Genomic DNA, 144,179 nt, shown 5'->3' on the forward strand with positions numbered 1-144,179 from the left:
CTAGATAGGAAGCTCTCAGCTTCTCACAATTTCATCAAAATATGTAATTAAATCATTATAAACTTGTTAGGTATGAGAAAATGCAACATGTCAACTTATGTCAGACTAACAATACAGACAACAGAAAAAAAGGACTCTAGAAATTGTGAGGTTCCCTTTGCAATGCCTTTAATGTGTGTTCAGAGAAGAAGCCATGTAGAAAGGCCTCAGGTGGGCAGAACTGTGACAGGTATGCTTCTCAGTACTGCTTTGCTTTAGCTGCTGCGCAAAAGGCAAAATTGAGGGAATGTGTGGCTCCAGTGACAAAACACTTGACACATAGTTGTAAAGGGTGCATTACCCGCCTTTGTCATATGGGAAACATGTTCTGATGCATCAGCTACATCAAATGATGAATCATACTTTAAAGCATGCTGTTTGATGTACTTCCCATTGCCCTGAGAGAGATTTGTTTGAAATTCTGTTTTAAGATGCAGGTTGTGATTTCTTTCACTATTTTTCTAAACCACATTTCAACGAGTATTTCAAACTACAAACACTTAAAATAGAGAAGAAACACGCAAATGTCGGCACATGTTTTTTCTCCATTTCAGGGCAGAGCACCTCAAATATGCAGGAGAAAAGGAGTGCAAAAAAAGCCCCCAAAACCTGGGGAAAGAGTAAACAACATTGTGTCTGTGATCAAGACATCCAGTAAAGCTTGCTGCAGATTTCATCATTTTGTTGTTGTATAATTCCATTCATTTAAAACTCACTTTTCTAACAGGTGAAGTAATTTATTAAATATACAGTAGCCAAAACCACAAAAATTAAGTCATATGGTCTCTCAGGGTTTTCTCCTAAGTGTTATTTCCTCTACTCCATGTCAAAGAAAGAAGATAATTAGGGAAAGGCAAAATTAAAACAACAACAACAACTACAATAAAAAATAGCATTTGAACTGGATAGTTTTGGCCCAGATGTAATATCTGGAACAGATTTGAAACTAAAATCCCACTGAATCCTAAAAAACCCCACCTTTTTGGAAATAATGGGGCTCTGCAAATTTTAGCAACAAGAAAAAAAATTTAAGAATTTTTGTGCTTCTTTATGTATTTGTTTTATTTAGAGGACTGTTTCATATATAGAAATTGCTAAGGGCTGCTAAGTAGAGGTGGAAAAGCTATCTTAAAAGTTATTAAACAGGTGAAGAAATAATGTTTTGTGTCCATTCCAATTTGAATTTAGGAATAAACTAGGATAAACTAAACAGTTTAAATAAATCTCCAAGGCAGTGTCCATATACATAAGGAAATGAAGAAGAATGAGCTGTAGTACTAGCTGGTGTAAAATAGCACACTTATGTGCTATGATTATTCTGCAAATATATGCCCTCAGAAGGTATATAAGGTAGGGCTGGGACAATTTAACAGCTACAACCAGAGCTAAGAGGAAAATACAGACAGAGTATCAAAAAGAGCATGAAATGCAGCTCTCACTGATGTCAATTACTGTGATCAGTGACTTCTCATAGTGAAGAATTGTCTCCTGTAAAGCAGACACACTTTTTGTTAGGATGTTTGAAATCTTAACACCCACAGTATCAGAACATGTTCAATAGAAACATTAGAACGAGTAGGAATGAGGATTCAGATGGAGGCTTGGAATATAATGTGTTATACCAGATATATATTTGTTAAAGTAATTTAGAAGCAATGTGCTTAACCACACTGAAGGCAGCAGAAGCTGAAAGGGAAGGAGATTCCTACATCTCCACCACTGCTTACAAGAAAATGAGGAGACAAGGAGAAAGAGAGAACAAAAAGAGGTGTTGTGCTGCACTTGGTGGGAGTGTACCTATATCCTTCTGTACGATCTTTACATAAGAAGTGAGATCCATAATCTCTACGGTAAGAAGTGTTCCTGCCAGGTGACAAAAGCTGAAAATCCAGGGAGATGCTGGTCTTCTTTTTTTGTCTTAATGTTTTTTGTATGAGCATTGCACATTGGAACTCCACCTGTGTGTGGTGTGTTGGCACTGGTTGGATGCCAGGTACCCACCAAAGCTGCTCTATCCATTCCATCCTCAGATGGAAAGGGGAGAGAAAATATAACAAAAGGCTTGTAGGATAAGGACAGAAAGGGACCACTCACCTGTTACCGTCATGGGTAAAATAGTATCCATGTGCAGAAAGTAGCTGAATTTGTTAGAAATAAGATCAGACTAAGGTAATGAGAAAATAAAACCAAATCTTAAAATACCTTCCCTACACCCTTCCCTTCTTTCCAGACTTGTCTCTTGGTTTTCTCTGCCCCTTCCCCCTGTAGAGGGGTAGAGAATAGGTCCTGTTCGTGCTTTACTCCTCACACTCATCCTTTGCTCCAGTGTGGGATCCCTCCTCTGGGACACAGCTCTCCACAAAGTTCTCCAACATGAGTTTTTCTCACAGACTTCATAAATTACTCCAGCATGAATCCCTTCTGCAGCGTACCATCCTTCAGGACCTGGCTGCTCTGCAGTGGTCTCCTGTGGGGTCACAAGTCCGGCCAGCAAACCTGCTCCAACTGGGCTCCTCTCTTCACAGGTCCTGCCAAGAGCCTCCAGCAGAGGTTTCCCACAGGGTCACAGTCTCCTTCAGGCACATTTATCTTCTCCAGAGTGGGGTCCTCCATGGGCTGCAGGTGGATCTCTGCTCTGCTGTGGAACCACATGGGCTGCAGGGGCACAGCTGCTTCACCATGGTCTGCACCAGGAGCTGCAGGGGAATGTCTGCTCCAGCCCCTGGAGCACCTCCTGCTCCTCCTTCTCACTGACTTTGGAGTCTGCAGGGCTCTTGCTCTCATGTGCACTCACTCCTCCATTCTCTGGCTGTGACTGCTGCTGCACAGGTGTTTTCTCCTTTCTTGAGTACATTGTTCCAGAGGCACTGCCACCTGATGGGCTTGACCTTGGCCACTGGATGGACCATCCTGGAGCCAGCTGGCATTGGATCTTCTTTTCACAGAAGCCCCCCAGCCACCAAAACCTTGCAGTGCTAAACCAATGCAGCACACTCTTTATGAACTCCATGCAGAGCCAGTTTCACAGATGTTGTAAAGTTACTGGTTGTTAACACTGTATTAGCTTGGGTTATTTAATCCTTACCCAGCGGATGGATTCTGAGCATACTACTCCTGAAAAGATAATGGCTAAAAATTATTTGCAGGGACTTTTATGGTATTTTCACAAAGCTAAACAAAAGAAAACTCAATCCCACGTGAATCAGTGGGATTCCACTGTTCCCATTCCACATTTCAGGTTAATTCAAAAGCTATTCAGGAATGTGAGAGGAATTTCTTTTGAGTATGAAGTTCTAGTTCTGCTTACCTATGTAATGTTGGCCCACAGCGGACTCCGACTTGGGTACAAGAGTCAAAACAGACTTAGACTATGTACAGAAAAGAGGTTTTTTCCTCTATCTTTTCCGTCTGTTGGACACTGTCTGTCTTGTATTTCTTCCATCCTGATTTTTATAATTTTCTTGCTGAGAACCAAAATTCCTCATTTTTTTTCAATATATAGGGACTGATGCTAACCATGTACCGAACACCTCAAATGATTCTTTTAGAGTGATTAATGTTTCTGCTACCCCTGCTGAATTATGAGCAGAGTTAACAGCAGCCTACTCCATGCTAGATAACTGTATATGCATCATGTAAATCACTGTGGATATCCTGAGTCCATTAAAACCAGAAAGGCTGGTGCTTCTTGTTGCCTTATCTTTGCTCATCAATCTCACAACAAGGAAGAAGAAAGGTGCTCTACGGAAATACAGTTTTAAAGCCCCCAGTTGTGTGGCCCTCACCCACACCATTACTGCCACAGCAGTGGGAGAGGGCTTTCAGTAAGGAGTGCCTTACTTCCTTAAAGCATGACTTCATATGAAAATTTCAGCTGTGGCATAGAATTTGAACTGGACAGCATTAGAACAAATACATGCTTCCGCTTATATAAACAGCCTAATTAAATCCACCGCTTAAAAGCTTGCAGAACTGGCAGCATGCTTTATAAGGACAGTTTGCCAAGGAAATGAGGAACTTGGGACTAAATGTTTTTTTCTGTCTTGTGTACAGGAGCAATATTATTGATTTCACCTTCTTGCATAAAGCAAGCAGAATTTGGCATAATCTTCAAACCATGCCAAGCTCCTGTGTGCACTGCATGCCTTTGGGTATGCAGTGGTCTAAAAGCAATAGAGAAATCAATAGAAAGCATGCATAACCACTCATTTTATTTCTGGAGCCATTTTAAATTTTACCCTGGAAAAGATCTGTATAGATCTTCAACATGGTGATTGATTTACTTTCAGAGAAAGTAGCTCTGTGCTTCATGTCTTGTGTGTTTTATCTCTACTGACAATGTGGCTGTTATCTAAGAAGTATATCTAGCACAGTTAAATATATACATATGTGTGTGTAATGCATCAGTCCAAAAAGATAGCCATAGAACCAACTGCAGAGAACACCAACAAAGCCTTTTTCAGACCTTCTAACCTGTGCTTCTACATGGCATTTTGGTATAGAGCAATAAAATAGTCCAAGAAACTTGACAAAGCTTCACACTACAGAATGCTTTCTCAGCTGTGCAGCTGTGGGCATGCTGCTTCACAGCCAAGTTAGACAGTGTAACTTCCCTCACTTGTTATGCTCATATTTATGCCTTTGCATATGGCATATTAATGCTTTAACAGGTAGCACCTGACTTAAAGGGTATTTTGAACAATGTGTTTGATTTTATGAACTGTACATTTGGCACAATAAAGTATTCTAGTTTTCCGCCCATCTGTGTACCTGAACAACCTTAGATGGACACAAACACTAACACAGTTGTCTTGTGGCTTTCACCTGTGCTCTTGGCTCCTTTATTATATGTAATAATGTGTCTTTGCAGGAAAAACAGGAAAGCTAGAGATGTGAATGGAGAATTGATCGTTGGCATTCTAGGTAAAATCCTGATTCCATAAGAAGTGCATTCTCAGAGCCCCAAACAGCAGACAGTACTCTGCCGTATTTCCAGCTGACCCTAGGGAGCGCAGTTAATGAAACCACGTGAGGGACAGTCGAGGCAGTCCCTAGGGCACTGCTCAGGGAAGCGCATGGCATGGGAGCAGGGAGGGATAGTTGTACCCACACTCAGCCCACAGCTGCTGTTACTGGCACTTGGGAGTGGGCTGTGCAGCACTTGGGAGTGCTCAGTCCAAACCTCCTTGCACAGTCATTCCGAGATTTTCAATATCCCAAACAATGCTTTTGCCATGATAGCCATAGTGCAATGGACAGGACTGGATCCTGCCAGCGTCATCCAGCACCTTGGTCAGTAGTTGGCCCTCTGTTAGACAGGAGTGGTTAGCAGTGACCAGCCTCAGGGTCACTGGCCATTCCTGGTGCCTGAGCGCGAGCAGAGCGAGGAGCTGCTGGGGAAGGCATGGGAGGTGATTGGTGTTTTGTGGGATATGGTCATCGCCCCAACATGAAGAGCTGGTTAAGACAACATTGCAGAGGATTTCTGGAAAGATCATAACACTCCTCAATGGCTGTCTCCAGACCCCTGGAAATCCACAGGGTTTTTTTAGTTCCCTTCAGTAGCCTGGAATTTAGCCATTCCTGCCTGGAATTTCCTTATCAGCTAAGCCAGGTGAACACCACAACCAGAGGAAGAGCTAGGAAAAGCAATTTATATTGACCACAGAAATTCTTCCCTTTAGCTAAAATTTTCTTCCTTTAGCTAAAGAATTTTATGTGATCCAACAGCCTCTGGGCTTACAGAGCCCTCTGTCATTGAACAATCTGTCAGCAGCAGGTACTGTCTGTAGCTGGACTGTTTGCAAAGCCCAGATTTGTCCGTGTTATTTCACTAGATGTAGACATATATTGGGTTTAGGTTGCAAATACTTTATAACTATGCAGATTACATTTGCATTTTGATGCCAGTATAGAGACTGAGGACTAGTTGCAGTTCTAGAATACTGAAAATGTCTTCATTCTTCCAGCTTGCTAGGAACTGGGTTGACTGTTGCCTAGGATAGACCCTATTTTGGTTTATTTTTTACTTTTTTTTTCTTTTTCTTTTTAGTTTTCATTTTCATTTTTCTTTTTTTTTTTTTTTTTTTTTTTTTTTTTTTTTCTTTTCACTGATCTCTTCTCTCTGGTACCTAGGGACAGGACCCAAAGGAATGGCCTAAAGTTGTGAAAGGGGATGTTTAGGTTGGACATTAGAAGAAAAAGGTTCTTCACCCAGAGGGGGGCTGGGCACTGGAACAGGCTCCCCTGGGAAGTGGTCACAGCACCAGCCTGACAGAGTTCAGGAAGCATTTGAATAATGCTCTTGGGCACATGGTGTGCTTCTTGGGGCCATCCTGTGCAAGACATGCAGTTGGACATGATGATCCTTGTGGGTCCCTTCCAACTCCATATACTCTGTGTTTCTGTGTGACTCCTTGATTTTCATGAAGAAAAGAACCCAGAAAGAGACTGAGGGCACCTCCAGAGAGAGAAAACCATGACGAGAAAACCATGATTGTCATGAAGAAAAGAACCCAGGGATGGTCAGAAAGAGACTGAGGGCACTTCCAGAGAGAGAAAACCATGATGTGAGGGTAGTAGCCTGGTTGTGTAGAGGGTGAGATGCATCAGAGGCTGAATTCCTAGAGGGGAGCTGGTTCTCACTTGGCTGGGAGACCACAACAACAGCAGCCTCGAGCTAAAAGTAATGAAGAGGGTTGATGAAGCCAGGTTTATAGACAAGTTGAACAGCTCTAAGATCTGCTTTATAGTTTAAATGACAGTGGGGAGTCAAAGACAAAGAAGTTTTAGTAATCATGGTAGTAGGTTGTGGGAATCCATATTCACAGCTGGGTTACCAGAACAGCAGAAAGAGAGCAGGTCAAAATCTTCTGTAGAAAAAATATTTTGTGTGTCGTTATTTCTTCATATTCTGATCATAGCAATCAGTAATGTTTAGGATAAAATCTCCTTGACCTAGCAAGGATAGAAATACTGCACTGGTTGTAACATAGGGCTGTTTTGAACAGAAAACAGGAAATTAAGCTCTGATAGAGATCTGTTTCTTATCACTCTTGTCCTACTTTGAAGTTCCCCATGTCCAAAGTATTTTCCCTGCAAGCACAATATTGTTTTCATAGTAATAATTCCCCTCCTTTCCTCCCTTCATGAAATTAGCTGTTGATTCCTTTACTTACATATCCTGTCTGAAGAAAACATCTGGAGCCAAGGCAGGAGTGAGGTATTCACGTCAGGGTCTGGAGTGTCCATCTGTGTGGCAACATAAAGGCACCAGGGAGTGCAATGAAACCTGCCCACGCTGCCTGGTCCAGACTGAAGAAGAGGTCAAATGCCACTGAGCTCCAGATGTCTGGCTGAGTGAGCGGCTGAATGTTGGCTGTGTATCCACAGTGCATTAATGGCCCGTGCATTAAAGGCAGCTGAGGGTAAAAAAATTAGTTCTTTCTGCTGTCAGCAGAAAGGACTAGAGCAGGTTATGGCTCCCAAAGGCAGAGAAAGCTAGAGAGCCACAGTCAGGTTCTGCATGACACCACAGTTGCTTTTCAGAGTGACTGTGTCTCTCTTTTGTCTTCTGCATTTAGCTGCAGGAACAGGAGCACTGCAAAATTCAGCAGTGTTGAGTGTGTGTTTGCATGCGCAGCACACAAGCAGCAGGGTGATGAGTGTGCACCACAATGACTGTACAGAATAACCAGAGATTGCTCTGGTTTTCACCCAAATACCCTGTACAATGTCAGGACACATGGGCAGGACTGGGTGAGAGATAGTCCTGGGAAAAGTGAGTATGAGTGAGTGATCAGCATCTATGCACATAATCACAACAAAGAGGACACTTCTTCAACTGGAACAGAATATGCAACACGAATAGCACCACCTTGCAGCTGGCCACAAGCAGACCTGTGAAAAGAGGGCTAGGAAAAAGAGAAAGGCTATAGTGGCATTGCATAGTTTCCTTAGGGGGAAATGTCTCCTCCAGATTAATGGAATCAAGAGCTTGGTCCTCCAGGGCACAGGAATAAGGGTATCTATTATAAAGTGCTGGTTTTCATTAAGCAATCCAGGACCTGCTCATGCACCTGGGTGGCCTTCTCTGCACAGCTTTGTGAAGACTTATCAGCAGAGGCAGTTCTCTCAGCTTTAAATTAATTTGTCCCCAAAGAGGAAGCTGTGTGAAATAACAAGGAGGGTTTCACTAGTTTGGTAAGAAGAAAACACCTGCCTTTTCCTCTTTAACCTGGTTTTCCATGACATGTCAGCAGACCTAAAACCAGCATATAAGGGCATGGAGGAAAGGCAAAGGCCTGGGACTTTGCATAATGTTGTGGAGGTCAAGTCCTTTTCTACACAATGTGTGTCCAAGATGAATGTAACAACACTGTTGGGGGAGAAAGGTCCTGCTGGCACAGGTCATGTCTGTGTTATTTTAGTCTCCTTCTTGTGCAAATAACTGTACCTTGTCCTATTCATCTTGTAGTGCCCAGTTTTAGAACCCTCCTCCCTTATATGAGGAGACTGATACCTATGCATGTGATTTGCATGTTTGTGCATGCCATCACAAACACATACATGAAAAGACTTGATTGCCCTTATTGTCATCTAGTCATAGGTCAGGCTTGATAAGTTGAGAGGTTACTTTCTACTGGTTTTTACAGTTAAAGAGTAGTACTTTTTCAGCTTTATATCTGGAATAGGAAATCTGGGATCTGAAGAATACATCTGCAGGGATCAATACTGCTCCAATTTTTTTGCTTCTCACAGCAGGAATTTTTGTTATAAATCACTCCTTAAAGTCAATCCCAGGAGATATGGTGCAATGCTACACTTGATGAATTACATACAGCATCACTGTGCTACAAAATATTTCACATGGAATATTTTCTGAGCAATAATTATCTGTCAGACATGCACTATCCAGAATAAAGTTGGAGAGAATTTTGCTAGTGTCCACAACAAGATAGGAAAGATTGCTGGAAGTTTGTAAATCACTGTAAGAATTGTTGTGTGTGCTTGTGTTTGATATTATACACTTATAGAACATTAAGAAAAAACACAGCCCGATTGCCTTTAGTTTGTCCTAGAAGAAGCTCTGAAAAGTATGATTATATGATTAACAAAATGCCTGGATTATGATTCATGATCTTGTGTGCTTGCACATTTATATATAGGTAATGCTTGAAAGTTTTGAGCCATCAGGCGAGACTTAGGTCATGAGGCTCTAATACAGGGTAGCTGCCCTTGTCAGTGCTGAGCTCAGCTCAAGGTATGAACTATGTCTGTGGGTTTCTTGCTACACAGCACAAACTGGACGCTGCCTAAGTGTAGAGCTAGTGCCCTACAGGGCAAAAGATGCACAAGGACAGAGCCAAACACTTCCTGCTGCAACATGCATGTTTCTCATACAACTGTAATGGTTGTGTTTGAAGCTGGCTTAACCAGATGCTGACACTGTTAGGCTGTGCTTGACAAAATTACACTTCAACACCCATAATGTTAAAGCAAATTGCATAAGAAAACACTGAAGACATAAAGCAAATTGGTTCTGGTTATGCAAAATGTGTTCAAGACACTTTCTTATCTTGGATTAAACTCCTGATGGAATTGCCACCGAAAAGGGGGATTGTGCCTTGGTCTCAGGAACATGTTCTCTTTCCTATCAAAATTAGAAATTATTCAGTAAGTGACATAAGCTTGTAGACCTGGTTGAAAACTGTGCCTTCAAGAAAGAAATATTGGCCTTCAGTGATATCAGAGAGTTGATGTCTCATGGCTAAGGGACCCCTACAAATGTGCAAACATATAGCAAGCTTGAGCAGCTGGATAGCACAGGGGAAGCAGAATTGCTTCTTTTAACAGCAACAGTGCCTAAGATCAGCTTAGGGTGGCTCTGAGACCACACCACCACTCAGGATCAATTCAGTGCTGCTCCTGACTCTTGGGGGATAACAGAGCACCTAGAAAAAACCAGCTACTGGCCAGTTTTTTAAGTAATCCCTGGTTTGGGTTGAAAAAGATCTTAAAGAAGCCATAGACCATTTATGCCTCTACATTTCCTAGAAGATTTCCAATTGGGTGTGAGTATCATTAACTCAGTGGGTTTTGGTTTGGGTTCTTTTTTCTTTCAGTTATAGCTGGGGACATTTGCAGACTGGCTTCAAGTCCTCTAAGGTACTAGTAGTTTTTATGGAAATTTTCACTAACTGGTACTGCTGCATGCTTGTTATTGAAAGAAAACAAAGGAGGGAAAGTAAATGAAAACTAGATCTAGGCCCTCCCAGCAGCTGTCACACCTCACACTCCCATTTAAAATGATCTGAGCATTCATTTTTGTAGAGCTGATATCTTGCTTTATGACCTCTGTTTGCCTGTGCAGCGGAGGCGGCTGACCTTAAGGTGCGTCCCGGCTAGCTGCGGCCAGCACCGCTGGCAGCACGGGGGCACTCTCCCCATCTGGGGCTGGGTCAGGGGAGTGCCTAAGGCTTTCACCTTAAGGGACGAGGATCCGCGGCTAAGAGATAGAGAGAGGGCTGCTAACCCACAGGAGGCAAATGAAGAGACAGAATCCAGCAGTAGTGCACTCTGAGTTTAACGTCCAGGGGAGCTACCAGCGGGAAACAAGCCAACTGGACTCCGACCTGGGTTTTTAAGGTAGGGCGGATACAGAGAGGAAAGGTGGTCTCCAGCAAATCACAGTAAAGGTGGGAGTGGTGGGAGGATAACAGGCATGTAGGGAAAACCAATGGGGGAAGAGCAGGGGAGGAGTCCTGGCCCCTGATCCAATCACTCGATGCCCAGGATGGAAGATTATAGCCAGAAGGGTTGGGGCACCGAGTGACAGACAGGTAACCAGGGAGGGACTGAGGGAATGGATACAATGGTTGCTAGGGGTAACAGGGAGGAGAGAGGTGACGGATGGGGCGATCAAGGAGAGAGAGAACCAGGGCAGAACCATTACAACTTAAAGGGGTGTGAGGAACAAACCAAATCAGCATATAACATAACAAACACAATACAACATGCCTGGTCCCAGACTATCCATACTTACTATGGATATCTATCACATAAAATTTCTTTGTTTATCTTATGGTGAACAGCATTGAACAAAAATAACCTTGTCTCTGCCTTGGTAACAATATGAACCAGTTTCTCTTTTTTCACTGCAGACAAGCCTGTTAAAAACATTAAGTTTTATATTATTAGCACTTTTTTTGGTACATGAAACACCTTGGGAAAGGAAGGATTTCATGGCTTTCTAAAAGCTGTACTGAGAACAGTTGTTAAAAGTAAACTGATTCCTAATCAATGTTGCCAGGAAGGCATGCTTGAGGCAAAGGAAGTATGTGGGCAGAGGAGTAAAATAAGCACATTAAAGGAAATAACAGCTGCCTCCATATATAGAAGTTGCTGGTAATAAATACTATGAAATTTAGACCAATTATAAAAATAAAATTTATTACTCTGATGACTGATACAGGATTCTTTTTTCTACTTATTCTTCTCCCTTCCCTACCATAAGATACCCAAATAAGGCCTAGATTGCACTATGGAGATATTCTAGCTATTGCCACTTGTGAAAAAAACTAGAGGCATCTTGACAGAAGGACAAAGCCTTTGCACTTCTGAATCTTGTATCCCTTATGTTTTTGTCTAATTTAGTGGTGGAATGGAGTTTGTGCCCTTGGCTTTCTCATCACTGCTTCAGATAAACTATGTGCTAAGAAGTGGGGCTCATAAAGGCAATCATTAGTAAGTTCTCAGCATAGAATTACATAAGGAGAAATCTAGTGCCAAGGTTAGCCTGTTCCTTTCAGCTAGGTGACTTTCTCTCTTTTACTCCAAGGAACTATCAAGGAACCTCCAAGGAACTCTCTCTCCTGACTCCTTTCCATAAAACAGTCCTCTTGTAAACCAGCGGTTTTTTGGTTTAAAAAATTGGTGAAATTTAGATGTATCCTTTATTCAACCAGCTGTTATCCCCCAAGTGTTGCAGCACAGTGTTGTAATATAGCTCAAAATAGCTGAAACTAATTGCTAGTGTCAGGAAGACTGGCAGTGTTTTAGCAAAAGGGAACTGTACCATCAGTTAAATAGCTCTTGGGAAAGAGCCTTGGGAGGGAAAGGGAAAGAGAAGAAAAGAAAAGAGAAGAGTGAGTCAGGAGAACAGGTCAGATTGGCAGAGTGACAACCACCCCTTTTCAAGGTATTTTTCCACTTTTCCAAAATGGTCCATATATTTCTCAACTTCAGGAAAATCTTCAAACTGAGAGTAAAAATGTATATGTACTAAAAATTATGTTCATTTTCAAGACTCACCAAAAAAAAAAAAAAAAAAAAAAAAAAAAAAAAAAAACAAAGCTAGACAATTTTAATAGATTAAAATCCTTGGGAAAAAAATTAAATTGCTAATATTTTTACTTTGGGGTTTCTAAACTATTCTCTGCCAGATTATTGATTATTATAGGACATCTGCTAACAAATTTACCTGTAAAGTAACTCCTAGACCTACAAACCTATGAGGTAAATTCTGCAATAAAGTGATTGCAGGCCTCCACTGTAGTATTAGCCTGCAAAGTAGCCATGGTCAGCCAGCTGCACAAACCCCCAGCTCAGACCAGGGTTATATCTGTCCCTCATACTGTGCCAAGTCCATCAAGGCCTGGGCAGTAACACTTGGCTCTTGAGAGATGTTCTGTACTCATGAGTTGCAAAAATACTTTCATAGTAAAATGTAGCTGGCAAGCTTGGAAAATATTCTCCTTTGACAGGTGGAGTAACAGATGTGGAGAGTTTAAGTGGTTTATTGAAGGTCTAAGATAAAGTTGGTGGCAGAGCTGAGAGTATTTCAAGAAGACTAATTCTCATGACCTTGATCTAAGTGACACTCTCTGGAGATCATCTCATTATTCACACCTGGGTTTTTTGTATAATAGCGGTACTTAATTACAGGAAAGGAGAACTATAAGAAATGGTAAATTATGAGAACAAGGCTAAAATAATTAATAAAACAGAAGAGGACATTTAGTGCTGAGAGACTGCTATGTTGAGTAAACTGGGAGCATGAACACTACCAGTTCTGGCTTCTGCAAATAGAATTAGTTAAATTAAAAACTTGCACAAGTGTTCTTTTTCTGCATTTCCAGATATGGGCTTAGTTTCCCCAGGGCTGTCCTCCATGCATTCATGTTTTAAATCATACAAACTATGACTTCCTGAAAATAAAAATAGCTTTGTTAAAGTTTTAATAAAGTACATCAGCTTACATGAGGCAGGAAAAGTATTTCTTTGCATAATAAAAACTTCTGGCTAGTTACAAGACATTTTAAGACTTAAAACATTTGCAACATCCTGAGCCTCCTCTCATGTTCACCAGTTCAACTCTGAATGGAGTGCATGCTTCTTCTCTCCACAATTAATGTTCTCCTCATACTGAAGTCTAAAACAATAAAACCCTAATCTCTTAATCTGAATTGTTCTATCAGACAGAGAAGTGAAAAAAACATAGAGCAGTATCAGCATTTTGTATTTTCTTCTCCATGCACAGCAGGACATCAATCTACATTCAAATTTGTGAACAGTCTTACTTAAGGCAATCTAACTATTCCCATACTAGGGGATAAAGAAGAAAAATATGCATTTTTAGTTTGTAAGGCACATTGAGTTATGCACAGGCAATCTGTAAGGCAAAATTGCATCTTCTGGAGGTGAACTACCAGGTCATGTCAGCAGCATTTAACTGCTGGGCTACCTGCACTCCCTTCAGAGCAGGCATGTGGTGAGCGCAAGCAGCACAAAGCTAGAGCATGGTGACAGGCAGTGTCAGACATGAGTGGCTTAGCACTTTCAGACTTGTTAAATGAATGAGACAACTTGTCTGTATGCAATTTGACATGGATGTGTGAAGGGCCAAGGCCTTAGTGATGTATTAGAGTTATTGCAATTATATATTCAGGAAAAAACTAAAAGGGAAAGCTAAATCCTACAAATATCTCCTGAGACTCAAACATAAGCAACATACTATACCATCTTTCTGAGTTTGTTTGCAGGCCTGAATCATGGAGGATTGCTTGCATTCCATTTTGTCTGTTTACAGTATGTGTTCCAAGCAAGTTAGGGAATTTGGTTTTTATTCTTGTTCTCTGGTTAACAGATATGGGGACCCTTTGCATCATCAAATAATGGATGTTCATTCAGTCTAACCCAGTCAAAATCATAAGCCAAGGAGATTATTCCCTTGCTCAAGAGGATACTGAGGAAAGGGTCCTTCTTCCACGGGTACTTTTGATCCTCCCTGCCAGTAGCTCTTTTTCTTTTATTTCTGCATTGCTGCAAGAGGTTTATAACTGTTGGCAATTGCAAACCCACTTCACCAGAGACCGCAGAGAGAAGTGACAACTGGGAAAGATGTGTAGGAGAAGCAGGAGCTAAGAACACAGCTTTCTACAGCACCCTGCTGCCAGCCTGAGGAGACATTACAGAGCTATTCACAACATTTTCTGCAGTAGTTATTTTATCCAAGATAATAGAAGCATAAAATGATAAAAAGTCAGCTTACAGAATTAGCAGCCTTGCAGTGTTGGCATATTGTGACTGTATAAAGACAGCAATCACAAAAGTTGCTTCAGTTGTTTCTCTTCAGATAGCAGCATTGGCAGTGACTCAAAAATACAATACCAATTCCAGCAGAACCACTGATACAAAAGAGAATAAACAAGAACAATGGGGACCCTTTTAATCAACCACTTGCTGTTTTACAGGCAGTTTTTAAAAGGTTATTTTTATGATTACTTTGTATTTAGACACTTATTTGCAAATGTGCTCCTGCTAGTACATACCACTGACTCAGTTTGAAAGGCACATTTTTATATCCTCACAGCAGTATGGAGTTGTTGAAGCCTCATGGAAATGGTTCTTTTTCTCTGTCAACCATGCATGCATGCACGTGGATTTGATCTAAATATTTATTAATTCTCTGTAGAGAATATAAATACAACAATCAAACAGTCCTTGTATGACCAGGGTCTGACAGTCTAACTTCTGAGCAATATTGAAGTAAAATATTCTATGCATAGCTGTTCGATTTACATCTTTGATTGCACATTAGTGAATTCAGGTGGCCTAAGTCAGTTTTTAGGGCACTCTACTATATTTTGTGATCTCTGTGTCATAGTAGGTTTATCTGAAACTTAAAGAAGTGTATATAAAAGAGGTTTCTTTTGGTACTGACAAATGAGGATCCAGCACTAGCTGTCTTCTTCAAACATTTTCTGAAACTGAATCTGTCCTGTTCCTGGATTATAAATTTGCATGTTTGATGCAGAGATAGTTTTGGGAAGTGGCAGAAGGAAGGAAGGGAGGAGGGAAGGAAGTGGCGGAAGGAAGGAAGTGGCGGAAGGAAGTGGTGGAAGGAAGGAAGGAAGGAAGGGGCGGAAGGAAGGGGCGGAAGGAAGGGAGGGGCGGAAGGAAGAGGCGGAAGGAAGGGGCGGAAGGAAGGAAGGGGCGGAAGGGGCGGAAGGAAGGAATTTTATAGCTTCAAGAGGAGGATTTGGGTTTGTGTGTGTATGTGCTTGTATTCTTTTTAAGTCTCATTTGACAGAATTGGTAGTAGGAAATTTGTAAAGGAAGACCAGAGTATATTTAGCTATTCTGTTCCTGCACCAGATTGTCCAGGCATAATAAATGGAATACAATGTCTCTAATTTGATACTTTGAAAGTCCCCTGCTCTCTTTTTGCCTAAGATAGATCACTATTCTGCTATTAAAGTTCCTTTAATACTACCAGAGCTTAAGCCAGGTTACACTGAAGTAAATGGGAATTGTTAAATTTATTTCACTGGGGACAGAAATAGGCCTTTAGGATATATCCTTCCATTGCTACTTTTTTCCTTTTATTTCATCATTATGTCATCATAAATACATCTTCATTCTTGAGGAAGTGGCACTGGAGAAAAAGAATTTCATTTCCCAGGAAAGGTCACATTATTTTCCAAATCTAGAATGAGCTGGGGGAAAAAACTTGGAGGAGCCCTCCAAATCTGTCCTGTAACCCAAATTAGTTAGTACTTGTTTTTCTTTAAACACCCGTTAGCATATGCCTAGATATTAAACGTGATTTGCCCCTGCAAATATTTTACAAAGTTTCTTGCAATGCCAATCTGTAAACTTTTGCTAGAGGTTAGGAAAATATTTTTTTGTCAAAAAATTCCAACCTTTTCTGAGTGGTGTGAATCTGCTGGTGTAACATTACATGGAAAGCTCTGGCAACTATGTGGAACAGGTTTGAGCAGCACTGGTTGCCAGCAACATGTCTTTGCTGTTGCTCCCACTTGTTTTCCACATTGCTGAAGTTGCTCTAGCACTGGCAGCATTCAGGTTAAAAAATATCCTTAAACAAAAGCTCAGTGCCTGAGAGGATTTAAATAGTTTTTAAACATGATCCCACTTGGCGTGGATAAATTGGGGTATTTTCCAGCAAGATTGTGATTTAAACAGAGATCTCGCTATCCGCACTTGAAGTGCCATGGGGACAGGACCTCAAAATCAAACTACAATATACAAGCAGCTGCTGACAGATCTGTAAACACTGGGGGTGGCAGCTACGAAGCAGAACATCATTCCCAGTCTTCCTCCCACAAATCCCTTGCTTTTGGTGTCCCACACATGCTCTTCTAGCCAATCAAGTCCATAACAGCCTGTGTGATACTCTTTGATGTTTTGGATTCCTTGCTCCTGGACAGGGCACTGCAGCACGTTAACAACGAGGATGTCACAGCCGGTTCCGGTTTTGTCCCACAGGTAGGCTGCAATTCCTTGGCGATGCAAGTGGTGGTTAACTTGTTTCCAAGTGTGTATTTGGACCAGCAGGGTTAGAGATACAAAAACCAAAAGGGAAGCAATCACATGGCGGAGACAAAGCACCAGGGTACACACTGACTCGCCAAAATTACACATCCTTATATCATCCAGGACACAAGTCCTATTTAGATAACATTGTCATGTGCAGCTCAGCTGTGGGCTGATTGAGGAAAAGATCTTTTACAGTTTCAGTCAGGTATTCAGCACAGAAATCCTTGGAATGCTTTCCTAAATATATAAATGAGTGAGATATTTTACATAGTTGTTCCCTGCTGCTGTCCTCCACATCTTCATTATAATTCTTCTCATTTAACTTTATTTTTGTTTGGTTTTGGTTTCTTATGTGCACTGTAATCAGTCTTTTTGTCAGGGATTTTTAAACTTGAACACATCAAGAATTTGCTCAGACTGTTTTTGGGAAGTTTAAAAAAGTATCATTTGTACTGTTTAGCAAAGGGTAGCCTGTCAAACTGCTGAACCTGGTCTGATAGAATACCTAACTGGTATTCATACACAAGTGTGCTAAGTTTACAAAACGAACCATACAGGATTGAATAGCTGAAATCTACTCAAACACAATGAAAATTCTATTGCTTTTTAATATGAGATGTTCTGAAGTTGCTGTAAATTTCAATGGGAGTTCAATATCTGGAGCACATCCAGATCTAATTGGAACCTGGGTTATATTTACTATCCATTTCAAGCACATATTGTTTTTAAGTTTGTTCACCCAGTGTTATCATGTTGTTCCTGCTTTTCCTTTGCAGTTACTCAGAGTCCACCAAGCTCTACTCAAATTGATAATTAGTAGAAGCTGAATGCTTCTATTTAAAGGAGAAAATCAGGTGTGCATTCCTTCACTTTTTTTTTTTTCCACAGAAACTTAATTGTATGAGTTAGTGTGGTTGTTTCATTACTTTCTCCTCAAATATTTTCTTTAAACAGTTCCAGAACAAGATGGGGGTAAGACCTCTGTGAGACAAGTTTGAAGTCTGAATCTTCCAAGATTTCTCTGAGTGAATGGAAGGGGAGATGCTTCTCAGCACAGCAATCACCTCCTGCTGTGCTACCGTTGATGTCCCACAAAAAGAGGAGGTTCCAGGAATACTTGCAATACAACAGAGAGCAATAAATGTCAGTTAAAACAACTTTTGTGCCATTTGAAGTATTTGTTATCACAATAAAATGTATTTAAAGTCTTGTCTCACTGAATGACACCTGATACAAATGCCACTGCAGTAGGAAGGGAGCTTTGGTCATCTCACTCTCACTACACCGGTACCAGTCTATGGCACTGCACCTACTGTTGGCTCCCAGGCAGAGCTCTGATGGCACAACAGCAAACTGCTTCCACTGAGTGCTCATACTTCTGAAACCGCTTCTTTTGACACTCCTCAGGAAGGCATAATTTATTGTCTTTTAGTTTGCAACATACCAATTAACTCAAACAGCTGAACTGTTTTTCTTCCAGCACAATTTCTGAGGCATTCAATCCCCTTAGTTTAGAAATATGTTTTAATTTCTTTTGTTTTTCAAAATAGTAAGATTGTACTTAATTCAGGTTAAATATCATGATGCTCTGATATGTTAGACAGAAATGTTGCTACTGAGAAATCAGCAGTTACATCTGAAGAGAACTTCCCACATTTTACATGGTTTTCTGACAAAAGGAAATAAATTACCTATATGGTAATGGGAAAGAAAACAGTTGATTAAATGATGCCTTCTTAACTTTGTGCCATAGGGGAGAAAAGGCAGTCACTCAACACACAGAGGAAATAGAGTTTAACAGAATGTTTGGATTGCAGTGTGATTAGATGGCAGTTCTTATTGTCACTATATATTGCTACAGGCAAAAAGCTTGAAAAAATGTATTCTGGCTGCCTATGGCAGGTGTGATTTTCATCATGTCAGTAGGGTAATTGGATAGACCCACTTTCTAGGCTAATTCTCCCAAATGCATAAATGTGAAAACAGAGATTTCTCTACAGCTATTTTCCTCTTATTTCATTTGCTCTCTTTCTCAGTATTTTGCTTCTCCTTTTTCTTTTTTTTTTTTTGTGTGCCTGTTTGAATTTAGTTCAAATTGTACATGCTGTATCTCTCTGTGCATTTATCATAAAAAGCTAAAATCCCAGATTTGTAGACTCTAGAAGTTTGAGCAAAAGAGGTAACCCAAAAGATAAGATAAATACTGTCCAGAAGATGGAAACCAACACAATTTTGTTTGCCTTTATTATACTGTGCAGAATTTACACAGTAGGGGCTTACTGAATGTCTCCTCTACAAAAAATACTTTAGTCACTTGACTTTTTACCACACACCAGGAAATCAATCACATGATAGAAAGTCTAAGAAACTAGAATACACGGGTTACAGAATTCATGGAACTTCATACTGCTCTCTTATTGATAATCCATCTTAGTCATATTTCAACCTATATGCCCACTTTTGTCTTCTTTCGTAGTTTTGGCACAGACTGAAATATCTCCTCCCTTTGCAAATCTGAGAATAGCATTCAGAATGGATACTAACATTCATTTCAACTTCAGGTAAATGTTCTCCTACTCCATAGTCAATGTTATTTGTTATCAGTGAGCTTGTTTCGTTTAGGAATGAAAAGGCAGGTGTTTGGATGCAGGCCTGTGCAGACATCCATGCCCTGTTGTGGCAAATTCTGTCTGTCTGGCAGTGCAGCTGGACGTGCAGAACTGCACCTTCCCCAAGAATGAATCAGGTAGGCTAATGGCAAAATGATAAAAAAACCTCTATAACCTCACACACACATTTTCTGGGGCATGTATAGCAGCTGAATTTAAATTTCTGAGATGACTTCTTATATATTCTGGCTGGACCTGGGAGTTTTCTGAAAGACTCACAACTCTGCTAGCAGTTAGTGGGATTCTTGTTATAGGAAAAACTCAGCATGGTTTTCCAAGCACATCAACTATTTCTGTTGTGAGCCCCACCTCTTTTGACCAGTATTGTGGACATGAAATAAACGCCTCTACTCACCACTGTCTGACATCCCAGCTGCATGTTCAAAGCATATGCTTCAGGCTTACAGTCACTGTTCAGATGCTGAGGGAGGTTGTTTTCTTCTCATGAATATGAATATCTTGTTCAAAATAAATGCTGGCAATCTGTGATGGCCTAAGACTGAAAACAATTCCAAATTAATCTAGGAGGTTGTCAAGAGATCAAAAACACCATCAGTGGATGAGCTGATGCAACTTACTGCAAGTTACATAAACCAGGAAGGCATCTTAATGGAGTGACTGATGGCACAGCAAATACTAGTGCAAGAGGCTTTTAGAGTTAACCCATCATTTAGGTTACCTTTCTGTCAGCTGAGTAAGACTCTATCCACCTGCCTAACGTTAAATAATTAAATTAACTAGCTGCAATAAAGAGTGTAGGAGAAGAAAAACAAAATCAAAGTAAAAGATACATTGTATTTTGTAAGGTGGGACAGAACATGAAAGCCCCTGGTACAAAGAAAAAGTACCCAAACACACACAGCCCTCTGTTAAGACCTGAAATTTTTTACAAGGTGAAAAAACTGGTCTCACTGAAGAGAATAGTATGTCTTCCACTAAGTCATTCAAGTTTTAAGGTCAGGATCAGACTGAGGTAATTCCCTGTGTTTAAGAGCCAGGGAACATTTAATGGATATGACAGAATTCATAAAAAAAAAAGCACAAAATACCCCTGACACGGGATATACTATCCTATTTTAATTTTTAGAAGTCAGAAATAGAATTATTGTGAATGTACAGGGAATTGCTGGTTTCCTTTTGATGTTCCTTTCATTTTGGTGATGGGGCAAAATGGGTTCAAACAGCTTGAAGTAAGAAAAAGCAATGGAGGTTTATATTGTTAACTTGTCCTTCATCCTCAGTTACACTGAGTTGGTTTATTGTAGGGACAGGTAGCTTAATAGCAGTGACAATGTGAGCACACCTGGTTTGCAGAGCAGAATAGGGCTGATGCAGATGCATTAAGAAAAACCAACAAATGAGTGAAAATTTACCTTTAGTGGAAAAAGAAATTTAAAAAGAAAAAAAAGTAGCAGTAAAATTAACTTGAAGAACCAAACCCATGTCAGCTTTCAGGCAGTGCTAGTTGGATGCTAAAAAGTCAGATAATTTTTCCCAGACAAATAAATTTCCTTGGAAAATACTTGAACCTAGTGAGCAGCACTAATGAGATAAGTCTGTAAAACTCTCTGTGCTGTTAGCAAGGCACTAGGAATATTAACAGCAACAGCAAGAAAAATTAGATGTCACAAAGGATTCCAGAGTGTTTCCTCCCCTTCCCAGACTATCCTACCTGTTTTTAGAGTAGCATGTTGCATAGCCTGTAAAATGCAAAGCCTGCTCTTTCCTGTCCCTAATGGAATGCCCCCAGTCTCTGGTTAACCCAGCAAAACTGTATTTTCATGAAGAGGAAACCAAAGTTAATCCCTAGAGTTTCAGAAATAATAATGATTTTAAGAAGTGTGGAAATATTTATAATTTGTATCACAATAGCAAGTAGAGAAGCCAAACAAATTGTGAGTTGCTTAATACTGGGCAATGTGCAAACATAGCACAAACATCACAGAAATATGCAACATAAACACACCAGAGGGTAAGAGGAAACAAAGATGCATGCTAAATAATTACAAGTAATCCAAAGCCAGAATAAAAACCAAAGGAAGTTACAGAAAATATATTAGAAACCTAATTACCATCAAGGTTCTTGAAAGTGTAAAAATTGCTATTGTTCATGGAGTTTCATTTCTGTCAGAAAAAAAAGAACAATGAATGAATGTATGCAGATATTTCATTGCAGGCTCACAATGAAGCAACTATATCACTGCAGCTACTTAGCAAAGTTCCTTTCTGATAGAAAGGTACTATTATCTGAGAAAATCCCATTGGATTTCCATTTGGTGAGTTTCTTTTGTTTAAGGATTTTCATTTTATTATGCAGAAAAGCTCTGAGCCACTTTGCCAAGTTCAGGTCTTTACATGTTGAGTGAGAAGTTACTGAGTCAAGAGGACACACATTCTTTTCCATTCCCCCCACAATTTTTTTTTTTTTTTTGTCAGAAGTAAATCTGCCTCACACTACTTGGTGAAAGAGCACCTCAGCCTGTGTTTCAGTTGTCTGGATCTAATTCAGAAAAATACATATACTAGCTATAAAGCCTTAAGGGAGCACACATGGTGCATCAGCTTCCATACAGGTAGTTATCAAGCCACATACAGGGACTTGGATGCAAAATATACAGATTAAGAGAGTTTGTTGGGACTTCCAGATGAAACTTCTGCCTTTTCTGGGAAAAAAAACCACCAGTTTATTTCCTTACCATGGCTTGTTCATAGAGAAGAACCAATTAGAGGAAACACTGGGAAGTGAATACCCTCAGCAGCTTCCCCTTTTACCCTGAAAGAAGACAAGCAAGGAGTTAGCCTTTCTGCTCCAGCCCCACCACCCCCATCCACTGGGCTGAGCTCCCCTTAAAACTGGCAGCTGTGATTGCAGTCTCCTTCTGCACTGGCCACAAGCAGACCCTTGCAACCAACCCAGCAATCAGAGCATAACACATTGCCTCTTAACCTACAGGAACAGACCACACTGCTGGTTCATTGCCTCTGGCAGCTGCAAAACAATATAAGTTTGCCTCAGCTGCCATAATGAATCACAGAATCAGCAATCATTTAGTTTGGAAAATACCTCGAACACCACGGAGTTCAGCCTCTGACTGATCACCACCTCGCTAACTAGAACATGGCACTGAGTGCCACTCCCAGGGGTTTCCTGAACATCTCCAGGGATGGTGACTCCACTACCTCCCTGAGCAGTACATTCCAATGTTTAACAACCCTTTCCATGAAAAAATTCCTTATGAAGGTATGAGGGTAGACAGTTGCCACAGGTGAGAAATGCAGCTATGGTCAGCTAATGGAACTCAGCGAGTAGCTATCTTGATGACATTTAATTGCTCGTACATATCTTCACTGACATGTATATGGCTACATCAGAAATGGAGGAATCCTGTTGTGTTCATGAGTGTTATACCCACACACTACTGTTTAGTTACAATTAGTGTGTGCATTTTATTGCTCATTTGAAAAAGCAGACAACGTATTTTTAAATTTTGAATTATAAGGTAATTTTTCCCTTTTAAAATCAATCTTTTCTTTTTCACAGATACCATCAATACCAATAATGATTTTAGTGTGTTAACTAGCAAACATTCTGGATCACAGAGTGGGAAGAATGACATTTATCATGAAAGGTTCATATAAATGTTGAGTTATTTCTGCCCGACCATTTCTTTCAGGCTTTGGCATGAGGCCCTGAGGACATCAGGAGAGGAAGAGGATTCTGAAAGATAAAGTGCTTGCCTATCTTTGGATATGGGAGAAGTAACTAGTAAAAGTAGTCAGTAATACAGGCAAGACTGTCACAGAAGAAAGAATCAGGAGAATTGTCAGTATTTAGTCAAAAGACATGAGAGAGACACTTGGAAAGTGGTGAAGGCACCATAACTGCACTTTTGAGGAACTAACCATAATAAAACAGAATAAAAACTATTGGTCAGAGCATATTTGTCCTACACAGTTCAATGTTCTGGAAGGCTTGAGTTCACTTGCAAGCATGGCTGGCTCTATAAACAGTTCATTCTCACACACACCATGATTAGTACTTTGTTAGCAGCGATGGCAGCTGAACACTTACCATTACTGCCAAAAGCCTGGCACACAACTGTCCTCTGACAAGCATTTGGCATATGCTTTCACAATGCAGACACATCTTCTGACTCTACTGCTAGACCTGGTCTGAAAAGGCTGGCATCTTACAGGTTTATGCTGCTGGCAACACAATGGGCACACCAGTGTCTGTGGCGACACATGACAGTGGAGAGGCTCGAAACTCTGAACTGGTACCAGAAGCATCCAACACAGATGACTGCGGATGCACTTGACATATCTCTGTTCCTTGAGAGGAACTGCTGTGGGAAACAGCTGAAACTGTGTGTTATCACAGTGCTTGATGAAAATGTCACAACTCTTTAGAATACAATGGTATTACTAATGTAGGAAGTCCTTCAGGATATCATTACTGTGCTAGCAGTTTTGGCCAAAGTTTTTATGATGCTTCTGCAATTCACCTGCTCCTGCATAAAATGTAACCAATAAAAACTGGAAGTTCTTACATCTCATACCCTGATGTACAATATTGAAACAACACATTGCATGGTATTTCCCTTATTGGTTCATATGCTTATGAAACCAGATATTTCTGCTGATGTTTTATGTGTAAATATGCTTACTCTCAACACTTCCATGTAAGTACACATCATTTTCTGCACAAATTCAACAAAATTGATTTTAGCATGTCTTTTTCAACATAGCTTTGCTCCTTCTCATGAGTGGAGTCCTGAGAAACAGAGCTTGAGGAAAAAAATGAACTTGTGGTTTTAAACTAACTGGATCTGCACCAAAATTCTGGTTTAAGTTTCTGGTTTTACCATATACTATATATATATGACCTGAGGCAAGTTATACTGTCTCTTTGTCATCTTGAAAGCAGAGATAATAATAGTTTCTCTACGTAACAGGATCCTTATGAAGTAAAATCAATGAACAGTAATGATAATCTTCAGCAGATATTGTAGCTGTTCTTTGCAGGTATAAAATAAGGCCAAGTGCCATGTCCTGAATTGGGTCTCAGCAAACCCCTGCAGCACTACAGGCTGGGGGAGACAGATGCTTGGCAAAAAGGGACTTGGGGGTGCTTGTTGACAGCCAGCTCAGTGCGAGCCACAGTGTGCCCAGGTGGCCAAGAAGGCCAGTGGCATCTTGCTTGGCGTGAACCAAGAGCAGTGTGGCAGCAGGACAAGGGATGGGATCATCCTCTTGTACTTGGCGTTGCTGAGGCTGCACCTCATGTCTGGTTCTGGGCCACTCACTTTAAAAAGGACATTGAGCTGCTGGAGGAAACGGCAACAAGGCTTATGAAGGGTCTAGGAAACATGTCTTATAAGGAGCTGCTGATGTAGCTGGGTTTCTTTAGTCATGAGGAAGCCCAGGGGAGACCTCATTGCTCTCTACAGTTCCCTGAAAGGAGGCTATAGCGAGGTGTGGGTTGGTCTCTTCTACTGTGTCTGGAGTGAGAGGATCAGAGGAAATGGCCTTCAGCTGAGACAGGAGAATTAGGTTAGATATTAGAAAATTTTTTTCACTGTTAGGGCATGTCAGGCATTGGAGTAGGTTGCCCTGGGAGGTGGTGGAGTCACCATCTCTGGAGGTGTTTAAGAGGCATCTGGATTTGGTGCTGGGTGGTGTGGGTCAGTGGTTCAGGGGTTACAATGGTAGTGCTGGGTTGATGGTTGGACTTGACAATCATAAAGGTCTCTTCCAACCTTGATGATTCTAGGGTTCTAAATAAGGGTGTTCATCTCCTAAACACAAACTGCACTGTTCTGAAACTGGTTTTCAGTGACTGACTCTTGAATGGAAGATCAGTGTCAGACCATGCCTGATGGAGACACTTCTCACTTTATGTCCTTCTGAAGGCGAATTAGACATAAGTATATTGGTGGGCACAAAGCCCTCTCAGAAAAATATCCAAAATTGTAAAAAACATAGCCTGGAGAAATAATAAACCATAAATATGTTGACAATAATAAAAAAAAAAGTATCTGGCACATTTTTCACTTTAACTCATGCCACCAAATGGGTGGCACGATGTGCAAAATCAGGAAACGTTGTGCACAGGAGAGGTGGCAGCCTAACTCTGTAAAGAACCACGGCTTGGCAGCAATGCAGTGTCACCAGGTATAGCTTCCAGCCATACTTCTGCACCTAGCAAGGAATACCCGATATTGTGTGCTCATCGTGTTTCATATTTGAGTCATGCTTGCCACCTTCAGCATTTTCCCCTTATTTTTCACTTTTAAAGGCTATGTATGATTTGTTGGAACGGAGCAGAGATAGCTCTCTTCGAGAGTTGCAGTGGCACCATACCTATTTTTGAATCCTACAGCTACAGGTGCGGAGCACCCATAATGACTCACCACCTCTCTGTCAGCAGCTGAAGTGACTGCCGGGGAACGGGGGATGTAGGACACTAAAATTTTACCGACACGCAGAGTGGGCTGGCTGCTGTCAACAGCTGGGGGTAAGAAGACAAATCCCCTTCCCATTTCTTGTCCGACCACAAGCACACCAGCTTTCGTGACCTGCTTTTCGCTACTCCTTAAGGCCGTGGCGATGCCAGCACATTTTGGCTAGGGAAGGGTCAGCGCTGGGGTGCCGCTGCGGTGGGCAGCGAGCCGCGGGCGGTGGGAGCGGAGGGGAGCGGGCCGGGCAGGGAGCGCTGCGGAGCTGGCGGAGGCTGTACCGCGGGGAGGCGGCGGAGGAGGAGCGGGCGGCACCGCGATAGCGCTGACGGGCAGCGGCAGCCGCTCTTTGTCCCCTCCCCTCCCCGGCGCGCCCAGCCCAGCCGGCAGCGCGGAGCGGAGCGGGCCGGCCTGGGGATTCCCTCCCCGCGCCGCCGAGGTCGCCATCTTCACCCCCGAGCTCGCCTCGGACGCTGCCGGCCGGGCTCCCGGGGAGCCGCTGGGAGCCTGCGCCGCGCCTGCCCGCTGCATGTGACCGGCGGGCGGTAGCGGCCTCCTCCGCGGATCTCGGCTGCGTCCTCCTCCGCCCCCGGCGCGGCGAGGAGGGGGCGCGGGGCGCCCGGCAGCGGGAGACGGAGGTGCCGGGGTGCGGCGGGCACACAAAGGAGCGGGCGCCGCCGTGGGCAGCGGTGAGTGGCGGGGCAGGGCTGCGGGGATACCCGCGCTCGCCACCCTGCCCTGTACCTGCCGGTGGGCTGGGCTGCGGCCGCTCCCTTTCCCGGGGGCCCGCTGGCAGCGATGGCGGGGGGGGTTGCATTGCGCCGCCGCCTGGGACCGGCGGTGTTTCCCGCAGCGCCAGCTCCACGGCCGGGCAGCGGCGAGCGAGGGCCGAGCGAGGTGCCCGGGGGCGGCGGGGCCGGTGCTGGGCGGGGCCATGCGGGGGAGGCTCCGGCCGCGCCGCCTCGAGAGCGGGCAGTGCCGCGGGCGCGGCGCGTGATGCTCAGCCGTAATCCCGCTTGACGCTCGGACAAAGAGGAGCGAGCCACAAATTTTATGGTGGGCGATTAAAAAAAAAAAAAAAAAAAAAAAAAAAAAGAGGGTTTTGGTTTTTTTTTTTATTATTTTTTGGTTTGTTGTGAGGGTTTTGGCGGGTGGGCTGGGAGGGTTTTTTTGGCTCTTTTTTAATGCCGTTCGCCCGCGCCCCGTCTCCCGAGCGTGCGGCGGTGGGGCAGGTGCCGCGCTGGGCAGCGGGCCTGGGCTCGGGTAGGGCGGGGTGCCGCGGCGGGGATGCCTCCGTCCCTCCCATCCGCGCCCGAGCGGCGTGCGGAGCCCGCGGGGCCGCGGCAGGAGCGTAAGGCCCTCCCGGCAGGGGAAGGAGGGAGCTGGGGTGCAACAGCAATGACTTTCGTGCGCATTCCTGTTTGAAATGTGGCGCTTGTCTGCTGGGGTGAGCGTGTGGTTTTCAGGCAGATACTCCGTGTGTGTGACCCTGTTCGCTTACCAGAATTGCAACTCTTCCATAGGAGAACGTTCCAGGAGACCGTCAGGCCCTGTGACGTTTAACTCTGAAGCTGGATATGCATTAAACTGTAAGTTTTCCAGTGTTGTTTCTGAACTTGGATTGATGAATGGAGTGATTATTTCATGTCTGCGAGATAAAAACTTGATAATTTAAGTGAGACTCTAGGCAGATGTTTCCCATGCCTGTTGAATATATATGTCTCTCCTAGACTGCAGTAACTGGTTAAACATAAAAATTAAAGAAAATCTGGGAGAAAGTGATGCCTTAAGTGCCTGCTTTAAGTGTTAGTGTGATGGATCTTGCTTAATCCTCCAGGGCTGGCAGTCACCTTTTAGACTTAAATCAGTGTATTTTAAATACCGGTAAGCGTAATACTACTGTGTTTCCCTACATTTGACCGAAATAACTGGGATTAGATGCTGCTTTTTCCTCACTCATAAGGCATATTTAGTCAAGTATTTTACTTAGGTGATCTGATTAATAGCAGCTCGTTGAAGGTGTAGGTACATTTCTGAGCTGTTTTTTTATAGTGTTAAAATATAGATGCATTTTTGAAAGAAGTAGTTAAATATTAAATTTCTACTGTAATAATGGTGTTTTTTGAGGTGTGAAAAGGACTGTTGTAGATGAAATTGCAGGAAGTGATCAAGCAAATGACTACAGCCACTAATGAAATAAGTAGCAGATCAAACAAGCAATGAAATAATTCACTGTATAAATTTAGTATATACATAAACTTCATTGTATGTCAATAGCTATTATCACTGCTCTTTTAAATTTGGGTTTTCCCATCAGCTTGAGTGAGAAGCTGGAACCTGGATATAACTGATTTTGCTAACAAGTATGAATTATTCCGTGTTTAAGACACTTCCTGGTGAATTTTCTCTATATCTAGGCCAGAATTGTATAGTTTACAAATGACATCACACAGTCCATATAATGTTATATGGCATTTGTGCTCCAGAGGAGCAAAGAACTCTAAAACTGTTGTTCTATGTAGCTTGTACAGAAATGTTACAGTTAAACTATCTTTTGTTCTGTTTTGCAAAAAAATAATTGTCAATTTACTTGTGCTGTAGTATAACCATACAAAATTAATTTATTTTGAAGCCTTCTAGTAATTCTGACGCTGTGAGTATTTTGGAAGTTTTGTGGTGGCTTGGTGTGCAGTGTGGTGGTCTATGGCAGGTCTTGACACAGTGGCTGATCACAATAGGGAAAAGACAGAAATGTTTCAAATACCTCATCAGGTAAAAAAAAAAAAAAAAAAAAAAGTTTACTTGATTCAGAAAAAGGAAAAGGAGATGAGAAATTGAGTATGTATTCCAACTTTCTTTCTGTATATTTTACTGTGCCTTGTTTAACCTGTATATCAGACGTTTCATTGCAGTGATAAAATATTAACCCTAAAATGGTTTCGAAAAATCAGATCGTGTGCCATAGAGTTGTTACAATAAACAAGAAGGATTATATGTCTCATTTCATCTCTTTGCCCAACAAGAAGTTGCTTTTCTAGGAGTAATGGTGGTTGGTGGTAGAATGGTGCTAATCAAAAGTTGTTGCTGTAATTGATTGTCCACTGCAGAGGAGTCCATGTAACACCCATTAACTTGAGCAAGCTTGCACAAACTCTGAAGATACTTGTTCCAGACCTTTTGACCCTGAGGTGGGGGTGAAGGGGCTTCTTTTTTTGCCTGTTGAGTTCCTCCTGCCTAGAAATACAGTGCATTGTTAGAGAAAATACTTTTTCCTTTACACCACTGACAAGGAGAACATATTTTATTCTGTGCTATATCTTTGAGGTAACAGTTTCCTGAAGTTCAGGATTATTTTTCCAAACTATTAGGAATATCACTGAGATACTTGCTCTGCTTAATGTGATTTATAGACCTACCTTTTAGGCATGAAGAATGTGGAATTAAATGACTCAATAATGGAAAAAAAGAACCCTGGTGTTGAAGTACTCCCTTGAGATACTGCTCCTGTTGAATTTTTTTATTGTTGTTACTTTATTTTCAGTGAACTTAGTTTGACAAATTAAATGTAAACTTAGCATACCATACTGCTAAGGAAAATCTTGTGCCAGTCTGTTTTGCATACTCTGTCATGTTTCATTTTAGAAACCCCCTGGGCTCTGGTCAGTGTCAGTGAGTGCTTGTATAGAATTCAAAGGAGACTAATTTTCACTTTTGAGTGATACACTTTGCCTATTTAAATCAGTTTTCAGCAACTCAGTTGCAGCTCTTGATTACACTTGGCAGCCTCAGTCCAGGTAGTGAATAGCAGTTTATCATGCACTTAATTAGTGCAATACAAGTGTTTCCTACCTATGAGTCTAGCAAGCATTACAGACTGCTGCCTTACGTAAACATATGTAAACACTTATCTTTGGTCACCGCCTTAGCCCTGGGTGTGTGTTTCTCGTTCTACGCCTCTGTGTGCATGTAGATAGAGAAAGTGGATGAAGGCTAGCATGGCCCTTGTTCCTGATGCCATGTTCATTAAGATGTGTTTGTTGCTACCACAACTGTTTAATATTAGCTGTCTTCTGTCTCCTAGCTTTAATACCGGCCTTGTATTGTGTAGTGACTAAGAGTTTTTGAGGAACTTAGGGTGTTGTGAAAGTGTTTGTCACTGTTTTCGTACTTTAAAAGTGCAGGAATTGCTTTCTAATTTGTTCTGAAGAACTGTAGACAATTGACTGCTGAAACATGAATGCCTATCTCCCAATCCATTTTTATCGATGCTCAAAGTCTACTTAGCAAGGGTTGACATGAAGGAGTTATTTTTTATATTATAGCTGCTGTATTACTTTTGTGTTAAAAAGTACCGAAGCAAAGTGTATATTACTGCACAAATAAATTATTTTATTTTTTGAGTAGACTGGATGTAGATGCATTAGAAAAGCAGTCACATGGTGTTCTTTTCTGTAGCCAAGTCTAGGAGGAAAATGAAGGAGAGAGGGGGAGGAGGAATGCTGCTCTGAAGGATGCTAATCTTGAGATGGGTGGATTGGATTAATTTTTCTTTAAAGAAAATCAGTTGATCTGAAGAGAGGCTCTTGAGTATTCACAGTCACTTAAAGGTTTCATGTTATTTTGATGAAGCAAGTCTGTCTTGTGTGATGAGTGTCTCATTTTATTGTATGATTAGCAATGATAAGAAATGATGATGAATTCAAGGAAGAGGCAACCTGAAACAATTGAACGTGGGTAAAAGAGCAATCAAACAGCTGCAGTGAACATGTTTAAGTGGGGGCTTCACATAAAGGGCAGATTGAACAGGAAGTTTAGCAGCAAGAAAGCTGCCTTTTAGTAGCAAAGTGAATGTAGGAAAATTAGGCTGGTGAGCATCCTACAAGAAGGTGTTGGCTCAATGCCCGTTACATAGATGGGTAACTGCCTGAGGACTCTTTTGGTCTTCCTCAAATGGAATGTTTTGTGTGTGCTTAGAAGTGGATGTGTGAGATGAAATTACTAGACTAAGGGTAGTCGTAAGAGGAGCAGTAGTTTCAGTTGACTGCTTTACCTCAACAACAAGGGGAAGAGGAGCTGTCCTGTCCATATAGAAGGCAAAGTTAAGGGCATGCAGACCTACTTCAGAGCAGTCTTACATATTCTTTGTCAGTATCACATTAACAGAATGGCTTAGGAAGAGGGTGTAAGGAGGAAGACGTAATGTGTAAATGAAATTGTCAGCAGGTTTTGCAGGCTTCTTCCTGAAACATAACTGACCTATATTAATTTCCTCTTCTAATTTATTTAGTTTTTTGTCCAATCAGATTTGCAATATTTGTTGTGAGACATCAGAGGGAGAGCTGCTACTGTGACTCTTGGAGATGTCTTGTGCAGGGCTAGGAGTTGGACTTGGTTATCCTTGGGGGTCCTTCCAGCTCAGCATATTTAGTGATTCTGTGGTACCTTCTGTCCGCACGTGCGTTAGTGCATGAGTGGTGCATGGGAGAAAGCAAGCTTCTGATAATTGCACTGCCTGAAGAGCTAGGAACTGCTACACTGCTATACAATACAAGCTGCTATACACAGCTTGCTTCTGTGTTATGGCTAAGCTATATTCAACAAACAACTGAAATGGGTCTCTGTTGTGTTCAAGGGTTTACATATTTTGCTGATGTTGAAAGTAGGGATCATGTTATAGGCTGACATCTAGTCATGTCAGAGGTCTATTGAATTGCAGTTACCTGAGCCCTTGATCTGATACCACAGTTATTAGAAAACAGTTACCTCAGTTCTTCACTGGACAGAGTTTGAATCCTTTCCCCGCCATACATAAATTGTAGCAGACATATGCTGGCCTGTGATGAGGTTTGTTTGCATTGCATAAACCAGTGCCTCTGTGTTGGGGAAGAGGTGCTGGAGGAGAAATTGCGGTTCATCTTCATAGAAAAGGAGAAACTTTGATCTAAACAGTAAGGGGCTTGTAATGCTGGGACAGTATTGCACATGGAGATGACCTCTCTGATCTAGTAACTTCTCACAGCTAAACAGTTGGAATGCTTTGAGTTGCACTTTAGGCAAACGGATAAAAAACTGTAAGTATCTCTATCCATTTAGGCTAAAAGAGAGAGCTGTTTGTTTTATCAATATATGAACAGTACAAGGGCAAAACGGTGCATGAACCAAGCAACTGATTACAGACTGCATCATGGTTCGCTGGATGTTTTGGTATCTTGTACTTTTTCACAAATCGCTGTACAACTCAACCTGGTTTTTTTCTAACTGTGTGTGCCTTGAACTTTATCAGTTATTACAAAGAGTCCAAAAATGTTTCCTTTCAAAACTTTCTTTTCACAGAATAGAGAGTGTGTTGTTACCAAAGCCTCCCCAGTTAAAATCCCAATTGTCCTCATACAAAAAATGAGTGCCTTCAAACTGAGGTTTGTGAATTCTGTCTTAAGTTTAGTACCATTTCTGTTTTAAAGTTCTGGCTTGTCTTTGTATGGGCTTGATATACTTTTCCCGTGCTTCATTTTTGGAATGGGGCCTTTAATCATCTTTTTTGTACTCACTCACTGAATTTGGAGAACAACTGTTTAAATCTCTTGCAAAAATAGGACTTTTCTAATTTTCAGCTGGCTTCCTTGTCAAAACAGTCATGCTGCTTAGTACTGAAATATTATATGCAGAAAGTGTCTTGTTACCTTTTTTGGTTGCTTTTATCTTACAGCTCATATTCAGTAAGTCTTGTGCTGTCTGATAACACCTCTTTTAATTGGCCCCATGTGATGCAGCTATTAGCATCAAACACCAGTTGCTAAATAATTCCACCTACTCCTTTAAAGCTTCCTGAGAACAATTTTTCACTTGAGCTCAACTACCTATTTCTTCTCTTAACCCTTCAAGTGAATGGTATCTTGCCCTGGTATATTTGCACTAGTAAGCTGAGTTTTATAAGGTTTGTTCTGCCTTGATATAGTTAAAAAAACCTAAAATTGATGTGAGAATGTAGTTTCAAGTTTAGTAGTCCTGTTCACTTGAATGATATAAATAGATTTTGAGATACAGTAGAAGCTGTTTTCTCCAGCCAAAATTAAGTACAACTATTTCAGAAATAGGAGTTTACCCATTTTATTTGGTGTAGACATGTTCAAAAAAGTTAGGCTACAGTGGACTGGAAGAAAGGCTTAAAATGTGTGTTTTAAGTAACATCTGATTTTTAAGGGGAGGAAAATGGGAGCAGAGAGCAGTCTTCACCAAATAACACCATGGTATTTCATGCACTCCTTCCTTGCTCATCTGTTTTTGCTGGTTTTGTCCTCAAGCATATGTGAGGAATAATTTGCTGAGGTAATAGAAAACTAAGCTTTGATGCATTCTGTTATTTTATTTCTTTTTGGTTGGTTGGTTTTGTCCTATCAAAAATCCACCTTGCACAAATGCTTAGATGATGTGCTCACAGTAGGAGCATGTCACTGGTACAGCCAGGGTTTGCTACATAATCAAGTATTTATTTTAGTGTTGAAATAGGGACTTTTTTTAAAGGATAAATCTAGGTGTGTTCAGCTCTGCTATTTCTTATAAATGTACCTGGTTTTCTTCTAAGCTTTGTGGTACTCTTCAAAAATCTTAGTTCAACTTGAGACTACATTGAGGTGAATTTGAAGGGGCAGTATATCAGTATAGACAGTTTCACATGTGGACCATCCTCTAGGGTCTGCTGTATCCAAGCTTCCTGTAAGCTTTCTCTGTAGAAGAGCCTCTAAATCCCTGCACTGGTGCATTTACTTTCCATGAATGATTGCTAAGTGGTGCTTCCACTTAGAGCAGGCCTTTCCCAGGAAGACAGCAGGAGTGGTGACTCCTTTCAGCTCTAAGCATTGCAGGTCAAACCCTGGCTGTGATTAAATTAGTGGTGAAGCTTTCACTGGGATCCTAAATTCGTTACAATTTAAAGTCTGCAAAGCAAATCAGCTGCATCTCTGCTAGAATGCATTTGTGAGAGTGATACCAGCAATCAGCCAGCCAGAATTGTATTTCTTGTATTTCTTCAGTGGAATTGCAGATACTTGTATCCAGAGGTGCTTACAAAACAAAGTGTGAGCATTATCAGTTTATATACAGAAAAATACAGATACGGGCGGTTGTGGTGGATTTGGTTTTTAACGTATTTATTATTTGGTTGGGGCACAATTGTCACCTGTGCTCCCAGTCCTTTGTCCTCTGTGTTGTCAGGATATATATGTATTCACAGTAAGATGATCCTTATTTCTTAAGATTATTTCGTTATTATTTAGTTCAGTTGAAAATTGTAATAGATAAAAGGAGACTGCATCAAGAGTGATCCAGCTTGGGAGAAACTCACAGGAGGCACAGACCTATGACAGTTCAAACAAGTGTGCATTTCAGTGAAATAATATGCAAATTAAGAATTCTGTTAAAGAAAATATGTTGTTCTGAAAGAGACACTTCCACAGATCAGATAGGTACTCAAATATTCACAGACGTAATGGGTGATTCTAGATTATGGTTTTTATACTGTATATATGCTACCCCTTTTTTCAAATTCTTAAACTTTGTTATTTTTCTTTCAAGGACAGAAGGTGTGATCTGAAAGCTTTGTTGCTTTTTTTCTTCTGGTTGAGATCATATTTAGATATTTTTGTCAGTTTTCTTCTGTACAGACAATTTTATCAAACTATTTGTGACTTAATGTCTTTTAAAATGTAACTTAATTTGTGTTTGCATCTATTCAAAGATGCTGAGGTCAAATGTTGTACTGTTCTGAAGTCCCAGGCAGCAGATTTTGCAGATCACCATGGTAATGTGCGTGTGTGCATGTGGGAGGAAGGCTAAAGTTGGAATCTGCATTAACAGAATCTGTTAATATTACATATGCTCAGTGGCACTAGCACTGCTTGTTCTTTGACATGCGTGTTCTTTGACTCTATGTTCTTTGCTTAACTAAAAACAAAGTAATATGATGGAATGAAAAGCCCCTATTGTCTGATTTTTAATTTTTTTTTCTATGTGTGTGTATGTGTGTTTCTGAAACAAATCTACTGAAATAATAAAATATTATTGGAATCTTCTTTCTGTTCAGAAAATGGCATATGATGATCTTGTAAACTAGGAAAGAAGCTCCACAATTTTTTTGCTCCCTCTCTGAGAACTTAAGGATAGACTTAAAAGTCACTGTGTTACAGCTAGAGATATCTACCCAGAACACTTCCTACTAATAGTGCATGTCCTGGTGATTTCTGCCAAAGCATTGTGAATGTTTATTTCTTGATTTTGGATAAGCATATTTGGATTCTTTTGTACTTGCAGTTGTTTTCTCGGATACAGAATTAGTTCTGAAGTATCATCAGTGCTAGTTTAGTTTTTTTTTTTTTTTTTTTTTTAATAAAGAAGAACTGTGTTCTGTTCTGAAACTGATTCTTAATTGCCCTTAGTGCTGATTACAGGTAAACTTAAAAATGCCTATGAATTTGTAGGAAAAGTGGACAAGAGAAAAGTTGAAGCTGACTTTTCTTGTCTCTTTGTTACTGTAGTCTAAATAAACTTGGAAAAATTGAAGACTTGGATGAAGAATGATTTATATTCCCCATTCCCCATTTTCCCCACATTGATTGTCTCAAGCCTGAAAACAGAACAGTGAAGACTGTGAAGGATGTAGAGGGGAAGCCATACAAAATGTGACTGAGGTCACTGAGTTTGCTGAGCCTGGAGGAGACAGGAGAGGCAGAGACCTCATCACAGTCTACAACTTCCTTGTGTGTGGAAGAGGAGCAGCGTTGATCTCTGAGATGACCAGTGTCAGGACCCGAGGGAATGGTATGAAGCTACTGTGCTAGGAGAGGTTTAAGTTGGATATTAGGAACAGGTTTTTTACCCAGAGTGTGTTTTGTTCCTGGAAAAGGCTCCCTCAGGAAGTGGTCACAGCACCAAGCCTGACGGAGTGCAGAAGTGTTTGGACAATGCTCTTGGGCACATGGTGTGACTCTGGAGGCTGTCATGTGCAGGGCCAGGAGGGGGATGATGATCCCTGTGGCTCCCTTTCAGTTCAGCACATCATATGGTTCTATGAAATTTTAATTATTTGCAATAACCTACTAGTTTAAAAATATTGACCCACTGCTATTGAGAATTATAAGCACTGATACAGGTTCAAAATGCAGACCAAGTCATTATGACTTATGCTTAGATGGCCTGAGAGGCTGGGCTTTTTAACTTTTTCACTGCATAGGCAAACCTTATAGCAAAACAGCCAAGAAGGGTGGGGAGTTGAGATGCTCTTGCTGCATTAGAGTTCAGATGAATCAGGAGGTTCACCAGAGCTGCCTTTTCCACCAGTAGAGCAGAGTTATTATTATTAGCCTGGCGTGACGTGAACATTCAGACTGTTCTTGGGAGGTCATCTGGAGATCTCAGCCATCTGTGTGTGCATTCACATTACTTGGTGCTTTTTGTTTTTACAATGCTATTCACTTGTTGTACGCAATTTGTCATAGCAATAACACTTATTACTGTGATATTTTTCCTTCAAAATGCCAGGCCTTCTTTTGAGAGTGCAAGTGTGGGAAGTGATGGCTTTGACAGTCTTTGCCTTAGGAAAATAAGCTGCTTTTTCAAGGCTGTTTTTGCGGGGGCTGAACATCACTGTGTACGCAGTGTAGTCATTTGTATATCTAGTGACTTGCTAGGTCCTTTTTTGCATTTTGAGGAGAAAGATACTTACCATGGACTAGACTCTAGTCTAGTCTAAGTAGAGCTTTATCTCCTTTTAAAGCTCTTTAAAAGACAAAAACTTGAGGGTCAGTAGGACTTCAGACAGAGAGCTGTTGTAGTTTTGGGTGTGATTTTTTTTCATTCCATCATTCCCTTGACCTGTCTACTTCTGTGATGTACAGGATATATAGTACCACACAGATTGATTGTCACCTGGGTGATTTAAAGCAGACAGATTTTTCATATTAGATTTCAAAGAAAAAATTCAAGTAAACTACATCTTTTATCTGATGAATCAGTGAAGTTAGTCATGTCAGGTTTTCAAAGTCTGTATTGGCAGGTGTGAAAACAGAGTACCTGCTCTAAAAGCATGCTACTAAATACATCTTCCTCCCACTGTTTAGAAAAAAATAAAAGCCTTTACCATAGTAAAATAATCTTGAGAAAGAAATATTATTACATAGGTACTTCTTCTTTCACTTTAGAAAGGTTTAGCCTCTCAAACTTTTTCATACATACTGAGTTTCTCCATACTCAAAATTCAATGTGTCTAATTAAAGTGAAATACAAGGTTTCACCCTTTATATACCTGAATTTCTGCACTTTCTGCTTCTGATCCCAAAGCACCTTTCAGTCTTCTCCCTAGTGTGTTCATACAGTGTTATGTGTTCATCTTCTGAAGTAGGCATGTGTGTCTCTGAGACAAGGAATTTCATTAGGAAGAGGAGAAATAGGAAAGCTTGATGCCCGTACAGCCAAACATGACCTGGACACTTGTCTTCTGGGTGTCTGACACCTACTAGTTCCTGGGAGAATTATTTGCCTTTTTTTTTCTTCTTACTTGGGAGGCTTTCTGGAGGCCAACCAAGATAAATGCAAACATTACAAAGTATTGAAATGTCTTGGTGTCACTGTCTTCTAAGGATCTCTTGAGAACAATATTTGAGGTGAGGAAAAGGCATTTTGAGGTGAGGTTAAGTGGGCTACTGTCCCAAGTCCTCTTGTAGGGCTAAATTGCTGAATAGAAGTATCTTTCTCCTAAAGAAACAGTGTCTTTCTCCTAAAGACATACCTTAAGTGTAGACTCCATCTCTACTAAGGAACTCTGTTTTTGAGATTTATATCCCTGTGATAGGAATGGGAGAAACTGAAATGAACCTTCACAATTTTTTTCAACTTACATTATATACTGTATGTCTCTTTTGGTGCTAAATATGTACAAGTCTAAACTCACTGATGTTTCACTGACTCCATTCATTATTGTTCTGTGTAATTAATTGCTGTACCAATTACAGGCTTCATAGTGAAATAATAAGATATGCTCTATGGGTTGTCTGTAATTTTCTGTATGTATGTAACTTTTCCTTTGACTAGAACAGAATGACAATTTTAAATCTGTGTGTATATATGGTGTTTGTCTACGGAGATAAAAATTACTGAGGTGCAAGATAAATCACTGGGATTTTTTCCATTTTTGTTTTTAAGAACTTTCAAAATGATGAAAAAGTTCCAAATGAAGACAGTGAAACCAAATGCAGACTTTAGATTTTGATTTTCTAATGGATAAAACAGTGAAACTGCTGAAGTTCACTGTTTTTTCCTTCCAGCAGATAGGACTGAATGTTTGCAGACTGCCTGTTCATGTGTTGTAAATTCACAGGCTCTTTAGCTTAGAAAATATTTTTCTTTATGGTATGAATACATCTTTAAAGTTTACAGTGTACATGTGTTGTGTTTTCAGGTTCTGTATCAAATTTCAACCTGCTTTGTATAATCAGAAAACAATTTAGAAAATGCATGGAGCTACAGTAATGATTTTACTCTCTGAATTTGGTACTTAGGAATAGCAGTATTAATTTTCTCAATTCTGTTGATGCTTATGATGCTTTTATAGCTGTTTTACTATATTATAGAAGTATACTAAAATATACTTCTTTGGCATTGAGGTTCTCTAAAATGGTGTCTCTCTTCAGTAGAAGCACTGTACTAATAGATACATTTCACTTTTTTAAGGGCACCCATGTCTCATTTTTTCAGCCGTATTGATTTGGCTTTTGTCATCTTTGTTTTCATACACAGGATTTTTAGTGAACGCTTCATAAAAGGCAAATGTAAGCTGGGATTCACTAAGTAAAATAAGAAATCATCTGAGCAGATAATATCAGGATGACAATGAAGTCACCTGTTAGTGTGACCTGTGATCACATTAGTGATTTTTTGTAACTGGTTAAATCAGTAAGGTAATTATTATGTAGAAATACAGGCCTGAAAGCAAGGCTTCAGAGAAGCATACAGCTTCAAATTCTGACAAAAATGATAGCACTTAGACAAACGCTTGTTATAACTGGCTTTTTTAATGGATGTGATGTAGGCAAGTCTGCAGTAAGCTGTCCAGAATTAATAGAAAGTTGGCACAGCTGGATAAGTAGTGTGCCTTGGCAGTACCTGCAAACAGCTACTTTTTCCACTCTGCTGTCATATAATAGCCTTTCAAGCCAAAAGTCTACCATTTATAGCAATGATTTTGTTAATTAAATTATCCATTAGGATGTATGTTTAGCCTCCAGGATTCATACATCTGGGATTCTAAATAGCTGTGACGTGATGACTTACAGCCGCTGGTCCAGATCATCTCATTTCTGACTGACTTTTTAAGATGTTATTGTACATTGTTCTCTCCTGCTGCTCTTACAGCATGGCCCTAGATTTAAAATGCTGAAGTTTAGGAAAGTCTTTAAGTATTTTTTTCTTTAGAGAGAAGGGTGGAGGAAGACATTTGGCTTAGAGATTGTAAATATAGATATTCTTATATCTACTGTTACCTTATTTGTATAAATGTTATTACATATTTAAATTGTTTATACAGAATTAGTCTATACATGCTGAGGATGTTATGTGTGCTATTAATGTGTTCTTTTTGCTAATTTCTCATAATGCAGTTTTCTCTCAGTGAAATTTACTAATATGAATCTTTCTCCACTTTGCTTTCCATTGCATTGCATTTGAGTGAGGAGATCTGTGTTTAACTGCAGCTAAATGGGTTGTTTGTCCTAGCTATGTATCAGATATTGTCCGCAGAGTCTTAAACTAGAAGGTAGCTAAATTTCAATGACATTTCTGTTATAAGGTTGACATCCACTCTAAAAAGACATGATTGCCTTTTTGGCTTCAAGGATTTTATTTGCTTCATATTGGACTTTCACAGCTCTTGACATGCAATGCTGTGCAGACAAGTTTACCCCTTTCCCCTTTTCCTTCACAACATTTTCCTTTTCATTAGCTATTTTTCTGCATTTATAGTCTGTTATACCTGCTCTCGTCTGCCTTAGCTCTTCATTTCTAGTCCATAATTTCTCTGACAATCTTTTCTGAAAACTACATGGGTAAAGATAAAAACCCCTTAATTTTACTTTTTAAATCTGTTTTATTTCAGTCTGAGAAGAAAGAGAAGATTTGGTTTCCTAGTGTGTGGGCAAGGAAGGGCTGAGATATGATAAAAAAGCCCCCAGCAGAAGTCAGCAAGCAAATGCCTAGATGCATAGAGCATCAAGGCTAAAACATTGGGGATCTCAGGTGTAGTAGGGAAGTAGAACTTTTTATCTGGGGGATTGTTTTGCTCTGTTTTGATTATTTTAATAAAATCTGCAAAACACTGCCCTAACACAGGAAATGTGCAAAATTTAATTTACTACCACATTTACCTTATTTTTATATACATATTTGAAGGTGAATTAGATTGTTTGGTGTTTTCAGCTTTCCTCATGTCTTCTGTCTGTTTTGAAACCCATTTCTGATATATCAGTGCTTTCATGATATCATTGCAGATGGGTGCTCTGTGAATACCAGGGTGTTCTGGTTTGTTTGGGTTGAGTTTTTTTGAATAGAGGTTTAACAGCACTAAATATTCTCCTGCTGCTTCAAGTAGCAGTGATTCTTCTTGTCACTCAGAGCGAGCTCTTACGAATGTGTTTCCTTTCTGTTACTGCCTGCAGTACTTGTAATCCGTCCTTCCTTTAACTGAGAGCTGCTGAACTCAGCAGCTGATGTCAAGGATGTGATTCAGTAACAAACTTGTTGGCTAAACCTCACACACTTCATGGGATTTCACTGCCATGTTACGTGTTTTTATTGGGAACTAGTAACAAAACAGTTATTCCCTGAACGACCTGGTGTTGCCAGTAATTTGAAATCTGATCACTAAGAAAGGTTACCTAGCTATAATCTTGCAAAAGTAATGTTGCAACCTACATACAATTTCCACACATCCCTGCTAATGTAAAAGTCTGACCCTGGCAAAGGTAGCAGTAAAACTAAGTAGGTACTGCTTTTGTACCCGTGTTCCTTATTTACTTCATTTAACTATGTCAAGCATATGTATATATATATATAAATTACTTATGTATTTTAAACAGTGTGTAAACATACTGGGATATAAGGATTAAGAGGGAGTACACAAGTCAGTGAAAGTTTCTTTCTGCAGTGCTGTAAACAAGGTAGCCATAATCCTTTAAATCATTCACAAGTGGAAGTAGCTCAGTCATTCTGACACCTGCAGTGCTTTGCAAAGGAGAAGCCTTGGAGGAGCTCCTGACTCTCCCTCTTGGTAGCTGTTTTTTTTCCTGGAACCACGAAGTTACATTGCTCTTCACTGTAAATAGTTTGGATTAGGTGCTGTAACAGATAGTAACTTAATTCTGTTTTTTTCAGTTTTTCATCGCTCTGTAGAATTGGGGATATCTTCACTGAATAACTTGCTGCTTAAAGAAAATAACAGAAGTTGGGAAATTCAGGTAGGCAATACTTTGAGTTTACTATTCACTTTAAATGTTGATGCAAATGTGTATGACAGATCTACAAATACTCATTGTAGTACCAAAACCATAAAAACATGATATAGATTTTAACTTTACTAAGATTGAATGTGGTTTCATGGCACCTCTTGCGAGCTCTAAGAAGGCCCTGATAAGAAGTCCAACAGACTTAGGACATTCAAGTGTTCTCTGTGCTCATAATAAAAATATATTAATGTTCATATCTAATATGATAGGAGGTCCAGGTACTTTGTAATGCTCAATAAATTTAATGAACTATTTTTGACAAACTATTGTCTTGTTGCCCCAACAGACTCTGGTATTCATGATATGTGCAGCCACATACACTTCCATTTCTTTTCCCAATATTCTTATTAAGGAAAATTCTTGATGGATTTGCTAATTACATGTATTTCTCATATCACATCCTTTGTTTCAACTAAGGCTTCTAAATAGATCTCCAATACTTAATTCTTATATAAAATACTTTTCTTTGTGTAATAACTTTCATGGCTTTAATAATTTAGTTTGCAGCTCTATATATTACAGTGTTGTTTATCCTGAGTTGCTCTGATTTTAAGGATCCATCGAACTTTAATTCGCTACTTTCTAGTTTTTAATTCAAGTACATATGCTTTGGTGTAGTGTTAAATAGTATGTAGGAATGCCCAGTAGTTTTAATTACCTGAATTTTTCTCCACCAAAATTCTCAGATAGATCTATTCCTATTTGATAGGAATCAAGTATCTCCCATTGATAATGATTGTATCACATTTGTGTAGGCACATAAATCCAATTGCTGTGGATTAAACGAATACCAATGAAACACTTAAACCCTAAAACTACTACTGATTTCTTATGGACCTCAATTCTATGTAGCAATTTCAATTTTAGATGCTTGTCTCATTTAATATTTTTCTTTACTGTTTTCATATTTTACTACTTCTAAATGTCCAAATGAACTGGGTGGAAAAGAATTCTGTAGGATATCAGTACCTTAGGAAATGTACATAAATATCTCTTATACATGTTGTTTCCTTAGAAAGAGATGCAACTTGTGGAATATATTGCAAAAACTCTCCATATAGTGTTTTGCAGGCTTTGTTGTTAATTTCTTTTTCAGGAACTAAGTGTCTTTCTGTTTTACCTTACTCTCTGCTTCTAATAACCATTCATGTAGTATGTAATTCAAGTGCCAGTAAAAGTTGATGCTTTACCCTAAAAATGCTCAAAGTATGTTGAATTTTGTTTAAATACTGGTAAAAGTACATTTTACATTTTAAGATACTGGTCAGTGTTACATTTTCTGTTTCATTCTTTCTGTCTCCCTTCCCCCAAGTTCCTTTGAACACTCTGAAGTCTATTCAGTATGACTGACGATACCAGACATGTTTGGGCTTATCCTTCATGTTGTGCACTTCCTTTCCATTATCATCTGATCTTTTTAGCTCTGATTTCACTACTACTTGTCAAACGTTTCTGCCTGGGAGTCTGGGGAATAAAATCTGCGCAGGAATTTACCCTGGAGAAGCATGTGACAGAAAGGTGATCGTATAATTAGCATGAGAAACTGATGTGTAAATGGCATCTCACACTGGGAGCAGGAGCTGCAGTCTCTGTCGCTGACCCTGCAGCTCCTCCTCTGGCCTGCTGCTTGCTGCTGGGACTCAGGGGCATTCCCAGATGTTTCATGTGCCCACCATGTGAAAAAATGTTTTACTGCAGAATGAGAATGGGCTGTGTAGATGGGGAATCTCTGTCCTTCTGACTCAGTCAGGAAAGGGGAGAGAGAAAGAAGTGGTAGCCCAATCGTAGTGACTGGCCCAACCCTAAGATAATTTTTAAGTAGTCTTATAAACTGCCAACCCCCAAAAAATTCACAACCAGGAAAATACTGTCCTGTGAAAGTGATGGAAGAAGGAAGGCAGGTGGTTGGGTAGCATGTGTAGGGGTGATAGAGATAGGTAAAAGATTATTATGATGATGATGTCTGTTTGAAGAAGATGACTCAGAGGAAAAGAATGGCAGTATTTTAAACCAGAGGGAAGTAAGGGCTGTACCTTAAGCAGCAGCAGGAGGGCACAGGAATGGATGACAACTGGTGCAGGAAGGCAAGTGGGGAAGAAGCAGAACTTCTGGAGCAGTGGCTCAGTGAGTGGTGATCCCCACTGGATCCGGAGCAGACAGGAAGCAAAGAGAACTCACAGTGCAAAAATATGTGTGTTTCATTCTTGTGCCAGAAGCAAGTGAAGTGCAGTGGGTGTTCCCAACCTGTTGGCTGGCCTTTCTGTACAAGCTCCAGGAGTGTCTGCAGGAAGCTTCAATCATAGATCAGGAAGTGCAACCTTCCTGGCTTGCCTTGCTGGCAGCTATGAAGTTGGTGATGGTAAAATCTAAATAAAAACCTTAAAATATATATAACCAGATATAACCAGATTAAAAAAGAAAAAAAAAAAAAAAGAAAAAAAAAGAAGCCTTAGATCCTAATATTTTTCTTCATTTTTCTTAAGTTTTTGAGGTTCAGAAATTGAAAGTGTATAAGGTAGTGATGGACAGTGCTCTAGTGCCATTTCCTGCTGCCTCTTTGCCTAGAACCCTGCAACTTTTCCTTTCCCTGCTTCACTGCAGTTGTGTGGTGGACTTTGTTCAGATGCCAGGGCTTTTGTCTCATGACTCAGACCATGTGCTTTGTGGAAGTACTTCCAGTCATGTGAAGTAGAAGTATTTAGGCTTGTGGCTCTTCTTCATACTTAGTATATTTTTCATCTGGCCTTATGATACTCTTAAACATACACTTTCCAGCTGTTAAGAGAAAACTCAGAACAATCTGAAAAAAAAAAACAAAACAACCCCGAAAATGTGTTTTTCTCAATTTTTCTGTTCTCTTATTGTTAATTCACTAAAGTTCTAGAATACTGGGGAGGGGGAAAAGATGCGAAAAAACTCCTCTCTTGTGAAGGTAGTGTCAAAACTGTAAATTACTTAAGTTTGGACTTAAGGAAGCCTTTGTTCCATTCATGTCTAGAACTAAAAGCTGGTGCAACATTGCTGCATTACCCTCTGCATCCAGAAGTCATTACCCTAAAATGCTGGTGGACTGTTTGTATGTTGGGCACGCATCTTGATGCTGCCATAGGAAAAACACATATCTTCAAATTCTCCATTATGTTTCCTTGCTTTTTTAGTATATGGTTTCAAATTGGGTCTTTGGGCTGGCTTTTCTGTGCAAGATTTTAGTTTCCTGAGTAAGGAAATGTTTAGACTTCATCCACCACACTTTCATTAATTCTCTATGATTCTAATTTTCAGTTTAAAAATTGATTCATTAATTTGGAGCAATGCCATAAAGAGAAATTTTAGTTGATTTACATAATTGAAATTTAATTCCATGCTTTTTACTCTAAGGGAAAGGAAAGAAACTCACATAAGATGTTGGTTCTCAACATTTTATTTCATGAAGGACTTTTGTTTTTCAGTATAGCTTAACTACCTTTAACTTCTACATTCATATAATCATATTAATCCTGTAGAATAATTAAAGTAACACAGGTAGAAAACTGTCCTTCTGTTACTCCATTTCAGATGCCCTTTTGTGCAACCCTTCCATTACTGTTAACTCTACCATCTGTATTTGTATCTGACTGTCCTCCACTTCCTCCATTGTTAAACTTGGGTCAAATCACTGGGGTGCAGCTGAATTATGAGACTGATCCAGCTTCTCAAGTGTTTAGAAATGGTTTCGTTTATTTCCCTGAAGCATTTTGTTTGCGTTTTGAGGTAGAACATAGCTGATCCAGCTGAACTATATTAATGTGAAAGTCCACAGTCCTTTTGCTCTACAAATTTTCTGAAGCTTTGTGGCATTGGAAACCATAAAACAGAGGAAAGCTAGGAAACAAAGTTTGTCAATAGGACAATTGCACTCATGGAAACCAAATTTCATTATACCTGTCTATATGCAGAGAATAGTAAACAAAAAGTAGGCTAGAAAAGTGTGTAGGGAATATTGGTTGATGTCTAAATTAGATACTTAAATTGGTTTGTCTCCCTCTGTGCTGTAATGGGGAAGAGAAGGAAAGCGCAAGATCCACAGAGGAATTGTGCTGGGAAATACACCTGCATGATGTCCAGTTTCTGTAATTTGAAATACTGAATATACACATGAGAGATCTTGCATTTTTGGAGTTTTATAATTAAGACTTCTGATTTGCTAAAATCCACTTTATATTACAGATCAAATAATTCTCTTCTATAAGACATTTTTTTTTCCTTTCTGGAAGTTGTATGCTCTAATCTCTTTCTTAAAAATGGCTAATCTTACGTGCAGTGGGAAACATGACTTCCTGAAAAACCTGTGTCCTGCCCTCTTACACTGTACTTCACAAACAATATTTTTTTTGAAAGATGTGATTTTATACTGGAAAAAAAAATCTGTTATTTTGTAGTTATGGCATAAAGCACAAGAAGCATAAGAGTGTAATTCTGGCTTTTTCCACCCTGAATAATCACATCTCCACAGAAAATCCCGAAGTCTGTTCAGTTCTTAATGTTTGGGACAAAGTGCTCTCTGCAGAGAGGATGCCAAGGACAAATGTCCTGGGTGTACTTGAACATTTACATCATGTTTCCTGGGAGAGCCTGGGCTGAGTGTTAATAGTTCTTGCTATGTTCAGTGCTTACTGTTTGTGTTCTGTACAGGTTTGTTTGTGCAATGCTATGCATTCACTAAAGCTGCCAAACAATGCCTTGGTGTTACACAGTCAGATTAGATTGCTAAAGCTATGAAATAATTAAAGTCTCCTATTCTGCAGCATGAAGATACTTGAAATACTTAAAACCTAGTAAGTTAGGTAGCTCAGAGGCAGAGAAAAGCTCCTGTGAAATCTAAGAACTGGCTGAAAGTGAGCACAAACAGGGGAGATCTGTTTGTTCCATTAACATGTCTAAATGTTCTTGAATTCTGGGTGGAGCTTCTAATCATGCAGCTGTCCATTTTCTTGAAAGGAAATAAAAGGATCCTATTCTCTCTCATATGAATGATCTAGTATAAAGAAGGAAAATGCAAGTAATGAACAGACTTGTGGTAATGGCTGAAATTAATTTTCAAGTTCATCTTTGCCACACAAAACAGTCTTGCAGTCTGTCTTTTGGACCAACAGTTGGTACAGCACACTAAAGGACACAGAATGGATTGTATTCTACCTTTGTTCTTAACATTATGTGCAGCTTACATCCTTATTAGGAAAAGCACTTTCACCTGTGTCTCTTGAAGGAGTGGTGTGTTCAATATACACTTGTTCAGAGTTTTGCACATAGATTCAGAATACTGTCTTGAAAATTTTAGTAACATTTTGCTTTGGAGGTGCAGATTTTACAGACTTCCTGCTTCCTTTCTGTCATTTCACAGAGACCTAGTTTGCATGTCTGCTCATGTCCAGAATTACTTGACTGGACTGTTTGTGTGCTGTTATGTCCAGGAGATACTGATCCAGTTTCTGGAATATGCTTCATTCATATCATATTAGGCTTACCATGAGACATCACTTAGTTATGTAATTTTCTTTTTAAAATACAATCAGAGAAGAAATATCTTGCTGCTCCTGCTCCCTTTAGCATGAAGTAGTGGCTGTAGATTTTTCAAGAATCTGATTTCTTCTTTTGACCAAGGCAATTCAAAAGATAGGTGTCTTAAGTCTTTGTCTGCATTGAAACGAAATTTCAATTGCATTGAAATCAGTCTTTAATCCTTCTAGTCTTTCTTCATTCCCAGTTATTAATCCTACCAGGAATGTTTTCTGTTACTGAGTAAATTGAGGAGGAGGGATAAGTAGGCCAGTATTTCCATTATTCCTGTTGCATAATTGATCTGCCTGTCTCTGACTGTATTACGCATGACTGACCTTCCATTTGGGGCTGGTTTATTAAACTTAATTTCAAGTATTTGTCAACAGTTTATCAGTCATGTTGGGCCTTAATTATGAATCACATTCAGAGGCCGAGCTGCATTCGTACATCCTGGGCACGTTCACTCCTTGGTGTGCAGTGGGAGGACCTGTAAGAGTGAATGGCCTCAAGCTGTAACTTCTTTAAATCCCGTTGGCAGGCTGAAGAGGAATGCTGCTTTTGAATTGTCTCAGGCAGGAAAATAGTGGGGAGCTTCAGTAGCTTCAGTGGGTTTTTGTTTGCTTTTTAGTTAATATGAGAGAATTGAAAAATGAGGATAGTAAGGCTACCCTAGCTCCCTTTTTAAGAGTGGTCTGTTCAAGTTAGTGCTAGTATTGTGGGAAAGATGCTTTTGCTGTGGTAAGGAGGAAGTGTGAAATACCTTCTCTTAAAGAACACTACATGGGTCGTAGTTACTTGTTACAGCATATCTATCTATATATATATGTATTATATCTATATTTATGTATACATAAATTACCTTAGGCAGAAGAGGGATGGGAGGCACAGAAAAGCATTGTAATTAATTACTGGGAGGGAGAAGCACCAGAGGAATTGTTTGATTTATAAAGTAGCAAGCTGAATCTATAGTTGAGTAGCACCTGCATCTCAAAAAATCTGTCAAGCATCGAGTGGAAACTGCTGGGTACATGACACTTCTGACAATCTCTCAATCTAACTTTCCATCTGAGTTTTGAGATGCTTCTAACATAAAGGCCCTAACTTGAGAAACCACAAGAGACTGCTGTATTGAATGTCTTTTAATGGAGTGTGACTTAACAAGTAAATGAAAAGCCACACAGTGACATGAATCTCTGGTCCCCGCTGATTTTAAAGTGCAGATCCCCAGAGTAGTTTGTATATAGGTGTTGCTACTAGATATATTTGTTGTAGTGAAAACAAATTCATGGAGGTTTGCTGAAATTTCTCATTGTTAACGGAATTGCTGTGGAAGAAAAACACAACTTGCTGTCAAAATTTTATTTACCTTTAGATAACCCAGTCCATGGAATGATTTTACCAACAAGTGCTCTCTCATAAATACAGTGGTTCTGTACCCTCTTTCTTTTGCTCTCCATCTAGCTCCTCCATATCTCCTGGAACTATCTTTGCTGGTGAATATTAAGATATGTTTTTTAATGTAGTAGGTTATCTGTTGTGCTTTTACTTTCCATTCTTCAGATTTTTTTGTTGAAAACCAAACGAGTCAACCCAGTTATTTTATATCATATGTAAAATTCAGACCTGCTTGATAAGTGTAGTTTCTCTCTCTCTGCTGTGCTCTGCCTTGCTGCTCCTTTTGATCTCTTTCCCCCGTTAGAACACCAGCCTTTCCTGTTACCTCCAATATAGCACTAACCCTTCCTGTTACCTTTCTGCCTCTTCTTTTCTGCTGCTTCTTTCTCAGAATAGCTACAGTGGTTGGTTAGTTTGACCCAGAATTTGAAGGCTGATGGATAGCATTACATCATGAATCCTTTGTGGTGGGTGGTACAGGAGAAAGACTGTAACTATTTCTCTTTTTAAAGCCCAGGAAAAAGTGGATAGCTTTGCAAGTACTGACTATCGTGCCAGTTATGGGGAAGGGAGTAGATATGTGTTACAAATTACAGAATGGTTTGGGCTCAAATGGATCTTTAAGGTAGTATTGGTGACTCATGGATACTCTTTGTTAATCTGTGTATTGGTCCTACATATTGGATTGCTGTGACTAGTAACCCTTGTAAATAGATGTCTAATTCCCCAGTGTGAAGTTTTGTAGCAGAAAAATCTCTGTGTCCCAAAACAAAAAGTTCCAGTCTCTAGAGGCTGATACACTTTCATTTCCATATGTGTTTAAAGAAGTCACGTAGCATTTACTCACCGGAAGCTTTACAATAGTGTAGCACTGCAGCTATTGCTAATTTGGTAGTTCAAGTTGAGCTCAAGTGTGGAAGTGGTTTTTTGTTTGTTTCGCTGCCTTTTTTTTTTTTTTCTTTTTCATATAGCTGAGAATCCTCTAGAAGCAAGATTCACATATATGCAGAAATAATATTATGATATTCTGAGGGTGTGTTTAGTAACACAGTTGCAAGTAACATGCAGGTACAAAATGAACAAAAGTCTATTACTTGACAAATTAAGATCAGTAGCTTTTCAGAAGAGCTTCTAAAATACTTTTCAATATCTCATTATTGTGCTATTAGTATTGGTACACTTAAAGAGCATTAATTTTTGATAAACTGTAAATATTACAGTAAAATAGGATAGTCATCAAGAAGTGAAAGAACATATTTTGTTAAAAAATTCCTAAGCGCTGTGCCTTTTTCCATTAAAATGTATTTGTCAAAGTTGGTGACCACTATGCACTGACTGTTATTGCTGGTGTTACCAGCACTGTCTAAATTTTGCAGCTGTCTGGGATATCAGTATATTACAAAGCAAGTTAAATCAGAACTTTTTTTTGAGAGTGATAGGTTTGTGCACATCTCACTAGAGCAGTTGAAATGCTTGAGGTATCTATCTAGCTGTGTAAAAATATACACACCTGCTAGTTATTTTCAGATGTTCAATAATGGATGTACTAGTGATATAAAAAGAAGATTAACTCTCTTTTGATAGGTGTTAGCATTCTTCACTACATTGCATGTTCAAGAACTGCAGTTATTTTAGCATCACTGTGTGTTTTTCTACTGCTCCTCTCTTACCCCTCTTTATTTTTCTAGTTACTTCTGCCATGTTGTCTGCCTAATTGTGAAATACGTGTGTTGTTTGTGGTGGTTTTTGCTTTTTTTTTCTTGGACTCTAGCTGATGTATGTCTTTAACATGGAAATTGAAGTTCTCTCTAGTAGTTGTTCTATCATCCCAGTTACAGAGCTATGTAACAGGAGGGGGAGACAGAGATATGAGATAAGGCTAGATGAAAGAGCAGGTGGAATCAAATACTGAGATACATAGTATTACAAGTAAACAATGGTACCTGTACCATTTCTTGATCTTATTTTGTTCCTGCTTTAAATATTATTATATATTCTCATGATGGAAGAAAGCTCACAACTGTAGGTTAAGAAGAAAAAGAAACTTTTTGTTGTACTTGAAGTGTTTCACTCGGGGTCCTTGAATAATACTGGTTGTATTCCTCAGGATTAGATGCTTTATATGGAACTGAGACAGGTCATTGTAAATGTACTGTTTTTGTCAAAACGTGAACTTTTATTTCGTTGAAAGAAGTGTGGTTTGCTCAGCTCTGCTTTCTTTGTGACCTTCAGAAATAACAATGAGGCTAGAAGACCTCAGTAGAACTACCAAGGCGAAACCCATGAGGGAAGATCTAACCTGTTTCTCAGAAAGTTACCATGAACAAGACTGGGCTGTCCTTCGTTAACACAGAGTTAAAGCAGCATGCTTCTGCCTGTGGCCCTACCAGTCCCAGGTCACAATTGTCAGATCATGGGACAGGTACCAGCTTTTTGGTTTCAGGCTATCTGGAAGTCATCAGCCCCTGACTGTTCAGGAGTACAGTAAGTGCACAGCCTTGCCAGCATGCTCCGGTAATCTTACGGGCAGGAAACAGTGGAATTCATATTGCCTTGTATGGAGACTTGGTTTCCTTGGAGCTGGCACAGATCCTAGATGTTTCCTCCACTGTCCGCTGTTGTAAAGAGACAGACCTTCAGAACAGGACTGCTGATTTGATAGCATTAAGTGAAAAATTAGTCTGGCCTTTAGTAAAGGCCTAGATAAACTATGATTTCCTTTCCACCTTCTACTGCGTGATGGTCTGGCTCCCTGTGTGGGAATACTTTTGTACTCTATTCCATCTCTACATCTGATAATCTTTAAACTAAACTTTAAACTTTAAACTAAAATCTTTAGAACTGATAATCTTTAAAGTGTATGTGTAAGATGTACATGAAAAAAATATTCTGTTTCCATTGTAAACTACTTGTACATAGCCAAAAAAACATTTAATGAATTACTATGTGTTGCTACTCAGGGTTCTCATGAAGAGTTAATATCTTTCTCTTCTCTAATGGTGTTCTGCCCTTCAGCAGTGAATTTTTGCCCTGAGAAAGGGAAATCCAAAATGAAAGCAATTAATTTTGTTTTCTTTCTTCTGACACCAGAAATGCTAAACAACTTCTTTTTAGGAAATTGCTGACAATATTCTGGCATTTACAAGATACCGAAACCCGTCCAAGAAATAATTAATTTTTAAATTTTCTAATTTTATTTATTTAGCTGCATTTCCTGAATGGAAACGCTGCCTATAGCCCTCTCCTTCACAAGTGTACAGAGTGAGTCTAGCTCTTAATGCCAGTAAAGATTTAAATTAAACCATGGAAAGGTTGTTCAGTGCGAATGAGAGAGCTTGAGAGCACAGCACAGTACGCTGATTTGGTCAATGAATCCTTTTCTGTCTGTATGCCCCAGAGAAGGCCACGTCTCTTGAACAAAGCTCTTTCTGGAAGACTAGGTTTATTAGGAGGCTGTTCTCACTAGTTTTAAAAATACAGGTCTTGTCTCGGTAGTTCTTAAGTTGAACTGCAGCGTGAGCTCCCCATCACGTCGTGAGTCAATACTGGATCACACGGGAGAAGCTTCTGCAGAGCGTCCCTGGGAGGGAGCAGGCTGGTGTTGGCAGGGAGCTGAGCCAGGGCACTGTGCCTTCTGCAGCTCTTCATGTCCGTGGTCACGTCTGGCAAGGGCTTGCCTCCTGCTTCTGGTGGGGGAGAGGGGGGAGTGCTCTTATCTGGCGCCTGGGAGGAGCGGATAATGAAACCCTTTGTGTCCCCCTCCAGAGACATGTGCTTGAACAGCAATGAGTTGTGCAGCTGCAGCCCTGGCAACAAGGGCCTGCAGAAAAGAATGAGGGCAGCTTCCCAGCACAGGATGGCCAGGGGGTTAAGGATGAGCAAATTGAACGGGTAGCATAGTATTTAGATGAACCTGTGCGCCTGTTATTCTTACTAGGGATATATTTTCTTTTGTTTTAATTTTGACGCTTAGACTGAAATATATCCGTGTGTCTTTTAGTACAGTGATAAACCAATGACTAAAGATTTGCCAGTGTCTATGTTGCTTTTAAGAGTCTTGATAGTGCATTTTCTGGAAAATTCAGTGTTGTTTGGTACGGTTCGGGCAATTCATTGTCACCAGTTAAAGACCATGAAAGAAGTCAGTTTTGATTTTTGTAGTGTAGGTGTACAAAATCCTTAAAGATGCAATGGTTTAAGAAAGGAATTTATTTTTAAAAGTACTAATTCAAAGGGTTATTTGCATTGGTGCTTCTAAAGTGGTAATGCTTATTGTGACAGATGATTTCTAGAGAAACTGATGTTAAATACTTCATTTTTCAGGTGCAGCAATCTGATCCATTTCCATGGGAAGTTCCATGAATGAGTTGAGGATCACTCTATTGATGAGAATATGATAGGCTTCATTAATTACCTTGCTGTGGATAGGGATTCACAAGGCTCAGTTTAGGCTGCATGTCTGGGAGAGAGGGGGCATTTGTTTGAGGGAGCGACTGAATAATGAATACCTTAAACCAAATGATCTGTGTCTGAGTGGCAGACAAAGAGGGCTTTGGGGCAGTGACTGATTATTCTGTGTGAAAGGACCACAACCATATCTGGCCTGCATGCTGAATCTCGCATGTGAGCTGTCACTCCTTGTTTCTCCAGAGAAAAAGGGGAAATCAAATCCGCTTAGGAAGCAAGTGCACCTTGCCAGTGAAGGTGCTGTTACTGACTGCATGATGCTCATCTAGTTACTCTAATAAGGAAATTTTGGTTATTGTAGTTCTGTTTTCCATTCTTTTGTCAAATGCAGTAGACATTTTTTAAGAAGTTATGTACAGATCTTTGTTTGTTCTGCCTTACATTTTCATACCTCCTAGATGCAGTATTTGCCCTACAAGCTGATAGTAAGTCACAGCCCATAGCAAATGGAGCAGCAGATGTGGTGTTTCCTGGATGTTTTCTGATCAGGCCAAATTGCAAGTCCAGGACCACATTTACTTCCACTGACTGTGCTACACAGGCACTATTGTCCTGCACAGGAGCTGGTGAAGAGCTATCGTCCCACTAAACTGTTCAAGCAAGTGGGACATCAAGCTTGATGGCAGCATGAATGAGTTTCTGATTTCTTGGCTTCCCTTTTTTGTTGTCTCTCAACCTGAGCACTGAAGGTGAAAGCTAAGGAGAACATGTTCCTTTTACTAGGTATATTTGTTGGTTTGCTGTAAAATGCAGAGGGAAAGCTCAAGTGTTAAAATATTTGGAGACACGTCGATGCTCAAGTTGTAGAACTCTCTGTATTTTCTTGTGAGGAGCAGGAGAAATGAGGGAAACTTTTTTGTTTGGGAGAGGACTGAGACTGTACTTAAATAGTTAATGGAGTAATTATATCTTGCGCTCTTTTCAGAAGTTGCTAGTGAAATCAAAGCTACAGATTTAAAGTTTGACACCATCTTTAACAGTCCTTCTCCTTTAGTTGAGAAGGAAAAACATGTTCAAGAACAACTGCAACTTAGTTGTCTAAATGCATACTTCTTACACCTTAATCTGAACTTTCAGATAAAAACTGTTATTCCAGGCAAAGGAATTGGTGTGTGGTTTTTTGGGTTTTTGTTTCCAAGTATACAGAGTGACTCTTTGTCAGCAGATACAAAGAAAATATCTCCCACCCCACCCACACACAGAAGGAAAAATGAACAGTTGTGTGACATTGGCGGAGATAGGGCCTTGTTCAAACAGAGAAACTTTTATGGTAAATTGAATTGTCACCGTTCAGCTGTTTGACAATTTAGTCAAAGTTTAGTCATTTGAGTTTATTTACTTAAGTCAATTACACGTGCAGATTCGATTGTACTCTCCAGCAAAACTCTAATGACTCAGCAACAGATCTTTCACTGGGAAGGATTATATAAATGAAATACTATTATGCTAGTAAATAAAACAAACAAAAACAGACACAATTAAGACAAGTGTGAAGGCAGGAAGCACCTTTCTTTTTTTTCTGTGATAGAGAAGCTTCCACTGACTTTGACAACTTGTTGTGATAGTGGAGTTTCTCAGCATTTCTGTAGTGTGCAGACAGAGCGCTAAAGCAAACCGCAGTTTGTGAATGTCAGTATGAAGTTATTTACCAGTTGCAAATACCAGTTGTATATTTCAGAGATATTACAATGTCTTTTTCAAAAATGTCTGCAAAGCTTCTTAGGAGTTCAAGGTAATGGGAGATTGGGGAAAGCATCTCCATAGAACTAAAGAAAATAGTGCATCTTCTGTCAAAGTCAAAAAATATCTCATTGTACCTCTTTTGTAAAGGCAGTGTGCTAGTTTGGGCTATTTTTGTCTTTTCAAAACTTCTGTAATGCCTGTTTTGTGGTCATTTGCCACAGTCATTCTTGAGAGAAAATGAAGCTGTTGTACTAATCAGTGGTTTCTATCTCTGCATTGCTGCAGTGAGGGCATGGGACAAGTTCTGCTGTGTTAAATGAGACTACATCTCTGTTTTGAAAGGGAAGCATGTGCTGACCACGGCAGTACCAGTAAAAGTAGTGGATTTGTATGTTGGGAAATTCGTGTGATTTGTCTTGTTTTGCCATAATAACAGTTGGAGCCAGGATGATGCTTCTGAATATATTTTTACCTTGTGGTCTAAGGAACTAAGTAATCACCAAGAGAAATAACTTACTAACAAAGTTTACCTGTCAGAAGAGTAGAATAAGACACCAGATGGTGAGAATAGTGTAGAAAGTTCTGGAAAAGCGTTTATATTCTGGATTTAAACTTGAAAGCGTCTGATGTGAAGTCCATCAGGAGCTAAGCCTTGTAATTTACTGTGCTGTCTGTGGCTAGTTTGGATCTTGAAGGAACCTGGTAATCCTTCCTGATACAAAGAGCTGCAATAGTTGTCACTGCCGTTTTCCTTATGGCTTTGTCGTGTGTGTTACAAAAAACTGCCTGTTGTGTTGGTTGTCTGAAAAATCCGTAGTTGATCTTGAGTAAAGGAACTTGTATTTCCCTGTTTCAAGTGGGTAAATGGTTTTGAATAATGTGAGAAACACTTGAGTCTTCCTGTTTATATTTATTGAGATTCTTACTCAGTGTGGAAGCAGCATTCTTTGCATAGTGAGGCAGCACAAGTATTATACTTCACATTTGTTATTCAGGACTTTCAAGTTATCAGCAGAAGTACTCCATGCCTTGTGATTGTTTCGGCATGAGAAATACTGTGGTCAAAACGTTGTTTATTTTTTAGGCTTCACTTAGGGTTTCTGCTTAGGTCAGAAGGTTGGGAACAAGTATGTTGTGTATTTGATTTGCCTTCCTTACCTGTTGGCAAGAGGTAACTAACTGAAATAATGCAAGAGAGATTGTGTGGAGGCAGCATGCCTATGATCTGTATCACAGTTGTTGGTACTGTTTTCAGATATGTTTTCTGACGAATAATCTAATTTTTTCCCTTTCCTTCCTATCAAACAAGGTCTCCAGCATTAGGTTTTTGTACTTGAAAGCATTCATTCAGTGTGGATAAGCAAATATTGCCCAGTAATGTGATGGCCAAATTGAAGTGCCCACAATGGGGAGAAGAATGTAAATTCATTGCTGTGCCATCTTACGGCAATAAGATTTCATTTCACACTGATAACACTTGCTGTAAGTAGATACTATTTTTACAGTAGAGAATTTAACATCTAATGGATGATTTTTCCTTGCCACATGCGTTCAATGGAGAAGTACAGATATTCTTGGGAAAGAGGAGAAATCAAGAAGTAGGTAAGAGAAATGTCTGAAGATTGTGCTGGGCTAGTGTGGAGACCTGGACGACATGGAGAAGAAGCAGAAAGCACAGGTTCCTCTATTAGCAGAAGTTGTAGGAACATAAGTATGAAAGGATTCAGTAGCAAAAAGAACCTAGTTCTCCTTCCATGGCTGTTTTTCACCATCACTGCATAAAGAGCTGAACACAGCATGAAAAGGCTGCTTGGCTAGTTCTTTCTATTTTGTTTTCTAACTTTTGGCTCCTACCCGTACTGTCCACAGGATTTAACATGCCTGCTTCATAGTGCAGAATGGGAAGAACAGAGACAGAACAAAAGGAAAAGCACTAAGAGACTGAGAACTGTGTAGCTTGACACACCTTGAGGGTGATGTTTTTATTTGTTTGAAGCACCAGCAGATTGAAGCACCACAATTCTAACATTAGTTTCAGCCTTAACAGCAGCATACTAGTACAAGTATCTTAAGGAATATGCCTAGTAGTTTGGGGGTTACTTTTCCCAAGTTCTGCATCCTCTGTCACTCTAGAATCTTTATTTCTTTGAGATTTGAGCTGTACCAGTTTGATCATCCTACAGAAGCTAGATATATGGACAAGAACTGCACAATATTTATTGATTTTTTTTAAAAAACAAAACATACGGAATGCATTCATGACAAAAATGTCAAGGTAGATTGTGAAATAGGGAAAATTACTTCAAAGTCTTGGTTAATTTATTCTGAAATAAAGCTGTGTCTACTTGGAATGTCATTCATGATGAAAATAATAGTAAAATAATAGTAAAAGGCTAGTGATGCACTAGTTCCCCAATATGCACACTATTCAGATGTCTCCTTCCTGTATATTGCCTCTTTAAAAGTGAGGAGGTAGAGAAAATATTCTTTGAGAAAGACGGGCAAAAAAGTTAAGGAAAGTGGGCAGGAGAGAAAGTGCTTGTGAACTGTAAGGAAATGAAGGGGCCTATTTTACAGACTTAGATGGCTTAATCATTAGAATAGCTTAAGGGCACTAATGGATACTGCATCACTTGCTTTTTCAAATGGCATTTGAATGCCTATTAAAAAAATACAAATGGACGAGAGGTTCTAGATCTTCAATTATTGCTTTAATGTCTCTTTGTGTAGAGTAGTGTTTAATGGTGGTGTGGAGGCCTTTTCAGATGGGAAGCACACCTGTCCACTTATCACTGTTTCTGTTTGTAACTAGGAATTCCAAGGCAGACTACCTTTAATTAATCTGGCATTTATCTACACAATGAAGTTTCAAACTTCATGGAAGTTTTTTCTGCTTCTTAGTTTACAAAATAAGACAAAAACACTAAACAAATTAAAGAAGACTGAACATTCAGATAAATACAAAGCAGTACAAGCTTGTGTCATGGATTGACTCTGGCACAGTGCCAGTGCCCCCATGAAAGGTGTATCCCCCAAAATGGTTGCTGTGAGATGTGACCCGGGAACAGAACAAAGCAGGCTCTAACTAGTGGCCACAAATTAACCAATGACTTAACTGTATATTTGTTTGTTATACTTCCAACTTAATAATGCTTGCCAAAGAGCAGTTATGGAAAGAAATGCAGTTGTAGCAGATATATCCATCAGAAACCAGGATGTTATTAGTTTTTTTTTTTTTTTGTAACTTCCGTAGGTCAGCATTAGTCACTAAGGTTTCTTTCCAAACTGTGTTTTGGTTTTTTTAACCTGTTTTTCTTGTGCAGGTTGTCTCACTTACAAGGCTTTTGACTCTTGAGGCATTTTAAAATCCTGGTATGCCATATGAGAATCCTTTCAAAATAGAATAGAAAATTCTAGTGACTTGCACGAACCCTTGTATTAATGAACAGTGAGAAACGAAGTTATCTGGCACAGCTGCAGTCCTGTATTGTTGCATATTTGTAGCGAAGAGAACAAATCTTTTACATTTTGCTTGGTGTGTTTCTGGCAAGGAAGCGTGGACAGCTCTAACTGTGTATGTGTTTTTTTAGTGTTAGCTAAAGAAAACCTCGCTGTATCCATTAGGGGTTTGTTAGATGGTTTTGTCCAAGAGCTGCTGAGGATACTGCAGAGCTTTTATAAATGCACAAAATTGACATAAGGGGAATGATGCTACTAAGAGTACATAAAACTTTGTAAGTATATACTCTTAACTCACCAAGTGGATGCTGTAATTTTGCCCGTCTAGTAGAGAAGTAGTTTCCATGGACACTGCAGCCACTGCAGTATATTCATATTATATATCCTTATTTCAGTCAGTCTTTCCACTTAGAGAAGGATTAAACCTGATCTTCTCTTAATATTATGTTAATTGAGGAGCAACGTGTGTTACTAACAGACATCCAGGGGACCACTTGTTAAAGTTTGTTCTGAGTAATAAAAATAACGTGATTTTGTAGTGAAATTGTCTGAACATGTCTTTATAGTTGTATTGCTAGAATTCAATGAAAACAGATACCAAGGCGGACGTGTAGAGTTCTCTTTAAATACATCACAAATTATAGTAATCAGCAGTGCATATTCAGTGGTCTTTTTTTCAAGGCATACAATTCAATGAACTGCAGAGTTCTGTGAGCAGAGTATAGAACAACTTCTGCTGAGGCATATATCTGTTGCTCTAGGAAAAGGTAACATTTTACTGTTGTTATGTCTGTTCATAAAACTGTAAAAGATTAACATACAGAATTTTTAAAACTAGTAGATATTTGTTGGCCTGTTGAAAGGATCTCTGTCTTTAGTATCTGTGAGCAGTTCCAATGCCTTACCTGTGTGAGAAGATACACATGGAAGTCCTTAAAATGGTGGAAATGTGTGTGCTTAGAAAAAAGTTGACTACGAATGTTCTTGGCTGTCTTAAAAGACAATCATTGCATGCCTTAGTTTCCCACACATATAAGGAGGGAGAGGTCAGGAGACTTCCTTAAAAAGCCTATACCTGCCATGGGCCTCTTGTTTTATTCTTTGTTTGGTTTTAGCATTAAAACTAATTTTGTTAAATACTAGAAATAGAATTCATGATGACTGATTATACTCAAAGATCCTTATATATGTGCATGATGGTTTTTTTACAGTAACTACCAGCCTTTGCTGTGACAATCCTGTCTCAAAATTGATACCACAAATTGTAAAAGAAGTCACTGGATCTAAGATAATGAATCATGCCTGCTCAGGAAAAGAGCTATAGGCTGGTTACCTGCTTGGTACTATTTTTCAAAGTTTTGGCGAAGTCTTCGAATCATTAATGAATCCTTTTTTTTTTTTTTTTTGGGGGGGGGGAAATGTAGCTTTTTAACAGACATCAAGAACCTTTTCATTTTTTCCCCCACTGAATAGCGGGCTGATACTTTCACTATTTGCCTATTGAGACTGTTGTACAATTTAGAAAAAAGCTCCAGGAAATGTATTTTGGTAGTAGCTTTCTGGTTTTTCCCTTATACTATTTAACTTGATTTAATGGATAAATTGATTAAGTCTGTGTTAGAGTAGTAATGGGGGCCTGGAGTCTGCGTGTCAGAGTACAAAAGTGCTACTTTGCAAACCTGCCTTAGAAAGTAACAATCCAGTTATATCAACAATGTCCTTTGTGTTTTGGACATAATAATTATTTTTGTAATTAAAGTTGTGTTTTATGCTTCCATCTTTCATCTGAAAGCATGACCATGCAAATAAAAACCTCTTGTTTGCTGAATAAGCTAGATAACTTGATCTCATGTTTATCCTTTGTAATTTAACTTTGATTTTTTTATTTATTGTTGAAAACACTATACTAGTCTTTTCATTGTTTGCAGTGATTAAAAATACTCTGCTTGCAGAGGACTTTCTAGCAAGCATCAACTCAATTAGAAGTCCACATCTATGCTGAGCTTGGGCACCTCTGTTTCCCTTCAGAGCAGCAGTGTCTTTTCTGTGGAATTGACAGACAAGTGTAGTGCAAGGTGTTTGACTTAGCAACATGTTCTGAGTGGTTTGTGCTATGTAGTAGCTATTGACAAGTAACTGTATTTTACAATGGAAGCCGCTTATGAGCACAGTGCTATTGTAAAGCTTTTACTGAGGCCAAACTCAAAATCTCTTAAGTACCTATTTTTGTTGTTGTTGTTACAATTACATGGAAATAGTTATTTTAGTTTTGATGTGATGCAGCTCTGATTTCTTTGTGCTGGATAGCAATACACCGCATTTTTCAGGAAAAAAAACTTGTCTGAACTAATTTTTAGCTAGGCCATATATGATGACTCTGCTTTGCAATTATCACATCTTAAAAACAAAGTTAGATTTAGCTCTGGATGCCCAGCTGTCAACACTGCGGGGATGGCCACGAAGGTGTTGATGTACAAGAATGTGTGAGGGGCAGAGAGGAATTTTGGGAGGGGCTGTGCTCTGAGGCTTGGCCAGTCTGGGTCATGCCTGTCTGTGGGAGTTGCAGCAGCAACTGGTCCAGACTCACTTTCTGTAGTCTGCTCCAGAATTCTGTCTGCTGTAGCTAGCACTGCTCTGCTTGTGCAAGTGGCCTCCCTCACATGCAGCCACACCTGGCATCTCCTGAGGTGCCATCATGGGATGTGGATGGAGCGTAGCGCAGTGATTGTGCATGAAATCACATCTCAGACAGCTAAACACCTACCTCTTCTGTGGGCATAGTGCCTCTAACCACGGGCAGAGCTAGCCTCATATCCAGTGTGTTCTGCATTGCCTTCTTTTTGCCTTCTTTCCAGAATGTTTTCTGATTTCTTAGTTAATCAATTGGTCTCTAATCTGTGAATTATATTAAGAACAAACATTCAAAGGCAGAAGTTTTTGTGTGGGAACATGAGTAACTGAAAGCTAAAGGAATTAAGCAGCAAATGCTGTCTGGCCTTGAGCTAAATAAATACCCTTATTTGGAGGCAGGGAGGATTGTGATGTGGTTCTTTGTGGGCTCTTTGGTGTGCTTAAGATTGTTTGGGAACATCTTATGTTGCTGTGATAGCTACCTGCTAATTTAGAATAGAATTCTCTGATCAGTCCAAGAACATGAACCTGATAAGAAGAGCTGGGCACCTTGTTAATTTTCATTTAAAGGTATTGGGGACTCCAGATAGCAAAAGCACTGTGTTTGACTCTGCATTCAGATGATCCATTTCTGAACACTGGGTAGCAGGATATGAGAAGCAGGTAACTTTGTTGTGAGTTAAGTTATAGCATACAGAAAACATCTTCTACCAACAATAAGGTTAAGAGTTTACCTTCACAGTCCCTGGATTAATTGATTTTTTTTTAAATTGTGTTGTTTAAATTCTCTTTAAAAGAGGTTGTATTTAGTAGCTGTCATGACTCAACTTTGCAAATGTCATGTTTGCCTCCCATGAGTATTATTTATATTGTGTGACGTGAGCTTAATCTGGAATGTATTGGAAAAAAAATAATAGGGTGTTGTTGGTGCAAAATGTGCTTAAGAGCAAACAAAATTAATTTTTAAGGAAGAGAATTGACAGCAGATGCATGACTGCATCAGAGCCAGCTGGCTGAAGTACTTCTGCAGTCAGAAGGAATATGTAAATGTAATTCAGGTGAATCAGATTTTGTTTGTGGGGAGAAAAATAAAACCTTAGTAATCTACATATCCATCTGTTTTCTCCTTCAGCTTTTAAAAACATCAGCTACCTGCACTGAGGGACTGAGGGTGCTTGCAGAGGTAGATAACATCCACGAGGCTGTACATGGGGTTGGAAGGCTGTGTGAAGTCCCTGACCCAGGGCTTGCCTCCTGGGTGAATCTGGAGCCTGCTGGATGCCCAGTGGCTGCACCCTTGGCCAAGAATCTGCTCTAGATCTTGCCAGTGTACCTGCTAATCTCGTTATTGTCCTCTGCCCAGATCTTAAGCAAACCAAATGCTTCTGTTTCACAGAACATTTCCAAGCTAATGGTGAAATAGAAACAACCAAGAAAGTTGTTATTTTGAGGGCAGGCAAGAGACCATGTGCTGAATCCAGATATGTTCTGGAAAGTTTCTCTAGTTGTGTTCTGAGGAACAAAACAAGAAGTGTCCAGGTATAATGTCTCAGTCCTCTCATGCTTATTAATGTGACTTATAGAAAATACTTTGCATCACAGAGAACAGAGGGTTCTTCAGTTGATAAATTATATTTTTCACAACTTATTTCATAGGAATGTGGTTTTGACAGTTTAAAAAATTGAGGTTTGGTTGATTTTTTGTTTTTATGAGAAACATCCCCAAAACTCAGAATGTAAAAGAGCAGTCTTTTATGCAATGAAGCATGTTTTAAGCATGTTTAAACACATTGGTTAGTAGGCTCTTGGATAAGATAGGAGAGTTTGTGATGTGGGTTAATCTGCAGTTTATTGTTGACAGACTGAATTTACAGCTATCAAATAATATCCTATCTGTGAATATGCCTGTTTTTTAAGAGGATGTTGCTTGTATTTTTGTCTGCTATATGACAGTACAATTTGGAGTTGTTAATATAACTAGGAATTCCCTGCGGAGTTCAAATAGTGTCATCCTGTGGTTATTTGGTGTCAGAGTATGCTTTTCACATTACCTATTTACTTCCTTATAGTGAGAAGCTAAGAACTGAGGGACATAAGATATCTTCCATATTTAGTGAACAAGCTGTTTATGGCTTTGTCAGCAGCTTTCGGTTTCGGGAACTGAAATTAATCTGTTCAAGATTTACTGATATGAACAAGCTAGTTTAAAGCTTGCAGGAAGAATGGCTTGTAGCCTTGACGGGTTTATTTTAGGTTTCTTTTCCCTGGATACCTGTCAGTGTAAGTAAGTCATACACCTCTGTGTTATGTGCGTGTTTCCTGTGAAAGTCAAACCGTTTGAGGTTTGCAGTGGCTTTTCACTGGCTGTAGAACTCCAGGTGAGTTCTGCTCTGCCACTGAGATACTGCCCACAGGACATTTCCCAAACTGACATTTTTAACAGTAACGACCTTTTTGTGGGTACACAGGGAACACAAGTCAGTGCTCCTTGGCAAGATAGGCAGCACATTTCTGAGGAGACCATCTAGTTTCCTTTGGGTTCAGATTGCAGAACAGCAGTAACTGTTCTGCTGAGAATATGTACTTTGTTAAAATGTTTCTGGAACATTTTGAAATACTCTTTTTTGTATAGCACTTTGTTTCTTAACTAGGTCAATAATTCTGGTATCTTCAATGAAATTGCATTGAAGTGTTGAAAATTTGTGCACCATGTGTTTTTCTTTTAAGCTGACTGTATGTACTTAGTTATTTTTCTGCACATGTAGGAGAGATGTCATAGTGTCTCTTGGGCTTAAAGCTAGACATTACTACCTGCTTTCCTATTTTACTTGTCTAAATTTTAATAACTTATTATTGAGCTTAATTTGGTAAAGCTCTTCATATTGTCCAATGTATGAGATACCAAGTGGCAGGTGAACTAAGAGAAGTTGTGGTTATAGTGTTAACTAAAAGGTTTTTATTAGTGATTACATGATGATCAAATTACTATTAATCAGTGATTGAATGGAAATTAAATGGTAATCAATCAAGCAGTAATTGAATGCAAACTAAGCAGTGATTTAACCCAATTATCATGAAAGGTGAGAAGGACTGGCGATTATAGGCCTGTCAGTCTCACTTCAGTGCTTGGTATGGGAGTTTCTGAAAAACATCATAAGGACAACGCAGTCATTGGTCACAACCAGCATGAGGGGAAAGACCTGTTTACCAAACTTAATTTTCTTTTACAAGGTAACCTACCCACTTGACCAAGCAAAGCCAGTTGATATAATCTTCTTTGGATTTCTTTAAAGCTTTTGATACTCTCTCAGGACCCTTCTGGAGAAAATGCCCAGCCCACAGCTGGACAAACACATCATGTGGTGAGCAGCTGGCTCATGGGTCAGGGACAAAGGGCTACAGTGAATGGGGTGACATCAGACTGATGTGACCTGTCACTAGTGGAGTTCCATGGGGCTACATCTTAGGGACAGTGCTCTTTAGTGTTTTAAGAAGTGGTCTCAGAATGTAGATATTAAGTAAGTTGTCCTACATGAAGTAACTTTACCAATTATACTAACTTAAGAGGAGCTGTGGATTCCCTTGAGGGTAGAGAGGCCCTGCAGAGAGATCGAGATAGACTAGAGAGCTGGGCAATCACCAGCCGTATGTAATATAAAATGAGCAAATGCCAGATTCTGCATCTGATCCAAAGTAATGCTGCTTGAATATACAAACTGGGGAGCAAGAGTCTGAAAAGCAGCCATCCAGAAAGAGAGTTGGAAAGAGATCTGGGGATTGGTTTTTCTGGCAATTTAAATATGAACATGAGTGAGCAGTGCCCTTGCAGCCAGGAGGGCCAGCTCTGTCCTGGAGTGCATCAGGCACAGCATCAGCAGCTGGGCAAGAGAGCGGGTTGTCTTACTCTGCTCTGCACTGGGGCTGCCTCGCCTTGAGTGCTGGGGCCAGTTCTGGGTTACGCAATTAAAATATCTAAATATCTTTATGTCTAAAGCTATTGGAGAGGGAAGGGTGACCAAAATGGTGGTAGGTCTCGAGGGCGAGACTTCTGAAGAGTGGTTAAGGTGACTTGGTTTATTCAGCTTGGAGAAGATAAGGCTGAGGGAATGACCCCATCACAGTCAGCGCAGGCTGGTTCTGTTAGCTCCTGGTAGGACATGGACTAGATTCCTTAGTTCCTCTGAAGATATGGCCTAGCAGAGTTCTGCACAGCAGGACTGACTTCAGTCAGACCTGATGATGTCTGTCTGGATCAAAGCACTCTTCACTCAGAATGGGTTCATCCATCACAGACTTGCCAAACAACAAGATCTCCAACCAAAAAAATGAGTAAGCATCTATCTATCTATCACAAAATGCAACTCAGTGAGGATTTTCTAGATTTTGTTGGTAGTTGCATTTTTTTCATACTCTGTGGAGGTAAACATTTTTATCAGTGTAAGCTGCAGGAGCTTTCTGTGGTCAAGTACTTTAAAGAGTAAAGTAAATACTCAAATTCAATTCAATATTAAGGATCATTTGCAGTGAATTTCAGTTTGGGAAAGAGGGAAGCAAAGAACAGTAATTCCTTTTAATTAATATGCATTTTATTAATGTGCTTCATCTGAATCAAGCTGAAATTTGAAGATGACAAAATTTGTAATTTGAAGTTACAAAAGAAGATATTTTGGAAATTACAGTATTTCTTTTATGATAAACAACCCTGTGTGTGTACTGGTATTATTTCTAGTAAGGAGGTATAACTCTGTGTATGTGTAATGCCTTAGTGAGAGCAACTGTGTGTATTGAAAAATCTGAAGAGTTTCCGATTTTTCTCCCTTTTCTGAATTTCATTCTCTTTTGAAAAATGAGTGATGCTTCCAGCAAAAAAACCAAAATGTGCTATTGACTTGGAAAATGTTATTTTATACTGACTACAACTCTAATAAATGTTGGGGTTTTTTACCAGGTATCCCTAGAAACTTTTTTTCAGTTTGTAGTTGTTCTCCTTAGTGCCAGCTGGCTGTCTGAAGTTTGTAGAGGCAAAATCTTGTTAGCTTTCTGGTTGGTGGTTTTCATACTTGCTGGGTATAGCATGAGAGCCTTAGCCATAGGGGTGAAATACTTTATGATTGCTGCAGTTACTAATTGTATTTTGTGTGTGTGGCTTCGCATGGACATGCACACGCAGTCACAGTATTTAGCGGGTTTCTTGTGTGTAGAAGTGGCTGAAAGGGGTTTTCTGTGCTGTGGAAGCGTAGGAGCTTCTTTGTGTGCTGTATTTCAGTTCATTGTTTTCATTGCACTTGTTCAAGTGTTACAGAATTAGGGCACTCTTACCTGCATTATTGCATACTTAAATTATGGTACTTGGACCAGATTTCTTTGTTGCTATAGGTATGTCTGGATTTTCCTTTACCTTAAGTGACTTTAAGAAATGTCTGGATGCAGGAGAAAAAAGCATATACTGCTCTATACTGCTAGGAAAAGATGAAACCTTACCCTCCTGTCATTTTGTGCTGTGTGTTACACAATAATGAGCTAGCTAATCTCCGGCTGTTGATGGAGAATAGGAAAAAGCCAAATATTTTACCAGTTTTCTTCTTCTCCTCACGGTCTGGTCTGAAACCACACATAATGTTATGGTAAGGATTTTTACATGAGTGCAGGTTTCTGACTAGAGCATTCTTTATTTGCTTTGTGAGTCTACTGGTGCTGCTCCCCATGCTTGTCTTTTGGGTGAAATCTAAACAGGCCCAGTTAGCACTTGCCACTTCTCACAACTTCTAAAATTTCTTTGCTTTCTGGCTCTGCCATGTGCCCCAGTTACATCCTGCTTTTTCTGCCAAACTTGGGTGATATTTCTGCACCATTTTCTGTCCGAAGATGGACTGCATGTAAAATAAACTGAGTGTTCACTATACTGTTTTCAAGTGTTTAGTCAGGAAAAACTGATACCACTTCAGACCAGTCAAAGCCTAATTTAGACTTGTGTGTGAGTGCTCTTCAAATGAGCAAGCAGTAACCGAGGTAGACGTTGGTGCCAAGAGATGTCACCTGTATTAAGCTGCAGAGAGGTCATTTAAGTGAGTTCTGAGAGTACAATACACTGGGCAGTAACAAGAAAATGTATTGCTTCTTAGGAGTCGGTGCACTTGAAAAAATGACTGCATGAGCTCACAGGCCTGCAGCTTCTGTGAATACCCACTCCAGAAGTCCTAAATTGCACTTCTGCTCTAGAGTGACCCTAAGTATCTTTGAAAATGTGATTTGTCTTAACTTTTAAGTTTCTTTAAGCCATCTTCCATGTGCCTACATGTGGTTGCATATACAGAGTTAAAGTCATCTAAACGAGCTAATAATAGAGAAATTATAGAATGGCTAGAGAACAAATATTAATGACTGGTAAGGCCTTAAATGACAGCAGATTAAAAATACCCCGCTCTGTTGCACTGTGAACAAAAACCTACTTCTGTTTTGTTTTTTGCCAGCTGTGGAACTGAAAGTTAAAGCAGAGACATCCTGATGATACATTCTAGCCATTTGAAGCATGCATGGTTGCATGCCAAGGAGGACGTGAACAAGGATAATTGATCTGACTTTTCACATAGCCCCGTGTGAATACTGGGTACTTTTCATGAGGTAACAGTGACATTGACTTATCCAGTCCCACAAAATGTGAGACTGCTTTTGCTTCCTGCACTTGGTCTCATAATTGTTTTGTGGTCAAGTGGAGGTGATGTCCAGGTATTAGATAAATTACTTTTATGTGGAATTGCCTTGTTAAGATTTAGGCTTCAACACTCTTCTGTGATCTCAGACCCAGGGGGAGGTTGACAAATCCTGGGGAGAAGGATGTACTGCTGATAGTGGACAAAAACAAAGCAGAATTTATGTGCCACAAGGACTTTGGCATGACTCCTATGATAAGGAAGAAACTAATAAAGCAAATGCAGCAGTTGTGCTGAGACCAGCTCCAACTGGGTAAAAAGTAATTCTGGCAGAGGGAGATGGGGACCGCTGACTCACAGCCCATGAGCTAAAGAAACTTACCGACTCAGGAGAGAGTCTGAGCATGAGAACTACTTAGCATGGGATTCATTTAACCAGTAAAAGGTGTAATACTAACTAAAGATACCTGTGTAACTTGTAGCCAATGAACTGTGATTTCTTTCTTTGCTGAAATGTATAAATGGTATAAAGTTTTGGTGAATGGGGAGCCAGCCTTTTGTGGATTGTCACCTAGCTCATGCTTTGCACAAAACTAGAATTAAAAAAATAGGAATACCTTGTCTCAGTGTATAAATTTGCACTGCACACCAGGCATTGGGGACAACAGAAGTAGCAGCAATAATTTAATGAAGTGCATTAAAAGTTCTTTAGGTACAATGTCAGACTTGTGTTGCACAGCTGTTATACAGTGGCTGGTTAAAATCTGAAATACTTGTGTGCCATAGCGATATATTTTTTTATATGGAACACTTAATGTACTGTTAAGAGTCTGCCTCTGTGAACTCTTTCACTTTTAATGCCTTTCTTCTCTTGTTCACACTTACTCCTTTCCTCTGTCCCAAACTTCCCCTGGATATTGCTATGATGTGTTAGTTTTCTGTGGAAAAAAAGAACATTTTAAATGCTGTGAGTAATGCTTTTTATGTACTGCCGTAGTAAGAACAGGTGAGTATCCCTTCAGTATCCTGAAGTATCCCTTCAGTATCTGCCATGTAGTATGTTGCGAGCATAGACTGTTCCATTCTCTCTAATGGCTGCACTGTTTTTAAAGTGATGGTCTCCCTGGATGCCAGTGTTGAGGATTCCCCCATTGTTTCTGTAGAAAAGGGCAATAATAATAATAATAATAACTGGCATTCTTCAGGAATGTTAGTTTGTTTGGGGGTTTCTTTCTTTCCATTCTTTACAGAAGTGGTACACTGTTGATGGTTTGCCTTGAACCATTACTTTGAGCTGTTCGTTTTTTGCCTCCCTGACTGCTGCTACCTGTTGGAAGTAATGAGGAGGGCTAGCTGAGAAAAGCATTGTTTTTCCTTCTATAGGACTTGCCGCTTAAGAAGAAAATGTTATTGACCAATTAAAACTTTGTCTAACAGCATTTTTTTTCATGCAAATAGGAAGTCAGTATGAAATCAGATTTTCTAAACCATAGGGGTGAATTCTCACTTGTTCTTAGCTGGCTCTTTTTGGAGGTAGGGCAAAATATGCCTAGACTGTGTCTTAGGTAGGACAGAACGTATTTATTAAGCCTGTGGTTTGCCTTCCTGTTGTTTAGTTTAAAAATTTGCATTAATTATTTTTTATTAGTCTTTCTAAATTTTTATAGTGCAAAACTATTAGTGCTGTGGTTTCAAGAGAAACTTGATGTGGGCATGTAAGTGTGGGGAATAGTGTGAGCTATGAATTTACTGTTTCAGAAAGATGCATTGAACCCATATATATCAAATGTAGTTGTTAATTAAAGACAGGAGAAAGCTTTGAAAAGAACTGGACGTGAAGAATTTTAGTATGACTAGGTGGTACTGTCTCATTTGTTGGTTCTGTGCCCAAGACGGGAATGTTAAAAAAAAAAAAAAAAAAAAAAAAAAAAAAAAAAAAAAAAAAAAAAGTAATAATGTTTAAAGCCTTTCTGCTTTAAGGTCACAGCTGGCACTTGCAAATGTGTTTACTGTCACACTTGATGAGCTGTACTGTTCCTTGACAGAATTGTGTGCTTTCCTGCTGTCCCCCTCTTTACAGCTCCCTCTCATGCTATCAGTAACCTGATAAGGAAAACCTAGTATTTCTCCTTAGAAACTTGCTGGGTTTTCCTTCCTGTATCTTTTGCTGCCCTCCCATGTATTATTCCAGGTGGATACATTTATTGCAGGGGAGCTTGTGATGGCTTCCTACAAACTGAAAGCACAAAAACTGGAGGTGTTCAGTGAAAGATGTGGTTGTTCCTGAAGCTAGTTCTGTGCTATTAGCAACAACTACAATTCAAAAAAACCACCCCATCTGTCTCCTTTAAGTAAGCTGTAAATAGTACCTTCATACTATTGCCATGTTTTCAACAGTCTTTCAAACCTTAAACTCAGAAGCAAATTGCTCTTATACTAGTAATTGTTCATGGCTATTAGTTTGTGTTGAGCTTGGTTTGAAGTACAAACTATTTCTAAGTTGCTTAAGGAAATGCACTCGGGAAAACCATTTTGGTATTAATAAGGGCGAAAAATAACAACTTACTCCAAGTGACCAAGAATCCCAAAATAAAGCCCTACAACCTTACCTTACCACTTCAGTAATAATGTGAAAAACTCTTTCACAAAGACATGAATAAAATAACCTTTTTACAGAGTCAGGACACGTGCGTGCAAGAAAGTCTAACTCGGAATTCTAAGAAGATTGTTAAATGTATTGAAACTAAACCTAAGGGACTTGGGAGGCACGAAGGCAGAATTGATATGGGAAGATTATGAGGAAATGAAAAAAGGATTTCATCCTTATTCAGGCTATGTTGATGGCGAATGTTGTTTTTTGTGTGGCAAGAGTTGTTTGCAGCTCAAGTTTCTCAGGATTTGAAAGTGCAGAACATAATTGCTGCATTAAATCAGTGTCAAAGTGCCCAGAAGTGTCTGTCCTTGTAGTGGGGAATGGAGGAGGAGTGCTTCTGTAAGTTCAGTGCCCTGATGAGATAAAGTGTTTGATACAAAATTCATTAACGGAAGCAGCTTTCTCTGCTGTCTTTGTTTAAAACCTTTTGCTTCTTGTAGATGGTTTGTTTCAAAAAATTAGGCTGGCAAATGAAAACATCTCTCACTTCCTTTGAGAGCTGGAGAGTGTCCTCTGGTTGCTACAGCTGTAAGTGTATGTAAGTGTGCATGAGCACAGACTCTCTTTTTGGACACGCCTTAGTCCTCTCCATCCCTCATTTCTGGTTGCCACATGACTTAATTTAGTTGTCATCAAGAGGAAATAGTGTGGCTGTAATAGAAATTTATCATTCAGAAATTATAATTTTCTACTTACATCTTGCAGCATTGAAAGAAATTATAGTTTTTCAAAGCCTTTAAGGCATAAAAAACCAAATCAAAAAACACATGTATTTTGTGGGATGAATGTCCTGTAGTAAGAACAACTGGAAGGTTTTTTCTTATGAAGTACTTGAGACTAAAATACTAGTAGTGGGCTTGATCATCACTTTATGCTTGCATGTGCTTGTTATGCTACAGCATGTTGTGTTGGGACATACCATGGCATGGCATGATTTTTGTTCATGATTTGCCTTTTTATCCCCCCCCCCCCCCCCAATTTTTTTTCCCCATTCATCTTAAATAGTAGTCTGAGCTTTGGAGCAAGCCTAGTTAAATTCAGATGCTAACACCTGTAATTTTTTTTCCTCTTCCTGTGGTTTTGTTTCAAGTGATTGTCAAAGAGCGTTGTTACCACATTTCCTGTGTAAAGCCACAGTGAACAGTATACAGCCAAAGAATACAGAAAATTCACCCTTAAAAGGATGCCTTTTTAAAAAGACCAGACTGTTCTCAAGCTTTGTATTTAATAAGTAGTTTTATTCTGACTCTCCACATATGCACATAGTGCATATTCCTGTTTGCATCAGTTAAGGTAAATGCTGTCTAACCTGTTCTGTATCAATAAATGTGAAAAGCTCAGTGGGAAAATTGGTGTCTTAGTTTACCTTTCATCCTTTCCTGCTCTGTATATTTCTCACTGAAAAGCTAATACTGCTTTAGTAAGAAAAATGGGTGACACTGTAATAAGATGTGTTTTGCCCACTAATCATTAATGCAGTGAACTTCCTGCCTTTGTGACTGATATTTAAAAATAAGCAATAAGAGTTTTGGTATTTGCATTAGACCAGCCACTGTGGAATAAACCTTAGAGTGAAGAAAGTTACCTTATTGGTCTTTCACTTTAAATTTTAAACAATGTATTATTTTAAAAAATCTTGATTTCTTTATACTTAGAATTTTTAGAAATTTTATTAAATTGGTATTGTAACTAAGGTATAAAAGCCTTAAGATGCAACAGAGTTGTTCAGCATTATAATCCTGTGCGTTTTTGTTTTCATGTGACTCATCCATTCTAAAACAAGTTGTATTCAGAGTTCAGGAAGTTTACATGGGAACAGCAAATTGATGTTTCACCACTCATCGCTCTGATGAATTTCTGGCTCAGACAGAATAATTGCCTTGTCTTTTCAATGTGAGCTCTACGCTGTTCTGCCACTCTGAGCAAAGAGCAAAACCAAAGGGTGGCAGAGCTGTTGCTGTGAAGTGTGCTCTTCATCAGGCAAGTGTGCTCTGACAAGTGCAGCAGCACTGCGAGTGATGCCACGTGAGGCTGGTGAGACGCTGGCACAGGCTGCCTGGAGAAGTTGTGAATGCCCCATCCCTGACAGGGTTCAAGGCCAGGTTGGGTGGTGCCCTGAGAAACCTGGGCTGGTAGAAGGTGTTCCCATGGAAGGGAGGCTGGAACGCGATGATATCTAAAGTCCATTTCAACCCAGACCATTCTATGGTTCTGTGATTCATCTTAATCCTATGAAATCTTAATCCTATGAAAAAGGAGGGAACTAAATGTGAAATACTGCTTATATTTTGAGGCCTCATTAATTGCAGCTAGGCTTGGGGTGCAGTTCAAGCTTTGCAGGAACAATTTCCCATGAGATTGCTAGTATGTTAGTATTACATAATTACCTGACTAGAAGCTGTAGGCCACTATGATTTTTTTCTTTCTTTCTTTATAACCAATAATTTGGAAAAGAACAGTAGAATTTTCCTGCTTCAACTTGTTCTTTAAAGAAGCAACTGACAGTGTAAGAGAAGTTTTAGTGTGTCTTCATTAACATCACAGCACCAATACACCTTTTTGCTTTCAGCATAATTGCTTTTTCTTTCCATGGTGGTGCTACAGATTCATACCTGATATTTGTGTTAACTTGATTCCTGTAAAAATCATTTGTTTAGCGGACTGGGAAGATGTATGAAATTCCAGAGCTCTAAAATATACTGCTAAGCAGTTTTGCCTTTTAAGAGGTGCAGTTAATGTCAGTTTTCTCCAGACATACTGATATGTAAACTGTGTGTTTTAATAAAAAGTCAACAGATTGAAAAAGTGTTAGTGATCGCAGAACTACCAAAATAAAGGGAAATGTAGCACTTTACAGGCCATAGAATTAGAAATGCCTTTTTAAGAATAAACACATAATCAGAGATTATTCTTTACAATCTTTAGCTTGGATTTGTCATTAGAAAGCTTTAGATCTAAGGCAGGGAGTCAGTGTGACTGTCCTGGAGGTCACAAGTCCTGCATGCAGAGAGTGGTTGTATAGAGCAAGACTTCTGCGCCCTTGGGTGTCCTGTAACCAGGAAGAGCTTTCCAGGCTCACAGGTGCCCACACAAGCCCTTCAGGTTTGCTCCCAGTGCTTCAGCTCAGCACAATGCTCAAGGCTGCAGTGAGCTGGAGGAGTGTGCCAGCTGTCAGTGAACAAACAGAGACAGGTCAACAAAAGGAATCGCCCTGCCCTTGAGAGTATGTCTTCTGTACTTGGGTGTAACAGGCAAATCAAAGTTAAGCCTCCGTGAGAATATGAATTTGATATGTCAGTTCTGGGTTTAGTCAGAAAGAGATTGTAAGGAAGGAACAAATGTCATAATTTTAGGAGTCACAAATCAGAATACTGGGGTACTTGCCGATCAAGAAAAGCTCACTGCACAGTACTCATTCCTTGCTCTAGAGTTTACAATATATCCCACTTCAAAATGCTAACTCTGAGTGTTTGATTTCTCAGTTCCTCATAATTTGAACTGCTAGCACTGGGGAGGCATTGCTGTGTTTCAGAAAAATTTTATGCCTATCTTACAAGTAAATCATCCAGTTCTTAAAGAGGCATAAGCTGTAACAGACATGGGACTAGAATTGTAAAATGTTACATCCTTAACAGGAGTTAACTGTGTTTTACTTCTTTTTTTGTAACATACTGAATCAAATTTAGAAAATAATTGTGTAGCATGCAAATTGTGAGCCTGTAGAGAACAACTGAGTATTTTTCTGTCAAGGTTTTCTTTGTTACTCTTGAAATTTTCAGTCACCAGAATAATTGAGAAAATGGGCGTGAAGCCACCTAAGTACAGAGTGAGAATTTCCATAGAGACTTCTATTTTCATTCTTGGGTTTCACACTATTGGTTGTTGAAGTCTGAGTTTTATTGCAATTTCTTGATTCATTCATGAGATTTAGACAGTGATCTTTAAAGCAGGAAAAACATCTTTTAGTAGTGAAAATATGTCATATTAGCACTGTTCTAAAACCTTCTTTTTAAATGCCTGACAAGCAAAAGGCTGTATAGAAGTAGTTTTGTCGGAGCGGGAATTGTTTGCTTGTTTGTGTTTCCTTCTTGCCCTCAAGGTATCCTGTTTAATAAAGTGACTTTGTTTTATATGGTGTTAGCAACAGGATAACCTAGCAAAGCATATCCCCCTCCCCCTTCCTGTTCTGATCTTTAAGCAAGGAATGTAAGAAGCAGGCAGATAAACCTAATTTTGACAGTATCAGTTGATTTTTCAAAGCTAGGAGGCGAGTACTTTAGATGGGGTTTTGCTATTTAGATGTTGTTACTGCAGCATGCATTTTTTTCTCAAAGATCCTCAGATAGTGTCTTAAAAACTAAGAAGTGTGAGAGCTTCCCAAAAGCTTTGTAGACAGTATGGAAAAGGTTCTGCTGTATTCTTTTTGTGCGTGTTGTAGACAGTAGTTGTGGAAAGTACATGGCTAGTCATGGCCACACAGTGCAGTGACTTGGCATGTGTGTAATAAATGAGGGACAGCTTTGCTCATGTGCTTGGCACGTAGAGAACTAATGAAGGTGGTAGCAAAGTGGAGCTGCTCTGCCACAGAATGTGTGCACTGATATATGCGTGGTTTCATGTCTTGCATGGAGCCTCCAAACCACTTCATACTGTGAGGAATTGCACAGAAATAGAAATTGCAAACATCTGTGTGAGTGAAGATGCAGGTGAATAAGGAGTTATTAAGGAGTATGCCTGTAGAAACTTCTGAATATTCATTATCTCACTTTCTCTGCAAGTAAAGTTTATGATATGTGGCAAGATAAGTGAAGTCTCACAGGAATTTTTATTGTACTCCTACTGAAAGAAACCAGAGTGCTGGTTTACCAACAAACATTATTTGAGCAAAGGAATGATTGGAATCTGGAGCCTCATTTGTTCCACTTGAGGAGTTTTAGAGGTTTAAGGAAACAATTTCAAGGTCTACAACTAATATCCTATTTTGAAGTCAACTGTAAATGAGATATAGGGTAGAAGAGGGTGGAAGGAAGGAAAATACATTGTGTTGACCAGGTCCAGCCATTTTGCAAATATTCTATATACAGAAGTGTATTTGTTTCCTCGACATTTTGGAGAGCATACCTTTAACTGACAATTGTTAACAGGGTTGAGGTTGAGTACCATTTAAATCTCACACTGTGAGTATATGATGAAAAGTATGTACGCATCGAGAAGTATGATGGGCACGAGTCTCTTAAGAAGATAAAGGTGTGTATGGGCAATTATCACTTTCTGAAATGACATTTGAAAGTTAGAAACAAACCAAGATGACTGCCAAAAGATTGGACACCAATTCTTGGTGTCACTTCATCTAACCAAAGCTGGAATGTAAGTCTCATATAGATTTATGTTATATGCCGTTTTTGGTAGTCATCATAGAAAAAAGCACCTGACTTGTTTGCTAATGTCTTTCCATCTGTCATTCAGGGTATTACCAAGAAATCAATGGTGTGGGTGGCTGGCTTGGAGCTTGAGATTCTTTGTATTCTCTCTTCTTGATTCATGTACTTCTGTTTTCAGGTTCATGTAACGCTAGGGACCAAAGAAGCATTCGTAATATTTCTCTGGTGCTGGGATCAACCTTCTGGAAGAAGACTCTAAAATAACTTTTTTGCCTTCAAGTTCTTTGTCCTGGGACTGACTTGTCTTTGGAGAAGAGCACATCAGAAAAGATTTTCACATTGGAGCCATTAAAAATAAACCTGTTCAAAGAACAGGCCGACTTACAAAGGTTGAGTCCTGATTTTCATCCGTGTTCCCACATCAGACTGTAAACAATGAGTGAGTTTTGGTTGTGTTTCAACTGCTGTATTGCAGAACAGCCTCAGCCTGTAAGTATGAATATTGGCACTGCTTTGTGTTTATATAATTAACTAAATTGTTCACATTTATTAGTTTTCTTATGTTACCTTTTTTTTTTTTTTTAATTTAATTAGGGCTGTTTGGCCAGCCTTGGTGAGAATTAAGCAATTAACTGATAATCTGCCTTGATAGAGATCAAAAAAGTCCATTCTAAACTGCTGTTACTTTCCTGTCCTTGAGACTGAATCTGTCCAAAGTCTTTGGAAAGAGCCTGTATTTGTTGGAAGGGAAAAAGATGATGAGGAAGTAAACTGTCTTTCTAGAGTAAATAACTTTTTGTGGCAATGTGTAAATGTCCTCACTTCTGTATGACTTAAGGCCTGCCTTTGGGTGTGGCTAGACAATAATGGTACAAGAAAATGATTACATTAAAAAGTCCAAAGTGAAATCCCATCCTCCACCACCTTAATTCAAAAAAGGATTTCACCTTTAACTGTTAGGTTAGTTTTTAGATTAAATCTTTGAAGAGTGAAGGGATGCATTCATATTATAAATACTTTTCTAAAAATAGAATTTAAAATGGCTGTTATGTGAAAAAGTATTTAGCAAACGGTTAGATAAAAGAAAATTTTTAAGCATATGTTGGGAAAACAGAAGATACAGAAATATTCTTTGTTTTCATGTATTTTTAAGTACCTTTAGAGTATGTTTCTGAGTCCAGTGCTGTTGGCAGAAATTCTGCTTGTATGAAGGTGGCATTAACCAGGAATATGGTTAGGACTATGAGAAAGATCATTTTATTATGTGATAACCAGATCAAGCTAAGTGAATATATAGAAATTACAGTGGTTATACAGTAATTTTACAAACACATGAAAAAAAAACGCGCTTACTACTGGTAGTATTGCAAGTAACCAAGAGAAACCCAGAGCGAATAAAGAAACCACACACATTAATGTGCTCAGCTGCTAATGTTTGGTTTTAGGGAAACTAAAGGATTGGAAAAAAGCACCTCACATTAGGCATTGTCCTTGCACAAAACCTGAATGCCAGACTGATGGCGTGCAAATATTAAAGAGTGACCATTAACATTTTGAATTAATGAGTGAAACTTTATTTCAGTCTTAGTCAAGCAGAGTTGTGGGAGACGAACTCAGAGATACCAGCATGGGAAGCTGTGATCCTCCTCTCTTGGCTTGAATACCATGCAATCCTTTAAAATGTTAGCTGTACTCATATGGAGCCAAAGTTATTTGTCTCTGGTTTTGAACATATTTGAATAAGATGTGACAGTTCAAAGTATTTCAGATAGCCAAGTGGCATATTCTCTTCATTTTTGAGAATCCTGAGGCTCAGTCCTTCAAAAAATCTTGACTCGAGTTATATGATCTAAGTTATTACCCAAGAAATCCACATACGTTAATGCAGTGGTCTGTGAGTAATGCCTCATCAAGCAGGTGGAGATTGTACATGGAAAGTGGAGGAAAGGGAAGCAACCCACTATGTTCCTGCTGATACAGTGGTGTGCATTGGTTTGATAATTAAAACATCCTTGTGTTTAAGATCCTAATAGCATGTTGTCGAGCACTAACCTAGTTTCTGAAATGTGCCTTTCAAGTGTTGTAGGAGACTTGCTTGTTAAAAAGTGCCAAAATTCTTCGGGGTATGTCTCAAAAAAAAAAAGAGGTGAGTGCCCTTCTTGGCATGCTTGACAAAAGGCACTTAGTTGTCCTTTCCCTGCAGTTACTCATCTCATTTTACTGTGTTGTATTGTACAGCACTTGTTCTGCCATGCACGGTTGCACTAAGTGGAGTGTTTAATCAGACACTTATGCCTCTAAGTAAGTACAGGAATGTTTTCCATTTCTGACAAATAGCAAAGCATGTACTGTAACTCCGAGGCAAATGAGTCTGATAAATGAGACAAGTGATAAGCAAGCAGTTTTCCCTGTCTCTGCAGATGTTTTGTGCTTGCATGTTTGAGAGACTTCCTGAAAAACATGATAGGTTTTAGTCCCAAAATACTATTATGTATTTCCCTATTGTATCATAAACTAAGTGAAACATGTAAACTTGGATGAAAGTTATGTGTCTGTCCCTTGCTGTGCATTCAACTTGTCAGTTGAGTTCAGTTTCCAAGGAGAAGTGCCTAATCTGCCCAGTCTTACTCCTTTCATGTGCCTTCTTTCATTTTAACTCCTGCATTTCAGCCAGTTTCATGGCCTGCCTAAGTGTCCCAGCCATTTCATGTTCAGCCATTACATGGTGAGTGACCTTCTTCTGGGGAAGGACTAATATGGTCTTGTGGCAGCACCAACAATGACCAGCCTCTCAAAATAGACGTTGAAAGCAGGAAGTTAATTTGGTAGTTGTTCTGATCGATGTTGTAAATGTTCCTTCTGTTTTTAAACTTATATTTATTACAGAATATCCTGAGTCAGAAGTGACCCAAAATGGTCATGGAGTCCAACTCCTGGCCCTGTGCAGGACAGCCCCAAAATTCACTCTGTGTGCTCAGGAGTGTTGTCCAAATGCTTCCTGAGCTCTGTCAGCCTTGGTGTTGTGACCACTTCCCTGGGGAGCCTGTTCCAGTGCCCATTCACCCTCTGGTGAAGAATCTTTTCTTATATCCAGCCCATACTTTCCCTGACACATCTTCATGTGTTCCCTTGGGTCCTGTCACTGTTCAGCAGAGGAAGGAGGATCAGCACAGCAGGAAAACCTGGCCCACATCAACAGTTGTCTGTCCATCCTGTTCCAGTGCCTCCTGCCTGTTGTGTAAGAGCACTTGGGAATGTGAGGCAGTCTGCGAGGGAACTTGCCTGTCACCACAAGCAGTAGTAACCATTCTCCCTACTTCCATTCTCCCCTGTGTCTCCTAGGTCCCCTCCTTCTGCCAGGGGACATGTTCTGAAATGATGATTTTTTTTCTCAGTATCTTTGGCAGATGCTGATATCTGAGGCACCTTTAATGTTGTGAATAGTGACATAAATTACAACCCTCCTCGCTAGAGGGGGAAATAAAATCTTAATAGTTGCATGTTTCTGTGGTATTTTTATCATCCATTGAGCTAAGGAGTTTCATTCTCTCTTGAAATCCAGGATGCCAGAATTGTCCCTGCTTTCAGAATTTTGCTGGCAAAATTCTAGCATACTACATTTGAAATGGTCAAATACAGCATCTGTATTTTTTTCAGCTGTAGTTCACTTAACATGAGAAACTGCACTGAGTCCTTTCAGTCATTCTTATGGAAGCACAATAAGAACACATTACTTTGTGAATAGCATACCCCAGAACAGAACAGTAACAATGTTACAGTTATATACTGGTGTTCTTTGTGGTTCTTTAAATCAAAGACAGTGTTCAAGTATTACCTTTTTGTTTTAGTTAAATCTGTTTGGCACAGCTTTTAGTCTTTTGTCAGTGCTAATTGTATGCACCATGCTGCTGTGAAATGAAGCGCCTGTCTTGGAAAGCAGTGTTCTACTCTCTCTCCTAAATGTTACTTCTTTGATTGCTAAATATTTCACTTGGTGTATCCAAAACAGCAGTTCTCATGATCGCAGAAGGCACATGTTGGAAGCTCTAAGCTTCTCTGAAATAGTGATAAAATGAAGAAAGCAGGTATTCAAAGCAATGAAACTAATTAGGGATGCAACTGAAGAAAGCATGCTCCTTGTGGTGGCTTCTTAGTAGCCTGAGGTTCTTACCACAGTAGAATCCAAACAAAAGCCAAGGGAGAGTGTTCTTGTATCACCCTCTTTTTTTCTTTTTTTTTTTTTTTTTTTAATTCATAATGTAGTTTACCACAATGAAGACTTCAGACAGCGAGTTGCTTTCATATCTGTTTTCGTGATACCAAGGAGAAGATACTAATCTATTAATAACTATGTCCAGATTTTCTTGGTGGTTTAAGTAGCCTGAATTCAGTTTCTTATGATCGGACCTTTGTTTTGGGAAAAGTAGCACTTTCAGTGGTTGTACATTTTCTTACACCTCCCACTGATATCCTTTATAGGTTCTGTAAGCTAATTTTGTTTCCTAGTGCAAGATCAGTCATTTTTCACATGCTTCCTCTGTGCTATCATCTCATCCACTGCTATGTTTCACTAAACTCTGCCAAATTCCCACTACTAGATGCATTGCTCGATAACAGAAGCTTAGAAATCTTGCAGGTTTTTAGAGGAAGTGTTCATGGTTTCTTTCTTAGGCTAAGCTTGTCGCCTACACCAGGAATCTGTTATTTTCCTGTACTGCTTTCTTCCTGGTCTGTCCCTTTTTAACTTGCAAAGTTAATTTTTGGTCTGAGAAACCTTTGGTCATGATCTGGTGCACTCCCACCTGCTTTGGGCTGAAACTCAGTACAGCTGAGCTTTTCAGTTTGCTTTGACCTTGCAGTAAAATTACTGCTCTGCTACAAAAGAATAAACTATGCTCTCTTACTTCTGGCTCCACGCTTCCTTCCCTAGTTAATTTGTTGATGTTTTGTTGCTTGTCTCTTGTTTAGATGATTTCCATTTTGTGTTTTCGCAAGGGGCTATTAGAGTTTTGTTACATGCTATGCCATGAATGTTTAAAGTGGTTTGGAAAGTGAAGTTTGTTTTGTGTCTCTTGTGATGTATGAAAGAGGATCAACAGGTAGATATTTAGAATGGGGAGGCCAGTCTTAAAAGAGAGGCAGGAAAAACCCTGTGCATACTGCTGTGTAACTGAATGCTGGATGCTTCAGAAGACATAAATTATCCTAACCCTGGTTACCTAAGGAAATTATCCACGGCTGGATGTTGTCATCCTTAGCTTCCTTTCTGGAGAAGGAGTCCTACAGGAGATACAGCTAAGGATACATCTGACACTGCAATTTATGCAACAGTTAAAAAGGAGAATTAAACATCCATTCATTAAACATTCATAAGGCGCATCCATGTGCCTTATAATTGCAGAATAGGTCACCCCCCAGCAGGCACACACATACCACCTTGCTACTTGAAATACTGGTTCAGGCTCTGTGTTCAGTACAATGGGCTCTATGCAAGTGCAGCTTCTGGCATAAAATACCTAAAACTCAGGCTTTCTTTTTCGTTAAATTCAGTCATTTTACCGCATTCAGTAATCCTAAGAAAGAGTCATGTAAAAGATGACAACCTTAGAGCACCCTCAGATTTCACAGTTACCCTGAGTTACGTTTTGAGCTGCCAGTTTAGAGGCTTTAAATTCTTTCTTTTTCCTATTCAGTGCTGTTGTCAGAAGAACCTTGAGGTGTCGGGGTCCGCTGTTATGTGTCTCTGCCCCGACACGGGGAAAGGTGGTTCTGGGCGGCCGCGATTGCGAAGGATGAGCCTGGACTCTTAGATTTTCGGTCTTCAGTTCTGTTTATTATCTCTTATCTACAAAGTTTTCTCTTTGCCCAGCCGAGGTCCGCTCAGCAGGACAGTCGAGTGCACTCTCCCCCGCCCACAGGGCGGTTGTGTCTTTTATAGTAAAAATTACGTGTGACATATTTACCTTTATTTCCCAATACTATGCATCTTTATAGACAAGTGCACTTTCACTATGAACCAATCTCCAAGTGCCAACATCACCACACAAAATGGAAGACATGAAGAAGAAAGAAGAACACAGGACCACGCCCTGAATCCTCCATCTTGCCTTTATGACCCCCCTGTACCTATTTTTCTAAAATTTATATTTCCCTCCATAAAGGTATCATTCACACCTAAGAAGTTCTCATTTCCTCCGTCACAGGTTCTTCTCCTTTTGATGGATCGAAATCCAACCACCAAACCCTTTTGGCATCATTCCAGGGTTTCCGAGCCCCCCAGGGGCTCCCCTGGTGTCTCTGCACATCCACAGTGATGTGCTGAGATCCCACATTGAGGGAGCACACATTATCAAAGGGAGCAGAATCAAAAATGCAGCAAAATCCTTGGCTTTTATTTATAAAATGTGACCTGCTTATATGGGTTTCAGCCTGATAGAACTGCTCTAGATTTTTCTTTTACCTTTAAATTAGCCTCCACACATGTTAAAATATTTTTGGAGATGTTCAAGTATTAAACTGTTTACAAAGAAAACAAAGGAAGTGTTTTGTGTTTATGTATAAATACCTGAATGAAAATTAACTGAATGTTTTATGTTCTTTTATTATGGCTGTGAAATTCTTAGCCCTTCATTAGCTGCATTGATGCTGTTTACTTAATATGATACTAGTTGATGACATGGAAAATAGCTCTTTGAAGGAGGTGGGAAACAAGAATTATGCCAACTTTCTGTTGATGATAATGTGTCTTGCCATTTTCAACATACTTGAAGAAGGATGTAATATGCTTTTAATATCTGCAGGCTCCATGGAGCTCAGGCTTTCCACTTAAACATGGGCAGGAAGTAGATTGTGCTATTTGTTGATCTTTACACCAGTGCTAGAGCCCTTGAATTTCTTGTTTCTTATTTCTCTTAAATCTCCAAATTTTTCAGTGAGAAGACATTTTAAACAGCAAAACCCTGGTATGAGTCACTGACAAAAGGAGCTTCCACAAGAACTAGTTGATGCTGCCTAGCAAAAGTTGATAGTTTTGCAAACACCCTTGGAGATTGTGCTGAAGCATTTCCAATGCAATTTTTGGTAATTTTTCTGTTATTTTTCTAATGGAACTTGAAGCTATAAAGCCCTGGTGCTTTTGGTGTGCCTTAGCTCTAATGTTTGTCAGTTCAGCTGTTTTATCCCATTCTGCCTTTCACGTCAGAGAGGGGAGTTGGGGAAGCATGAAGATTTAGGGGCATTTCTACTTGCCAACAGCTAGAGGCAGGGGTAATCTGGAGATAGCCTGAGAGATGTGGACTTTCACTGACACTGGAAGTATGCTTTGTGTTAGTGAATAGAGAAGTCAGTCGTTGCCCTGAAGCTACTTGTTCAGCCTTTTGGCTTTGGCTGCTTTTGATATGAAAGGGAGTATTGAGATTAGAAGCTTCCTCTGCTGATATCTGACTGTATTTTTCTGGTAACTTTTCTGGAATGGATCTCAGATATTCTGTTGGTGATAATTCTTAATGCAACTCAATATGCAACTCAAAAAATATGTATTTTTAAACTGCGGTTTTAAAAATCTTTGCCTGCATTTGCATTTTCAATTCCCAGCATTAGCATTTCACAATGCTGAAAGCTTTCCTTTCTCAGACTGTTCCTCAAACCTCTGGTTCTGCAGTTCCTGTCATGACACTTACTGACATAGGAGATATGCATGATACCAAAGTTCCCATTTACTTACAATAATGCTATTCTCAAAGATCCTGAATTTATGAGATATCTGTTAAGTCAGAGACTTTAATAGGTAATCAGTTGTAATTATTTTCTTGCCTTTGTCTTCAAAGTGGCTTAGCTGATCACTCTAAAATGCTGACTGCTGTAATTCTGGGTGAATATCCTGCCACAGAAGGACAGTCTCCAAAGAGAGGAGAATAGAAGAGTGGAGGCAGGGCAGAAAAGCTGAAGCTGTCAACTGCACTGGGATGCAGATTTAGGGAAGTAATGACTCTCTGAACCCATTGGGTATTTTTTGTTTGTCAAATAATTTTAGAGAGTTTTTTTAGTTACTTGGGTGTATCCTCAAGAGAGCTGTAGTTAACTGTAGCCAAGCAAAGATACCATCTCTCTTTGTGTTTACTTTCTCAGATGAATGTGTAACACTGAGTGATTTGTTAATATGTCATGCTCTGAAAGTGACTTGACATTAATAAGGATGAGGCTCACATGGAATTTTAAAAAATAGTTTAAACTACATTATCTCTCCTATTGCAATTGTAAATTTAGCTTGCTCAGGCTAGGAAAATAGTCTGGGTTTATAATATGTTGTCTTTAGTGTGGACAGGGTCTTAATTTTTTTTTCTCTGGCTCGTGGTATAACTTTTTCAGGGTGAACATAAGCACCCTTGATGTTCTGCTTGATAGTGTATCTTAAAGGACCACCTACTTCACAGTTCATAGTTTTGGTACTGGGATCCTCTCTAATCAGACTGTTTTAATTTTGCCTTACCTTTGGCACATTGCAATTTATGTGTTTCTCATCTGCTCAAGATGGTTTCAAGTTGGTATGTGGCTGCCTTATCTCCAGAGAATGAGGAATTTATTGAGCCCCAATTGTGATTTGTGTTTTTAAGTTTGCCTGGACCAGCCTTTCTTTGCTGACATAGGCTGGCATTTCATGCTCTGCTGTTCAGGAACTGGAGTTTTCCATCTCTGAACCAGACATACAGAGCTCATCTCATCACAATGCACAGGAGGAAATAGTTATTGATTATTGCTTATCAGTGTCTGCATGCCCTCTGGTTTACATCCACCTCTCTGAGTGGGATATGGTGTAACACAAAGCTTTGTACTTCATGTTTCTTAAAAGAAATTGTGACATTTGAAAGTGTTGTACTTACTTAAAAAGTAAAAACATTTCCCATGGGCAGTGGGTCATGACTGCCAAGTGTAGGTAAATGCTCTGGAAATTTAGCATTCTTTTATTCTGGCCTCAGACAGCTCCAAGTAGTTCAAGTCTTGCCTCCACTGAAACCCTCTGTCTCTGGTGCTGAGTTCTGTTTTCTTGCAGTTCAGGCTTGACTCATTTGAAGGTTCAACATTGCAATTCTTGTTTTACAGCTTGAAAATGTCAGGCAAGTTATTTGGAAAGCTGCATGGTGGTGCATCAGTGGCTTCAGAACCTGTGACCTTAAATTAGGAAAGAACAGAAAAATTGGGACATACAGGATGACATAGTGAAAAACAAATCTCATTTGAATAAAATGGAAGAAAATACTTCCAACAGGACTTATGAATAGATGTTAACTGGAGATTACACCAGAATGATAGAATTTTAGACATGGAACTGATGTCTTGGGAGGCTGATCTGGAACAGAGACTAGACAGAGCTAAAGGAATTAAGTAGGTATTTATTAAAAGGCCATAAGGGATACAAGAACCTGGCCAGGGCTACATCTGAGATGGACCCAAAATGGTCACAAAATAGACAGCTGGTCACAAGGTCTCACACTTCTATAAGTTTTAGTTCATTTGCATATTGGAGTTAATTGTCCAGTTACAGCTTCAGGTTATGAAGTATCATCCTTCTTTTTTTCTCTCTTCAGTCTACTCTTATGTTTTTTGGGACTGAAACCTGTAACAGTTACCCTTGGTCTGAAGCTGGAAAAGGATTGTTTTGTCTACCTACTCTGTGAAGAGAACTTACTAGCACTTAATATGAAGCTCAGAGCTACACACCTAGGCAGCACAGAATCTAAAAACTATGAAAGCTAAAACTTAAAGGATCATTTCCCCCATTTAGAGGGGGCAAATAAATTTTAAGAAAGAAAGTTGCGTGAAATATAGTTATTAATCTTCATCTCATTATGTATATTTGCATAAAACTTATCTTTTGGGGTACTTTTTTTTTGCGAACTGAAAAGCTGATGCTTTCAGGGATTAAATTGCCTAAAGAAAGCTCATATGCCTGTGTTCAACTGGGAATTGGAGCTCTGTATCAAAGGAGTGTATTACTTATGGAAGAAAATTACACTTATGATATATATTCTAAATGTAGGTGGCTTGCAAGCTGAAATCCACTTCAAGTGTATTTCTTGCAAGACTAGAGTCAAATCTATATAGGACATGTCCTATTTTACTCTGTTTGGAACAAATATTACTTTAAATACAGCTTGTTATACTGCAGTTACTAAAACCCCATTTAATTCCTAGGCTATCGGATGGTGGTCAAATAGAGGATTGCTGTTAAAATGGGAAAATAAGTCCTGCCAGGCGCAATTCCAAAGAAATATGCTAGGATGTGTAAACACACACGCACATACATGCACATATGCAACATACTGGATTGCTTGCGTTTGTGGCAGCAGCTTGGCATTGCTGAACTTGGGAGGCATGGAAAAATGCCAATACAAGAATAGGCATGCTGATGCACAGAATAGCAGGCAAAAGATTTCACAGGCCTTTTTCTCTCCATGGAAGAATATCAAATGCATGTTTTCTCTATTTAACATCAGAACAAAATTTTAAAATCGAAATTGCTTTTGGGTTCATAATGCAAAGAAAGTAAAATTTAGAGGAGGAAGGAAGAAAACTTCAATTTGTGTAGTTCGGGGAATAAAGAAATAAGATCTGTGTGTGAGTTACTTAATTATTGATTTTAAAAACCTTTAAAAGTTGTGGTTGTAATGAAAGCATGGATTAAACTGACTGCTGGAAAACTAGAAATGAAGCCTCTTTGCATGGTCCTACCCCTAAAGAAACAAAACATGTGCCATGCATCTCACATCACTGAGATTCAGCTGCTCTTTTAAACTCAGGAATAAAATGCCAACATTTCCATTATTAAAGGAGATTAATGTTCCTACACAGAGAAGACAATGAAGAGGAAGTTTACACTTTTTCATACATACACACCTAGATTAAAACCTGACAAAAAATTGACTGAGGTACAAAGATAGTTGTGTGTTGGCTGATTTAGAGTTTAAAGAGCTGAACGCTGTGGGGATTTCTGCAGGCTGTAAACTTCAGGTTCTTCTACATACCAAAGTCAGTTTTTTCTGATTTGTGAAAATATTTGTTGTATTGTGGGCTGGATTTTGCTGTTTGGTTGATTTTTGTTTGGTCTGTTTTGGTTGGTTGGGATTTTTTGTTGGTTTTTGGCTGAGGTTTTGGTGGTGGTAGTGATGGGGTTTTTTTGTTTTTTCTGTTGTTGGGGTTTTCTTGTTGTTGCTTAGTGGGTGGGGTTGTTTTGTTTGCTTTGGGTTCTTTTCTGGGTGTTTTGGGATAATCTGCTGAATTACAGCAAAGCCCAACTGCTAGAGTTTTTTCCTTGGTGCTTCCTTGGGATCCTGCTGACTGCAAAGATACTCTTGGAAGCTTATTAGTAGTTTCTGTGGGGCATGTGTATAAGCATCATGGTTTTCTTTGAAGGCAGCTCATCTTGGGTGCTAAGGAAAAAATTTTTTCTAGTTAGATTTTAAAATGGATACTGCTAATTCTGGATTACATGGTTTGCTTTGGGGTTTTTTTTGTTTTGTTTTGTTTTTTTTTGTTTTTGTTTTGTTTTGGTTTTTTTTTTGTATCTGATGAGATTATAGAACAAGAAGGGTTTCTGACAGGACCAATATTCACCTGACATAAGTGCTGCAAAACAAATGCTGTAACACCTTAAAAATGTGAGGGTGTCTTGATCATCCCCCAAGTCAATGAAATTATTCTCCTTGTATATTAGTAGCATGTTTCATATCACCAAAATCATGATTTGCAATATCTTTGTCTGTTTCTCAGTGCCTCTAAACTAGACACCTGTGTAAATAATGTTCACTTTGTTAGTAAGAGAAAACAGAAGAGCTTGCACCAGTCTGATCAAACATTAGGATAGGAAAAGTGACCAGGTACCCTACAAAACCTTACATTACATAACAATTTATATAATTTAGTGTCCTAGAATTAGTCAGCTCATGTTATTCCCCAGTGAAAAGAAAATAAAAATGGTAAAGGGAGTGAGATTTTATTTGGTATTGGTGTGTTTGTAACTTTTGTCTAAATGACCAGCAAACTTTTCCCTTTGAAGGGTACTCAGACAGCTAAAAAATCTATTTTACCCTAAAGGTGTTCGTTGATCACTAAAATGTACATCAAGTGGTTGACTCTGACAAGGAATCACTTTTTAACTTCCAGTTGCCAGCTCTACAAGCTCCCACTGTGTTCAGAGAGTCAAGCTGAATCTTTTTCCCACACTGGTACAGTAAGCTTTCTGTGAACAATCCCCCTGCTTCAGCTCGCTGGAATTTAGTAAATAATTTCGTCATGCCCAAGAAGGAATAGAATTCAGATTAGGTTCTTGGCAATGTTGGCTCTGCAGGCATTGCAGGGGTGAGTATTACTGACAAAGTATTTTTTATGCCCAAACATAGCAGACACTTGTTTTTATAATGCCTAAGACAATAAATTCTGTAGGATATGCAGACTGTGGTATGGTTTGTGCTTCTACTGTTATCCCAGATAAACAGCCACATGCAAGTTTATGTAGTTTAGTTTCTTGGAAAGAAAATGAACTGTAACTATACAATTCCTGAACCTGGAAGAGCGATCTGAAAGAAAACCTTGCTGGGGAACAATTGGGAAGGGTAGAAAGGTTTGAATTTCTCAATATTTTTATGTAGTAATCCCTAAGAGGGTATGGTGAGTCTCATGATAATGCTGAATCCTGATTTTTTTTTTAAGCTTTGCAGCTGGAAAGAAAACACTTTTTGTGTTCTTAGTGGAGAATGTTTTTTCCCTTGAGTTTTGACAAATGCTGGATTTTAAAATTGTACTCAAAATGTATTTGCATTTTCAGTATGCATTAAAATGAACTTCATGGCTTAAGAAATTAAGTTTATAATTGTCTGTAGTGATGATAACATCATTAGAGAAAACCAGAGTCAATTATTGTCCTGAATTATTTTGATGTAGTACGCATCTCTCCATAGTTGAAAACTTTACCACAGTTGGTAAAGTCGTGTCAATGTCTGTACATGACAGCAGGTGTAGGTGGCTACTCTAATGCCTCTGTTCAAGGACATTGACAGATGTTCAGGGAAACCTGGTGAGATAGTGAAGCAAGGTTTAGGTATAGAAAAGATGCAGGAAATCTGGGAAGAAAATTCAATTCTTACAAATTCTGTGCCTTGATCATGGAAGCGTGTTTGTGGGTGCTATAGCCTGATGACAGTGTGGCATAGGAAACTCTTAAAATAGTCGAAAATGGTCAAGATTTGGCAGTTGTCATGCTGCCAAGCCAGTGGTTCAAAGCTTTTTTTTTTTTTTTTAATTAGCATAGGTACCATAGTCCACTGAAAACCTGGGTGTTAGTAAAGAGTACCTGTCCTGTTTCAGGTTATAAAACACAGAGTGGTGGTGGTAATATTTTGTCTTTGTTGTTGGCATTTTTCTTTAATTTAGGAACAATATCTGTCTTCCTACCAAAAATTACTATTCAATTCTGTATTAATAATTCTAGTTGTTAGGAAGATAGAGTTGTGTTCTGTCATGTGGTTGCTTTTGCTGAGGAGTAAAATGAAAAATCATTACTATAAATAATGTACAGTTATTATGCAGCCAGTTTAAAAATTCCCAGCCAGCAGCTCTTCAGAAGACCTGATTTTGCTCTGTATGTTTATTCTGTATGTTCTTTTTACTCTTCATTCTTACTTTAACTGCCAGTCACTGCAAATCTGTAGCCAAAAGCTGATGTTGGGTGTATCTTGGTTTTGGTAGAAGCTGACTGCACTTATGGAACTGGGAAGCAGTTGCCCTGAAGTTGCCAATAATGCATGAACCTGGAAGAATCTTAGATATCTCCATGGTGCTCAATGGTGCAATGCCAAAGCTTCCTATGCAGCTGTCAATAGGAAACCATGCTTTCCTATTCTTCCTGTCATAAAATGCTCCAATATTTGGTTTTATTCTGGTAAAATCGCTAGATTTGACACACTGAGAAAACCACACTATATATTTCCTGGATTTCTACAGTGAACTCAGCTTCAGAATTGCCAGTATTAGGCTGAAGGAATTGTATGTAATGGTATCAAAAAATATATAGGTAGGAGACATAGACAATAATAGAAAATCTGCTTTTGCAGGAGTAGATCTATCATGGATAACTTGGTGCAGAAAACCTGCAAGATGTGGAAGGATAGGCTGCCATGGAAATGGATTAGTAAGTAGGAAGGTTCTCCTGAGTAGTATGAACAGCCAACACTACTTCTAGAAATGATGGTGTGATGTTGTTGATACTACTTGTGAGTGTAGCAGTAAATTATGATTAGTGAATGTACCTGACTTAACAAAATTTCTATAGTGCAGGTAGTGGAACAGTAAGAAGCTCTTTCTGCTACTGCTCCTGAATACATCTTTTCAATAACACTGAATTTAGAGGAGTAGAATGGGACAAGTAAGTTAGGAATATGGGGTTCTTCCTTATTAGATGAAATTGAAATAGTAGTGATTGTTTACGCTCAAAGCCTATGGAATTGTGGCATGCCTCAGCAAGACACACAAAAAGTCCGTACATGTTTGGAACTGGTGTTTTCCTTTTGATGGGACATGGGACAAGGCAGTAGAGATTCCTTTGTTTTGCCAAGGGAAGCAGGACGCGTCTTGAAAGGGGTTCCTTTTTATGTTCCTTGTTGTAATAAAATATGTAGGCTTATAGTGCTTGACTAGTTTTCCTACACAATGTCCTTTTGTCTTTATTCTGTCTTTTGAACCCACAGATTTTCAATGGCACACCGTGTTGCTCCTCATTTGCTGCCATGCTTCTGTTGGAACTTGTTAATTGGTTCCTGAGCAACTTCCCTTCTGTCATTTGGGGATACTTGCCACATGTCAGGCATAGACTTTTCTGTTAGTTACTATTCTGAATATGTCAAAAGCTGACCTGAAAGCTAATCTAAATCTAAGCACAGCTGCTGATTTGTACATTCCTTAAGACTTTCTGGTAAACTGCTCTTCCAGAGATGCTTCTAGCCATGCTGTGTGTAGGCTTGATGTGTAAAGATCTCTAAAATACCTATTGGGCCATCCCTTGCTAAATTGTCTTGGCTGCTTGTTGTATTGTATTTTAATAATTTTGTGTGTAGTGTCACTATTTCTACATTCACTAGTGAAATCACTTTTCAAATGTGAGACTATTTTTCATAGTGTGGGAAGAACATGGGAGGCTGTTCCTGCTTCTCTTGTGTAGCTTCTAACTTGTTTTTGCTCTGATGCCTCAAGCACAAAGACAGACTGTCACATAATAATGTATTTTGGGATGCATTTTTTACAAAATGATTTGCCTAAAATGAGCTGGATGAACAGACTTTCAGTTAAATTTGGGAGTTTTGCAGAAGTCCTCAAAAGAGCAAGAAGTGGGATTGCCACTGAAAGAAATTTTTTATTCCATGCTTAGAAGTTCTTCTCCCTTACTGCAGATCAGGGTATCCAAGGCTATGTGACAGCACCCATGCTGAGGCTATAACTGATCAGTATGTCTTTGGAGCAGGAGGAACAGCCCCGAGGCAATGCTGAGGTTGTTCAGGTGACAAGTAACTTAGCAAGGAAAAGCCAATGGGAGGATCTCCAGAAAGGTTAGCCATTAGGAGTGTGTCTCAGACTGAGACACATACAGCTGTAATGGGATGACTTCCCTTAAAAAGGGATTTGTACCAAAAAAAAAGAAGAAAGTATCTACATTTAGAGCAAGTTCATTTTGGTAAAACTTCATTGAGAAGTAAGTAGTAGAGTATGTCATTAGAAAAACAGGAAAATATTCAGGTATTTTGTTGCATATATACGTATACACACGTATATATACCAAGAAGCTGCTGCTATCCAGGCAAACTAATGCCACGTTTCTAAGATGATACTCACAGAGGTGTTTAAAAACTCATGAATTCACTGTGTGTGTGTTTGTTGATTCTTGAGGATATTGCTGTTAAATATTGTGGCTTTGTCTTTGCCTGCAGCAAAAGTACTAAATCTTCCACTCATTAATCCTACTGCTGAAAAATAAACAGTACCATATGAAAATCCATTGTTTCCCAGTAAGGGAATTCCAATGAGTTGCATAAAGAGATTTTCTGAAAATACCACATGGGCCCTGATTTATTGTCTGTATGGTTAAAGGTGAATCACAATGTGCAGGCTTGTGACAACATATGGCAGTGCCTCTAGGGGTATTACCTGCCCCTTCAGTGCAGTGGATACTTTAGCTGGTCCAGAGGAAGTTTGAAGCTTACTAAGGGATTGATTTTTTTATGGTGAGTGTGAGGATCCTGTGTCTGATAGTGGCTATTACCTGTTTGGAGGTGATATTTCAGTTTATTTTTTTGTTAGTTTAGTTTTCTGCAGTGAAATTTGGTATGTGCATATCATTGTGTTTTTGAAGATGCACAGTGTACAAAGGAATAGAGAAAGCTTGCATGTAATGTACCTTACCTAACGTGTGCTTCCATCAAGATGCAAATGTCTGTTTTCAGACACCTGCATGCACAAGACATAACAAACCTCTTTAGATTAGTCAGCTAGCTCTGGGAAGTCTTAATGCAGTATGGGAGATAATTTCTTAACAAAACTGTTTCAATGCTCAGTGTTCTTAAGCACACCCAAAGCTTTTGTTTGTGTTGTATCTGGAGGGTAAGGAGATGTTCATTTGACTGAGCAGGCGGGGCTATATGTTGTAATCCTGGCTACATCCTCTAGGGAACTACAGTTCTCATCATGCCAGATGATCTTTCAAGTATTTCCTGTGTTCTTGTTGGGAAAGGTCAGTAAGCAAATTGAAAGAAAGCTTAATATGATACAGTTGATGGCATACTCTTATAAAGACTTTGGGTTTTGATTTTTGTAAGAAGCTATTAGAAGTTTCCAGAAAGTTGGTGCTGTGGTGAGTCCTTATGTAATTTGTTTAACCTCTGTTTTGTGTTATTATCATTTTTGCTTATGGGGGAGAATATATGGGAAAATCAGTTGCAGCCTGCTCTTCATTACCATCTGAAGTTAGAGGCTTGTAAAGTAGTCTAGATTGCAGGACACCTCTGGATGCCATCTGGTGCTGTGCTGCTGCTCCAAGCAGAAGTGGCAGCTAGACTCGACTTTTGCAGGACCAGTTGTGTTCTGGGGATTTCACAGGACGGACATGCAAATTCACTGGGTTTTTGGTCCAGTGTTTGACCACCTACATAACAGTTTATTGTATTTATATGTTTAATTGGTGTTTTCTACATTGTGACTTTGGGCTGTGGCTTCTCAAACTACCACTGTGCACCTTCAAGCCTGTCTTCTGTTCCCTTCCTATATAAGTAAGGGAAGACCATTAAGACCACAAGGAGATGTCTCATTTCTTACAGATGAACAAACCCAGTATTTCAGTCTCTCTTCCCATGTCCTGTGCAGCAGAGTTTTTGTCCCTTATGCGTGTCATAGATCTGGATTGACTCTGAAGTTTCAGTGATTAACTTTTATTTTCATCTGTGCAGGCTGATAATGAGCACTTGATCCAAGGAACAGCTAAACTGTTGGAAGTTACTCAGCTGTAAGGGTAGAGTTAATATGTTAAGTTCTGATTTTGGCTGAGAAACTAAAGCTGGTGTCACAGGCAAGGGTACCTGCAAAGGCTGGAAAGGGACTTTTTGCGAGGGCAGCTAGTGGTAGGACAAGGAGGAATGGTTTTTAAATGAAAGAAGGTAGAATTAGATTGGATATCAGGAAGAAATTACTTACTGTGAGAATAGTGAGGTACTGGAACAAGTTGCACAGGGAAGTTGTTGTTGCCACATCCCTGTCAGGGACTTGGAGCAGTGTGTTCTGGTGGAAGGTGTTGGGAGGGCAGTTGAAACTTGGAGGTCAGAGAATGGTCTTTAAGGTCTCTTCCAATCCAGACTAGAATTTGTTGCTTTCATCATGCTCTACTGTCCTTTAATTGATTACCTGTTGATTAACAGTCAGACTTCACAGTCTAAAGACATTAAAACATTATAGTTACTGTAGTAAAAAAATCAGTGTGATTCTTTTAGATTACTGGGGGTTTTTAATACATTTTTTAAAAATTTTGTTAAAGAGACATTAAACCACCCAAAGTAATAAAAATAAAATTATTAGAAGGATAAGTAAATTTGTGGACAAAATAACAGCCAAGTTGAAAGTTGCAAATGTCAACTTAAAATTTTACTAATGTGTTTTTTGAAAAGGACAGTGCTTTCTAGCTAATGATAGATAGATAAAGGAATAGATTTGGACTTACTGTGTAACTTAAAGGTGGTTCAAGCATCTGAAATGGAGCAAGTTCCCTTTGATGTGTGAGGTAAACACATTTCTTAAAAGACGTATTGTCTTTCAGTCATTTGACCTCATCTGGCAATTTTTTCCTGTTTATTTAGAAAACATAGGCTACAATTGCCAGTTTTGTCATATGATGACTAACATCATCGTAGTATAATGGAATATTGTGTAAACAAACAAAAAAGCTTATATTTCAAAAGATGCAAAAGGTCGTGAATTTGCTAAAAAAAAGAAGCTGTTTGAGATAATATGCAATCCAGTTTGATGTATAAAGTTATGAAATAGATTAATTTGATGAGAAGTTGAAATTTAAAATCAATCTGATTTTGCAAAGATTTGATGATGCCATCTTTGCTGACATTTCAGTTTATTTTATTTTTCCTTTAATTTTGCTTTTTTATATACATGAATGAAACTGCTAGTTGTTTTGCTGAGGAGCTCAGACAATAAGATTTCATTATTCTTTTTTTTCCACTTGAGTCAGTCAGTACATGCCAAGTGATTTTGCAGTAAAAGCTAAATCCAGTGTACACTTGATAATCGGTTTACTAGATACTAGTTGTAACAGCTCATATTATTAAAAAACTTACCTCTTCAGTCCCTGGTCTCAATTTCCTAACTCCTTTAGCTAGAGAAATTATGAGGCATCATGAACTTTTGGAAACTTGATGAAAGCTGAGTGTGCTGGAGACCTGCTACTTACCTCTGTTGCTTAAGAGATGGCATGAAAGCCTGTGCCAGTTTCCTCCTACTTCTGTTGTGATGAAGCGATAGTTTGCAAGATCTGTAATCAGTCAGGAGTCTTTAAACAATCTGCTAAAGACTGCCCAAGTAGGAGACTAAGAAAAATGTGTTTTAGTGAGAGCAGCAGCTTTGGTATCTTGTTGATGGAGATCACAGCATTGGTTAGAACTTTGTTATGCTGGGCTTAGATATCAGATGTTACTGATTTAGAATAAATCTGTCACTGAAATTCAGTGGTTTGGAGGCAGTGTCTAGCATTTCAGTTTATCTTGTACATTACCTTAGTTGTGCATCTCTGTGTTTCTTCTGTGTGGGAGATGTTTTGACATGAGGTATTTGCAACTCACAGGTCTACTCTGGCTCATTGGAAGAGTATGTGGGCCCCTACACTTCAAATGGTCATTGTCACTTTATGGTTCAAAAACTGAATTAAACACTGAAATGTTAAACATATACTAGTGCTGACTGGAATTTTAATATTACTCTGTATGGTGTCTCTTTCATCAACTTTTATATAGTACTTGGAGATTGTGTAAATGATGGACTTCATTGTAACCTCACGGATTTAAAACAGCTGGAAAAAATGAGAATACCACAATATTCAATGAAATGTTTAGGGAACCTGCAACTTTTCTTCTTCAAAAATATCACACTGACTTTATGATGGCCCTATACATCCAGCCTTTGTTTTCACAGCGTTAGTTTGCTACCTGATGATCTAGTTGATAGAGATGGGTGTTAGCTTTCCAGCTTCACATGCATATATGTTTTTTGTTGGTTTTGACATGAATCTATAAGTTCCTAATTAGGGTGGAAAGTGTGGAGAAATGCATCTTACACACGCAATGTGCAAAAGCCAGATGCAAGCCCCTACAACCCCCTTATGTAGAGTTTGATGCAAGATGCTACAACCTTTTCAGGCAATTTTGATAGGTCACTACTGGGAGCTGAGACGCATCACTCAGACCACAGCTTGTCTGTCTGTGTTCTGTCTACGAGACTTTTTTGGAAGCAGAACAGCGTGTGTGTGGGAGGATAGAAAACTAACTCTACAGGGTGACCTGATACTTCCTATTCTGAGCAATTTTCCTATTCTGTGTGTTAGTGTCTGGAGGATCAGATGGGTGCCACAGCAGAGGGAATCTTGCTGCTGGTATTTTTTAAGAGCAGATACAACAAGTATGAAAGATCCAAGGAGGAAAATAAAGGGAAGGGTTTCAGTTTCTCCTCTGACCATCCAAATCCTCCATCTTGAAATTGTTGACTATCTTGACTTTGATTAAATCCTTCCCCTAGATTGCTGTCTTGGGATTTTTTTTACTCTTTGGCCTGCAACTGCTTTTGAAGTTTCAGCTGAGTTTTTGAATACAAAGCTAGCAAATGGCTCTGTTTCAACAGTTTTATCATTGAAATGTCCTCAGGGACACTTACCTTGATTGGTAAAAAGAACCCAAAGTGAATTTGCAGATTGAGAGTTTGCTTTTTGCAGTAATCTTGAAATTATCACTAGAATAAGTGGTAACCGTTCTCCAAAAAAGGCTTGCTGTTTGAGGGTTATTTCTGAAACATCAAACACAATAGATGCGAGAATCTGTAGTTCTGATAGCTCTTATTTAATTTTTTAAAAAATACATATTGTATCTGTATTATCAGTGTCTTGATAGTGCACCCATATAGTGTGAAAACAAAATATAGTGAAAAGAAATGTAGCAGGTAGATACCAAGGAAAACCAGGAGCATATTCCTTCTTTGAATTTGCCCTGTCTATCATAAGAGTAGCAGTTGTGGTGGCTCTACTGGGATTTATTTTGCTTTAGGAGAGTTTGGGATTTGGATTGGTTTAGAATGGAAAGATGTATTAGCACTAGATCTCCTAGTGTTACAAAGGGTTAGATGATGTTAAAAGTTATTATATTTCATTATGTTCTAACTACCATACTGTTACATAGAAGACAAGCTTGTGAAGAAGTATCAGAGAGTGAATTTTTTATTATTGTATTTGATGCCATTGTAATGACTGGGCTAGCAGTCAAAATTCACCTTTATGTTGTGGAGACAAGTATTAAAAGCTGTGTAGCTTTCTAGTGTTCATGAATGCACAGTCATATTGCTTTTAAAAAGAAAACTTGTTGGAGGCAATAAATGTTAACTGATTATTCTCTGACCAGAGAAACCCATTCTGCAAAGCAGCTCTTCACAGCATGCAGATGGATCATTTAGTTCTCTGCTCACCAGGGAGTGTTTCCATGTAGGGAGTTAGCAAGTAAATTTATTAAATCTCGAATAAGGCTGTGGAGAGGAATTAAATATTCTTTAGTTAGCATTTGCTAAGAGAGATAAGCCTGTTTTATGACTATATTCATTTAAAGAAAAGGGAAGTCTATTTTTTGGCTTGGCAAGGTTGCTGAGTCTGGCAGCCAGCAGTAAGTAAGCATTGCTGACTCCACAAGGGCAAGGCTAGCAGGTGAACGGGGCCCACTGAAGCCACAGATGTTCCTGCCATAACCCACTCAAATGTGGAGTGTTATTAATACCTTGATCTACACAATCTCCACTCCTTTTAATTTTATGTTTTTAATAGTCTGAAATTAGAGAAGAAATTGATACAAGACTGGAAAATTAATCTTGGAAGCTGATGTTTTTACTCTGTATCAGTTGAGATGCCAAAGCATGGTACATAGTTTTGTTTTTTCCTCATTATGTATCAAGCCAAAATAATATGTCATGAAAGATGTTAGTGTCTTGAAGAATAAGGAGAAATTGTGACAAATTTGAACAAAACTTCCTCTTCCTCAGTTAAAATGAAAGACTAGATAATCTTGGTCAAAAATGGAAGATGCATCACTTGGCATTTTATATATGGAACGCTTCATATTGATTTGGATCTGGTTGGAAACACATTGCACAAAATCAGACTAGATAGATCAGATCAGCATGTTATTCCTTTCTAATGGATCTAATGTTATTCCTTTGTACTGTGCCCTGTTTTGTTGGGATACAGATAAATATGGAAGGACAGGAAAAAAAATGTATTTAGATGCATGATATATTAATATAACTTAAGTAATATTTAAATATGGTATGTTCAGCGTGTTTTTACTGCATATGACATAAGTAAAAACCATATGTATAAAACAGTTACTAAAAATTGCTCTCATAACATTTGGGTAAATGCTAAAAAGTTGGCAGGAGGAAAGTTATACTTCCTTTGTGATAGCTTGATGATATTAACAAGTATTAATTTTTTAAAAGTTCTCTTCAATACAAACATAACTGTGTCTGTGTTAGTTTTAGGGAAGAATGATTAAAACAAGGATTTACTGCTTGTATCTTAAATACCAAATTTTGTTATTCTCAGTGTGAGATTCAACAATCCAGCCTGTCCCTGCCACTGATTTGTTGCTTGTGTAGACATTGAGGACAGTGGGTATTCTGTTGCCTGGTTTCTTACAGTTTAGTTTACTGAGATCCTAAGATATAAATAGCCAGGACATCATACAGCTGAATAAAGAATATTTCTGTGTGGAAAAAAGGGTTGGCACTTTTTCTTGTTTTGTAAAGTGGGATAAATTAAATGGATAAGCTATAGGAGAAAGGTGCCATATGTGTGAATTTTAAAAAAGAAGCATTGTTTTTAGAGATTTTGTATTCACAATACATCATCCCCCCTGAATTTCTTCAGTGTCTACCATGTACTTTAGTGCACATTCCTTATCTGCACCTGCAGCACCCCTTTCATTTGAGGACTGCCTGCTGCAGGTAAAATCCACAGACTTTTGTGTTGTAGGATCCTTTGCAATGCTGTTGTCACTTACGTTTCACTTAGACTTGGATTTCTGATATGTCTGTCACAGCCATCTCAAAATATTTGGTGTAGAATTAGCAGAACTTGCTCTTCTGGAGCTTAACCTATTCCTTTGCTTTTGATATCTGCCAAATGTAGGCTGGCACTTGACTTTGGAATATCTTTGTGTGAAACTTCATACAAAGGTTGACTTTACTTGCATCTTCAGCTTCTAGGAGGAAAGTAATTGTCAACCTCCCAAGATCCAAGTGATATCACTTAATATTTTTTTATATGTTTGAGACCTTGGTGTTAGTCTTAACTTTTTTTGTTGTTGTTGTTGAGAGGACCTCTCATGAAGAGCAGAGAGGGGTGCATTACCGCAGGAAGGAGAAAAAATTCCCAAACTTGTCTTTTTCATACAGGCAGAGAGCTTGTCAATTCAGAAGTGTTGCCATCGTTTATGAAATGGCTTGAGCTAAAGAAGGGCAGCCTGACCTCTGGACAAAATCTGAAGATAGTGGAAAAAGATAACTTCTTCCCTGAAAGCCAAAAATACAGGGGAGTAGAAAGGAAATTTTACATACTTCTAGACACATCAGTATGTTTAAAGAAGCAAATTACAGTTTTGAATTTCTTGCAACAAGTAGTCTTTGGAACTTTGAAAAACAGCATTTCAGTGAAATGTTTGTGGCTTTGCTGAAGGGCAGGTTGAATACCTGCTATAATTAGTTTAACTAATTATAGTTAAAAATAAGGCAAAAGTTTAAAATTGTTTAAAGTTTCAAGAAACTTGCAGGGGTCAAATATTTTGTGTGATGCAACTATTGGAGGTTTTCTGATTTCTAATATGGTATTTCAAAGGAAATGCTACTCGCAAGTTAAGAATAGAAAAGATCCATTTTTACTTCATTTCTATGGTAACTGAAATGGGATCCTGTTTCATTGCATCTAGTACACATTCAAAACAAGGCTTCTTAGGTGGGTCTTCCCACTATTTCCATTACTCTCAAGACATGTAACACACAAGCCTGCATCTCTTCTACTTCAGTTTCAAGATCGGTTTTTCTTTTCACGGTGTAAAGACTGTGTGGTATGTACCTCACAACACAAATTCTTCAGCTTTTTGTCAAGGGAATACACTGAATAAAGCCATTAAATGATGGCACTTCATGTTCCACTTCCAGGATCCTTTTACAGGTCTTTTCCTCTCGTCTCATTATTGTTGTGCTCCATGTCACCCCTTGCCCTCCTAGCAAAAGGGGAAGTGCTATGGCACAAGGCAAAGGAAAAAAATACTTTAATACTGATTTTAAACTTTTTTTGTCGACTTATACTGAGTGTTTCAGTAACTTGACCCAGACTGTCAAGAAAGATAACAGTCAAGTTAGCTAAGTCATAATGAACCTTCTTCTGTTTCCCTCCTGCTAGGAAAAAAAACCACAGGGAATGCAAATAGAGGACACGGGACTCATTGTAGTTAGGCTGACATTTAGTTAGGTTAAGGCATTTATTTCTTTAGTCAGAAACATCTTGAAAACAAACCTTTAGATGGTACAAGTACTCAGGTCTGTATGTTGAAGTTCTTTGCACTAGTGTCATAAACACTCATTTGTTTTATGGATGACCTTTAGTCACATTTCATTACTACTTATTACTATACCAGTGGTGTGTAAATGTATTCTAGAGATAATTATTTATGGTATGATGTCAGGCAGTTTGAGGTATGGATGAAGCCTAGTGGGATTAAATTTTTGTTGAGCCCTGTCAGCATTTTTTACCATTTTTAACATTCTTTTTAACATGAATTATTTTATGTGTCTTCCCCTCCTGAAAGCCATGGTGATTATTTCAGCTGATCAGCCACAGCTTCTGTGGCCGGAGAAGACAGGGGCCACTTCCCAAGCACTGCACTTTTAACTCCCAGAGCACAAAATCAGTCCTTCATTGCCACAAATCAGTCATTCAACAAGGCTTGTGAGCTGCACAAGGAGAGAGCATGGAAAGCCACAGATGGTAGAGGGAAATGAGCATAACTATGTTTAATTTCTTCCTCTTTAAGTAGGAGATGAATGTGCTGCTTCCTTCAAATTGAATTTACTGAAAAAAATCAGTATGTTTTAATTCATACATAGCATACATACATTATGCATGTATTCTTAACAGATACAAGGCCTCAAAAAATACAATTTCAGAATGAAATCCTGGCAAAGCTAATATTTATGGTGTCCTCTGTAAAAGCTTTGTAACCTTTTCAAGCATGTTCCTTACTGCTTTTCCCTGTGTTGCACTCCTCGTAAAGAGGTGATTTTTTGGAGTGCTCCCCGTGTCTCTTTACACATTCTAATTGGTCATTTTGGTTCTGGCTGAGACAATGTCTACAGGAACAGCACATTCTAGTAGAATTAGCTGTGTAGGACAGCAGAACAGTTGGTGTTGGGGATGTGTAGATGTCTTGTGATCTACTCCAGCCTGGCTCACCTGGTTCATTAGCCTCAATGTCTGATAGCAGTGGGAGAGCATCAGTTAGTCTTCCAGTTCAGCTTCATTTTCCAAAAAAAGTGTAATTTTTTGCACTCCAAGGTTAGTCTAAAATTAAAATTGAATCATGGTAAGTGAGAACTGGTGAAGAGAACTGCTTCAAAAGCATTCTCGGGATCCAAGCTAAAACAGTAATGTAAATGCAAGCTGGGTACTCCTACAGGAAAAAAAAAGAAAATCAATTTTTTATTTGGTTTCACAGTGAACTATTTTGTGGCACTGCATTTAAATACTGTTCCACAGTTTCATGGAGCTCACATCAGTGGACACATGTCAGGGGGTAGCACGCTGATGGCCTCTGATAAGGAACTCACTTAAGAGACATGGTTTGGTGACAGTGCAGTTTAAGTAGTGGTTACTGGTTGACTACCTGATGATTAGTGGAGAATCATTTACAGTCATTCACAAGATCCAGCACTTTGTTATCGGCATGCCAGTGATCTTAACAAGTTAAGGAGTAACATAAGTTACTTTGAACAAAAAAAAAAGTTAAATTGTCTTAAAAACTCATAAACAAGATAAGAAAAATCTGAAGTCTTTGAGGTTGTCTATATCTTCTCTGCATCAAAACTCTATTAAAATGAATTATGTGTGTATTGTGTAGATACATACATTTGGTAACTGGTTTTTTAAAAGAGGGAGAGAGGCAACAGCTGCAGGCATTAAATAATTTTAAGTGTTTTAATTAAAGCAGTGTATTTTCATACAGCTGTCTAGATCATCCTTCCGTGTCAACATTACGCATATTACAGTACAGGATGGTGTAAATACAACATTTTTACAGCTGGAATATTTTATTTGATCAATTCATTGATTTTGCAAAATTCTTTGCAATTAGAGAATTCACTAGTAGTTTTAGCATAGATCAGATCATTGTATTTAGCTGTTCTCACAGAATTTTATGTGGTCCTCCTCATCACAGCTATTCATAGCATGCAAGAAACCTACTGAAATCTCCTTTTGTAATAGGGAAAAGGAGCAGGACTGGACAAAATGTGTTTTGTACTTGCTGGCTAAACCCTATGATGTATTGTCCTAGCTATGGGCTCTGATTCATAAAGATTTCATCTGTAGCTGTTGAAATAGTAGCTAGCCCACTCAAGGCATGTACCTTCGTGCCTTGAGTCTGTGTGGTCTTACAATGTCATAGCCAATTAGAAGTAGAGATCATTAAAAACAATACCAAGTGAACTTTAAGGTAATGGGAAGGTTTCACTTGAGCTCAAGGAAGTTTTTAGCTGTTAAACTCTGCTTTGTAAAACATACCTTAAAGTAAGATATTGGAACTGTGTTTCATGGCTTTTTCTTTTTTTTTTTTTCTCAAATGCAGGCATTTTTCAGAGTATGGGCATATGGTGACTACACATGAATTGCTCCGTGTAAGCTCCTGGCTCTGGCCTGAGAAATGAGGATAGGGTTTTCTTGTTTTTATCCTTTAGATGCAATGCTTAGCGGGAGGCAGGCAACCAAAGCAGCTTTAATTAGGGAAATTCTTTACTGCCTCTAATTTTTTTATTTGCATGTTATTAGGTTACTAAAAAATGAAGCTCCAAAAATTGGGGAGCAGAGGTTAAGCAATTCTTGCCTTCGGTTGCATGGTACAGGAATCAGAAGAGTCCGTGAGCTGGCATTTTGCCTTACTACTGCACTGCACCGTTGAGAATTATGCAGACTGGAAGTGATCTTGAGTGTAGGGGTTCAGAGTTCAGTAAACATATGTCTGTGACTAACCCTGATCAAACTCAAGGCACTGTTCTGGACATTGCCATGAAGTATATTACAAACAGTGACATCAGGGCATGCAAATAAGAAATTCCATAAGTTATAGTCATAGACTATTCTAACACACTTTGATCCTTAATGCTTGTTTTGAATGACTGAAATTTGATCTATCCCACCATGATTTAAATACAAATATAGGCAGAAGTTACTGTATGAAACATTGCAAATACTGGTTAATAAATGTGGAATTTATTAAGGTTATTTATAAATGTTTTGTTGGCCTAAATTCTGGGAGTGGTATCTCTGCTTGTCTGGTACACATCCTCCAAGTAAAAAGGACAGTAATACTAGTGTTTTGGGTAACCTCAGAATTTGGTCTCTGTTTTTTGACTCTGCTAAAATACCTTACAGTGTATGCACTATCCTTCCTATAAATGGTTAACATCTACCTTTATGACACATACTGTTTTTGCCTTTTCAGTGAATCTCAGATTTTTTTTTACCTTCCTTTCAGAAAAGACGGCGGCGGATTGATCGAAGCATGATTGGGGAGCCGACGAACTTTGTTCACACAGCTCATGTAGGATCTGGGGATCTGTTCAGTGGAATGAATTCAGTAAGTATGAATGGATGAACATCATTTTATATTAGACAGAATACAGTAACACTGTATTTGTATGTTGTAGCTGAAGCAATGAGTCTTTCAGCTATAAGAAGGAATCTGTACAAAACTGAAGAATGACCTGATAGCATTCAAGAATATGGAGTATAATTTTTTAAATTCCTATATTTATTGATAACACATTTTAGGTGCTGTATAAATGATATAGAATACTTTTTAAGCTAAAAATTCACTCTTATTATATGTATGAACCAAAATAGATGATACTTGAAAATATACTCAAGTATTATATGGAAAAATACAAGTGTCTTATGGCTGGCTAGATTTCTTACCTTAAATGCCTCAAGCTGTTTAAATATAGTTCATGTAGATCTCTAACTTACTTCAGTTTATGGTGCACACAAATTTAGGTTTGGGTGTTCTTGCTGAGCTTTTTCTGTATTATGTAGCCCTGTTTGCAGTGTGAATTACTTCCAGAGCAAGCAGTGTCACAGGTAAGATTTTGTAGCTTCCTGTAGAAGATGGGCGCAATTAGTATTTTTAGCTCTCTGAAAGTGAAAAAACAAAAGCTAAGATAAATAATGAAAATGAGCTTATGGAAATAGATGTATCTTTTAGAGCTTCAAATTTCTGTGAAATGTCAATCTGTTTCTAAGGTCAATAATATAAAATATAGAAAATGGTTGTATGTAGAATAAAAATATTTCTTGACTTTATTAATAATCTTTAAAGGTAAATATATTTGGAGATGGCAAAGACTTGTTGACAAAGAGGAAAAATCTCTGTCAGAGGTATCAGAATAGAAAGCGGAGCTAAAAAAGCTTAAATGTAGGCAAGGGAGGTCATTTGTAGCTTTAACTAGTTTAAGTTGGTGTTACTGAGATCAGACAAAAATTTTTGTAATTCAGCATGTGATGAGGAAGGGGAAAGCTAGAAGATTCAACATCAAAAAATGCAATACATTTTTTCAGAAACATAGTGGGCTGGAAATGTTTAGTAAAACCTCTGTAAGCAAATTAAATGGCCAAATGAGATCCCACTTGATAAAATTTAGTTAAAGGTGATCCCTTATTTAGTGTGATACATTACATTAATATTTAAAGCCAGTATAAATGGAAATAATCGACTGATAAATATGTGACCAGCTTGTTTGATTACTTTTTTAAGTGTGGCTTTTGCTATTTCAGTAATTGTTGTTTCTCCTGAGGGAACCTTTCTCATTCTCACAGCTGAGCTGATTTGAGATTTGTGTAGGTGGCCTGAAGCTTTATTTTTTCACTTCATGCCTATTTGGTCTCATCTTTTTCTTGCATAATACCCAATTTGTCCCCAGACAGTAGGTAATCATTATTGTCTCTCTATGTAAACTTTTTCATTTTGAATGCTTTTAAGTAGCTCTTTCTCTCTTCTCTCTCTTTTTTTTTTTTTTTTTTTTTTTTTGGATAATGTGCTGCATCAATGACCAGCAAGATTTTTCTGATCCTAGATGGAAAGTATCTGTATGTGAAAACTAATTGTTCCCACTCGTCCTGCTTCAGAAGCTCAAATCTCTGTTTTCTCACACTGCATCTTTTCTGCCTGTTCTGTGGTTGTCTCCACATTCATTCTTTGCAGTGTAAATTCCAAGATTATAGCGTTAATCTTCACATGTTCTTCTGCTGCATAATTTCCTTTATAGTATGGACATTATATTCCTTCAGGAGCCTCTTTGTGCTTTATTTTTTTAAATAACGTAGGTGAATACCTGCAATTTAATTACTGTTTTTTCATTTATATTTGGTTCTTTATTCACTTTCTGTCTGCCCTGTGCCTTTTTTCATCAGCATTATTCTTTGTTATACATCCTTACAATTCTGACTGAATAGTTCTCTGACTATTCAGAATATTTCTGAAATATTTTGCTTTTTTGTTTTCCTTCTCTGTAGAGTGCCTTGCTTCTTTGTCAGAGGTGTACTTAAAACAGCAGGAGCCCTCTGTGCACTGTTTCTTGTTAATTTCCATCCCTTTTTTCCCTATTTTCCTTTCAAAATCCATGGTGAAATCTTTCTTCTGATGCTTCATGTTCTTTAGTTCAGTCTTTGATTTCATGTGTTTCATGTAGTTTCCCATTGTTTTCTTTCTCAAGATCTGTCTGTGCTGTTTCCTGATTCTGAAAGGGAGGGTAAAAATAAGGAAAGAAGGAAATTTAATGAGATGCATAAGCAACACAACAGTTTGCATGACCCTTAATGGGTACAATCCTCTTTCCTTTCCAAAATCTTTAAAATCCTTAAGTCCCATATAAATTAGACGTAAGACTGAAGAACCTTGCTGTTGCATATCATCAGAGAAAGCAATGGTGTCTTTGGGAAAGAAAAAACCAAAAACTGCGTTTCACATTGCTTGTGCTTGTTGCTCAGCCTCAAAAGGAGGGTGCTCCAGAAAGAATGCCTCCTTAAAAGCCTACAAAGGTTAGATGTTTTTTGTTTTTAACATTGTATGTCTCCTACAAAAGTTTTACAAAATAGCTACTGAACTGTTAATACAGACTAGTTCCATTTGCTGCATTCTCTGTTTTAAGGGCAGCAGTCTCTGCATTTAAGACTTAAACTTCATTATCCAGTTTCTCATATGTGAGTCATGAACCAGAGAAATTAGTCTAACTTTTAGAAATACCCTTGAAAACCTACACTTCAACCTTGCAATTTGTGTTGATTTCTGCTCTCCAAAATTTTCAAGTCTTGTAAGCAAGTTTTTAGGTTGAAAGGTGATGTGGCCTGGAGAGCTTTGTAGGTTTTTTATGCTGGAGTCAGAGTTCATTCAGATAAAATTACCAGCATACTTTTGTGAATACATTTATGTGTAGATTAATTATTTTCTGACGAAAAAACATGAATTCAGGCTTGGTTTTTTCCATGGGTAGCAAAAAAGGCTTAGTGAAGAAGATGAGTGGCTTGGTAAAATGTGAAAGTTCTTAAATACATCCCCATGCACCTCAGCACAATCTTTTTTTACTGAGTTTGTAGTCATTGATATCAGATGCACTAGAAAATTGGCTCTGAACACATTTCCCTGAAGAAAAATAAGATGGCAATATTGCTTTGCTGCAACTGTATCACTTATTTTAGCAAAAGGCCAAAGTATAAAATGGTTTTACATTGTGCTGCTTAAATACACAAAACCACAATCCTTTGCATAGCATTGCTGTATGCCATTGAAGATACAGATGAAAAAAACCAGGCTCTTTTGCCACACAGGTTTGAAAAACTGCGTGGAACAATGCGTTCGTTTGCTGATGCATTCTGTACATGTGCATGTGTTTTGCTTGCTGTGGAAAAGAAAATATATTTGTTTTGTCTTTGTAGATGGGGAATATTGTGCAAGCTGCTTGGAAATATTTCTCCTGTGCTGTTTTAATACAGCACAGTGATGTTCCAGTGATGTTTTTAGGTCTCTGTGAAAGAGGAGCATAGATGAAATAATTGCAACTGGTGCCCTGCAGGCAGAGCCTTGAATGAATGTTATTTTCCACTGTTTGTCTAGTTGTTATGTATGCTCTGGGATGCAGAGCAAAAAGGGCCAAACCTTTACGATTCAAGTTGTCTTCCTGCTGGCACTTGGACATGATTATTTTGACTCATGCAATACAAGCAGGAAAGAACTATGGGTTTCCTTTTCTGATGGTGATGGAGGCAGTGAAAGTCATAGCAGGATGTGCATGTCTTGAAACATGAGTCGTGAAATGGGGGCAGGAAGATTGTGTCTCTATGTATTTATATGCATCAGACTAGAAATACCTTCAAATCAGCTATGTTCAGGAAAGTTCAGATTGACTGTAGTTTAAAAAATAAATGCCCTCCATTTAAAGGAACATTATCAATTAAGGGAAGTATTATATGTTGTCACGTAAATAGATAAACCAAAAATGTTCCACAAACCAAAAGGTCCTTTTTGATTTAGAAAATCCTAGTTTAGCCCTGTTTTAATGATCTGAATTAGCCATACAGGTATTTGCAAGTTGGATATTATACTTGTAATGTAATGATAATAACTTAGTGATAAACTTATGGTTGATCGTACTTGCCGGAGAACATTTTCCATATAACAAGATAAATTTTAGTTTGTCAGGTGGAGTCAATGCCAGTAAAAGATTTGATTTTTAAAATTTTTTGATTAATCAAGTCAGTCAGTGAAACTGTGAATCAACCAGTTTTCTTCAGGAGAGAGGAAGAACTTTTGCCTCAGCACCACTTCTTCAATCTTTTCTGCTGAGCTATGTGCTGAAGTTAAAATTTCAGCAAGCCTTGGATGCACGTGTCCTTGTGCAAAAGTAATATAGCTTTACTGGTAACAAAGGAGAACTTGGAAACTAAACCTAGAGAAAAAATAAAATTAAAAGCAGGAAGATGCTACAACTCATTGTTTGTCTTTCATCTACCCCTCTTTTCCCTTCTATCCCCAGGTCAGCTCCATTCAGAATCAGATGCAGTCCAAGGGAGGCTATGGAGGTGGCATATCTGCAAATGTTCAAATGCAGCTCGTAGATACAAAGGCAGGATAACCTTGGGGATAACTTTCTTGTAAGTATTTCATTCTACTTCTTAGGCACAGTTAGACCAGTATGAAAAACAATCATACTGCTTCATAATTATCTCCCTATAAAAACCTGTGTCGTTATGATGGCCAATTTTTAAATCTATTTCTGATTTAAAAAATTAGGTATCTTGTAAGAATGTTACTTTTTCACAAAATGGAGTTCACATTGTTCTGACTGTATCAGTCTGACCTTAAGCATGTTTTAACTAAAGGTGATCTTGTAGGCCGATCTTTGCAGGTGAAGTTAGTTGTAAAACAAATCTCATAAGAAGTTTGTGATGTGACTATGGTACCACTTTTCCAGTGGTTCCATAAGATGTATGGTGTTAAGTCAATGTATAGCAGTATTGCAGTTGCAAAATGGTCAGAATGCTCAAAACTTGGTTTAATGCATGTTTTCTGTCTTTTAGGTTTATGTGAGTTCCTGTATCTTCTTTCCTGTGTCCTCTCTTTTGCCTTGGTGACTACTTTCTGTGCTCATGACAAGAGAAGTGATGGCTCATTGTTCACCCTTCGTGATTAGTCCAGTGAAAAGTTGCTGTTCTGCTCTGATGATGCCACTTATCAGATTGGTCCGATTGTGCCTTTCAGTGGCATGCACGCATTGGCCTCTACCAGTATCATGGACATAGAGCTGTTTAGAATTGGTTGTCATTTTTTAGTTGTTCTAAGGATTAAATTAAAGCGCCAATCTTAGCTTTCCTCATTCCTCAGAAATACTAATGCGCAACATTCTGTTGCTTTTTAGTCTTTTAATCTTTTCTCCATTCAAATAGTTTAGAAATGAATGAGTTTCCACTAGTGTCTTCAATTACCTAATGTTCACTGAATTTTTGAAAGGTCTGAGACCTGCAAGCACAAATAATTATTTCATACAAAATCAGCAGAGTAGATGACCGCATGCTTTGTGAGGTTGCTTTTTATGGTGGCCTGCTTGGTGCTAAAAGAAAAAAAAATTGCTTACTGCAGATGTGAAAAATTTTGCTGTGGCACCAAGTCATGCCTGTTTCTGAAAAAGGACTTGTAACTTAGCTGCTTCAGTCATGTCTTTATTTTAGATTTTTCCAATTGGTCTTGAAATAATAAAGAGAGAGCTTGCATTCATGAGGCATTTGTTGTAAATGTTCAGTATATTTATTTTGAAAGAGCTGACCTTGAGACTGTAAACCAGTGTAGTACCGTATCTAAGTGTTGTGGAATCGCTTTAGTCTATTTACACAGAAGAGCAACATGTTTGGCTGCTTCTTTTTCTTTCTACAGTTTTCCTTAATTTCAACCTGTACAGTCATTTCCAGTAGCAGCATGTCAGACTGCCTGCAGTATTGGCTGAAAAGTTTAGTAGACCTTTCTAAGTAGTTGGCAGTTTCTGTGTACTAAATATTTAGGGCCATGGAAGTTGCTAAGAGCGACATACAAATCTGGCAGAAGAGGTGCCAATGAAAACAGCATACAGGGTGACTTTTTACTAAGTCAGTAAAATGCCTTTTGCTCAGGTTCCAAAGCATGTTTTCTTCACATGTTGTGAAACTGCATTTTAATATTGCACTGTTTTCAGATTATCTCTATAAATGGTCCCTTTTTTTGCTTCTTGCTGGTGGTTTTAGAGAAGTCAATTATTTGAGGCCTGGTTACATTAGATTTTTATGAGGGGAGAAGACCCAAACCATCTAAACAAATAAGGCATAACTGATCCTAATCAAATCCATTTCTATATGCAAATATGCATGTAGACTACTGTCTTAAATGATTCTTTATTCTGTTTCTATCCTTTCCCTGATTTCACATTGCAACAGCTGTCTGGTTGATTTAAATATCGATGAACCTACCTAATCTTCTCTCTCTGTTTATGAGTAACATATAAAATACACAGCTATGGAGGTAGTTTGCCTTCCATAGGTTGTATTTCAGTGGTAGATGTCAGTTATCTGGTTGAATAGTTCAAAGTAGGTTGGATAGTGTTCACTGATAATGATACTGATTCCTGATGAGATGTTCAAGTGTCTGGATGCATAAGTACATGGCAGTGCAGTGATACATATTTTTTTTTAGGGGTTAGCATTTCCAATGCCACTTTTAACAATGACTCTTAAATATACTACAAAACTATTATAAATTTATTTGATCTTTGTTATTGGTAATAGCAGGTTAAATTTGCTTGCCAAACCTATCTTGCACTTGCCAAAATGTTTTCAGCTCAATAGCCAGGAAAAATTTGACATATTTTTATAACAGACATACTTTTTTTGTACATTGTGTTCATTCTTGAATAAAGTCAGTTCAGTGTTGGCTTGTAGATATTAAAAGGAAAGTATTGACTTTGATTCAATAAATGTTTTCTTTCAGTTGGTGGCCTACCCTTTTTCCTTTCCATAAATTGTATTTGCATTAGAAAAATACTTGGATCTTACAGACAGATTTGTGGTGAAAAGAGTAACCTATTAGTGTCAATAAATAAATTGCAGGCTTGAGGGTTTTTTTGTGGCGCTTGACCCTTTTGTTGCCAAATGGATTAACCCGTAATTTTATCAGTATTATTGTTACATTGATTTAACATGTATGCCAGGGGCAAGGAAGGGAGAGTGTCCTAGAAATACTTTGGTAATCTTTCCTTTTGATTGCAACTCATACGTGTGTTACGTTGCTGATTGTGCTGCAGATTACTATGGTGGTCAGTAAAAGACTTGTCACCATAATATGCTCAGGTACATTAAAAGTACCTGCAAGGCACAGTATTGCCTAATCTCTGTTTGGGTCAATTAATTTTTATATTTGACACTCTCAAAGTTTATTCCTTAAGCACTAACTTACTACTTTAAATTTCATGCTAAATTCTTCTAAAGACTGATAATTAATTCTTCAGCTCATGCCAAGTCCATTAAATTGCCCGTTGAGGGAAAAAAAGGCAGCTAGAAGGAAATAAGGCTCTAAAATAGACACAGATAAATCCATGCTATACCAATCAACTAAAAGGTTCTTCTTTTTTTCATGCTGACGTTATAGACACTTAAAACTGTCTACAAAGGTGTATTTTGAAGACCAAATGTTCCACTGTAAGTGCATATTCAGTGACTGACATTAAAGGTTCTGCCGGTAATTGGTAGGATTACTTCAAAGGCACACCCATGAAACTGATTTGGACTGGTCCCATCTGCTTACCTTTACAGTTCATGATAGCCCTGACACTGATTCAGCAGCTAACTCATGGATACTGACCTCTAGGAAAGGTTGTATGACCACATTGGTTAGTTTCAGCCTGGATCAGCCTCCTAATGCTTATTCAGAGTAAGCATGGGAGTGTCATGGGGTCAGAGATAATCTGTTACAGGGAGCATTGATAATTTGGCCATAGAAAAACATCAAGCTTTTTCTGAATTAAACCACCCAAAACAACAAACACAAAAAACAACAGCAAACCAACAAGAAACAAAAAATAAAACCAACACAAACAACCCAAACACAACCAAAAGGAAAACCCACCCAAAACAGAACATTCAGGCTTTGCAGCAGTGAATACATCTACTGGAAAGACTAATTCCACATTTTCAGACCTCTTTTTCCATGTACTGTGCTCACCAGGTTTGTCCAGAGTATTCTGCTTGTTCTCGGGGCACAGAGCACATTGAAAAGAACATTGAGAGCACATTGCTAAAAGAACAACATCATCACCATGAGTCAGCCATCCTCATGCAGTATGTTTAATTTCTGCTATCAGTGGTAATCTATCAGCACTGCACAAGAAATTACTTTCTACCTTCACACAAGACAAGGGAAATAAGTTCAGATTTCAAGTAAGTTTTCTATTGAGCCTGGAAAACTCAAAAGTGCTGGTTGAGTTGGCAGTAAATTGCTGAATACCAAACTTGCTTCCTTCAAAATGATGCAGAATGGCCCATTTATGAATAACTAAGTTGTCATGCAAAAGCTGCATTCGTTTGAGCTATTTAAGCATTTGTGTAAGCTTATAGCATTCATTACCTATAGACAAGTTCATGGTTTGTTAGGGGTGTTTTTCAAAATATTTGGTAGTGTGTTTTTATATACAAGATAGTAACAGAGCCTATCAGCAGAAAATAACAGTAGGGTGTTACGTTTGGTTTATCAGCTCTTTCAAGTGAAGTGAAGATCAGTAAGCAGCAAGAAAGCTTTATATATTGATGTCAGCATTCTAGAAGTATTAGTCTTCTACCAGTGCTCTGCATGTCAGAGTCCTTGGCATATCCCTATTTCCCAGGAATATGCTTTGCATAGTATGCCTTCAGTTCCAGAAAGGGGTTGTTGGCTTTCCATTTTTTAAATCTTTCATCAGTCTTTGTAGGTCCTAATTGAATTGAAATAATCTGCCAGGCAAAAGAAACATATATCAAATTTGTGCCTTTTCTGGTGGGAAGCTCCAGGTGAATGGCCTCAGTTGATGGAACAGTGGTGTGAGGAACTCTAATGCACCACAGAGGAGCCTGGTTTTATCTTTTGCACCTGCTGTCACTCGCTGTGATCCCTCATCCAATGTGTGTGATTGGCTGTTGTTGTGCAAGGCCAGTTCTTAAAACATCTCCTCAAGGAGGAAAATGAGTACTGCTTGAAATTGATTTTGAAGTCCTCAGCTTTCTTGAAATGTAGTATCTCTGGGGAAATGGCTATTCTGAAACAGTTTTCCTTAGTAAATGATCTTTACACTAGCAATAAAACTTTCAAAGAACTGTACACTTTGGAAAAGAGTACTGTTTCAAAGTGGTTGATGCTAATGGACATTCTGGCACTCCACAGATTTTTTTACTTGTCAGAATTCCACCTTCTGGAACATTAAAATAATCTCATATGTGGTATATGCATTAAGCAGTAGAGTAATGCATTGATATGAGGGCATTTCACAGCATTTTGTTTCACATTTATCATGAAGAGAAACATTTCCAAGGATGGAGATAAGGAATAAAAAGTCACATTTCAATAAGCAGTATTGGGTTGGGAGGGATGGAGGACAGCAGGGAAGGCAGATATAAATGATGAGCAGGGGTGAAGGCTAAACTTTGATAGGTGACCAAGCACTCTATGTATTCCCCATGGCATCCTTTTCAAGAAGGAGCTATTGGCAACAGCTGCAAAAACCAGAGCCCAGTGCAGCAAGGTTTACTAATTTTTCACTGTTTTAGGTAGTAGGTTCCAAGACAATTACTCTTTATGTTGCAATGCTTGTTTGGTTTCCAGCTGGCATAATCTGTCAGAATGGGCAGTGGAATAGCCCAGGACAACAGGGCTGTGTGGTGCACAGAGCTGGGAAATGAGACTCTTTTTGACAATTTTCAAAGTCCGTATTAAATGTAAACTATTTTTCTTACTGTGAGCCTATGTAGGGTGGTGACTAGATGGCCATGCAGCTTCACATCTCTTTAAAAACTTACTCAGAAGTGTGTTTCCAGACTCATTTACTGGAGCTGGGCAAAATCAAGATGGTACTTAGACCTACTGCTATAGATTCAAGTCCCTCTAGAGCCACGCACTTCTATCTGCTTACATCTGACTGCAATTGCACAGATGCTGTTTTCCTCAGAGACTGCCAAGATGCACCCAGCCCAGTCCATGGAAGGGAATTAAACTGCCTTGCCATGATTTGATTTAGGAGCTTCGTTGCTTATTCTCTGAATCGCAACCAGAGCAGTGGAAATACGTGACAGAAGGAAATACTGTGGCTAAAACAACAGCTTTATAAAACCTTGAACTGTGAAGTTATATGAAGACGACTGCTTACTAAAACAATTTTAAGTAGGATTTTCAGCCTCCTACAACACACTTGCATAGTCTTGTAGAGCAAAATTAAAACTTTCTGATCTATGTAGATGCAATGGCCCATACTGTCAGCAATGTACGTGCCATAAGGAGACATAATAATTCTGTCTCCAAGAGTGCCTAGCAATTTCTGAGAACACAAGGCACTTCTCAGCTGGTATCTGAGAGTCCTTCTTTTTGGAGCAGCACTTCAAATATCTCTCCCACAGCAATGTGGAGACCAGCACAGCACTGACAGGACGGACATGGTATCCCAAGCCAAAGTGCAAAAGCCATTGGGCGCAAGGGACTTGTAGCCATTTTTGTGAGTGCTTGCAACAGGTAAAGCCTGATGCAAGTGCTGTGCCCCCAGCTCAGTGGGCCTGCAGGGTCGGCCAACACATGCTCCTACAGCAGCTGCCCTGCTCATGAGGCAGCTGAGGCAGCCTAGACTCCTCCAGCCTCCCCACACACTAAGTGAGGCATTTACATCACATTCCTGGGCTGCGCTGCTGTCTTTCCAAGTGCAAATTTGCACAGTACTTAACTAAGAAAATCCTTTTCAAATCACATTTTCTAAGAAAGGGCATTTGGTTAATGCTGTGAAGAAAGTCAGATCCTCCTGCTCCCTGCCCCCATATAGCAGGGTTATGCCAGCAGAGTCAGCTCATGGAAGGGCCACTGGGGCTGGCTATTATCAATACAATAATCAGAGCTGTCACTGCTTGGAAAACTCTGATCAAGTATGTGCAGCTGCTCATTTGAATAGCTTTCTCACTGAGGAAAGCTATCCACACCCATGATGAAAAGTTCTCCGGGAATAGACATGCCTTCTAAATTTAAGCTCTTTAAGTAAGAAATTTCCACAACCCTGTCCAACAAACTATGCCACAGGGCCCATAACCTTTCCCTGCTCTGCCCCATTATTTGCAATATTGATGTTCACATTACAATATGTTGAAGAGTTTTAATAAATATTTAGATAAGTAGAAAGTGGGAACTGGCTTTTCTGGATGGGCAACTGCTTTAGATTCTCTGTTGTCTCAGGGTAAGCCAGTTTCACAGCACACTGAACTATTTCCCAGGTGCGAAATCTACGGTCCAGTCCTCTGACCATGAATGAACCTGCAAATGAAAATGGCCTTTTCTGATCAGACCAAGAGAATCCAGAATCAGAGAGCTGCAAAAGTTTAGATGATTTTACAGAACTATGAATACTTTTCTGCGGTTCAGGATTTCAGTGCTTTGCTTTTTCCTTTGCACAACCTCTTGCCCAAATTTCAGGTACAACACATCATCTGCATTTTTATTCCTTCACTGTGTACTGCTTAAGGTTTTGGGTCTCCTGAGAACTATTTCTAAAGACTTTGTGTGCTGCTGTTTCTTCTTTTTTCGCACCTGAGGAATGTCTTAATTCTCCCACCATAAATGGCATCACACCCATATCTCAATGGATTGTCAGGAATATGCAGCCAGAGCTAATGAATTTAAGTGAGACTTGAAACAGCAAACATAGGAACACTGCCCCTAAATATCTACAATGCTCCTAAACCAGTAGCATCAGCAGTGGTTTGAAATTTGTTTGGGGGTTAAAATCTTCTAAATGGTAACAGCACTGCTTTTGTAATGTAGCATCGAATAACTGGCATCCCATGCCTTACCCTCACTTCATAAGTAATACTTATTGTAAGGTTACTTCAGAGCTTCCTAGTGAGATGCACAAGAACACAGGGCATAGTAGATGCTTTGAAAAAGAAAAATTAATCTATTTTTTATTAGTAATTATGTAAAATTAGCCATTTTTTCCATAAACTAATTGCCTTGTCCCTTGCCTGTGTTCTGTAGTCAGAAAGATAACACTTCTGCAGAAGCAGCAGGGTAACAAGAGAGTTCTCTGCTGCTTGAAGCAATTACCATGACATAAGAAAAACTAGATCCTCTGAGAAAAGTAAAAAGGGTCACAGTATTCTTGTCAAAAAGCCTCATTTGTTGTAATAAAAAGATTTATTTGAACAAGGACTGCAGGAACTAAGCAAGGATAGGACAACTTTTCTTACCAGAGGTGACTGCAACTTACATTTACTTTGTTCATTTCTGTCAGTAAGAGCACTTAGAATCATCTGGTGAAAAAAAGAAAGAAACTTCCACTTCTAATACAGGTTCAGATACAGCTTTTAGTGCCATCTATCTCAATTATTCATTTGTTGGGACACAGGAACAAGATTTGTCCTCTGCCAAGCTTCTGCAGAGACAGTCCTGTTACTGACATCTTGACACAATGAAAGAAACACCAAAACATAGGAGGTAAGTCTCAGGAACTTACGCGGGTAGATGGGATACTTTTTTTTCCTGTACTGGAAATACATCCAGGGAGAGAGGGAAGAAGAGCAGAACGGTGGCCGTCACAGTCATGACTGCTGCAACTGAGATGTCTGTCCACAAGGGCTGCTAATTGGCATTTTGCTCATAGTGTCACAGTATATCACAGCTCTTTGCAAGATTCATAGCTCTCTGTCTGTGCAACTTTGCATGGTTTTGACAAATATTTCTGACTCTATGCCTGCATATGATCATCAGAGAAGTTGTTTACAACAGTAAGACATCCTCTTAGTCAGCCCCAGTGACACAACATTGGCACTGATGTAATACCATCTTCACCTCTTATCTCTGAGAAGTGTGAAAAACATACCACCTGTTCTCCTTACAGAGAGAGTCATTACTTGAGAAATGCTTTTGTGAACATGGCACCATGTACTCATCAGAGCTAAATGCTTCAATATTGATTTTGATTGTTTGAGATTCTTTAATCGGCAAGTGGGTTTGATGTTTGCATTCATGTGTAAAGGGAAGCAACAGAAAAATCCCAGCCTGCCTGGAGCTGAAAGTACACTAAAAGGTGTGTGTTACAGAATCATCAATTCTCCAAAAAGCCAGACCCACAGTGAAACTGTCCAACTACTTTGAGGCTGAACACAGGTCTCAAAATAAAAGCCCACAAATATAAACCAACCTTGGCAGCAGTTTTTGAGAGTGAAAAAAGGAAAATACAGTAGCTACTGCACTTCCAGGTTCCACTTTCTTTGGTCAGGTAAAACTGCCTAGATAGAGGAAAATGGGAGAAGTCTTTGGAGTGGTGCCAGACCTGGTCCCTGAAGGAAGGAACCCTTTTGAGACAGACACCTTGTCCTTCTGGACTGACAAGTGGATATCTGGCAAGTCTCAGGTGATACAACTGTCAGCATCAGGACTGAAGGAAGATGGCAGGCTAAGTGACATTAATTTCTTTAATCTCACAGAAAACTGGAAGCTGACCTTGAATAGCAGCAGTTGCCTTCAGGAGGAGCAGTGATGGGTTTGATGCAGAAGTGACTAAGGTGAAAGACATAGTGGTATCTGCTGATGAACTGAAATATTTTGCCTGTTGCATGACTCTTTTTCAACTCCGATTCCCCCATCAGGTTTTCTCACTGTGCCATGTAGTCTGAGGAACTGTAATGTTGAAGAACTGTTATATTGTCCAGCTCCATTCCCTCTACTTTTGACCCTTGTGTCAGTTTGCCAGCTGTGGTGGGTTGATCCTGGCTGGACACCAGGTGCCCACTCAAAGGTGCTCTATCCCTCCACTCCTCAGCTGGGCAGTGGAAAGAAAATATAACAAAAAGCTCATGCATCAAGAGAGGGTCAAGGAAGGATCATCAGCAATTACCATCACAGGCAAAATAAACTCAGTTTGGGGACATCAGTTTAATTTAGCTAAGTCTTTTTTCCAGGCTTGGCTTTACTCCAAATTCTCCGTCTCCTCCCCTCCAGTGGCATAGGGAGACAGGGAATGGGGTTATTAAATCATATGTCTCCGCTGCTTCCTCCACCTCAGCAAGATGAATTCTCACAGTCTTCTGTTCCTGTTAGTGGTGCCTCCCATGAGAGACAGTCCTCCATGGACTTCTTCAACATGGATCCTTCTCACTGGCTGCAGCTCTGTGAGAGCTGCTCCTGCTTGTATCCCTTCCAGAGGGTGCAGTGCTTCAGGAGCAGACTGCTTCAGTGTGATCCCCCATGGTGCCACAGGTCCTGACAAGTCCCCGCTTCTGCATGGGCTTTCCACAGAGTCACATCATCCTTCAGGCTGCTTTGGCATGGGATCTTCCACAAGCTGCAGTTGATACCTGCTCCTCAAGGAGCACATCCTTGAGGGGACAGCCTGCAGAGGGACAGCCTGCCTCATCGCAGTCTTCACCAGACAGCAGCAGTAGGGCAGCAGTATCTCTGCTCTGGTGCCTGCAGCACCTCATTCCCCACCTTCTTCACTGACCCAGCTGTCTGCAGAGTTCTCTAACTCACATATTTTCATTCCTCTCTCCCAGTTGCTGTTGCATAGTGGGGTTTTTTTTTACTCTTTCCTAATTATGCTGTCACATAGTTGCTACCAGTGTTCCTGATGGACTCAGCTTTGGCCAGCAGTGAGTGCATCTGAGAGCCAGTTGTCACCTTCTGTTGGGAGCAGCTTCTGGCATCACAGAAGCCATCTCTGCAGTCCTCCCTTCTATCAAAACCCTGCTGCATAAACCAAACAACCCCAATACACCCCTATTATTAAGCTCTCCTTTATACCTGAGAGCTTATTTGAAAAATGTGGTGGGCAGACATTATCCTCTTTTGGACAAGGTGAGCTGGTGAGTGCTAAGCTTCATTTTCTTCACAACACAGCATGGAACAGGTGGTGTAAGATATCTGCTACCAAAATTCATATTAACAGGTGACGTGAGAGTATAATGGTGATTTTGACTGGTGCAGAATCTCAAGGGTTCAGAGGTTCTTTGGCATACTGCTAGTGGTGGTGGGAGTCACCATGTAAGTCTCTTGGTGTGCTGCTGCCCTTGTTCCTCTGCATGTCTCTTTGGAAGAAGGCACCATGAACAGGTGAGAAGCACACTGGTTTCTCATTCCAAGAGAATAATAGAAACACATGGATCAAGACCAGGATTATAAAACCTGATATGCTTTTTTCTCCCTCTTGACTTTGCTTTCTTGCCATTGCAGAACACACTGCAGCTTCTCAGAGACTTGTCTCACACAGAGCAACCCCATTTATCACTGAGCATTTGGTTGTCTGTCTTAAAACAGTCTAAAGTCCTCAAAAATCATGTAAATTAAGAAAAACCCTAGTGTGACATTATCCAGTAGATCCCAAACACTTGATAAACTTTTGCTACAAATCAGCTTACAGTGGGTGGTTGGGTTGAGCTGTGAGAGACCGGGACTCATGCCATACACCCATCTGCACTGTGAGCCCCTCTTCCTCTGGGCTGTGCCTTTTGGCAGCGCAGGCGGGGTTTAGTACCTGCTATGATTAGCTCTGTGATGACGCTCACGGAACCATCAGCTCAAAGGAGAGGCAAAAAAGGCAGCAAAGTTCCATTCTAAAGAGTAAAACAGAGTTGCTTGTTTGACACAGTGCCATATATGCCATATTACTGTCTGCTCTAATCTTTCACTTCAGTTGAAGCTGAAAATCCTACCTGGCACTGCCAGTGTCTTTCTGCTGGCAGCCGTACCTCCTGTTGCACTGTCTCTCCTTTCTTCTAGCTATGAGCCTTGCTCCCAGGCATTTTAGTACCAGTTCCACCCAGACAACCCATTTCCCACCAGACACACTGAAAAGAAACATTTTACTGCCCTGAGATATTTACCACCTCAGAAATACAAAAGCTTCTCTGTATGTCCCTTAAGATTGTCCCAAATCTCTGAGGACCAAACCAAAGAAGTAACTAGTGACAGTGCTTTTTCCTTCCTCCCCAACAGCAAGACACAAAAAAGTTCTAATAAATATGTGCATGGCCGAGAAAAACTTTGCACGTTTTCTGCTGCATTTGGCTCTCAGAAATAAGCCCTAGTTAGCACAAAAATATGGATGAGGCAGAAGAAAATGCATTATTCACACTATGATACTATCATTTTCCAACAAGTCTGGCTGAATTCTTGATCTCTTGTCTCATCTTAGACCTGGCAAGCAGCTGACCTAGCAGGCACTGTTGAAACCATTTTTGGTTTTTGACATCTTTAATCTCCATTACTTCCCTACAGATAAATTCAAAGAGCTGCTTGTGCAACCACCTTTATTCTGTCTAGGTGGAATAAAGGTAATTCTGAACTAGATAGGAAAAATACTGTTTTTGAAACATGCTGTACAAGAAGAGTGTACACAGGACAAAGCAGTACATGCCTGGTTCTCAGATCATGGTACAGCCTGGTATTGGTTTTCAAAGCTTCATTGGCTCTAAGCTGTTTGTGAGAGCAGTTACATGAGATGTTACTAAGTAGTAAGAGAGCACAACTAGCCTTCCAGCCTCATCTCAGGTCTTCCTGCAGTGCTTTGTTCTCACATCCCACTGCATCTTTCCTGTTCTAAAGCTGATCGTAGCAGTGTAGGATATGCAGGACCAACATGAATGAACAGCACAAAGCATAAGGAGTGAGCCACACAGATAGCACATCATATCTGCAGTAATCCCAAGGGGCCTCATGCTGCTCTGATACTGCCATTTCCCTTGGGAAGGCTCCAGTCTCTCTCTACTAGGGAATGGCAAAGTGAATGAGTGTTTCCTACTCTGGACCTCTGGATTTGCTTTGCCTTGAAATGCTGCTCCATGAGGACAAGCTGTTTTCTAGCACCACAAAAATCCCTACCAACACCAGGAAAAGAAATTTCATCCATCCCTCAGCCCTGGGAATATATGCTTTGTGCAACAGCAAAGCTCATACGCATGTTTCTCCAAATTTTCACTTAGGATAAGAAACCAGCTCCACAGACACATTAAGCATTTTGAGAGCAGATGTTAAAGCTGCCTAGGCATTCTACAGGGCATTGTTGCAGTTCTTGATGAAGCCACTTACATTGAAGGTATTATTCTGTTCACATACAAAGGGAATAGCTGCTCTGTGCTTCATGCAGCTCTGCTGTCTTGGCTGTTTCTTGCACACAGAAAATGGTGGCAGCATGACTGCTGGGTACATTGCTCCATCAATTTAGAAACAGCCCAGTTTTCCCCTCCCTTCACTCCATGTGTCTGCACACCTTGGATTGTTAGAAGGTGTCAGGTACATGCATCACACAAATAGGGCCTGGACTCCCCAGTAAGGAAAAAATAAAGTTAGCACTCTGTAATATAATAACCAGAGCAAGGTACGCTGCAAGTATAGAGCATGAAAATTGTCACACATGCATTTCATTTGCCTATAAAACTCACTGTCTGGTGCCAGTCTGCAGCATGAAAATCTTCACGATATCTGTGCAGCAACTGGTTTCTCCCCCAACCTCCTATTTGTTCCCAAACTCCTCATACAATGACAAAAAAAGTTCCATCTTCTCCTCAAGCTGCATTGAACAAAATGTACTGAAGAGGCGTGGACAAAAGTACCAGAACAGGAGCACTTTTAAAGCTCTGCTGTAGTCTGAATTGCAGCTCTGAGCTTGGGTCAGCAGCATCAGAAGGAGCCACTTTCTCAAGTCTCCTCTCCTCACAGATCTGCCCCTGTGGCCAAAGCTCTGCCTAGTCTGCTACTGCTGTTACCTTACTCTCTTTATTCCTTGTCTCCATGCTTTAATATTCCCTTACTTTTTTCATCCACATGCTCTTCATGGTGATTTTCTATTTGTTCTCTTTTGCCCTATTTTATTCTGGTGTTGTTGCAGAACCTTCTGGTTTGTGTCCCTTTTTCCAGTTCCTCTGTGCATGACCACAAAAGGACAGTGCAAAGCACAACTCTATTTTCTCAACCTTTGACATAGGAAAAAAAGAGGAAAAAAAATAGCAGGGGAGAGAAGATTAGCAAATGAGCATATGAACAACATATCTGGAACTACAATAATAGGTTCGCTGTCCCATAAGTGTGATAAGCTACCAGCAACTACATACTCTAGGTTTAACTCTTGCTCATATAATTAAGGTTCTTCATTATGGCAATGAAACATTTGGCAAAAACTGCTCTGCAGAGAAATATTTCAGCTACTAGAACACTGATCTTTGGTGAAACATCTTCATCTCTGATGCTAGTGTTATTTCCACAGATAATTATCTCTTTTGAGTAAGCTTCTCTTGGGTCCTATCTACTGTAAGAGAGCTTCCTCAGGCTAGCAGGTCTCAGGAAGTGGTACTTATTGGGGTGGAAACTTAAAGGTGCCTTGATTACCCATACTCAATCTATGAACTTTTCTTGAGTACTTAAGAAGTGGTTATACACTTGAGGAAAGATGCAAGGAAGTTTTAATGTTAAGAGTTCCCAAGTCCATGACAGAGCACAGGGACTTACAAAGCAATAGCACTGTAGATAATGCTTTTGCACTTGTACTTCAAGTATGCTCTGCAAAATATGGTGATTTCCTCAACCCCTCTGACCTCTTCTGCAGGTCAACCTCCTAAGTAGACAGAATTTTTTTTCTGTATTTTCTTTTTGTGGTTTTGATTCCTTAGGTAAGAGTTTTACTAGGGATGAGGAAACAGCACTCCAGCAGTATATCTCATAAGAATGAATAAATGAGGCACAATGTAGCAAGATCACAGGACAGCTGTGAACTCAGCTGTGAGGCTGAGGATTGTGTGGAGCCTGATGCCAGCTAAGAGAAAACAAGAACTAAATGCAGCCTGTAGCTACTAACAATAACAATTTCCAACCTTCACAATGAAAACCTATATATAAGGACGCAAACAAAAGGAAATAACAACGGGCAAATGCCATCAGGGATAGTCAGGCTTCTCTCATTTCTTTTCTGTGATTCATATGTGGGTTTTAAAATAGTTTTATCATGATGAGCCAGGACTGAACAGCTTGGTGAAAAGCATACATTCATTGGCCAGTAGCTGATGAGACACACAAGGCACCTATATTTGGTATTCCTCCATTTGAGCTCTCTGTCTTTAACGAGATATTCTCCCTATGCATTTAAGTAGATCAAAATTAATCTATGTACAATATGCATATGTATGTACAATATGCATATGTAAGCAAGCAATTGCTACCAAAAGGAACTTGGCTGCTGCAGTTTTGGAAAACATGCTGGAGCACCCATTAATTTCTTTTCCATGACTCATAGCAGTAAATGCAGTAAGAAAAAAATGTGTGTGATCCACAAATCCTCTCAGCTGTTGGTGCTCCCATAAACAGTGAATCCTAATTACAGGCACTTCTGAAAGTGTTGCACACCTTTTGTGATGTTTTTTGCAAGAATATGCTGACAGAAAAGTTGAGCTATGTCAAAATAGGAGCCAAAGGGTTAGAAAAATAAGTGCCTCTCAAGAATGTGAAAAGTGTAGTTTTGGTTTGCTTTGCTTTGCTTTTTCCTTTCTTTAGTAGCTGTTGGGGTGGCTTTTTTACACTTTCAGTACCAGGCTACGTATCTGTTTCAACAAATATCTATAAAGATAGTTATCAATCTTATTAAATTAAGTAAATCACTACCATGTGCAAGCATGAATGCTGTAATGTTGGCTTTAAATTAACAGCAGATTGAGAAGGGACAGTTATTTTGAAGTGAAACTTGGAGACTGTTTCTTGTTGACATTTTTGGGGACTGTGGAGGGAGACGTGTAGGACAAAGATTGAGAGGAACTGAGTCAGGTCAGGTCGTTCTGACCTCTTCTGTGTTTTTCCACTCTTCCTTTCCACTTCGAAGCAAACCCAAAATACAAGAGCATAGTGTCCCCAGCTAATAATGGGGTTGGTACATTTCTGAAATCTCTGCTCAACTACAAATCTTTATTAACTGCTCAAGCCAACTAAACTTTCAAACAATGTCTCAAGAGTAGGCTGCCATCCTGACTTACAAGCATGAATAGTCATGTATTCCCTCAAGGACAGGTAGCAACCAATGGGACAGAGAAGTGTATTAGCAGCGATCTTCAGACCACTTCTGCAATGTCATGCTTGTTAAATAATTAATATACTTAAGATGACTCTCAAGGGAAAACAAGGGCCTTAGGATCTCTACAAATTCATTCATGTAATGAATTTGGATTTTTTTAAAAATTAGAATCATGCCTAGAGGTTCCAACTTCGTCTGAGAACACCATTTTCAATAGGCTCTGAATAGTCAGTATAGTTCGTGTAAGCTCTCCAGGGAAATCTGAAACAACAAAACAAGAGATAAGATATAATTTTTGGGAGTCAGATCAAAAATACAAGGAATTTCCCTTTTTCAACCCCAAAAAATTTAGTGCCTTTAGGTTGAGGCATAGTTTCCTGTGAAGGTGATAACAGGCCAAATTGGGAAATACTTATGTAGAAATAGTTTGTGATTTTCTTTCACCAGTCCTAAAGACATGTGAAATAGAAAGTCTTTGTGCTCACTTTCCATTCTATTACAGAATATAACTGATGCCCACAGTGAACAATAATTGCTGGATGAATAACTTTAACATCACCATAGCTTTTTCTCTAGGTGGTAGGTGTGCCAGTCCAAGCTTTGAACTGGCGTTAATCTAGTTTTTCTTTTTTTCCATAAGCCAATTTACAGTAATAAAAGAAATACCAGCCAGATGGCTTAGTACACTGTAGGTGGCATCTGATGTAATTAAATGCTAGTTTAAAGGAAAACCACTATGGTTTCTCTATCATTTCTCCTAGAAATAGCTCTTGGGAATCCTTCCCAATGAAAAAACATTCCTTAGAAGAAAGCTACTAAAACAGTAGGAGTTAGATGAGGGAATGTTCTTTCCAATGTACTTTCTCATCTGAAAATAACCTGCCTTCTTCGAAAGTGTATTATCTGCTCATATCTGGTAGATGTGATGTACATTCCACTCATAATCTCCTTATGTTTTATTTCCTTATTTTACCACACAATGGTGTGAGAATAACCTCATAGCAAAGAAGCCAAATCTACTTTTTCTTCTTCCTTGTTCCCTTACTACATCAAGAGATCCAGTGTGTCACTTTTCTCTTGTTCAGAGGCACCCAAGCATTTCTGCCCTTCCGATCCCTTTGCTAAAAAAGTTATTTTTGCCTAGCTCAGGCAGAACCATCCATGCACAAATGGTATCAGTAAGGAGTTTCTTCTAGAAGAAAGGGAGGGAAACTGATATTTCATGAGCCCAAGTCCTAAGGCAGAAGAAAGACTCAATAAACAGTCCCATGTAGCTTTTACTCAAATAATGAAGTATATGTACAGAAAGGCAGAAAAACATTCACTTAGTAAAGGCTTTATTTTTTTAGTACCTTAAGTCAGCTATTCTGTTGACTGGCAAGTTTTTCACAGGCTGAAGCAAGCCTGCCTAATGCTGGACCTCTCAGTCAGCAAAAAAATGCTACTGCAAACAAGAGATTTAATTACTCGCATGTGTGCAAAGAGATATTTTCCACGCCTGTAAAAAATGCTAGACAAAAGCACACTGAGTAGGTTGCTGAAGCACAAGTTTCTCCATATTTTCAAATATGTGACAATACACAAGTACATGCAGAAATGTACTCATTTCAGATTTGTTGGGAAAATCTTTAGCAACTTAACAAGAGAGAAAAAGTCATGAATGTCATAATAATTTGTTCCAAAACAGTATCTTAGGTAAGTGACAAGTGTTGCATATTCAGTATAGCAGTTTTCTTTCAAATCTATAAGATTAGAAAGGAAAAAGCAAAAACAAACAAAAGACCCTATATGAAACCAAAATAAAACACCCCAAGCCAAACAATTTGTTCTCTAATTTTATTACACAAAATTCAGAAGCTATTGAAAAATGTGAATTTTATGAACATCAAGAAAACAGTTATAAATCTGAAGATAAATTAAATCACAAGATTCATTGCATTATTAGCAGAAATTGACCCTGTGGCATTGGATGAAGAAAGAAAATGTGAGGAACTAGCTCTCTGGTGCCTATGTTGCAGTAAAATATTAAAAAGGATACGGATCAGAGAATCCAAGCAATAATGGAGTTGTTTATCTTGATGGACACAGATATCAATATTCTGGACCAAGATCATGCTCACCAGTGATGGAATAATGGCATTGTACCACCAAAATGTGTCCTTTCTTACTGTGAATTCCCAGCAGACCTGTTAAAAATTGAGCACTAAATTTTAGCATGGAAGATTAAAATGAGGAAATTAAATATGTTTCACATATTTAATTCAACAGCCATTCACTCTTGTCACCCACATTTATTTTCTTCCAAGAAATGAGATATGATTTTTGAAAATAAATTTTTAAATTGCCCTGAGCAGAAGTTTCTGATAGTGAAGGCAGCAGATCCTTTTTTCTCCATACACAGACCATATCCAAGGAAATTTTATACAACAGAATTCAATCTGTTGTATAAAATCTGAATTCAATATGACACGTCTAAGAACTAGCAGAAGCCGATGATTTAATGGAGTTTTAAGGAGGGGACAGGAAACAGGTTTACTCTAAACAGCCCAAAGCTAGAGAGCAAGGTCAGCAGGTAGCAAGAACTAACTCTTCTATGTAGAGTTATTGAAAAATAAGGTACGTCGCAGCATGGAACATGTACTGGAAACAATTTCTCATGTGGCTATTGCAAGCAGAGAAATTCTACAGACAGAAAATTGGGTAAGTCTTTAAAGGAAGTGTAAATGCAGATTTTAAAAGCATCTGACTTAAAGCATCAGTTTGTCTTTGGATGGACCACAATGGTTTTTACTCCTTTGCATTTCTTGATTAAAGAATCTGGCCTAGCATGAGGCAGGAAGCTTGGAAACAAAGAGGAGAACTTTGCATCTCAACATGAATATATTTAGTCCACTAACAACTTATGGTATCTGCCTCATGGTGTTAAAGACAACCAAAGTTAATAATCCATACAGAATGAGGAAGATAAATTTAAATAAAAAGGCTTAAACTATATTTTCAGTTTTGAAAAAGAACGTCCTGGAATCTTATAAAAGAAATCAAAATATAATTCTTTAATGAAAGAGATAAGAAATTTTGAAAGCATTACTGTGTTCTGTGGTATATAGTAAAAGCACAAAATGTGGATTAGGTATTAGACATACTGTCCTTTTTTTGCCTGAAGCTACCATCAAGGGGCTGCCTGGACCATCATTATATATGCCTTTCCAAAAGCATACATATTTCAAACATTCCACTAGAGACTGAGACACTGACAAGGTGACAGGAAGGCTCTTGCCAAGCAACAGCTGGAAAAGATATGCCAGAAACAATGGGAGAGCTACAGGAATAGCAAATCACTGTGCAGAAGGAGCCTGTTGCTTTGCATGGGAAAAGAGTAGCAGCAGCAGGCAGAAAGCAGCAGAATGAGATGTCTGCCCAAGCAAACCCCTTTACTTTCAGTTCTCTTTTTTAACACAGACCACTTACTCGCTTTTGGCTTCTGAACATCTCTACTACTCAAATACCCTCTCCTAAATCATTCTGAGGAAGTAAACCTCACAGAACTGCAGTTTGTCAGCCTCAGACATCAGAGTGATAAAAGCTACAAAATATATTGTTACACTGTTTAGAATTATACAGTCATAAGCCCCAGGGTTTTTTGCATTAGAGGTTTCCTGCTGGCAGTAAATCTCAAAATACTAAATAGTAAGAGTGCTCTGCTGACACAGGAACTGAAAAAATTTGGGGATGCTTCTGTAAGGCCTGTGACTTACTGACCACAACATTCTTGTGTCTTACAAATACAAAGCTGTGAGACATTACTCTAGTTTTCCTGGATTGTCAGACCAGTCACAAATTTGCAATTAACCTGCTGACCTAGCACTTGCAGATAGGTTTGACATGCTGATCAGATAGAGGCTTTGTCCCAGACGGTAAAGACTTATCTTGTGGGACCACATATAGCGTTAGTGCTAAGACATACAACACTCATTCCTTGTAGAGATAATTCAAAACTCTGGGCAGCACTGTGAGTTAGGAAGGCCTATTATCTAGCTGTTGTATCTTAAACTGCACATCCTGGTTAATTTTTGTGTTACTTCCACATGACAAGATTGTTTCCTGCCAATAAATGTGGAGTAAGCACTATTCTATCCTAAATACGTAGCCACCAACAAAATAAATATACTGACTTAGCCTGGCAATGGTTTGCTCCGTAGGTGTAAAATCCTATTCCCCTGACTCACCTGTAACCCATTTTTTGATCATTTCATGGTTAGCTGTTTCTAGGTGATGCAGAAACGAGATGTTTTTCTCATGAGTATTTGCATAGAACTTGGCACCTTCATCACCTATACAGTGTGAAGCAGCAATTAAAAAGACCAGTGTGTCTAGCTGACATATATGCAAAGTCAGGAATTGTCTGTGTTTATCCTCAATTATATATAAGCACAATGTTGTATGCCCTGCTATGCAGGCCAGATAACAAGTTGCAGGAAAAGGGCATCTCTCTGTAAAAGCACCTCAGCTTTGACATAACAGACAAACTTCACAGATACACAGGTTATAGGAATCTGGCAGAGGACCCTGTAGCAAAGCTTTTCTGTATTGACCAGTGCTCAAGATCTCAGGAGTAAAATCAACTTGCTTAAGAAAATTGAAAGCCATTCCACCATTACAGAACTTCAGACACTTCTAAAAATCAAGTTGCTCTTTTTTTCTCTTTTTTTTTTTTGAAAAATTAGAATACAGTGATATGCTTTTTCACTGTGCTTTGGGTTTTTTTATCTATATCTTTAGGTCAGGGCAGATTTACATATTGATGATGAGGAGTCTAACATTGACATCCTAAAGATGGTGTTCAAACACACAGTTTCTGAGTTCAATAGTCTAGTTTAACACCTAGAAGGCATTTGTGAATAGGTCTAGGAAGAACAGCTGACTAGTGACACAAACTGCTATAGACTGCTGGGACAGTTTATCCTTGAGACAAATTATGGAGTTCACATGCTGTCTAGATAGATGCTATTAAACTGTATTTGCAGTAGGCTCAGCTGCAGGCACAGAAGCACTTCCTCTTCCCCACAATCAGCGTGGTCCCCTGCCCTGCTGCTGGCTATGGTGACAGAGCAAAGTTTTGCTCTGTCAAAGTTTTGCAAAGTTTTGCTTCCTGGCAAAACTAAAGCCAGCAGTTCCTGCCTCCCTGTCCCCTGGCGTCTTCCCCATGTCATGTCCTCCCCCAGTGTTGGTGGTTGTGAAGTTGATGAGATTGCTTCTAAAGCCACAATTGACAAAACCAAGGAACTGACTATGGTAAAAATTAACCCTTAAATAAGCAAATAAAAAACAGTAGTTTTGCTCTGTAGTCAGCTATTCATGGACCCATCACTTCTACAGTGAGGATGGCGTATTTTTTACAGTCCTACCACTGCTTCCAGCCTGACGTATAAACTGCTGATGACCTTGGCTTATATTATGAACTGAGAAGAATAGGGAGAAGTTATATATGTTTGCACTGCATGCTCCTGCAGTGCTGGGGTCAACAGTCTGTGGGGAAGGCTTGAGGAAGGAAGACAAATAAACCACTGGAGTTGAAGTTCCTTGTGATGGCGAGTCAGCATTCTTGAGCTTCAAGTAGCAGTGTGCGTCTGGTTCCATTTCTTACATGTTTATTTTCCCTTTTTGGAACTAGTTGTATTAAAATGAAATTTCAAATTCTGGAGTGCAGTTTTGTGGTAAGGGCTTGCCTAGGCCATGGAGACTTGTTCAGTAAATTGAGTAGGAGTCTGTATTTTGTTGTTTCTGTGAATATTTTATTTCCTATCACTTCAGAATAATCCTAACTTGTGTAGTTTTTGCCAGACTTTTCCTTTAGAACAGTGAGATCAAATTTGTCCTAAGCCACTCAGTTGTGGTTCTGTTCTAGTTTCAATACATTCAATAATAATCAAGTAATTATTGTTTCTCGCTCTCCTGACTAATCAGGAATCTTTTTTTTCTTATGATTACCTTTACATTTGAGACTTTGGTCACTTATACATTTCTCAGGCATCTGAAGTTCCTGTTACTGTCACCATAGGTGGGTCAGCAGAATTCCCTTTTGGAGATACTATTATATTTTCTCTTGTTTCTGCAGGAGATGAAAACTTGAGAGAGAAAATGAAGGAAAAAAACCACCCTTTTTTTTTTTTTCCCCAAAAAATAAATTTATATTAAGCACCAGAATCGTTTTCATTAAGTAATATATATCCCTTTCTACAAAACCTGATGCTTTTAATATATTAAAACATGACTTTATTTTTTGTGAAAAACTGTTATCTAATTTTGGTACCTGTAAAATACGTAAAGAAGAAGGAAAAAAAAAAAATCCCAAATATTATATCACACTTCTATCAATAACTTAGAAGTATGAATACCTTACAAAAACAGATGTAATTTTTATAGGAAGTCAAGTGACACCACTAATAAATTTAAGGCTCCAGGTACTACTCTTGGGAGTGCAGCATAAAAATGAACATTTCCTAATGCATACTAAGCAATAACATCAGCTAATAATTTTCTGCAGCCATATAATTGAAAAGGAAGGCATTCACTAACTAATTCTGGTATATTTATGACATCAAGCTGGTTTTACTTCTGTAAAACCAAATCTGCTTTGACAATGTCTCCAGATTTCCCTCTGCTGGGGTAATGAGATCACTGCTCACCAGAAATAAACCACTGTGATCTGTTTTTGATGCTTTTGTAGGGAACACTCTTGGAAAGCTTATAAATGTAGAAGGACAGTAGAGCTTTCCTTACGCATGTGCAGAGAACTGCAAATAATCAGACTGATCAGGTATCACAGTCCTGTCTCTGCTAACAGCTTAGATGGAATCAGTCACTTTACTCTTCCTGGCTGTTTAGGAATTGAAAGCAGATGTAACACATGAGGTGCTGGGAGAGACATCTCAATGCTGTTACTTTGAGAATTTTAGCTTTGTATATTAATGCAGGTGTAGCATTGGCTGCTACCCAGTAAAACATTCAATCCTTGCTGTCATGACCTTAGTATCCAGTCTTCCCTATTTCCTGACCTCCCATGGGTAAACACTTGCTCTGAAGGCCCCTTATTCATATCCATTCCAGCAGAACTGGCATCAGCAGCTCTGTCATTCCTCCCCATTAAGGCAATTCACTACTTGTACAAGATGGTAACATTATGCATCAAAAGACTGATTGATCTGAAAAAACCTTAATAGGCTAGGTCCTGTTCTGCTTACTGGGGTTAAAGAGAGTAGGGTAAAAAGACACAGTGTACATCATTGAAATATGCATTTGTTTGCTGTGTAGGCACACAGGGTAGTTGATGAATTCAGACAAGTGAGACTTCCAAACTTTTTTGGCTCAGCATGATTGCAGAGGGTCTCATGTTTGAGGATATAACTATGTGGGATAAAGAATAGCTAACAGAGCTTATTAAGGCTTGTTTGACAGCTCCCAGTGAGAAAAATTCTCACTTAAAAATTCTTTGTGCTGTCATGAGAGATCAAAATGAGTATGCTTTATACACAAGATGAGAAGCTGCTATGTTAAATATTAAATTGGGACCTCTACATCTATTTTTCCAGTTACAAAATATTTTTCTTCACAGTAATTTGCAGGCTATTTCAGACACATTTTTTAACATGTACTCTAGCACTTTCTACAGAAAAACATGTAGATCATTGACAATTCCAAAGAGATCAGCACTTTTTATCTTGATCTCACTCTCAGCTAGAAAGTTCCTTTACAGCTCTAGGTCCCCAGTGCATACTGTGGTCCTACTCTGCTGAATGCAGACTGCATTTGCATTTCCTGGGGACTATTTCAATGTTCATGCATATGGGCAGTATTAAGTTCATACAGCTAGATAGCAATTTGGTCCAGATACCACCACATTACACAACATTTCTTTAGTTACTTACCGCAATAATTTTCCCATGTTCTTGGAGCTACTCTCAAACAAATAACAGAGCTCACTTGATTATAGTGTGGTACATTTGACTCCAGGATATGGATCTACTCATTCTTCCCTATATTGCAGCCTGTTACAGAGCTTTGCTACTCCACATATGTAGAAAACACTATTTACAGCTACTTTCTCTCTCCTTTAAGGGTGTATTCATTTTATAGGCTTAGATTAATTTTTGGATATTCTAGGAATCTAATTTTTCTGAACTGCCAGGGATATTTCTTCTTTCACAAGACCAGGAGACTAGAAACTGAACCAAAACTAGTTCAAACAAAACTTCCACAACTTATTCACTGTGGTATCATGTCCAGCTTGTGTATTGGGTTTGTAGGTGGGAGGCTTAATTTTCTCGACAGCAGTCCTGATAATGTTGTACTTTGTATTTGGAGCTAGAAAGGGGTTGATGACATACCAGTGTTTTGGTTGCAGGGCTCCCACAGCATCAAGGATGCCCTTCACTCACGGCTGCCCTTCGCTCAAGGATGTCCTTCAACAAGGACAGCTGAGACAAACTGACCCAGGAATAATCCATAAACTGTATAATCTGTTCAGCAATAAAATATAAGAGAAATGGCTAGGAAGCATTCATTCTTTAGATGTTTATCATCTGGACCAACTGCTATGTGTTCTGAAGCCTTACTTGACTAGACATAGCCTGCTGATGAGACGGAGAGAATATATATTTTGTTCTCCTTTGCTACCATGCACAGCCTTTGCTCCATCATTATTAAACTGCCTTTGTCTTGATCCACAAGGTTTTTTTAATCTGAGTTTCTCCCCCACAATCCTGCTGAGGAGGGGAAGTGATAGAGCAGCTTACTGGACAGCTTCCTGGGTTACATTAATTTTCTGACTTCCTCACTCTTTCATCATTCTTCTTGGGTCATTCAGGAGGCTTTACAGCTCAGATGTCTTGCTTAGGAGAACTGAGTTTGCTCAACCTATTCAATTCATATTGGTTACAGGGTTACCCAATATCACTGGTTACACAAAATCACCACCTACACACCACAAACTCAGCCAGACACGCCCACTAAATCTTCAGAACTGGCACTGTGTGATCTACTCTAGATACAACCTAGTCATTTTACACTGGTTCACAGTTCTGTGCTCAAACAGACTGAGAAATATATTCCCTGTTTCCCAAAAACTCACTCTCAACAGACAAAGACTCACTATAGTTAACAGGATTTCTTTCAAATTGTGTTGAAGAGTTTATTGAAAAGAATCCAAACCACTGCAGTAGGCAATTAATTGTTGTAAGGCCTAAATGCATTGAAGAGAGTCTGAAGCTCTGTGCTCCATCACACTAAGTGGATGTGTTTGACAAGAATGGAAATGTTCCACATTTTTGTCATTGTATAACATATACAGCATGAGAAACAAAATCCCTGGTCTGATCCTCACCTATGTTGCTTAAATGTCATTACAGATCGAAGGTGAACAGGATTTTTATGTATAGAAAACCTAATTTTCCCCATTTGAAATGTATGTACAAAGAACTACCTCTACTCTTCCATCATTCATGTGAGACTGCCTAATTTGTATGAGTACAGCTTACGAGAGCTTGTAGTAAGAAATCACTCCTTGTAAAAAATCCTTTCACTCCTGATCAGACTGAGGAAGGGGAAAAGAGAGCTATTTTTTCCCCTGCAATGCTAAGAGATCTCCTGTAGCACAACACCACCATGTGTGATACTGAGAACTGTATCTGAAGAAAAAACATTTGGCCAGGGCTATAAAAATTAAGCATTGTGTTGTAATATATATTTTTTTATGCTTTATTATCTGAAAAAATCCCAAATGGCAGTCTAATTCACTGGCATTAGAAAGGAAGTTTATAATATTAATTAAAAAGTTACAACATACCATTTTAAATATCCAGTTCTTCACACAAGAATTGCCTGGTATTTGATGGAAAATTAATATCTTGAGAGAGAAGTGGGGGGGGCTGGAGTTTGGGTTTTCTGGTTGGTTTTTTTTGCAAATGAACCTGAAATATACAAGTTTTTCTGCCTGTAGGGCATGTACCAGGTTTAGCATAAGATTGGTACTCCACATAACATACAGCAGTACATAGAAAATCAGTAGTACTGCACAAGCACTCTTTGAAGATTTTAGACTAATACTTCTTAAAATCAACAAAGCTGTTATCTGAGCAACAATGGGAATGGCATGGGGCAGAGACAGAGAAGACCACCATTTCAGACAGGGATTTTCTTGCCACAAATAGATTCAGGAAAAAGGCATTTCTTACCTACCAGTTTCACTATTTAGTTACTTTAAAATGGTTTTAATTCAAGGGCTTCATATTTGCTCTTCCCATTTTCTATTCCTTAAGCTTCTTTCTGGTCTTCCTTCTGTGCACCTGTGAAATGACTAAAGAATCCAAGTATTAATTTCCAAACCGGGCAATGCCAGGCTTCAGAGATTAGTGTCAAGTAAGGGAAAGATGGAGACAGTAAAGGACTCAGTAAACATATGTAGTATCAAAGAATATTCTGAGTTGGAAGGGACTCACATGCAGCTTTCCCTCATATCCAGCTTAAATCTCTCCTGGCACAGCTTCAAGATATTTCCTCAAGCCCTGACACTGTTCCTCACAGAGAAGAGATCAGTGTCTGCCCCTCCACCTACCCCCATGAGAATGTAGAAGACCACAATGAGGTCTCAGTCTTCTCTTCTTCAGGCTGAGCAAACCAGGTGACCTCAGACACTCCTCATATGGCTTCTCCTTGAAGCCCTTCACCATCCTTGTAGCCCTCCTTTGCCCCTAATTACTTTATGTTTTGGTACCCAAAACTGCTTAAATATAGAGCCCCGGCACTTGAGGTGAGGCAGCCCCAGTGCAGAGCAGAACAGGACAATCCCCTCCATCACCCTGGCTGGTGATGCTGTGGCTGATGCACCCCAGGACAGGACAGGGTTGGCCCCCCAGGCTGCCAGGGCACTGCTGACTCTTGTTCAACTTGCCATCAACCAGGGCTCCCACATCCATTTCTGCAGTGCTGCTCTCCATCATGTCATTCCCTTTTCTGCCAGTTCATCCAGAATTGCCCCCTCCCAGGTGCAGAATCCAGAACTGGCCCTTGTTGAACTTCCAACACCTATGATTGCCAAGCCCTCTGATTTGTCAAGGTCTCTCAGCCTTCCATCTGCAGACTTACTTAATATTCCTTCAAGTTCACATGTGTTTTATGTATTAAGAAGTATCTGAAGGTAAGGAGCACACAATTGTAACCCAACAGGTGCTATTGTCTTCATTTACATTAAGAAAGAACATTTGCAGATTTCAACAGACATCTGTTCCTGGTTTACGTGACTAGTGGGGAAAAACACCATGTGCTATGAATAAGAAGCAGGACACGAATGCAGCAACTAAAATTGCTCTATGTAACACATTGTGAGATACAGAGCTTGAGAAGACAGTAGAAAATGTCCAGATTTATTCTTGGAAAGCCAAAAGACACATGTAAGAAAGTAAAGCGCTGTAAAAAAAAGTCAAAATAAGTAAAATCAACCCACTTAAATCAGCTACAAAATAGTGAAGACTGAAGAGCTGAGGGCGATAAACTGCAGGACTCCCTGGCTGATGTTTCAAGGTGGCCTTAGAGGGGAGGAGCACAGTGGCTGGGAATGCCTTGATGCTCCAAGGACAGAAAATTTAGTGTAAAATGCAGCTTCAAGATGTACATAAAATACTGGGAGTACCAGCTGTAAACAATGACAGACAGATACCTTGAAAGTCTATGTGAACATGTGTGTGTTGATACCTTTTTTGCAGGGAAGGGAAGAAATACGTAAATATAAGGATCATTTTTATCTGACCAAATAAAGTCCTTAAGTACAATCTCTTTTTAGAAGAAAGTAATTAGCATATTATGTGACTAATTAATTCTGTTGTTTTGCTGCATCAGGACATTGAAATGCTGCAACTGAGGCAAAAAATGGGTCCTTTTACTTACCTCCTTTATATATTTGTACTAGGCAACTGAGTAAACTCTTCTCCTTGGACAAGAATTCTCTCATTTTCTCTTTCCACTTTCCACAAATACTACAGTAAAAAGAATTAGTAAGCAGGCCAGATTCCAATCTATTAAAACATGGTTTACCTGGAATGGCTCCATTGTGGGTGACAAAATCCATCTGGGTTTGCACTTGTCACCAAGATCAGTAGCAGACTGTTGACCTCAGAGTTTTTGAGAAGATGGAGCCTAAGTCTAAGTTTAAGTCTAAGTCTATGACACAGGGCAATTTTAAGACACAGGGCAAAACAATGGCATAGATTCTATTTTCAGAGGAAAATTTATGTAATTTAAACTCACATAAATAAGTGAATGAAATTGAATAAATAATTAATTAAAAGACGTGTGCTAGCAATATGACTGCTTGTAGTGGCAGAAAGTCAGTGGAGTGAAGTTCACACACTGGCAGCTAAGTACCTGGTGTTTAGCTGAACAGAAACGTCTTAGGAGACTGCCAAAACCAACCAAACAAAAAACCAGGGAGAAATCTAGAGAAGAAAAACTGTTGCATCACTTTTCTTGCCTTCTGCCTTCCACTGAAATTTCTGGGCAATCTATGCCACAGTCTATAACTATGTTACAATTTAGGAAATTACTTCACCACTGAAATGCTGAGTCATCTTTGCTGAGACAGGTCTGTAACATAATGGTGACGTAATTTAGGGATATCTTGATTCAGCATTTTAATCCATCCTTTTATGTGGTTTGGCTAGAATAAATAAGGTAAACATAGGCAGCCTTGTTCCTTGCTGTGGATTATGCATTAAACAGTACTTACAGTACTGTGCCTGGTGGGAAAGGACATGTATAGTTTAGCCAATAATCCTGACTTCATTCTGTGTAGGAAAAGAGCTTGAGTCATCAGTAGAAGTTGAACACACAATGTGAGACGGTTATGTTTGTTTTACAGACTTTTAAGTCTGTTCTACAGACTTACTATTATTGAAGAGTTCCTCACAGACTGCTACCAAAATTGGCAGTGTTCTGATGGAGTATTTTGTCAACTCCATTTAGCAATTACCTGTGAAAACTGAGATAGATAACAGACTTCCTGACAGTTTTTAATCTTCATCTCAGAGAGACAAAGGTTAATTAAATACTGCTGCAAGACAAAATTAAATTTCAGCCAAATATCCTTTCAAAACCTGCATAGGATGGAAAGCTGCCAAAAAAACCCCACATGCATTTGGGACTCAAGAAAGAAGAACGGCCTCCAGATCTGCAATGCAATAAAATCGTACTTTTGATCATTTCTCAAAGGAATAGACCAGAGGATGATCCCATAGGTTTTTCTCTGTAATAGCTGACAAACTACTATAAAGTAGGATTTCAACTAAAACTCTTCTCAGTTCTTAGTTCCTCTGGAACACATCAAGACTCTAGCCTGTCTTCAAGCTTACTTTGTCCTTCATAGAACAAATTTCACATTAATATTTGATTTTGGACAAAACACTTCTAAAAACAAAATTAAAAGCAAGGAAATAAAAAAACAAAACCAAAATGACACTCACTCCTTCCCCCCCCCCCCCCCCCCCCAAACAAAAACCCAAACAAACAAACCAAATAAAATCCCAATCAAACCAAGTAAAAAATTTGCAGAGGTTAGAAACTGGAACCCTAATCCACATCTTTTCACAATCAGGATTAGACAATCACCCTTGATCCTTCTAGTGTTTACTTATGGCAATAGAACTTTCCCCCTTGCATAGTGGCAGCACCAGACAAGGTGGAAGAAGAATGCTCTGAATTCGGTTTGTCATTATTTTGATCTTCCAGTATCTACAGAAATGGATTTGGTGCTGTATCTCTTGCTTCTTAATGACAATTTTCACCAGCACCCATTACAATAAGAGCAAGAAGCACCAACAACCCATACCAAGTTCACTGCTGTTGTGCTGGCAGAATCCTCTTCCCCATTGATGCCTGTGATGTATATATCCTGGTTTGATGTGTATTTCAGGGTGTACTGTTATGCTGAACTTCACTCATTTGCTCTCTTTGCTTATCAGAGGAGGCAAATAGGATTAAGAAGGTTTTTTTTACAATTCTAAAGTTCAGGACTTGGGAACAGTGGGGGGATGTGAAGGTGGACCTCCCTATCACCAAGGGTTTCAGATGAACAGATCCTGTAGTTAGCCTAAATTCAACAGCCTTACCAGGCCAGACTTCCCAGTTCATTTCAACACACCAGCAGAGACATAGGCACTAATATGTCCCTTGAATGCACATTCTACTTTCAAAGAATTAAATTGTGAAAGCATCCAAATTAGGTCAGCTTTTTACTTACACAACACTCAGATAAAGAAGGCACTGGACTTTCATGCTGATTACATATGTTTTATTTTAAATGCAATGAAAAGCTAAAGCACAGAGCCGTGGATTCCCAAAAAAGATAAAACATTTGAGATTTCTGGTTAAAGTGAGCTCAATGGTAAGAGAATAAGCATTTATCTTCTCTTTCCTGGGTTTGCATAAAGGAATTATGATAATGAATCATGCACAAATGTAAACCATTTAATTAGTAAAGGACATAACTGTCCATAAGGACTTTTTTTTTTTTAATTTTCTTTTCTTTTTTTTTGTTTAACCACTATTTAGGGGCCTAAGCACAAGTTTTTAGTGACTTTCCCAAAACTACCCATGCAGAGACTTGCCCTTTGTCCAAGGTCTCTTCTGGAAGAAGTCAACCGGGCAAGACAAAGCACAATTGACTCTGTGACACAGACATTTTAAGAGGTGTCTAAAAGAACAAATTTTTTTTCAACTTATGTTTTGGTTATGAATGAACCCCAAGAGGCAGAGGGTCTTTTATTGTATGCAATCACTTTCAGAAATCTAATGCATTTCTTCAAAAGCAGCATTGCATAATAATAAATCATGTAAATTGTAAATCATGTGTCTTTAACTAGTGATAAAAAGAACAGAGAAGTTATACAGACAAATTAAACTGGAATCATTTGAAAGGAAGTTCACAGTGATTTTTAATTATGTTACTGGTTTAAAAATAACTATGCCACTTTCTTCAAAGGAAAAAGACCATGACATCTGAGGAGTTCGTTAGCTCTACATAAAGAAGCAAAGAACTTCAATACTATGCAACTGTTTAAGTCTAAGACACAGGGCAAAATAATGGCACAGATTCTATTTTCAGAGGAAAATGTATGTAAATTAAACTCACATAAATAAGTGAATAAAAGTGAATAAACAGTGAATTAAAAGAAGTGTGCTAGCAATATGACTGCTTGTAGTGGCAGAAAACACTACTTATTTATTTCAAACTGTCCTAGGACAGAAATATTTCAGAAATACTGCTGTTAATATTTGAAAACATTGTGAAAATGTACTGGTATGTCAGATAAACAAAACTAAAATTTTCTTTTTGTATGTTATGAAACTAAGAAAGTTTGTTGGAAATATATCACGTGTGGGTATTTTTCTTCTCACATTAATATAGGAGATTTATTTCAACATCCTTGAACATCTGCAACATAAAGAGAGAATAATGATCCTCTGCTAGCTTTCTGTGCAAATAATAAAATTTTGCATTCAGTATTAAATATTTTTTGCTGCTTCTTTAGTGTGTGACTATCTCAAAATCCTATGATGTATCATACCAGAGAAATAAAATTACTTGCACTTCTCTGAAAGAGAAGTGAGATTGAGACACCTAAAAATATTCATTTGTGCTGAGAATCCAACTTCATAGAGTTCCAGGCTAATGTGTTCATTGCTGCACAGCAACAAAAAGCAGTATCTCATACACAACAAACCTTCTTTTATCTAACATCAACATAAGGTTTAAAAAAGTCATCATTACTGCAAGAAAGTACTGCACTAAATATACATATTTACTATGCTTGAAGTCTAAAGGTCTTTAGGGAAGAGCAAAAATGGCTGGGATCCTTACTTAAATTTCTGCTGGAGTCTTCCCTAATTTAAGAAATGAACATACATGACAATCTTCAACCAGCCTAAATAATCTGCATAAATCTTATTAACTAAAGTTTATCTATTCTAATTTGAACATCTACAACATATTTATTCAATATACTCCAATATTTATACATCATTACATTTCACTGCCAGTCTATCTTTGCTGTTTGTCACCTTAACACTAGAAATACATCAAGATGTCTTGGTTTGATTATTTATTTTCATCCACTGTTTGAAGGTACTCTTGACAAGCACTACTCCATGAAAAAAGAGAGAGTTATAATTTTAAAGTGCTGTTATTTGGAGGCTGTTTCACATACTGTTTCACATTGTGAAACAGTATGTCCTAAGAGAGAAGCACAAAGTCAGTACTATGACAAATTCGTAGAAATTTCTGGCACATAGGAAAAGCAGGGGTTTATTAGAAAGAATCAGAAATACTTTGATACTGTTCCCAGTTGGAACTAGATACTGAATGGTAGCTTTTGATTAACACTACAATGTTTAAAATAGCCCCTACTATTTTCCCCCTGAATCTCAAAGACCGTTCTGGCACAGCAAGAGTTGACAATACAGGAAGAAATCACACTTCCCTGCAATAAGCAGAAGCTTCTGACTAGTTACAGATCTGTTTTTCAAAAATCTGTGGGTGTATGAGCTTGGCATTTCCATTTCCATGCTAAACAGGAGAAATACTATACTAAGGAGGATAGAAAAAGTTGCATATGGACTAGAAGGAAGAGATGCAAGAACTCCAGCCAGCTTCAAAACTTACTGCATATGCTGGTCAGTCTCCATGATCCACTGCATCTCAGTGCTTAGCATCACCCTGTGCAACAACCTACTTGTCTAGGCTGTAAATTTGAATATCTAAATAGTCAATTAATCTAGCCTGATTTTTTTTCAATCAAATGGTAGAAGATATATTCTGACTCCTATCAGCCTTAAAAAAATTGCTGTACTCTGTCAGCAGAAGTAAAACATCAGGCTTAGCATATTAGCATCTGCAAAGCTACAAATATTGGGAAATTCAGTTGGACAGACTAAGGCAGAAGGCAGTTGTGTTTTGCTTCCTTTTTTTCCTTTCTGTGGTATGAAAAGTCAGAATTTCCCACTTTGATGATGGCAATAAATAGAATTGCAGTTCTAAAACCACTGATCAGAGAACATTTCCTCTTGGTTGCACTTTCTTGTCATTAATGGTAAAGTGGGGAAGAAATGGTACTTGCACATACTGTAATTATAATTAAGCCCAGTAATACACTGCCTATTCAGCACTATAAATCTGACTTCATTAGTGCCCAATGAAATACTACTTTCACTTACACCTAACACTCTTTCATACTGTGATTTCATATTTCAGGGCAACAGTTGGTTTCAGATCAGCTGGTTTCTGATGAACTGGCTATGCTTAGGACCAACTTTTGTGTTCCTTGCAGTTGGACTGAATGCATGGCAATTAACCAAAGGGATAATACTTAAACCATACCATGTACATCCAGTTGAGAGTCCTAGCATAGCTAAGTTAGATATAGTAGTAGGCACAAATTCTTCCGAAGCTTCTCTCCTTACTTAATGTTTATAATGATGTAGCTGCCTTAAAAGAATAGAAGCAGCCATGAGCTGAGCTGCTGAGCTGGCTTCTGCCAGCAGCTGTTGAGGAGCTCAGTTCTTGTCTCAGTGAACCCCAGGGGTCATCGTCAAGGTAACATCAGCAAGGGTAATGGTTGTGGTGCTGGTTGTGAAATACTCAGATCCCCATCTTGGATGGAGAAATTGCTAGAGAAGGACAGTGACATCTCCTAGTATATTTAAAACTCTAGGGAGATCTAGGGAAATAAACCAAATGGAATGACAAAGTGAACATAATGTTTGATTATTTAGGAAGAAAGCAAATGAGACATCATATCATTGCATCTCATATGACAAGACTGAGCCATAGCTGATCATTCTCATACCTTCTTTCTGAAACGCTGAAGAAAACTGGATTTCACCATTTTTCTCTTTTACTTATAGGAACTTTCAATCCTGCTTAAATGATATTAGGATATGATTAAACCCTAGTACATAAAAAACAATTATATAATTTCTATGTACAGTACAGCAGCCAAGAAGTTGTTCCTATTTGGGTAGAAGAGAGATATGTTTTCTCTTTCCCATCATCTTGTTCTCCAGTAGCAAGTGAATATCACAAAGGCCAAAACAGTGAGAGTATAGTTGGGAGAACAGATTCAGTGCAGAAGCATTTAAGAACATCTGAGTTACATAAGATTTTATGGTTGAAGTCTTCTGAGGACATGCATTTGAATTCCTCTTCCTAGTCATGTTTTACAAATCTCAGTTTAATTTGTTTTTCCACAGTCGCATCCGCCAAAACAGAGAACAAGCATATGGTAAAACTGTCCAAGAATATATTCATCCATTTTTTGAGTATAACAAGATTAAGTGAAATAAATGTTTCTCTCAATCCCCTCACAGAAGGGATCTGTCACATAACTCAGAGGTGATTAAAATTTAATTTGAAATTTTTGTGGTTCTTAACACTCAAGCCACACCTTACAAAGAGATACACAGCTGCTATATAAGCTAGATTCTCCGTACTTAGAACCTATAAGGTAATCTTAAATGAGATCACAGGACACTTAAACCACTCTCTGCTTCTGATATAGATATTTTTTCAAATCTTCAGAGGTCTAATACTGCTTTTTATGACCTGTACATGCATTCGAGTTGACAGAACACAACAAGAAAATTGAGTAGAAAAAGAATTAACTATTGAAGTTCTTCAAGCATCCTGCAGTGATCACAGAATATTTTATGTTTGGTTTCTAACTCAGCTAGCAAACTGCATGTGTAAGATATGTACTACCTAATATAAGAGTATGTACTACCAGAATAATATAAGGGATAAATCACTGTTGGCCCATTAATCTTGGTTGTCACACTGACCGTGTCAGTTTGTGACCTTGTTCAGCAGCTCTTTTTCTCCATGGTGTGCTAGTGAAGCAATAAAAACATCTTGAGGTGTTTAAAAATACACATTTTTATTAAAAATTATATATATATTTTTTTATTTATTTATATATATATTTATATATTTTTTCTATATCTTCTAAAATATGTATTCTCTAAGTATATACAAATTATATACCAAATATAACTTTTGATATGTATGTGTAAGAGTATTTTCCTGGCAGTAAATCTTGGGTTTACACATATTTTATCAAAGAATTAGCACAACTAACTGATTTTAACAAAAATCAGAATTACCCACAGAATATTAGAGTTCTGTGGTGCATTTGAACACACAACAGGGTTTCTGAGCTTTCCTTTTCTGCTTTTGACAAGTCCTTGCTCCTTTTGGATGGTCAGACATCTTGAAAACTTAATGTGAAAGCCCTGCCCTGCCCCACCATAGGTACTTTGCAATACCTCAATAGCCAAAAGGTGTGTCCAAGTTACTCCTAGATAAACCTTAATAGAAAGTCCAAGTAAATGAAAGGTGATTTCAGAGAGTGAAACATTTAAGAATTAGACATAAAATAACTTGAGCTAATTATTTTCCATCATTTACCAGGGTAGTATACTTGAGACAGTAATGTTAATGTTTTATTTCTTCCTGACTTTCAGGTTAATGTGAAGAGCATTGTAGCATTTTATTTGAAGTGCTTGAACACATGTAACTTTTAACACTATAGTTTCTGAAAGAAACAATTGCTAATAATCAGGGAAGAATATCAAGTAGCTTTCAGAAGAAGATATTAATACATGCATATTACCAAGTTCTATTTACAGGATGCTGTTCCCAGCCTTTTGACATCTCAGGTGAGCACACATTACTCTTTACAGTGCAAATCTGCTCTCTAGTGGCCAAAATAACCACAACAATTTTATAGAAAAATTCTTAGTTAATCCTGAGGTAATTAAGTAAATTCATTATTGTTTTGCAGAGCGGGTTATAAGGGAAAAAAAAAAGATTAATGAAATAAATATTTGAGTGACTGAACATGAGAGTACATAATTCTGTTCAGATCTGATCATTCCAGTTAGTTTTTCTATCAGTCTCAATCTCTTGATCAATCAAGATCAATCTCTTTTAATATAGCTTAAAATACAATTGAGGTGTGGTGGAAAAATCATCAGAAGAAATATAACAAATTAAAAACCCCAAAAAAGCTAATGTAAAAGGTTTATATCATCTGAAGCCCTGACTTGTTTTGCAAAAGAGAAACTAATTTTTCATTCGCATGTGTAAAGGCACACAGATGCCTAACCTGTACAACCGTCTACCAAGAACAGCTATAAATAGCTGATCCTTTAGCACTTTCCCTTTGACATATTTCTGCACTTCAGTACTACAGAGAGTCCTTTGCTGCACACTCATTATAATATACAGAAGACCCCCAAATAAAGCCAGCTGATCCCTGCCCCAAACAGGTAGCAATCTAAGGCACCAAAGTATCAACCACTGAACATAATTACCAGGGTGAGGAGACAGACAGGCTGTTCTCTATAACCAAAATCATCACAGAGCAGCAGCTGCCTAACTAGCAAAAACACGCTATGCTGACACAGTGTAGAAGATGCTCTCCCTGGAGACTTAGAGGGGGCAATAAAATTGCTTCATATTTGCAATAAAATTGCTCCATATTTGCACAAAAATCCTGCAAGTACTCCTCTGCAGTACTTGCAGATTTCTGTTATGACAAGGCTGCTGTACAAAGCTAATCAAAGGCCTGTGTGAAGCAGACACATGTATTTTGTTTTGTGTAAAGAAAAAAAAAAGTAGTTATGGCAAACTAGCTCCTGGGGAAGCAAGCTGCTCAACTGTGTAAGAACCAGACATCTTGCTGTTCTCTCCCAGATATATCTCAGATGGCCACTGTCCAAGTGTCTGTTGCTATTTCCCACAATATTATATTCCAGCATGAAAAAAAATACCAGCAG

The 144,179-nt window shown here is 38.9% G+C and overlaps 1 protein-coding gene across 5 annotated transcripts; it reads left to right on the plus strand.

The window, feature by feature from the left end:
* Positions 1-26,380: 26,380 nt before the first annotated feature.
* CDC42SE2 (CDC42 small effector 2) lies at positions 26,381-110,025 on the plus strand. Of its 5 annotated transcripts, none has more exons than XM_041399631.1 (7): positions 26,381-26,697; positions 27,532-27,597; positions 41,423-41,505; positions 75,589-75,899; positions 103,001-103,102; positions 107,550-107,667; positions 108,094-110,025. In XM_041399631.1, exons 4-6 carry the CDS (start codon positions 75,846-75,848, stop codon positions 107,646-107,648), a joined length of 255 nt encoding a protein of 84 aa, XP_041255565.1. In that variant the 5' UTR covers positions 26,381-26,697; positions 27,532-27,597; positions 41,423-41,505; positions 75,589-75,845; the 3' UTR covers positions 107,649-107,667; positions 108,094-110,025. The 5 variants fall into 5 exon arrangements, with proteins under 5 accessions (XP_041255565.1, XP_041255570.1, XP_041255569.1 ...); XM_041399635.1 differs by lacking the exon at positions 26,381-26,697 and adding an exon at positions 26,980-27,064; XM_041399634.1 differs by lacking the exon at positions 26,381-26,697 and adding an exon at positions 27,337-27,455.
* Positions 110,026-144,179: the final 34,154 nt, after the last annotated feature.

The sequence above is a fragment of the Onychostruthus taczanowskii genome, unplaced genomic scaffold (genome assembly GCF_017590055.1).
Source record: "Onychostruthus taczanowskii isolate IOZ18803 unplaced genomic scaffold, ASM1759005v1 scaffold167, whole genome shotgun sequence".
NCBI lineage: Eukaryota > Metazoa > Chordata > Aves > Passeriformes > Passeridae > Onychostruthus > Onychostruthus taczanowskii.

What these genes read in the sequence shown, in the direction of transcription:
- CDC42SE2 (XM_041399631.1), top strand. Translation starts at nt 75,846, where the DNA reads ATGAGTGAGTTTTGGTTGTGTTTCAACTGCTGTATTGCAGAACAGCCT. An exon ending in TTGCAGAACAGCCTCAGCCT is followed by an intron (nt 75,900 to 103,000) that starts GTAAGTATGAAT and finishes CCTTCCTTTCAG; the next exon opens with AAAAGACGGCGGCGGATTGA. An exon ending in TGTTCAGTGGAATGAATTCA is followed by an intron (nt 103,103 to 107,549) that starts GTAAGTATGAAT and finishes TTCTATCCCCAG; the next exon opens with GTCAGCTCCATTCAGAATCA.